This window comes from Anomalospiza imberbis, chromosome 10 (genome assembly GCF_031753505.1).
Source record: "Anomalospiza imberbis isolate Cuckoo-Finch-1a 21T00152 chromosome 10, ASM3175350v1, whole genome shotgun sequence".
In the NCBI taxonomy this organism is placed as follows: Eukaryota; Metazoa; Chordata; class Aves; order Passeriformes; family Viduidae; genus Anomalospiza; species Anomalospiza imberbis.
Window position 1 is genome coordinate 2,157,020 of NC_089690.1, and position 135,575 is coordinate 2,292,594.

General features: G+C 42.0%; 2 long non-coding RNA genes across 5 annotated transcripts; both read left to right on the forward strand.

The window, feature by feature from the left end:
• The first annotated feature begins 36,529 nt into the window (after positions 1-36,529).
• LOC137479709 (uncharacterized) lies at positions 36,530-40,372 on the forward strand. The gene is made up of 3 exons (XR_011002446.1): positions 36,530-37,977; positions 38,843-38,972; positions 39,265-40,372. It is a non-coding gene; the product is annotated as an uncharacterized lncRNA (long non-coding RNA).
• A 10,048-nt stretch (positions 40,373-50,420) lies between these two features.
• Positions 50,421-75,235, forward strand: LOC137479710 (uncharacterized). Of its 4 annotated transcripts, XR_011002448.1 has the most exons (6): positions 50,445-50,512; positions 52,089-52,199; positions 66,228-67,800; positions 68,920-69,080; positions 74,576-74,623; positions 75,118-75,235. It is a non-coding gene; the product is annotated as an uncharacterized lncRNA (long non-coding RNA). The 4 variants fall into 4 exon arrangements; XR_011002447.1 differs by having other exon boundaries at positions 74,576-75,235; XR_011002449.1 differs by having other exon boundaries at positions 52,097-52,199; positions 74,576-75,235.
• The last annotated feature ends 60,340 nt before the right edge of the window (positions 75,236-135,575 follow it).

Consider the following 135,575-nt stretch of genomic DNA (forward strand, 5'->3'; position numbering starts at 1 on the left):
GAGCAACTCTAATTCTCGTGAGATTCATCCTGTTGGGAGAGGGATGAGGAGGATGACCGCACAGCCAGACCTGCATCCCACTGGAGGAACTGGAAGTGGATTTTACAGTAAACCCCCAAAATTAATTGTGTAAACAGCTCATATTTATAAATCTCCAGATTTATTTATTATGAAATGGCTTTGCTGGTGTTTCATTTTGCCAATAATTCAGTGTTGAACGATACAAACACCTCGCCAAGCATTTCCATGGTGAGCAGGAGCTGCGGTTTTGAGGAATTTGTGAGGGGGAAAAATTCCTGAAATGCTGTGTGTGAACACAAGATGGCACTTAGACCCCAAGGACTCAACAGCAGCACTTTATTTATATTTATTTTTGAAAAAGCAGGAGAAACCATCCAAAAACAAGGGCTCATCTTGTCTGAGTTGAAGGATTTAATATAAAACTACAGAATTTGTGTGAGCTGAGAACTGAAACTGCTTGGAAGGGGAAATGCAGCTCCAGAATATTTTTTAGGGTAAATTTAGAATCTCTCTACTTGAAAATAAACAAGGCAAAACTCTGGGAAGTTAACATGGGAAAACCCCCGAATTTCCTGCAAAATGTAGGACAAAAAAGGGAAATACTCACCTCTTCCCATTTAAAGTGGCAGGATTTGAATAATAAAGTAAGAATTTGAACTCAAACAAAAATTTAACTCCCAATAAAAGAGGAAAAGTGGATGATGGTGCTTTCACATCAGCATTGAGTTATGTCATGCTCACCCATTATAATAAAAAGACAGGAAACGATGGGAAATGGAAAAAAAAAAAAAAAGGAAATTCCAGTTCCAAAATTGCTGTGCAATTGTTGCTCCTCAGCAAAATTGCTGTTCTGGAAATTTGATTGGGCTGTAACTTCCCAACAATTATGAAAAGAATTCTGTAATTTTATTAGGCCTTGTCAATGATAGAAGGATTTTCTGCTGGGTTGTGAGAGAGGGGGAGACATGGTAAAGATCCTTAATGTTCTCACCATAGGGGAAAACAGTGATTGTCCTTATCCTAATTAATGTCCTGGACAAAAGCGAAAGAAAAGAGGAAAAAAATGAGGAGAAAGGGAGAAAAATGAAAAAAAAAAAGGAACAAAAGCACTTCTTGTCAGGGTAAAAATCCAATGTGAAATTATAATTATATATATTATGCAAGACAGTTTCTATATATACTTATATATATCTCATGTAATATATTATTATATTATGTAATGTATTTTATATATTTATATGTATTTATGTTATGTAATATGTTATATATATATATATATATATATATATATATATATATATTTATTCAATCATCAGCACCCCCACAAAAATTCAAATCCCAAGTCTATTAATTCATTCCTAAAATTGTTACAAATCTCAGCACCCATTTTATAATTCCAGGATGGCAAAATTAAAATGAATGAGAAGTAAAAAATAGACAAAGAATTGGGAATTTTTTTCCTGAAGGCAGAAAGTTGACCATAAATCCCATTAATTCTGCATGAAATCCTACCTTGATATTCAGTGTAAGACCTAAACATTCATTTGCAGCAATAAAATTTAGGGAATTGGGGAAAAGGGGTGGAAAACTTCCTTTTCCTTTTCTCCTTCTCTCTTTCATATTTGAAAAGGAATAAAAAGTCCAATTTTTTAAATGGGCCCTTGAATTGAAACCAGAATATTTGGCTTTAAAAGAAATGGTATTTTGAAAGAGAATGACTCAAAACAACAAGATAAAGACTCATGGAATTACCTTTTATAGAATATGGAATTTTTTAAGTCTTAGAACGACTTTAAGAAAAGAAAGACAAATCCTGAGGGAATCAGGGAGTTATTTTTTAATGGTTTTTCATGTCTCCTTCATTCCCAGAGGGTAACTGAATCCTGTTCTCATCTGCACCTTCCAAGGAAATCCCACCCCAGTTTGGGAAGCAAACACTAATTGCACCTCTGCTTGTGTGACACGTGGATAAGGATGAGATATCACCACTGGATTTTTTCTTGGGAGTACTGGAGCAGCAGGGACGACACAGCCCCCGTTTGGGGAAGATTTCCATAAAGAGAGGGAGCTCTGGCTGCTTGATTAAACCCAACATTTGTATGGATTGTTCTCAGCTCGGAGATGTTTCCAGGTTATGATCTTATTGCTAGCAATTTTCCTTTTCCTTTTTGTTTAATTCCCTTGGGATTTGTTCACACTGCAGCTGCTGACACAGGGAAAGGCAAACCCTGCCATCATTTCCCTCTCCAGCTTTTCATCCTCTTCTCCTCACCAACTTTATACTCATTGGAAAGTGTCATTGTATGGAACCATGGAATAGTTTGGGTTGGAAACTATGGGAATAAATCACATGGACTCCATTTTCTTCATGGTGGAAAAAGCCCATTCTTTATTCACATTTTTATCCAGTTTTACAGACCTCGTGGGTGACTCCAGTTGCTCAGCAGCTTTCTTGCCAATTACTTTATTAGTTATTAACAAGTTGTTATTCTGTATTCATTGGTCACTCAAACCCCGATGTGTACGAGCTGAAAAGTTGTTTGTGAGGGATAGGTTTCATTTTTCTAACGGTGTAAAAACAGTTTATACAGGAGCTGGTTGTTTTTTTTACCCAGGAATAGATCGTTATGTTAATGAACTGCTCACACCAGGATTGCTTTCACATGGGAACTTGCAGAGGGCTAGCTCAACTTAGAAGAAATGACAGGCCAGCCGGAGCAGGCCTAATTTTATAAGGCTTTTCTTTATATTTTTTCTACCTTACTGCAACAGGAAAGGACCTTAAAAAATTCCAGTTCCATGGGCAGGAACTTTTCACTATCCCAGGTTGCTCCAAGCCCTTCCAACCTGGCCTTGGACACTTCAATAATAATAATATTATATTATTATGTAACCCCAAATAACAACAATTCTGGTCCAAACTGAGGTCCCAGATTGTCCCCCTTGGTGTTCCCATGGAGATGGAGGTCATGGTGGTTGGGAAACCTGGGACACAGGTGGGATATCTGCTGGAATTCCCAGGAACAGGGCAGGCTGTGCCCCATGGCCTCAGGGAGAGGGGAATGAGGGAGAGCCTGGGATTGTGCTGGGTTATTTCTGTCCCTATTCAGGATTCCTTTTGTTTGAGGGAGGCAAAGCTCCTGCTTTGGGAATGAGACAATGGGAATTTCTGGCAGCAGGGAATGCTGAGCAGGGTTCTCCCTGGGTAAACTGCAGCTCTTTTATTCCAGCCCTGAGCTGGGTGCCACTGATATTATCAGGAATATAAAGAGCTGTTCTTTCAATTACAGCCTCGATTTAAAACCCCCCAAATTTAGCTGGAAAATCAGCACTTTTCCCTCTCTCTGGCCACAGGTCTCCCTGGCAGATTGGGAGTCCCAGGGGTGCTGGGTCCCCATCCCTGCTCCCCAGGCCTGCTGAAGTCATTCCTGGGAGCAGCCTCATGGAGATTTGCTGCCAAAACTTTCCAGTCTAATCCTCGATGATCCAAGCCTGGTCAAGAGCCCTCTTCACATGAAATATTTGCTGCTCCAGATGGCAGAGCCTGAGCCCGAGCCAACAGCAGGGTAAAAATACATTTATTTCCATGGCCAGCCCTCAGCCAGCCCAGCTCCCTGCGTTTGTCATGGACAAGAGGTTTCCTCCACAATGCTCCAAATTCATGCAGGGAGCACATGGATAAAAATGTCATGAGTTATTCCAGTGTCCCAGTCAGGCAGCACAATCCATGCTGGGGGTCAGGGAATGGGCACCAAGCTGGGGCTGGGCTCTCAGTTTAGCTATTACTCTCTATCCTCAGATGCTCTGGTAATTCAGTATCTTTTACAACTTTCCTTCCTCTCACGGAAAAAATTCCAGATTTGGACTTGTTTATCCCCCACCCCCCCGCCCTTTCAAGTCTGATTTAGAAAATGATCATTCCCTTTGTGCTCCTTCCCAGGAAAATGAAGGTGTATGAGGGTGTGGGGACCAAGGGTAGAGCTCCTTCCCACTGCCACCTTCCCTGCCTGCAGAACAACCTGGAATTTCCTCTGCAGACAGCAGGATCCGAACTGGAATGGAGGGAGCAGCATCCCAGTCTCTGGGGAGCCCAAAGGAACAATCAGAGCTGGAAACTGGCTTTTAACAGAGTGAACATACTGATGAGGAAGCATTTTTGTGTCATTAGGAGAGCACCAGCAAATTTTCTTCCTGACACCACATTTTCCGTCACTCCAGTTATTGGGATGAGCAGGAGGTTTTCCTGCTTAACAAATACCTTCAGCCTTCTGTGGAATAAACATTTTCTGTGTGAGAGGAGGGAAAACGGATTCTCCTCACAGAGAGAAACTTTGCAGGATTTTTCTTGTGCTTCCTACATTATCCCTCCTGCTGGAATTATGGATGAGGAGTAAGGAGCTCTTACTGGTAACAGGAAAATACAGCCCTGGACTCAGTCCAGGCTTCTCTTTCTAACTTTACCATTCTACCCTCAAATCCACAATGTAAATAAAAAGAATATTTAACTTCAGGTGTGTGGATTGCAGTGATGTCCCTTAAAAATACTAAATCCAGGTTGGGAGAGGGATGTTGTGCTGAGATATCTGATGTTACAATTTCAATGGGATCAGGCATGGGGGAGTACAAGGATCACGGAATCATGAAATCATGGAAGAACCATGGAATGATGGAAACCAGAAGGGTTTAGGGTGTGAGGGACCTCAAAACTCATCCAGTTCCATGGCCAGGGACACCTTCCACTATCCCAGGTTGCTCCAAACCTTCCAACCTGGCCTTGGACACTTCCAGGGGTGTTGAAATCCTTGAGTTTACCTGAAGCTGGAGGGTGGTGTGGGTGTAATTCCTCCTGCAATGGTTCCATTCAGACTCTCGTTGCAGTTTGAGCATATTTTTGCTGACTGTGGCATCTTCTTTGGCACACGATGTGCCTGGGAAACTGCAAACCTCCCAGTCCCTAATTTTAGGTCATTCTCAATACCTTGCAAAATTGGAGCCTTTGAGTTTGACATTTTTCCCAACCCTCCAGCCCCGACAAAGATTAAATTTCCCAACACGTCATCCCGTGGCGATGCCCTCACAATTCCCCTGTGCTGCTTTGTCAAAACCCCTTTCACTTCCACAGGTAAAATACCTGATAACCACAGTTATCAAAATATTCTCCAGGTTTGGGTTTTTTCTCCCTAAAAATGTTATTTCCACCGTCTGTCCCTTTTTAATGAAAAGTAGCAAGCAGCTGTTGGAATGTAATAACATCCCAAACCACTGCTTTCATGCATCAGTGTGTGCAGGCATAGGGAGAGCTTTAATGGAATAAAAAATATTCCTAGGAAATGGACTCTCAGGCTTCAGTTATGAGAAAATGTAAAATTACATCTGCATTTCAACAAGAAAAAAAAAACTTTTTCTCTTCTTATCTTTGTGATGTTTTTTCTTAATGCCATGGGAAGCTGTATTTTATTTTGTTCCAAGAAGTATTTTGGGTCAGGAGCCATCCAGGTGCTCAGATAAATCAAAATAATAATAAGATTTCTTATTATGTTGGTTTCTACAAGGGCAGGTTCATACTTCCTCTGATATTTCTACATTTTATGGAATTATTTGGGTTGGAAGGGACCTTAAAGCTCATCCAGTCCCACCTCCTGCCATGGCCGGGACAACTCCCACTGTCCCAGGCTGCTCCAAGCCCTGTCCAGCCTGGCCTTGGGCACTTCCAGGGATCCAGGGACAGCCTCAGCTGCTCTGGGAATTCCATCCCCGCCCCTCCTCAACTCCTTCCCGAGATTCAATTTAAATCTGGTTTTGAAGATCTCCCACTGGAAAGATTTCTCCCCCATGAAGCTGCAATAATTTTCTTTGAAATTGTAATGGTTGTAAAGAAGAAAACAAAAAAAAGGCAGCTTTTCAAATGATCAGGACAAATTCTCTGATTAACCTCACCATGCTTATCCCCCCTGCAAATTTAATTAATGATTTTTCTGAGACTGGTTTAAATTCATCATCAGAAATGAGAATATTTCCCTGAAACAGGAAAACAACTCAGATATCTAAGGAAGTTTGAGCCCCTTTAACTTGCTCAGCATTTCCCAGGTGCTGAGGAAGCACCTGAGTGGTGGCACTTCACATCCCAGGAACAAGAGCAGGATTCCCAGACAAATCCAGGGAAATTGTGCTGCTCTCCTGCAGTCACCACCCTGAAATGGGGAGCAGAATTAGTCCCCAAATTAGCTGAAATTAATCTGGTGCTAATGTCCCTGGGCTGATTTAGCCAATAAATGCAACTCAGTGATCACTCACCATTAATGCAACAAAACTGGGGTTTAACGCAAGGCAGGAAAGGCTCTGCATTTTCACCTGCCTGCAATTGAGGCCTAATTAAATTTCTTTAATGCAGACAGAAATTAAAGGGAAGTCTCATTAGTGGTTTTTGGGATGAGGTGGAGTTTGAGGTTAAGGCAAGGAAGGGTTTTGTGCTTGCAGCCCCAGCTCTCAGCTGGTGTTTTAGGGTTAAAAAGTGGCAGAGATGTGAAAAGTGAAAAATTTCACTGAGAGAAATGCCAGCTTTTGGCCTGGTCCAGGAGGGTAAGTTGTGATAATTTTCCAGCACTTTTGGAGTATTCCATGATAAACTTGGTTAATGTGTATATTTATTGGCATGTGTATATTTATTACTGCTCAAATATACTTATTTTTTAAAATAAATGTTTAAAATAAGATGTATATTATAAAATAGAAATAAATGATGTAAAATTTATTATATAGAATTATATTTTATACATAACAAAAGTTACAAATATAAATTATATCAATATATAAAAATAATATGAATCATATATTATTTTTGTGCTAAATTATATTATAAAATAGAAATAATTAAAAAAATAACACTTTATATTATGTTAATGAGTATAATTATTGCTTTTTAAAGTGGTGCTAATTTAAGCATCTTGTTTATATTTCACCTATTACTTAAGTGTGCCATTTTAAAATGTTGTGGTTCTACAATCCAGCCTATCCCACGGGAAACACAACATTAATCCTTCTATCCTAAATCTGGTGCCTTATTAACACAGGAATTCTGCTTTGAGGGAAAGTGACCTTAGTGGGAAGGCCACAAAGTTGGGGTTTTACTTTGGACCTCACTTAAAAAGGAATCTGGAACCTTTTATAAAACATACAAAGCTCACTGATTTTTGGTGAGTGAGGATTTCCTTGGAACTACAAATTGTGTGTAACTACATTTAATCACCTGTAAGGTGCTTTCCTTAATTAAAATACGATTGTAAACAGATTTTGAATGTTCATTTTCAGTTTGGAGCTCAGTTATTGACCTGAAACAGAGCAACCAATATGAGAAACCAAGCAGGAAATGTCCCTTTGATTTCCTGGTTTCTGGTAATACTCTGCATAATTACCATGGAAAATAGGGTGTTTCATTACTTTCATCGTAAAGAAAAATACCCCAAATTTAAATAATAATCCTGAGGCTCAATTAAGATTAAAAAATGGGGGTATTGCCATCCCAATACACAATTTAAATTCATTCAGGGTTCTGACTCATGTCCTGCATCAGCTGCTTAATATTTTGGTTTTTCAAGTGCAATCCTTCCATATTTCCTTCTTACATCTGACCTTTTGCATTTTTATTGTATTTTAATAACACCTGGAGTGTTGCAGTAGGAACTTTAATAAGGGGATGGTGGAAACGATTCTCCTCTTTCTTGTTCTGTTTAATTTCCTTAATGCTATAAGGGGAAAGTCTTAGAAAATACTGTAGTTAATTATTGAGTTAGTAATGAGCTGTTTCATTTAGGGCTTGAGGAGATGGTGTGGTTGAGGTAGACTCTGCAAGCTCTGGGGCTCCTTTTCCACAATAATTTTAAGGAGTTGTCTGTAATTTCTGGAGAGATTCATTGCAGATCCAAAATATCCTGAGCATTCAGTGACATTTTTCTTTAGGAAGCTGTGGTTCTTGAAAAGATTAATTCAAGAAAAATACAGTGGATATTTTCAGGGAAACAGAAGAGTCTCCCTGGAAGCATCTGGAAAACTTTGGGTTGTTCAGGGTGCTGATTTCCTGCTGATTTTAAGTCTCAATTCTCAAATTTTAGTAAAAAAGGATAGAAAAGGTATGGAAATATTGGATTATTTCTGGGCACAGAGAATGGAATGGGAGGAGAGCAAACAAGTCCATCCCTTGGAGAGGGTTAAAAGCTGTTGATCCTATTTTTTCACTCGTCCCAGCAAATCTCTGCTCAGGAACAAACTCAGTTACAAACAGTTAGGGCCAGTATGGAGAATTGCCTGGATAATCCCAATTAATATCTGAAATAAGCACTGTAGGATTTCACAGGCTACAAATACAAAGAAATTATTCTCCTTATCCCTAATGGAAAGCCCAGCTCTTATATTCCCTCCCCAGACACCTCGGGCCCACTAAAATGATCAGTTAATCAGCATTATTTACAATTATTTCCCTTAAATCTGTGGCTTTCTGGGGTAATTTTTGAGGGAAAAAAAAAAGACAAGTTGGAGACAATTGCAGCAAAACTTTCCCCATGTGTCCCCAGCCAGCATGAGGCTCTCCAGGTAAGGCATAATGAGCTATCTGAATCCTTTGGAATTAATAAATACTCCTGGAGCAGCCTTTCTGTAAGGCCAGAGATGGCTCTCCAGATATCCAGGAGGGAAGATTGATGGGCTATGCAGATGCTTGTGCCATTAAAAAGACCTTCAGAAAGAAACAAGCAGGATTGCTCAAAGTGTTGTTTTAAATTAATGCCTGACTTTGAAAACAAATTGATGCCCCCCTGAGATAATTGGAAGAGTTAGAAAACAATCAGGGGAGAACAAATTGAGACTTTGGGATGGACAAAAACCCCAGATAAAGGAAGTCTGTAAATTCTGCTTCCAGAGCGTGAAAGACGTTTTCCTATCTGAGGGTGTTTTTTTTTTTTTTTTCCCTCTTCAGTTTCCTTAATTTATTTTTTCTCCTTCAGAGGACAAGCCTTGCCTTTGGCATGGGTGGGACAGAAAGGAAGGTTCTGGATGAGGATTAAGGAGGGAGGTGGGGCAGGATCTTTCCCAGGTACCCACACCAGGAACTTTTTCTGTTATAAACACCTGGCACAAGAGCAGGGAAGTGTTGGCAGTCAGGGAAGTTGGGAATGTTGTGGTTTAGGACAAGTGGGAATTGCTTTAAAAGTGACCAACCACAACGTGGTTTCCATGAGAAAATGGGACTTTTTGGAGTTTTTCGTGGAAATACTTGAAGAAATCTCCAGAGGAGGTACCAGGATGATCTGAGGGGTGGAGCAGCTCTGCTGGGAGGAAAGGCTGGCAGAGCTGGGGTTGTCCAGCCTGGAGAGGAGAAGCTTTGGGGTGACCTCACTGTGGCCTGGAGGAGCTACAGGAAAGATGGAGAGAGACTTTGGAGAAGGGATGGAGGAACAGGACACAGGGAATGGCTTCAAATGGACAGAGAGCAGGGTTAGATGGGATTTGGGAAGGAATTCCTGGCTGTGAGGGTGGGAGGGGTTGCAATGGAATTCCCAGAGCAGCTGTGGCTGCCCCTGGATCCCTGGCAGTGCCCAAGACCAGGTTGGAAGGGGCTTGGAGCAGCCTGGGACAGTGGGAGGTGTCCCTGCCATGGCAGGGGTGAGATTGATGCCTTCTGGGGCTACCTAAAACCAGAGGTCAGACAGAGTGAAGGGAATGAAAAGCCGTTCTGTTTATTGAAGGGCCTTCAGGTACATTCAGGGCAGACCAAGCCCCCAGGGGCTACACCCAAAATGGACCACAGGTTTCACACTTTTATGAGTTTGGGCCATTTGCATATTGGGAGTTAATCCTCCAATTCCAGCTTCAGGTGATGAAGTCATTGACCCCCAGTTTGCTCCCCCAGCTCACTTTTGTTTCTCTCTGGTCCGAGGCAGTGAGGTGTCCCTGACTGCCAGCCCTCAAGAGGAATTGTTGTGTCTGCCCCAAATGGGGAAGCAGCAGCTGACGCTGGGTGTGGAGTTCAGAGTTACACACTGAAGAACTGCAGGGTTACAGAGAGATGGAAATAGAAAAGCTCAGATCCTGAGGCATCGGGATGGGATTTAAGGTCCTTCCAACCCAAACATTCCTGGGATTGTGGCTTTGGGGCATTGTGCCCCACATTCCAGCTGTTCCCAGCTCCTTCCTACCCTCCTGGCTGTCAGAGCCTCATTTTCCTTCAATCCAGGCCCAAATCTGATTCTTGTGGCTCTGCCTGAACAGATCAGCTACCCCATCAAGCAACTCCTTCAATAATTAGGGCCATTTCTTGTGCACACCGTGGTTTCATGGCTCTCCTCTCAGTATAAAATGTCAGCCTGATGGAGTTGTCTCTTCAGGTTTTATAATTAATGATTAATGACTGATATTCTCCTGTTCACAAAGCTGAATTTTCCCAGTTAACTGTTAAAGACTGCAAATGAGTGCACTGTTGAGATAGACTCTTGTCTAATCTAATATCAAAACGATAAAGAAAAAAAAACCCAAACCCAACCCCACTCCACGACCTTGTAATTTTGCAACATTTTGATAAACCTCTCTCTGTCACTGACAGCTAGGGTATGATTAGCTTAATCCTGATATTTTATGACAATAAAATTCCCATTCAATTTTTTCTGTGTCAATACCAGCTCTCATCGCCATCAAAATTTGCTTGTGGGCAAATCCTTTCATGCAATAAATAAACTCTCGGGGTGAACTTGTGAGCTATTTTATCATGACTGCCAATAATCATTATGGAATCAAATATTTACATGCCAGGGTGGCATTTGAATAAATGCAGCACTCCTAAAATGTCAGTTTATTTCAGCAGGAGGGGAAGGATTATAAACCTTCCACAGGAACTGGTATTTCTTTCCACTTCTCAAGTTCCCATTTTTGTCACTTTTTTGGGATGAAAAAGCTGGGGCATTCCCAGTATCCCACGGTGCAGTTGCCCCATCCTTTCCTGACTCCAAATTTAACATTTTCCAGGTTTTATTTCTTTGCAAAAGGAAATGTTTGTCTCAGATCAGGCTGAGAATTGAAAGCATCAGCACTTTTAAAAGTCTGAGGGTTACCTGAGGCAGGGCCCGATGGAAAGGGAATATCTTAATTTATACTCCACAGTAACAGCAAATTTCATTTCTGTACTAATTTAAAAGCCCCCAAAAAGGAGGGACCATGCACTTTAACCTGGCCTTCAGCCCCTGGAGAGGCCTGGTGTGGTTTTTATGGATTTACAATGGGTGAAAAACAATTTTCCAGGCTGCGAACAACCTTGGAAGGGGGAGCTGGGAGCGTCCTGGAGGCATTAAGGCAGCTTAAAATCAGGGTGCTTCAGGGAATAGCCTAAAAAACATGTCAGGGGACTGCTAAGGGGTTGTGCTGAGTAATCCCCACAAAAGCGGCATGAACTACTTGTGTGCTTATTTCTAAATGCATTTTTTTACCTCCACCCCACCACCTTGGGGGAATAGCTTAATTTCCTATTTAATTTCAGCCATTGCAAATGCCTGGAGGTTGTTCTAAATTATGGATAGGAGTAAAAGTTATGGGTTTTATTCCATGCTGGGTGTGGGTTTCACTGAGTTAAAGATGCTGGAAATTCACAGTTCAGCAGGGCAGGAGCTGGGGCTTGTCTGGCTCTGAGCGGTGGGGAGGGTTTTGTGTCTGTCTTGGTTTGAAAAGCCAGGTGTCTGCTAAGGAAAGGAGGAGCCTCTCTTGAAATGGAAAATGTAAACCCCATCCCTCTCTCTGAATTATTATAATTTTGAAATTAAGGGGCTCTCAGCCAAAGATATGGGAATAGGAATAAAAGTTCTTTACTAGGAAAAATAAAAATGCAGTAGTACAAAACAGCACTGGCAGAGTCAGAGCAGGCCCTGGCAGCCTGTGGGTCAGGGGGGTGGCAGCAGTCCCATCCCATGGTGGCTCAGCCCTCCTGCAGTGCCAGCTGTACTTCTGCTGGAGCAGGGATCCTGCACAAGGCTGGAGTTTTCCTCTGAAGCTCCAGGGCTGGTGTGGATGGGCCTGGGCTTCTTCTGGGAATGCAGTGGGGCAGAAAGCTGCTCCTCTGGGAATGCAGTGGGGAAGAAAGCTGCTCCTCTGGGAATGCAGTGGGCAAAGGCTGCTGTGGTGCTCCAGGAGTCAGATTGTATCCAGGTAGGAATGCTTGGCTCCTCCCCTGGGCGGAGCATCTCCCCATGGGATGATGGAATTTTCTCAGCCATGCAGGGACACTCACTGGCCATGAACAGAAGATAATTAATAATCAATAGCCCATTAACAGGAGATATCTCCTGGAGGGAGGATTGGCTGTGGGAGAGATAAAGAAAAGTGCCCCATGAACAGCAGAGAACTGCCCCAGCTCTGACAGATGGGGACAGAACACACACCCCCACTGACACCTTTCAACCTAAGACAGTGTCTCTTGCAGAGTTATCTCCATGTAAAACAGCTCCTGGGGAATTCCTGATTATTTGGGAGGAATTGAAACAAACCTGAGGCACAAAATTTGACCTCTGGTCTGTTACAGATGATGTTTTCAGGAGTTTGCTGCTTTCTGTAGCCAGTATTAATATTAATGCTTATATTCTAATTATAACCCCAAATTCTGAACCTCCTGGCTTCAGAAATTCAATATATTGCATTATACACAATTCCACTGCCTTTTGATGAATTTATGGTAACTGCAGTTTTTACAAGTTTGACTTTGAGTCAAGGCATTGAAACTGAAAATTTGTCTCCCTTCAAGGTTCTTTTTCCTTCTACAAACTTTTTTTTTTTTGCATATGATGAAAATGAAATCAGGGTGGGTTTCTCATGTGGGAATAAAAACGTGAACTAAAACCTGGATAATCAGAGCTTAGAAATCCCAATGAAGCTGCTATGTGAGAACACATTTCAATTGCTTAAAAAGTTCTGGCTTTCTGTTTTTCTGAAAGAAAATACAAATTTAAAATATCTGAAATGCAATATCAGGGAGTTTTCTTTACTCTTCATGAAAGGAGAAGTACAAAACTCCATTTTTTTTTTTTTACTTCCAGCATTCCTCTGTTATGAAATGTTAGGATGAGCTCAGTGACAAAATAAGAGGGAACTGCTCTTGCAGAAAAAGAGTCAGCTTGAAATATTTTCATCAGCCAGGAAGGCAAAATAAATGACAGTCTCCTGATGCCTCCATTAGGCAAAATCTGATTTTTGTTACTGCCAGCACAGGTTAAACACCTTGGTCAGTGGAGAATCTCTCTGGGGTCAAGAAAAGCTTTTTCTTCCACATTTTATTGTGTCAGCTCTGTGCTTCTGAGGGCTTCAGTGCCGCAGGAAATGAAGATGTGAGGAAATAGTGGAGCAAAAATCCTCTGGAAACAGAAGTGGCTGCTGTGACACCACTTCTGAAGGCAAAAAACAGCCACGAGTATTTTTAAAGTTGCAAAAATCCATATCTGGAAAGCTGGTAGATCCAACTTCCCTGAATAAATCCCTAACAGCACAAGAGCTGATCTTCCTTGGGCCTTGTCAAGGCTGGAAACAGCATTTCCTGACCCAAAGTGACAATTTTATTGTGTGTTCTGGATTAATGAGTCCGCTCAGATCATTTAAATAAACAGATGCTGTCTGCTAGGATAGCTGAGAGCATTTGTTAGTGGTAAATGATTTAAAAGCTATCCTTCATGGAATAGTTCCTTGGAATGTGAGCTGGAAATATTCATAGCAGGAAGGGACAGCAAGAGGAGCAGCTCGAATGGAAGGGGAAGGAAAGGAAATATAATTAGTGTTTAATGATTTATTAATGGTTTATAAATACCTAAACAAGATTGTTAGGCTTGTATCAACGGCTGGAGGCAGTTCAAGGAGCCAGGACTGTGGATTTGGATTAATGCTGGGAATTCCTGCCTTGGGAGCTGCTTCCAGTATCCCAGGGGATCACAGGGCTGGGGAGCAGAAACTCCTCCAGAAGTGGTGTGGTGTTCCTGCAGTCTCAGGAGTCACAGAACTGTGGAATTTCAGGTTGGAAAAGTCCTCTTGGACTGGGTCCAACCACTGCCCCAGCTCTGGCAGCCTCACCACTCACCAAATCCCCAGGTGCAGCATCTCTGTGGCTTTTCCATCCCTCCAGGAATGGGGACTCCACCACTTTCCAGGCAGATTTTTCCAATCGGATGCCATGAGAACACAGAAGTGCTTCACAGAAGCTCCTGCAGATGATCAATGTGTCTTCATTAAGGGGAGAACAGCTCAGGCAGTTGCCTGCGCACTGGGGACTGGCTTCCTGAAATAGAAATCCCCCTTTTCCTGTTGTGGCTCTTTTGGATAATTCCACAGCACTGGAAATTCCTCCCAGGCCAACTAAACAGTCAGAAGAGTACCCTGGAGTTAATGAAACACCTCAGTGATGTCCCACTCCCCTGGAAATGTGCAGTAAAAACAGCCCTGCAACGTTTGTTCCTGGAGGATAGAATGACTTTGATTTTTCAGATGCTTTGCAGAGCATGAGGTGACCCAGAGAGGCTGAGGCACAGAATAAAACATCACCAATTAGGGTGTGTGGGTTACTTAATGAAGTGAAATTTCCAGCTCACGTGAGGTGGTTCTTGCAGGCCCCAGCAGCAGCGTGAGGCAGGGGCTGACTCAGAGCCTGAGTCACTGCTGATGTCTGACCCATCCGACGGTGAAATATCCAGGATCCTGGCTTCCAGCACATCATCCCAACTCTCTTTGCCTCCTGCTCAAGCTGCCCTTAAGTAATTAATTTCTTCTTGGTCTCCACTGACAGAGTGGGGACCATTTCCATTAAATCCAAAAAGTTTGGATTGATAGGGACCTTTACAACTCATCAAATTCCACCCCTTCCACTACCCCAGGCTGCTCCAACCTGGCCTTGGGCACTGCCAGGGATCCAGGGGCAGCCATAGCTGCTCTGGGCACCCTGTGCCAGGGCCTCACCTCCCTCCCAGGGAGGAAGAATTCCTTCTCAATGTTTAATCTAAATCTCTCACCAAATGGATGCTATTTAATTTTAATTTACTGGCAGGGATAAGCTTGGTATGTGGTGCTTGACCTGCTGAGTGCAGGGTTATTATTTTATTTAGCATTATATTTAGCATTATATTTTTTATTATTACATTTATCATTATAATATTTTTATGAAGTCTTTATAATGATATCTTTAATTATTACTTTTATTATATTTACCACTAATTTTTATTATTATATTTATCACTATATTATTTATATTATATTCATCACTATATTTTATTATATTTATATCTATATTTTTATTATCTTTACCATTATTTTATTTATCATTATTATATTTTTAAATTATACTTACTCAGCTCACACCTTTTTGCCTAACAAGCAATGCAATCAGTGTAAATCAAATTAATCAGACATAAAGAGGCCAGAGGCAGGAAGGGCTGTGAAGAGGATGGATGTCTTGTGAGTGGCTCTGGACTCTGTCTGTTGGAGATGCTTGAACAAAACTCGGATTCCTTAGGATTTTCCAGGGAAAACATGGTTTTCCTGAGTTTGGTGACTGCAGTGAAGAGCAGCCCCACCCCAGTTTCCAACCCTCACTCCCACCTCAGTCAGCTGTGCAGGGTCAGGAGCTGGACTCGATCCATGTGGATCCCTTCAAATTCAGGATATTCTGCAATTCCCGGAGCCCTTTCTGAGCAGTTTCCTGGTTCCTGCTCACTCTGTTCTCCCCTCAGCTTGTGCCAGAGCTGTAGATGAGCCCAAATCCCTTGGGATTCAGCTCCCTAGGCCTGACACCACCTGGAGCATGCCAAGAGGAATAATGCATTCAGATTTGGTTGGGATGAATGGCTGGGACCATCCCAGGATCCCTCTCCCTGTTCCACTTCCCTGGATTTTGACTGCACGCTCTCCAGCCCAAGCTGCATCCTGCAAGGAAGGTTGACTTCAACATTTTATTGGTGTCATAAATTTTGGCAACTAATAGCTGAGTGAGTCAGCAGCTGCTGTTTGGGAGGGGAAAAAAGCCCCTCTGAGAGAATTCCCTTTGAACACTGACTTGGATCATGGTGTTTTAAAAATATATTAGAATTACTTCTGGTCATTTTTCCATATGGAGTAAACCTAAAGCCCAAAGCAGGAGACAATTTTTGGATTTTTTGGGCAAAACTCTTGGTCTGATCTGAGGAATGTGTGGGTATTGTTCTGCTGGATGCAAATCCAGCTGCTGGCACTGAGGAATTCCCCACTGATGCAAGCAGACAGTGGATTTATCCAAGGGAATAAGGTCCTACAGCAGAATTTAGGGAATGATGAGCTGTGCACACACCTTGGTGGGCGATTTAGGCAGTCCTTGGTGCCGCAGATGTTCCAGTGGGATGAATCCATGTAATTTGTCTGAAGGAATAAGCAGGAATCTGGTTCAAACCTCCCTGACAAAACGGCTGTCAAAGGTAAAATAATCCCATTGATTACCAGGGATGAGGGAAAAATTGATTTTTAAACATCTCCCCTGTGATTTGGAGAGATTGGCAGTGGGTAATTCGTATTAAACATAAAAATGGGGAGGATAAATAAGAAACCTCTTTAGACCAATTACCCAGGCTCCATTTTTGGCCTGTGATAAATTCCAGATGACTCTTCAGGAAAAATACAGTTTATGGAGCTGTAATGGATGAGTAAGGCTGGATTAAAAAAGCCTTCCCGCACCTTCTCTGACCTGGGAGGCCGAAGAAAATTCAGCTCATTCTGGGTGTATTTCCATTTAAAAAACAGATGTGCCCTAAGGAGAGGCTGCCTGGATACGTTGCTGTGGTTATCATGGAATGTGTCTGACAGAAATATTCCTGTTTTTGTGCCTAATTGCTGGAGATGACTTCTGATGGGAATCTGAGACAAAGCTGCCATGATATATCCACAGAAAATGCCTTGGAGGGTAAAAAACTTAAGCACAGCTTTTAGAAATTTGACTATTTATTTATTTTTCTGTGAGGAATCAACAATTTCTGAAGTGCTTTAATTTTTCTAATTTGGTTTTCCGAAATTGTGAAGGAATGGGGATGAAAGCCGTGCTCTATTCAGCTCTAATATAATTAAGACTGTAAAATGCAACTATTTTTGAAGCAAACTTCATTTTTTTGTACAGAGCAGGTTGGTTTTGAGCACAGCAACAACTTGATCCTATCATCAGCAAAACTGTTGTCAAAACAATCACGGCAGGCAAATCTGGTACTGCTCCATTCTAGCCAGCCCTGAAAGGTCAAGGGTTGAATCTACATCTAAAAAAGAAATAGATAAATAGCAAATATTTAGTGTGCAACTCTCACAGTGAGAGGGACATGAGCTCGTGGTTGGATAAACACAAATCTCTGGGAGTTGTGGCGTTGATGCCTTGAGAAGGCTGAGCTAGAGCAGAGGCTGGGCAGAGTTACAGAATAAAGCAGGGATTCATTAAAAGGATCTCCTCTGGATCCACCTTGGGCAGCACCAGAGCCCAGCCAGGGCTGCACCCAAGATGAACCCAAATGGTCCCAAAATGCACGAGCGCTCCCGGGGGCTCTCGCTGTGATCAGCTCTGCTCCATTGGCACACTGGAGTTCATTGTCCCATTCCAGCTTTAGCCCATGCAGTCCCATCCTGCTTGTTTTCCTCTCTCCAGCCCACGTTGTTTGTGCTCCTGGGCCTGAGATTTGGATCATTTGTCCTTGGTGCCCAGCTGGAGAAGGAATTGTTTTGTCTCCCTGCTCTGTACATAGAGCTCACCATCCCATAATATGAAGCTCAGACCCACACACTAAAGCAGCACAGAATCTGAGAAATAGAAAAGCTAAAACCTGAGATATCAGTGTCAGATCAGGCTTGCCCATCAAATTGTGTTGTGTCACATCCCATAATGTGACATGACAGCCCCACTTCATGTGTCACAGCATGGTGACACTCCTGGGGTGGCTGAAAATGTCGTGTTTAACCAAAGTTTGGAAACTCTGCTCTGAGAGGGGCAGTGTGGGATGAGGGAGAAAGGAAACCAAAGAAATGTTGGTTGGCTCAAGTTTTAACAGCAGGGTGCAGAGGTGAAGTTTTTATTTTTAAATTCGTTCTGTGGTTTAAATTGGGTTAGAACTTCCCAATTTAGACTTGAGATCTGTAAGGACAGAGACTGGGTTGAGCACTGAAGGCGGGCAGTGAAAGGAGATGAAGGTAGCAACCCTTGGCAAATGGAAGGAAAGCTTGGGAAGATTCTTTGTAAATCTGGAGAGGGTTTGTGGTGGAGTAAAGAATGGAAACTTCCAGAGCCTCAGCTTGAAGTTTTTGGGGTTTTCATTCCCTTTTATATCACTCTGAGAGCTTTCATTTCTCCTCTACTGAGCCTCCAGTGCATCACTTGGACTCTGATATTGAGGGAGATTTCCCAAACGCTCCTGATCACGTACAATTACAATAAATACATGGATGGAGCTGGAAGTTTGATTCTCTCTTTGTTTCTTTGGATTTTATAACTCATTAAACTCCAACCCGACGTCCTTCACTTACATCAATTTTACTGCAATCTTTACTGAGCTTGCCTTTACTGATTCCAGTGGAGTTCAACAGGCATAAAAAATGAAACTAAAAGGAGAATCAATTCCACATTAATTAGTCAGCATGCATGATTTTATGCTGCTTAATGACTCTTGTAATCATCTACAACTGTACCAAAGCGAGCAGCAGTCAGAGCCAGGCAGGGCTGGACAGAAGCAAAACTCTCCAGCAGTGAATTCCCACAATTTGTACCCTTTGGAGAGTGCAGTCTTTTCCATAAAATCAGATCTAGATTAGAAATGGTGGCAGGGAAGGAGAAATTAGAAACTAATGAGCTCGGACTTGGGATTTTTTCCCCAGTAAAAAATCCTATGGAATTTTTTACCCAGTCCCTTCCCCAGTTTTTCAGTTTGGGAAGGACTTGCAGGATAAAACTCTTGGGCCCTCACCTAAATACCACTGAAGAAAGGGAAAGATTACTTACAGCCCATTTTAGTGATTCCTATGCTTGCTTATTTATTTATATTTTACTTTTCAAACCAGTGCAACACTGTGGAAAGTTTTGCACTGCAGGAAGAGCCTCAGGGTTCACACCCAAGAGCACTGAGGGTTGAAACTGTGGTGTCTAAAAACCTTTAGACCTGGGTCTGTAACCAAATCAGTGCTTTTACACCAAAATCATGACAGAGGGGAGGCTTCTGCCTTTGTCTCTTGGATGGTATTTCCCCTTATTTGTGCCCCGATGATTATTTGATTTGAGGACTGGCCTTCATTATTTTCCTACTTTATAATTTTAAAATTACTCTTTATATCAGTCACTCCTTATTCCCTTAGTGCTGTAGGACTCACTTAACCCTAGGCTTGGCTTCTGGCTTAGTGAATAGACAAGGAAATGTCTTTCAAGCATTTCCCCTGTTCAGACCACACCTGGAATCCACAGCTGAGGATGCTGTTTCACTGTGTTGGTCACACTCCCATCTAAGGGTTCCTGCTCTGGGATATTTTAGTGGGAAATTATCCAGGATTATCACCTGCAGGGATGTTTAATTTGTGGCTGCAGAGTAGGTGGGATTCAGTATTAAACAGAATTTAATTCCCATGTCTATAGACTTAAATACAGTGAGTGACTGGATTTTGTTCTGAAATGGACATTCCTGAATGCCTGTAAAACAACAATCCTCTTTCTGTTTAGTATTTACCTCTCCTTTTATCCCAGGACCACAATGGAAATGATTGCTTGGATACAGATGACATTATGATCTGTCTTTGCTGTACTTTTCCCCCCCCTTTAACTGTGCATTTACACATGAATGGGCCATTGGTTCTAAATGGTAAAGAGATCACAGTGAATTATATTCACTTTAGTGATACAGTGTCAAACTCAATCTAGGCGAAAATTCCACATCCTTTCAAATGGAGGGAACCATTTTAATTTGGATTGTCAGCCACTGAACTTTCCCTTTCAGATTTCCACTGGTGGCACAAGTGGATGGGCCTGTGAGCTTCAGACACAAAAATCGGACTTCTCTGAAAGCCAAGGTTAGTCTGGAGGCTTAAATAATACAAAAGAATCTGCTTTTCAATATCAAAAATTTAAATAGAAAGGAAACAGATGTGCTTGATTGCAGGAAAAATGAGAAGGTTTCTGCCCAGAGAATTTATCAGCAGGACATATGAAGAAAATTGTTGCTGAAAGTATATTTCTAGCAGCTCTGTGCTGGTTAAAGCAGTTATCTCATCTCAACACTGCCCTAGCTCTGATTATTTCTGTGTGACTGAGCTTTTCAAGGCATCAGGTTCAGATAAATATCATGTTCATGTGGGTGCAATGTTCCCTCAGAGCTCCTGTTTATCCTGGAGGCTTTCACATCCCTTCTGCAAGGACTAAATATCTGATTATTCAACACCTGGATGACCTCATGGAAAGGAATGGGCTCCTTTGTACTTAGGGGAAATTTATTTATGGACTTTCCTGGATCAGGATTTTTAGCTGTGAGGTGGATAAGAAATAGATGTAGGTCTAGTTGAAGTTTATTTTGTCACAGCAGAAGCAGTTGGATGATGCTGTCAGGTGTGACCCTTGCTGGCTGCAGCCTGTGCCAGTCCTCATCACCCTCCCAGGCAGGAATTCCTTCCCAAAATCCCATCTAGCCCTGCCCTCTGGCAGTTTAAAGCCACTCCTCTTGTGCTGTCACTCCAGGCCCTTGTGGAGTGGAACTGTGAGGGAGAAGGGACTTATTGGGAAACTCCAGGCAGAGGAAGTAGGAAAAGACTTGGAAATGGGAGATGGGAGACAGGGAGAACCAGGAGAAGGAACCCCGTGGCAGTCGGAGCTATAAAAATGTTGCCCTGATTTTTAAAAGTGTCAAGTTTTCTTTTATAGTTCTTTTCAAAGTTTTAAAGTTCTCATGAAACTTCTTTAGCCTTCTGATAATGTTCACATATTTGAGAGTCAGAGTTTCCATATAATTTCATGTATAAATAGAATAGTTTACATATTTCTCTGTGGGTGGAGAGAAATGATTGATTGATCTTTGGACCAGTGTGGTTGGAGAGGTGGTAATTCCATCCTCCCATCCACGGTCACCTTTGGAATTCCATAAATACCAGATGTTTTATTAAAACTAAGTCTTTTTCTCTTTTGAACTTACGAAGCTTCTGTGTACTCATTTCATGTCCAATAGTGACAAAAACCAGGGAAATAAATGATTATTTTTCTGGAAGTTCTGTCAGGAAAAGGGATTTGCCCCCACTGCGCAGTCCTTTGCTGCTCTGCTGAGGTTCAGAGGTGAAGTTATAATTTCTAAATCAGTTCTAAGGTTTAAATTGGGTTAGAACTTCCCACTACAGGACTCTGGTGCAGGTAATGAGCAGGTGTTATCCATGGGGCTGGGAAGCAGGATGATAAACCAGGTTGGGATAAAGATTTGACTTCCATGTCCCCTGGAGCCACATTTAAGCACAGAGGCTCTTCCAAAGCTCTCACAGGGGGATGAACCACCTTGGGTGGAGGGCAGGAACATCCCCCACACCCTTCATCCCACGGGCCGTGGGCTGAATGTCCTTCCCTGCAATTTTGGAAGCTGAAGTGAATCCCCATGTTCGATGGGCTCATATCCAGCTCTCCTCTCTGGAGATTCCTCCTTGACTCCACAGCCCTGCCGAGAGCAAGAGGAGAAAACCCCACAAGTTTAAGTCAGTGTGGGACCAATTCTGTCACTTTAATTCCCGTTTTTCCCCAGTGGTTTTGGGGATGTGTCACTCCAGTGGCTCCTCCCAGCAGGGAACGCAAAGTTTTTCTGTGTCCATGGATTGTTTGGACGTGGTTTGTGGTGTGGGGAGCTGGGCTGTGGCACGGTTCCAAACCTTCATCCCATTGATTTTGGCTGCTCTGGCTCAAAGCAGCTCCGTGGAGGAGCTGGTTTCATTTTCATTCCTGTTTTTGGGAATTGATTTAACATCAGACAGCAAAACCCCAACTTTATTTTATCTGGATTGCTGATACTTTAGGAAGTAACTGCAGCACTCATTAAAGGTATCCTAACCCCAAATACTCCCACTTTTAGTGCCCTAATTCTGATGTTTTTTCAATTTATCCCATTTCTGTATTTTCAGAGTAACCTGCAGCCCACTGGCTGTGGGGTGAAGGAGAAAACCACTTCTCCATTTTAATAGAATTATTGATCTTTGTGCTGTTGCTATAAATCCATTTATCCGCTGCAACAACATATTCATAAAGACTTCTTAATTTTAAGCCTCTTCCTTTTGCCTTCATTTAAATGTCACGACCGAGTGATTTATCAGGGAGGAATTTTAGCAGCAAAATTAGACTCTGGTACCACCTCAAGAAACAATACATCAAAGACAACCAGAACACTTTTTTTTTTTTTTTTATCTCTGCAACTTCATTATCTGTCAAAATCCATTAGGAGTTTGTTTTCTCCTTATAGTTAAGGACTAAACAATAAGGACTAAGAGATTTTTATCTTTTCCACACTTGAGAATGTCTATTTATCATTATCTTCACAACATTCTGGACAAGACATCTAAAAATGTCTCTTATTATTTGTCTGAGCTCATTGTTGGGAGGCATTAATGACATTTTGCTAATAGGAAAAAATTTCAGTAATTAACTGTGCTATTAGAAGATCATTACATTTCCTATGCATTAATATTTTTTTAATATGAAAAAAAGGTATTTTTGTGCTCAAAACTTCAGCAAAATATACATCAGGTGAACTAAATACACCAGGAATGTTGGCATTGCCTGACCCAATGAATGGGATGTGATGACCCTCATGGATAACAGGAAAATAGAGAGGAAATTGGGCAAATAAGAACATTTTGGGAAGCTCTGAATAGGTTGTTGACAAATACACACATTTCTGTGAGTCACCCAGGTGATTTCTCCCCAGATTTGCCATTTTTCTATGGTCTTTTAAACTTTCAATAGCCTCAGTGTTCTTTATAGCCATAATTACCTGAATTTGTGCCTGAAATTATAAATCCTCTGTGTGAGGGGATAATTCTACAGCCCAGCATTGAATGGTCTTGAAAAATTCTGCTTTAGCCACTGGCTGCTGTTTATTTTGTCCCTTTTTTTTCCTTCACTGTGGGATCATCACTGTGGTGGCATCACTGCAATTTTAGGAAAGGCTTCTAATTCTGAACTTAGGGGAAAAAAAAGAAAAAAAAAAAGGAAAATAGGTTTTTAAAATTGATTTTGAGAACCTGGAAGGCTCTAGTAGCAAATTGTGAATTTAGAAGAAATATTGTGTTGGGTATAGTTTAGCACTGTTAGGGGAGTCCTAATTTATCATAATATGTGTTTAGGATGATTTAAGACTGCAGGAACTCTAAATAAGGATGGATTTGCGTGTCATGGAATTTTCTGCCAGGATTGGTCTCTACTTCTGAAGGCATCGCAGGAAAAGGGATGGTTTAAGGACAGAGCTGTTGGATTGGGCCTTTCTCAGCCCAACAGACTCCTTTCCATGCTTTCTTCCAGAAAACGAAGCAAACATTTCTGCTTCTCATTTATTCACTACAGGAGATTTGATCAGCTTTGTATTATTCAGTGAATCTTGATTTAGGCTTCTTTGTAAGCCTAGACAGAAGTTTTTGTGTACTTTAAGACAGCACAGGCAGAGATTGAAATACCCTGTGACGGAAAATTCAGCTTAAGAGTCGTTTGATCACGGATAAGGGGAATGGTCCCTAAGGAGAACACTTTGGTATTGTTGATTATTTGTGCTCCTGAAAGGCGACAGGAAGGGAGAAGGTCAATAGAAATATTTTATTTTTAAAATTCTGATCCATGTTCTGGTTGTGACCTTTCTCAGCAGATTGGTTAAGAGTGAACATAATTCATGGAAAGCGAATCTCTTCTGCTGAACACGGATTTTTTTGGCAGTCTATTCAGTGTCTGTGTGGTCATGACTTTTCCTGCCTAAATTCCCACACCATTCCCCACTGATGAACTAAAACCATTCAACTCATTAAAAAAAGGCACAATTATGCAAGAAATCTCAATCAATTATGCATGAGGATAAATATATTAAATGGAAGCACTTTGGATGAGCTGTGAGCCAGTTAGGGACGTGTTTGGTGCCAGTGTTGGAGATCCACATCCATGACAAACAGTGCAATCTGCTACATTGGGAATGGATGGATTTGCATCCCATTATCACTTTCTGTTGAAGAGTCAATCTCATTTTCTGCTGTTTGAGGAACTCCAGAGTGTGATGTATAAACATGGTGATATTTAATCAGATGGCATTAGGTTTGTAGAAGTAAACAAAGCTCGGCAATAATCACGGGATATTATGGATTTCTGATTATTGCCATCATTTAAATTTAGTCTGATGCTGTGGAGCTTATTGCTGAAGAGAAATTGGGGATTTATTCCGTGAGAGGTTATCCAAGCTCGGGATAAACCCTATGTCCATTCTGGAGAGGATCTGGTGAGGAAATCAGGACCAACTGAATGTGTTCCTGGTAGGCACAAAGTGAGGGACCTGGAATTCATGCCAACTTCCAAAGGACATTGTGGATTGATTAGATCTGACACTCACACACCTTGCACTCCTCCTCTCCAAAGACTGGGAGGAAATGGGGCTGGGAGAGAGCTTTTCTCCTGCCCAAATTTATAATTAAGGTGTAATAACTCTCTTCCACAATTAGAGAATTTTTCCCAGCGCTGTCCAGTGTTTGCTCCTGGGGTAAATGTAGGTGGCCACTAGTGAAGTGAAGAAAAAAAAATAATACAAGCAGATGATTTTTTAATTTTAATGTTTAATAACATATTTAGGCACAATATTAAGATTTTTGGAGTACCTACAAGGGAATTTAAAGGTTATCCCACATGCAGTAAAGTGCAAGAAGGGGAGAGAGCTGGAGAGGCACTGGGGACAAGGGATGGAGGGACAGGACACAGGGAATGGCTTCCACTGCCAGAGGGCAGGGCTGGATGGGATACTGGGGAGGAATTCTTCCTTGTGAGGGTGGGGAGGGGCTGGGATGGAATTCCCAGAGCAGCTGTGGCTGCCCCTGGATCCCTGGCAGCGCCCAAGGCCAGGCTGGACAGGGCTTGGAGCAGCCTGGGAGGTGTCCCTGCCATGGCAGAGGTGGCACTTGATGGGCTTTGAGGTCCTTCCAACCCAAACCATTCTGTGATTCCAAGGAGGGAGAAAAGCCCCTCAGTGGCTCAATTCCATATATTGAAGTGTTTTTATTTTCACTGAGCAGAAGAGAGCTGCTTTCAAAGGAGTGTTTCAGTTCATTTGCAATGAGGATAAAATAAACAGCACTAGAACAGAAATGCATGGATTGATTTTCATTGTGGCAGAGAAAAACCCAAATTCTGAGTTACTGCAAAAACTTTGCAGCTTAAGGCACTGCAAGGGAGCTGTTCTTGCTCTAGTTTCACTGGTTTGTGTGTTTTAGCTGAAGTTGTGTGTGGTATTTTTGAGAAAGGAGCAGGGCTTGTGCCTCTGTAATGCAAAAGAGAAGTAGGCTGTTCATCATTATCCTCAGAAGAAGTTTATTTTAATGCTAGGTTGATTTTTCTGCATGTTATATAAAGTTCCTTTTTTTTTATTTTCAAGAACTACCAATGTGAAAATATTCCATGAATTGAGAGACTGAAATATTTAACCCATTTTTAGAGAACAAAGTAAAATTTGAAGAATATCCATTACCTGTTGGAAGTAAATTCATTCATGCCTCTGATTTAAAGCTGTAATTTTAATGTAACCTTGGATTTTTGGAAATTGAAGCATGGAGGGGTTTTGGATGATAAAATATTTGCTATTAAACTCAATGTGATGGTGTTTAACTGCTGAGCACTGATGGAGGTACCACAGTACACACAGGGTTGTTTTCTGAAGTTTGGAGCAGGAATTTAAATAATTTATCTCAATGATCCCAGGAGGCTGCTGGGAGCCAAAGGCGCCAGGTTTCCCATGGGGTCATCCCAGGGCACAGGGGATGTGGTGCTGCCCAGTAGCTGCATTTCTCCCCATGTGTTGTCTTTTTATCAGAAGATGGCAGCAAAATCTTGTTAACTGCAACTCTGGCTCTCCTCACACATTTCCATCGTCAGGGACGGTGGGATGCTGGGCAGGGTCTGCTGGAGCCAGCTCTGACCCCATTTCCTTCTCCGGCCACCCCAGACAGAGCCTGGTGAGGTAGATCACATGGGCTGGATCCTCTCCCTCCCTTCATTTCACAGGGCAGCTGCTGGAAGGGTGCTTCTACAGCCACTCTCCTCGTGCTGGATGGGAAAAACAGAGCCCAAAAATGTCCTTAGCCCCTAGCCAGGCTCTGCTCCGTGGGGCCCAGCAGTAGGAGGACAGTCAGTGGGCAGAAATGGATGCACAGGGAGTTCCAGCAGAAAATGAGGAAAAACATTTTTACTGTGGGCACAGAGGGGATGTGGAGTGTCCCTCACTGGGATATTCCAGATTCCTCTTGAGAGGCTGGGCAGAGTTCCAGACTAAAGCAGGGATTCATTAAAAGGATCTCCTCCATGGATCCACCTTGGGCAGCACCAGAGCCCAGCCAGGGCTGCACCCAAGATGAACCCAAATGGTCCCAAAATGCACGAGCGCTCCCGGGGGCTCTCGCTGTGATCAGCTCTGCTCCATTGGCACACTGGAGTTCATTGTCCCATTCCAGCTTTAGCCCATGCAGTCCCATCCTGCTTGTTTTTCTCTCTCCAGCCCACGTTGTTTGTGCTCCTGGGCCTGAGGTTTGGATCATTTGTCCTTGGTGCCCAGCTGGAGAAGGAATTGTTTTGTCTCCCTGCTCTGTGCGGAGAGTTCACCATCCCATAATATGAAGCCCAGACCCACACACTAAAGCAGCACAGAATCTGAGAAATAGAAAAGCTGAAACCTGAGGCATCAGCTCTGGACACAAACCTGTGCCACGTGCTCTGGGATGGCTCTGCTGGAGTGGGGAGGCGGCACCTGTGACAACCTGTGGGCTCTCCCAGCCTGACCCATCCTGGGATTCCAGGACCATGTGGGAGCTTCTCTCACCCAGCTGGGGGGACTGGTGTAGCTGGGAATGCTCCACTCTGGGGACCCCAGCCATGGCCAAGGCCCTCTGTGACATCCTGAGGGTGACATCCTTGGCCATGGGAGGAAGACCCAGCTCCGGTTTGTGTCACTTGGCTGCACCAGCCGTGTTTTGGGCGGTCTCTCTTTGCTGGGATCACTTGGGATGGACTTTTCCTGTGGGAATGGCTGTGGGGTGACCACCTGTGGGGTGTGGGTGCCTGTCTCTGCCCTTGGCACAATGAGCCCAGCTGACCGCTGGGCTTCCTCCCAGCCAAACCTCAGATTTTTACCTCCACATTGCCTCTGCTTTCCAGCCACCAACATTTTCTTTGCTCAAACAGTGCTGAATTTTGCATTTTGGTGTCTGTCTCCTCAGTTTCTGGGCGCTGCAAAGGCCCTGCTGAGGAGCTGAGGTTCAGCTGGAGCTGGCACCAAGTGTTTGCTGGTTGCTTTAACCTCTTTAATCTTCCCTTGGTTCCCAGTTGCTTTCTGGGAGCTGAGTGCTCCTCTTGGAGCTCAAGCTTTCCTGGAGGGCTTTGGCTGCACGCTGATGTCTGTCTTTCTATAGAAAGAACATATCCAGGGGCACCTTTCTTTTCTCTTCCCAAAGAAAATGCCGTCTGCACGGCTCTTCTGCTGCTGCTGCCACACAGAAGTGACATATGTTTTTAGATATTTTAATAGGAAGTAATATTTGTGTACAATAATGCCTAGCAGCATCTGGAATATCATCATATGTAATTCATACAGGAGGCATGAGTTGGGCCCAAAATATCTTCTTTTTTATTTTTTTTTCTTTTTTTTTTTAAACCAAAATGGTCTTAGTTTAACTTCAAAATAGGCATTGAATTTCTCTATGGCATTCTGGGTATTTTCTTGCTAAAGAAGTGTCTGTAATTTCTGATCTGTAATTAGAACCCAATTTAATAATTACATGTCCTGCAAGGAAATGTTTCTTGAGCGGGGCTTTGTTCTTATGCAGCTGCTGGAAGCACAAAGATGGGGATTATAAGAAATAGTTCAGATGAAAACGAACTGGTGAGGGCAAAGTACCTTCAGAAGTGATCAGAGCTGCTGAAGGATGAGTGGAGTTGATCAAATTCACTTTTTATCATATATAGTGTGGAGATGTACATCTCATAAGCATGCATGGCTTAAACCACTCTGGATGCAGAAAGATTAATTTTTGTGAGTGCTAATGACAAATTTTTATATGAAATTTAGCAGATCAAAGGCACTGTTTGAATGGCTTGTCTTTCCTCTGGGAAATTCCATCATAAAAAAAGCTAAACTAAAAATTCCGCAAGAGTTTTCCTAGGGTTTCTTTCCACGAAAACCTTTATCAAGCATATTATTAACTTAAGGCTAATTCAGAATCATTTTAGCCTTAAACATGAATAATTTCAGACTGACCTGATGACAGGTTCAAATTCTTTCCTAAACTATGAAGCTTAGCTAAAGGATCATATACTCATTTCATTAACTTCTTCTTCCAGGCAATATTGTACCTTGGAAATGACTTAATTAGTTGAAATTCATGGCAAAGGTATTTTGGAAAGCTGCCTGGACCAGGAGATGTGTGTAATACAGATTTGTATTTCTAGTTTGTGCTGGATGAATTGATCATATAAAAGGGTTTATTTCTTGGGAAGACCTTCAGGGAATGCTGAGAAGTTTAAAATCAATGGAAATGGCCAATTTCCATAATTGTTGGAGAAAATTTCAGAGCTGATTCCAGATCTTCCTACGAGCTGTGCTCCCCTGCTGTGCTGTAGTGTTGATAAAAGGGGACAGCTTTGGGCTCAGGTGATTGTGAAAAGGCAAATAATTTCCATTAAGAAATTCAGCTGGTTTAATTTTTTAGCTTAATTGTAGAGTCATTAAGGTTGGAAAAGCTTTCCAAGACCATTGAGGTCAAGCTGTGCCAGATTCCCACCTTGTCCCCATTCCAGAGCTCTCAGTGCCACGTCCAGGAATTCCTTGGGCATCTCCAGGGATGGGCACTCCAAACCTTCCTTGGCAGCTCCTTCTGAAGCCTGACCACCCTTTCCATGGGGAAATCCCTCCTGATCTCCATCCTGAACCACCCCTGGCACAGCTGGAGGCTCTGTCCCTGTGTGCTGCCAGATGGTCACTGATTTCCTCCACAAAACATTCCTCAGTGTCATTCATCATCTGACTGGTGACAGAATGTGTGGTCACCAGGCAGGTGGCACAGCTCCAGGCAGATGTTTGCAACTGCAGAGCACAGCTGGAGACAGCCCCACGTGTGCCTGGGCAAGAAAGCAGTTTAATAGAGGATTTCCAGGTACGCAGAGAAGTGTGCTGGAAACTCTCTTGAAGGACTTGTGCTTAAATGTGGTCTGAAATATTAATGTGACCTCCTTTTCAGGCCAGGGGACCTTCTCTAGCACTTCCATATGTTGGAGTCCCTGGGGAGGCTCAGGCTGGGTCTGGATAAACATGACAGTGTTGAGATGTTTGACCTCCAGCGCTGAGAAGAGTCCAGGCTCTGGCACTTTCCTCCTTTGTCATTTCTTCCTCAGCTTTTCCAGAAGGAGATGTGAACAAGGACAATCAGGTTTGGTTTTTACCTCCTATCATGGGCTGAGGAGTCAAACCCCACTGATTTTTTTTTTTTCTTTTAGGCTAATGCTGTACCTGTTCCTACTCTTCAAAAGATTAAATGGAACTTGCCTGAAATAAAAAGCAGCAGCCCAAGCTGATAAATCCAAGAGGATGTTCCTGTGTCCTCCATCATTAAAGATGGATGTGCTCAGTCAGAATCTCCCTGGAATGGGAATTTGTTATTTGGCTTCTGCTTGGACTTCCAGGGGTTGTGGGCTCATGGCATGTTGCCAATCCAGGTTTTCCTGCAGAGATTCCCTCAATTTCAGAGGCAGACCCACCACCTCCAGCACTTTTTGGGCTTTTCCTGGTGTTTTCCATGGCAAAGTGCTGAGTGAGCCTGGTGTTCTGTCCAGCTGTGTAGGGGATCACCTGCTGAACTTGGGATCTTGGCAAAAAGGGGTGGCTGGTGTGACTTTATGGGGGTGTCCGTGGTGTCTTCTGCAGGTCTGGCCCTGGAAAACTGACTGTGACACTTGGGGTTGCTCTTGGTATGGATTAAACCCCACCCAGCCCTTCCTTGTCCAAATAAACTGAGTCTGAAGTGCTTTAGGTGTAGTTGGTCACCTCCAGTGTGGTTTTTGAAGCAGATTTGGTTCAGTTGGAGCCACCTTAGGAAAATGCCAGCCTTTTCCAAGCCCCAAAACAGAGCTGCAGGTGGGTTGTGAGGACAGGAATTTGTCACATCAGGCACCTGCAACACCAGCACGCGGCAACATTTTCATGGCACTGCAGGAAAATCCTGAGGGATTTGGAGGAAGAATCTCCTCCTCCCTGCTGACAGCCAAATTGCAGAGTGTCGTGGTTAATTGCACGCTCCAAGTATCTCCAACATTGCAGTTCCATGTAAAAAATTGCCATCCTTGCCCTGGGAACATCACAAAGCCGTGCTCAGCAGTCGAGGCATTTTATACCTCTCAATGAACAAAAAGAGTTGCTTGTCCCCAAAAAGATGATGAATATTGAGTGCTACAACAGAGTGTTTTGGTCCTGTGAGAAGATTGATTTGGGCAATGCTGTTTATTTTTTTTTTTCTCTCCCTACAACCAAATTCTATTCAAAATCCCCCCATTCAGCACCTCCTGAGAATTAATTGAGCTGCTTTCTGTGCCTTGGACTTATTTGCATATTTCAGCCTCCCCTTTCTAAAACCATTTAAAAACCCAGTCACTCTGGGAATCACAGCATCCAAAGGCTGGGAAACCACCAGGTAGACACTCCGGTGTTATTTCCATGGAAATATTCAATTTTATTGTAATTGAGCAAGAATTAGGATAATTTTTAATAGTGACATATGGCAATTACCACTCAAAACATTTCTGAGAGACTTCTGAGTTGTTTATACGTTTGCTGGAAGTGTTGTAAAAACAATGAGAAACTCCTCAGGAACTGGATTATTTGTTTCTATCCAGGGGATAATTTCCTGCAGCAGAAGTAAACTATTAAATTAATCACGCCATATTTAAAGGGCAGCATTTGCATTGGTCTGACCAATGAATCATAACCAACAATTTCCTTTTTATAGATGAAAGGAGAGGGGAACACACAAAATATTAGGAAATGATCCATAAACAGCTCTCTCCTACAAATGACAGCTGTACATTGGAAATTTTCATTTAGGAGAACCAAAAAACAAATCCCAGCTTGGTGAAGGCACCTGGAAAAGTCCTGGCCCTTTTCCCTTTTGTGAGTAAATTTCCTTTCCTGTTTGCAATTTCCTTTTTAGGGATGGAAAGTGGCTGGTGAGGTGTCCCAGACTGTGGCTTGGGTCTTAGTGGGTTTTTTCTGGCATTTGGGTTGTTTTTAATGAATTCAGCACTTGTGTCTCTTGGGGAAATCTGGTTATTTCAGCATTAAAAAGAATTAATTTGTGGAATTCTTTCCCAAGTAGTCACGTCAGAATGGCTATGAACATTAAACACATCAATTATAGCTGAAGGATTCTTAATCCAATGGGCTCAGACCATGAACTCCTTAAATTCTGCCATAAATTCTGAGGTTGCCATGAATTATTGCCGTTATTTTCATGAGCTGGTGTTGGCAGCAGCGTGAGAGATGTTCTGCTTCTCCCAGTGACTCACTCCTGGCCTCAAGCAAAGCATTTAAAGTGTCCATGGCTCACCTGAGAAAGGAACAGCAACGCTTTTCTCCGAGGTGGAACTGGTGCCAGCCCTCCTGAATCAGTGTCTGAGAAGTGCCTGAGGTTCCCAAAATAAAAGATACCTTCAAACAATTCAGCATTGCCAGGGAAAATCATAATTCCTTGCAGTTGATGCAAAAAGAGTTTGAGGTACTGCAGTCGCCTTCTGTCACATGCAGAGAATTCCCAGGTTTCCTAAAAATATTGAAGGAGTGATGGATTATAATTTTTTTTTTTTTTTTTTTTTTTTTAGTTAATGCTGGAATCAAAGGAAGCTGACAGCCTGAATTTGTTATATCAGAGACAGATTCCAGCTCTGAAGTCTCTCAGTGTCACCTTTGGGAGAAATGATGGCTTTTAGTGACAAATCTTTGCATGCTCCTGGTCACAGAAAAGCTGCTTTTGGTGAGCACAGCTGCCCAAACTTCCTCTCCAAAGCCCCTGAGACTTGCTTGTCCCCTCTGAAGGTGGCAGTGGCTCTGGTGAACATCTCCAGGTGTTTCAAGGGATGCAGCAGGAGGCAGGGAATTCCCACTGGGATGGAAGGAATGGCAGAGGGGTCGTGCCAAGGGTGCCAAGGAGGAGTTTTCTGAGCAGATCCATCAATCCTCCTGCTCCTCCTTGATTCCTTTGGCAGAAAATAGGATTGTTTGGGGTTCAGATAAATCAGGAGTCCAGGTATTCTGCTTTTTGATTGTTTCTGTTTTTTTTTTTTTTTTTTTTTTTTTTTTTTTTTTTGTTTTGTTTTGTTTTGTTCCATGCACCTCCTGGGGAAGGTGAAGAGCGATTATGGCACAATCAGATTGGCGCTGATGGCACCAAAAAACAGCTCAACTCTCAATTTTCCTGCTACAAAAAATGATCTAAAAAGTCAGGCTAAGATTTTCCCTGGATAATCTCTAGCATCAGTTAAAGAACTGAATTCTTAAAAGCAGAATACAGGGAGAATAAAAAAAAAAATCCTCTTTTTTGCTAAGTGAATGAGATAAATAGAATTTTAGAGTGGTTTGGGTTGGAAGAAACCTTCAGGACCATCTCACTCCAAACCCCTGGACACCTTCCACTATCCCAGATTGCTCCAAGCCACATCCAGCCAGACCTTGGACACTTCCAGGGATCCAGGGGCAGCCACAGCTTCTCTGGGCACCTGTGCCAGGGCCTGCCACCCTCCCAGGGAACAATTCCTTCCCAATATCCCACCCATCCCTGCCCTCTGGCAGTGCGAGTCATTCCCTGTGTGCTGTCCCTCCATCCCTTGTCCCCAGTCCCTCTCCTGGAGCTCTTTCAGGCCCTGCAAAGGGTTCTGAGCTCTCCCTGGAGCCTTTTTTTTCTCCAGGCTGATCAATCCTCTCGAGGTCTGTGGATCGAGGTGACCCGAGAGTGTAAAAGTCCTTTTTTTCCAGCCCGAGCAGCCAAAGGAGGAGTCTGGATGTGTAGGATCAGCTTCTCAAGGTTGTTTATTTTCCCTTATCTAGAACATTCTCTCTCTGCCCTGCTGAGCTCTGTCCAGCAGGTCGGCCATGGCATTCTGTCTGCCCTCAGGGCGGTGTTCACATTTTATACCAAAACCTACGTGTGCCACGTTTACAATAACGTGCCAATGTCTGTCATTTCTGTTGGACAGTGTGTCTGTACCTTAAACCAACAGAAAAGTGTCACCATCACAGCAAGACATGGAGGACAAGACGAAGGAGAAGGTCAGGACACGCCCAAATCCCTCCACATGGTACCCCTTGAACCCCATTCTAAAAACCCCAAAATTCTACTTTTTCACCCTGTGTTATTCCAACTACCACACTACTCAAACCCCTGTGGCTTGCAATTCCTCATACAGAGTTGGCAGCTGTTTCCACGGGCTAAAATGGAAGCCACAGGTGTTTTTGACTTCGTGCCAAGGTCCCTGAGCCCCCTGCCAGGGTCTGGAGCCAGCCAGGGCAGCCAGAGGGGTGTCCTGGGTTCCCACACAATCCCAGCTCTCCATAGGTGAGGTGCTGTCAGTCATTGCTCATTCCCAAAACGACACCAAGGACTGTTCCCACCACAGGCACTATCAGATGTTTTTCCCAATATTCTTATCCACCTGTAGGATTTTTTAATAATCCTTTGAAAAGGAATATTGCACCTCTCCACAGAAGACCAGGAAAGACCAAGAGATAAGGCCTGAAATGCACTGAGCAGCATTTCCAGAAGCGCTGCTTTCCATCCCAGGTTGGCTGAGAAAGCTTTCCCAGATCCAGAGCAGACCAGAGATGCTCTGCCAGGCAGGAGAGCTGAGACTCCTCACTGAAAATTCCTGTGCAGTGTTAACCCAGCACATAAACTCTCCTTGTCTCTTCCAATAAAACATCAGAACCATCCCAGATGGTGTTAAATCACTGGGATGTTAAATCACTGGGATGAGAGCAGCCACCTGATTCCGATAACCCTTGTTCAGGATCATCCATGCCCAGTGAGTGTCTGAGGAGAAAAACTGCATTATTGGTAAAACTAGAATTTTAAAAAATTAGAATATGGAGCACTGCATTCCCCCCCCCCCCCACCCCCAGATTAATATTTTTTAATTGCTTTTACCCTCCTTACCTTTCCTTCCAACTTTCTGAAATCCTTTTGGCTTTTTAATTATGCTCCAAATCCTTCCAACTGCATCAGCAAAAAGTGGCCTTTGGTGTTTGCCTCTTGTGGAGCTGGGGAGAAGCCAGATTCTGTCACTTGTGGAAGTAACACTTCTGGCAGAGCTTAAGACAGAATCCTGAAATATTGAATAATTGACATTCTTAGTTGCAAGTGGAGATTTTTTGTCGATAGGAGGTGGCTGCTCTGTTTGATGATTGTGGAATGTCTGACCAGGGAACAAATCCATCTCTGGGGCTCTGCTGGAGAAGCTGGTGCAGATGGAAGGTGGGATGCACACCTGGAAGGCAGGGATTTTATTCAGCAAAGGGGACAGGGACAGCAAAATTTGGCTGAAATTGAAAATTAGCGTGTTATTTATATGTTTTCATATGTATAAAATTGGTTTAGTGGATAAAAACATTATGGGAAGCAATGCAAGGGGACAGTGAGAGCTGGAAGATGAACACAGGGAGGGATTGAAATTAATAAAACAGAACTGGTGGTGGGTGAGTATTTGTAACAGAAATTACTTAGTTTTGGATTAATTACATTCATTTTGGATAAAATATATCTCAGCCTGCTAAGCAAACATTGTTCATATGAAAATCTGAATGACATTTGACTGGAAATGCTGATAAATTTGTTTGGTCCAACCCCATTTCTCTACAAAGAACTAATTTGGATTCTCAATCCATATTTCTTGCCATTTAATTTCATGTATCATAGGAAAAGCCATTTTTATTGCAGATGACTTCCTGGTTTTTGGATTCTTTTAGTTCAAAAATATATTTTAATATTTCAGGTGTTGATCAAGCACACCCCAGTCCTGAGCAGAAAAGCAGAATTTAAAAGGAATTTTCAGGTGATTTTTGCCTGCTTAGAGAATGCATGGAGCTATTTAACTGGGAATCAAATAGATGAGCTGAATAATTAATAAAGTCAGTTTTTCTTGGCCAACTTTCTTAAGGCACTGCCTGCAAAACTTTGCCTTTGAGGGCTGACTTTGTCTTTCAGAGGAGTTGTTTACTGAGCCCTTTTCAAGCTGCTGTCAGCGCCTTTGACACAAACAGGGCTGGATTGATCCAGCCTGGCCTGGGTGCCCAGGGCTGATCTAAATTCACCTGAAGCCCCACTGAATGAACAAAATATCCATGTTGTGACAACAAATTCCCATCAAAAAGCTGGAACTGTGTTGGGGTCTCAATGCTGGGCTGACCCCAAGATCGTTCAAGTCCTCGTCTCCCAACCCGTGCAGCCGAAGAAGTCTGGAATGTGTGAGGTCAAGTTTTCAAGGTTGTTTGTTTTTCCTTATCTATAGCATTCTTTCTCTGACCTGCTGAGGTCTGTCTAGTAAAGAAACCATGGCAGTCTGCCTCGAGCCTCGGGCGGCTCCCACATTATATACTCAAAATTACGTGTTGTATGTTTACAGATTTGTGCCAATGTCCACCACCTATGTTAGACAGTGAATCTCTACCTTAAACCAACAGAAAAGTGTCACCATCACAGCAGGACATGGAGGACAAGACAAAGGAGAAGAAGGTCAGGACACGCCCAGATCCCTCCATCTTGTCCCCCTGAATCACATTCTAAAAATCCCAAAATTCTACTTTTTCACCCTGTGTCAATTCCCCTATTACACTACTCGAGCCTTTGTGGCTTGTAATTCCTCATACAGAGTTGGCAACCTCTCTCACGGGCTAAAATGGAAGCCACAGGTGTTTTTGACTTCATGCCAAGGTCTCTGAGCCCCCTGCCAGGGTCTGGAGACAGCCAGGGCAGCCAGAGGGATGTCCTGGACTCCAACAGAATTATCTCTGGATTTTGTCAGCCCATAAAAAGGCACCACAAGCAGAAAGTGGCTGGCTGTGAGTTTGGACTCAATTGCTGCTGCTTGAAATTATTGGGACAGGTTTTGTGCAAAGCCTGTCCCTCCCAAACACTTCAAATGACTCTTTAAAAAAAAATATTCTTATTTTGTGTTTTTTAACATGACCTTGATGTATGCCAAAGGGATGGAGGTGTAAAACTATTGGAGTTCATTCCTCCCCTTGCAGAGCAGATTCTCCCTCTGAGCATCCCTCCAATCCTCCCTCCCAGCATCCTGAAAATCCCACAGATTGAGGATGATAGGACACCGAGCATCCTGGAGTGGTTTGATGGGATTGAAAAGCAAACATCAGCTTAAATAGCAGCTCTGAGCAATAGATTGATTTCCAAAGGCACAAAATAGATATTTTTATACAATCTCAGGCTCCTTGTTTGGTATTTAAACCCATTTTCCAATACTTGAAAAATCAACTTGAGGGGATTCACTCTCGTGTGCACAGGAGGTTTCACACAGCTCAGCTGGCTTGGGCTCATTCCTGGGCTCCAGATCTTGTCCCATCTGGGGAGGAAATCCTTTACAATCCTTTCTGATTGCCAAAAATGATGAGTCAAAATCCTGACAGAGTAGCTCAGGGAAGATAACATCAGTGCAGCTCAAACTGGGAGACAAGGCTGGAAAAGAAACATAGGGACAGCATGGAGTCTCTTACAAGAGCATAAACCAAAAATATTTAGTGCCCCCCACACTCCTGGAGGCTTAAAATGCTTTGGCATGGAAATAGGAGCAGATTTGGTCAAAAGTCTGAAAGGTGAAAAGTGGCAAAAGACAAACTAGGAAATTACAGGGTGATTTTGGTTGGAAAAGCCCTCCAGGATCATCGAGTCCAAGCTGTGCCCAATCCCAATCCTGTCATCCTGCCCAGTCCAGTCACTCCTTGGACACCTCCAGGGATGGGAACTCCAAACCTATCTAGGCAGTCCTTGAAGGGAAAAAAAAACCCAATTAAAACAGTTTAGAAAACCACAAAAACCCCTTGAATTGTGAAAGTGAGCAGATGGCATGAAGTTCTTGTGTCCTGTCTTTTCTGCAGGGGACCTTTCTCACCCGAGACCTCTTCATGATGTCCTCACTTTTCTGTCACCTGTCCCCTCCAAATCTGCTGTAGATGAGCAGTGGCCCTTAATTTCAGCTTTTTTTTATGATGTAGCAAAGGGGAAAGGCAGAGAAAAAGCTGGGGAAGATTCAAATTGATCTGGAAATACATACAGAAACATTTCCAGAGGAGAACTCACCTCCTAAATTCCGTGTGTTAATTCCCCACTCCCGCGTTTCCTCTTTAACTCGCAAACTGCATTTCCCGTCAGTCGTGATTCTCTTTGGGAAAGCTTTGAAACAGGCAGAGAAAAGCCTCTTTTCCCTATTTGCTCCCAAATCAAGGCAGTTTGGAGGAGACAGAAGGGGATTCAATTTAGCCAACTCAGCTCGTGCAGCAGATGTCAAAACACGGAGTTCGTTTGCCATCAGCCTTTGTGGGGGAAAGTTTGCTCTCAAAATCCACTGAAGAAAACAACCTTGCTTGTGTAACAAGCCTCGTTGGCTGCTGGATTTTCAAGCAGATGCCTCCTTTCCTCAGATCAAATAGTTGAAATATCATCCCTCACCAGGTAAAGGGAAAAAAAAATCTTCATTGTCTGCATCTTTTTCAAATACAGCTGAAAAGCGCTTCGGGTTCTGCGTGGGCTTTTTTTTTTCCCCTGCATTTTCAGATCACTGCCTGTGCTGTTCTGGCTCTCCCAGGATCAATGATAACAAGCAGGTCTAGATAAGACATCCAAATTTCTTTTTGCTGGGAGTTATGACTTGGTAGAGCTGCAGTGCTCCCAGGATGTTCACTGGTACATATTAATTTGTGGAGCATTTTTATTTATTTATTTGTCTTTATGGAAAAACAGAGTGTATTTATTTAAGAAAAAAACCCCAAAACTTTCAGGGAGGATTTCTGAAAAATAACCCAGTTTTGTTCCTTTTGCAGTGATTTGACAGTTTTGGACTGCTGTATTTACACAGTTGATTAATGACCTTTCATGAAATTGGACTTGATGATTTCCGAGGTCTTTTCCAGCCTAAATAATTCCGTGATTTTGTGATCTGTGGGGCTCTTTGCCGAGTAAAGGAACTCCAGCTCTTAAATCCCATCCTTCATTTCCTGTGCTTTAATCACCTGTGACCTGGAGTGATGCAATGTCACTTAAGAGAGAAAAGGTGCTTTATAAATAAATAATTTTCTTCCCTAGAGTCCCAAAACATTGGTTTCACATCCCATTATCAACACAGGATCGTGCTGTCCAAAAGACTTTTAAGGCACCTTGAATTCTGTGTGTTTTTATTAGATAATGAGGTGCAGTTCTTTCAGCTAATATTGTTTGCAGAGAGTCACTTCAGTAAATTATTGGGGAATAATTTCCTTTTGAACTGAGGTAAAACACAAGCCAAAGAAATTTCATTTGTCTCATTGATGCCCGTTTGAAGGTGTTATCTCCACAGGTTTTATTGGAAAAGGAGGAGTTGCTGTTGCACTGGAGGATGATGGTTGTGCTCTCCAAGACCTGACTCAGGAATTGGGCTGAACTCTGGATTTGGGAAGAGTCAGACAGGTAAGGTAAGTGAAACTGAAGCTAAAGGAATGTGGACATGAAGGTCCAAAGAAAATCCACCCCTCAAGGAATGAGTTATTAGCATGGAGGTTGTTTTTGCTGAAAGCCAAACCAGTGCTCTACGTTTTCATCCTCAAATAATAAATTTTTTCTAATATAAAAATTCAACAAGCCAAATTTTCTGGTGTGACCCATAAAATTTAAGGTAATGGAGAGCCTGGAGACAGATGAAGATTTATTGAGCTGCTGGTTTCGCTGGGAGCTCCACATCCCACCTGAGCTCCAACACCTCTGCAGGAACCCATCTGACTCTGGCTCGTGGGAGAAGCATCCCAAGTGTGAAGAAATTTGCATGCAAGAAAATTAATTGCTGGCTGTGGCCTTCCTGAGCTTCCCCTGAGAGGTTCAACGAGCTCTGGGCTGTGGGACTTGAGTGAAAATCACTGGGAGAATTTTCTCTGCTGGGGAAACATCCACACGAACCCAACAAACACCAGGAGCTCTTGGAAATCTGCCTCCCTGGGCCTGTCTCACCTGAATGCAGTTGGAAGGCAAAAACAACTTCAAAATGTCCAAATAATCCTAAAAGCTTCTCACTGCAGAGCCCCCAGATTCTTGATATAACAAAATTCTCACTGGATGTCAAAGCCCAGGAACTGATTTATAGTTGCATTAAATCCAGGGCAGTCCTGGAACAGAAATCCAAGGAACAGACACTTTCTGCAGGCTGTAATTGCAAGGATTTTCTCCTTCTGTCCTTTTGGATGTAAAATGGACAGAAGATATTTTGGAGACAATTTTCTAAATATTTAAATTAATTTTTCCCTTGTGCAAGTTGATTTTAAACTTACCCAAGTTAATTATTACACATGTAAAGGTATGACACATTTCACTACACCAGGCTGATCAGATAAGTTGGATAATCATATTTTTGAAATGTTTTTAGCATGTCACATTGTAGTCAACAATTACTGAGTGGCTTTGTCGTGGTCAAGCACCACAAACCGGTAGCACAAAAAAAAATTTCCTAAATTCATCTACAAATACATTGTCCTAAAAATGTAGGCTAAAACCCAAGGCCATTTGTACATGAGAAGGTTCCCTATCAGAGCTGCTAGATCACTATTAATTTATTTGACAGCTTTTAGGCTGAGTTCAGATATTAGAGCTGTCATTGTAAAATACTTCCATTTTTCCTTCAACGCTGCTTTGAGATGCTGCTGCTTTGAAGCTGTGTCAAAGTAGCTCTGAATCAGGAGAAACTTTCCATTTTATTTTTTTTTTTTTGGTAAGTTGAAAGTCTGAAGAGCCTCAATATGCTGTATAAAATTGTTCTGAGGATCGAACCTCCTCCTATGGTACCCTGGAGCATTCAGTCACTTTCAATAAATCTCTTTTAATAATTTCTCACTTGTCCTTATTATTACTAACAGCCAGAGCATCTCAAGGCAATGTCAGAGTAAAGGCTTTGGCTGCATGCAGGAGGAAGGCTTATTTGAAAGTTAAAATGAAGGAAAAGTAATCCAAATGTGAACTTTTTGGTGGAATGTGGCTGTTTTTTTTTTTTTTTTTTTTGCATGAATTTACAGATGGTGTCGATTCTGTCAAAAAAGTCTCAGTTCCTTTGATTTAAGAAGTTGTGTTACAGGGTAAGGATGTTGAGAATGGTGTTTGGGAGGTCTGTTTTTCTCGTTTTTAAAGCTTTACTTTGATTCGTTTTCTTTCATTATCTCTGGAAAAGCTGCATTCAGCATCTGCTGGGAATATCTGCCATTAAATAATTCCTGAGATATGGATTTGGACTATTTGACTGTCTCCCCATCCTTTAACAAAAATAATCAACCACAAAAATAATCAACCACAGTTTTCCATTAAAAGCATCCTGTGAGTTTGGGGAAGGCTTTTCATCCACTTTATCTTGAGTAAATTGTAACCCCCTTTATTGATCCCCATGATGTGGACGAAGAATTCCAACTGGACAATGCTCCCTTGTCTTCAGCTGGATGTCAGACTGATTTCTGATGGATTTATCCAGGGAGTGATAAAAACCAAATTCCAAGTGATTATCTGAATTAATAAATGTAATTCCCCATGTGGAGTGAGCTGGATCAAAGCAAAACCTTGACCAACAAATCTTTCAGCACCTCTTGTGCTACTCCCAAGCTTGCTCCTTCCAGCGACCTCCTTCCTGTGGTTCTGTGATCCAAACTGCATTCTCTGCCCTAAAATTGATTTCCTCATGAGCTTTTTGTTTGAAAATGTGGCAGCTGAAGGGAACCCCCCACCCCAAGGCACTGCCTCACCTTTGAGCCAACATGAAAAGATTTAATCTCAGGACTACCCTGCTACTGAACGTGCACTTCTTTCCCTGAAAATGTTCTCAATTCCCACTGAAGGCATATATTCCTGCAGGAGGTGATGCTCCCTGTATCACCTTCCTTGTTTGATAAGGAAGAAGAAACCATTCATTTCTTTGTGGTTTTGTGTCTTTTCTTTTTTTTTTTTTTTTTTTTTTTTTGTGTTGTTGTTGTAGGACTGCCAGGAAGAGTTTTCAAACAAGGTTTGGGGAGGGCGAGCGAGGCCAATTCTCTCTTTATGGTTGCTTTTTTCCCCTCATAAAACAACCCTCAGCTTTGCTACCAGTCTATCATGGAGGAGATTTAATCTCTATAAAGCTCTTGACAACTGCAGTGATAATTTCAGCCTCCCAGTTTATGAGATTATAAAAGGCACTTTTCCCTCACCAGTGTGAAGAGCTGGGTTTAGCCAAGCTGCAGTCAATGATTCAGACCATTCATTTTGTGCCTGAGAGAGATCCTGAAGCCTGGCAGTGCCTTGTGACCAAGTTCTGTGATGTGGTTTGCAAAAAAGAACCAATTTTATAGGAATCATTGGTCCTGTAACACGATGAAAAGGATCTTTTCAAAGTGTAGCTTTCAAAATACACCCATAAAACAGTGCTGGTGGTTACACGGTGACAGGAGCATGGGCAGAGTAATCCCTAGGTTGCATTTAATGTAAAATAATAGAGTTTTTATGATATTGGGACAGAAAACAGAAGTTTTTTGCCTACAATGAGCCTTTTAATGGAGGACAATGGAATTTGGAGGTCAGCCTCTTCTCCCAGGTGATAGCACAAGGGCAAATGGCCTCAAGTGAAGGTTCAGGATGGAGTTAAGGAAAATATTTCTTCACTGAATGGGTGATTAAGCGTTGGAAGGGGCTGTGGTGGAATCACCAGCCCTGGAACAGTTCAACAACGAGCAGATGTGGCACTTGGTGATGTGGATTGATTGACAAGGTGCTGTTTGGCCAAGTCTGGACTTGATCTTAGAGATCTTTTCCAACCTTAGTGATTCCACGAGTTCTCAGAGCCTGGGAGCTCCGTGGCTGTTCCTTGCAGCCAGAGGTGTTGGTGCAGAGCAGAGGAGCCCTCACCATGCCTGGTGAGGACACAGGGTCAGCTCTGTCACCTCGCTGTCCTCATCCTCAGCAGCTGGGCCAACATTCCCAGCAGACTTTCCTGTGAGCAGGAGGAGAACAGCAGTGACTGGGGAGCTCATGGAGCAGAACCTGTTTTTCTCTGCTCCTGTCAGTCCTTGGTGCTTCCGAGGGGAAAAGTGTCATTTTTGGACACGAAATGAGTACACAGAAGCTTGGTGAGTTTAAGTGAGAAGAAGACATAATTTTATTTCTGACTTCGTAATATATAGAATTCTAAAAGTGACTGTGGATTGGAGGATGGAATTGCCACCTCTCCAACCACACTGGTCAAACCAACAGTCCATCAATTCTTTTTTCTCACAAGGAAGAATGCAAAACAATCATTATTTACATGAACAGTGCGTGAGAACTCCAGTAGAAATATGTAAACATCAGGAGGCATATAAAACTTTTTAAATAACTTTAAAACTTTCAAAAGAACTATAAAAGAAAACTTAACACTTTTAAAAATCAGGGCAACAGAAAAGAGCTGGGAAAGAGCAGAGCCCGACTCTTGAGCCACTGGTTTTGCTTCCCCTCCTGGGGTTCTGGGTGAAGCTCTTGGATCTTCCAGGGTTTTTGATTCAGAGGTCTGAGGAGTAAGAGCAGGAATCTCATTTTGAGGCCTCAGGAGGGAGGGCATCAATGCACAGCCCTTTTCTGTGCCCACACATGAAACCAGGAGGACAGAAATTGTGTTTCCTGGTCGGTCAAACTTGGCTGAATCTGGTGGACAACTCCAAAAGGAAGAGGAGAGTGCTCTGAAGGGAAGAGGGAATATCTGTGGGACTGCCTGCTTCTCAATTTCTCAGCAACCAGGGTAAGAAGACATTGATTCTCCCCTCAGAGTATCGATTTCTTGAGGGGAAGGTGAGGTCTGAGGTTTGGGTCCTTTCCTGGGTGGTCGCACTCCAGCCCATGATGAGAACAGACAGAGGAGGCTGGGAAGGCTCCCAGAAGGTCCAGAGGTAGCACTGGAGTCCTGACAATGCTGCAGATGCTCCAGAAACATGACAATAGAAACAGATAAATCTTTTAATTGAATATTTCACATATCAGTCGTAATTACTTCCAATTAGTGCTAATGAAGTAAGGATGGTGCAAACAAGCAATATAATCTGGTGATAAGCATTTTTTAATTAATATGAATGGCATGGATGGCACTAATTGACTCAGTTTGGGTTTTTTTTTTTTTTAATAGTTTGGTGTTGAAAGAGTCTCTTTTATTTTTTTGAGCTCATTTTCTGCTCTTTCTCTTTCCTTTCCTCCACTGCAGCATTTTTTGCTACTTGGAATTAAAATATTTTGAGTATCTCAAGCCCAATTTTATCCAAGAATGTTTACTGTCTCAAATTTATATTTTATGTATTTTATATAGTGATGGAATTAAATCCTTGCCTCATCTCCATCACTGCAGTTCCCATTATTAACAATACCACTGAAAATTGGATGTTTGTGAGGCATTTTCCAAAAGCAAATGCACCATGCAGGAAGGAGATAAGTTCAAAACCCCAAACCCATCAAACCAAATTTCAAATCTTCTCATACACTCAGATATTGGCATTCTTTATCAATATTTAAGAGTCTTTTTAGGAATCCCAGGCACAGAATATTTGGTAGCTTACTCTGATGAGGAATCCAAAGGAGAGTGTGAACTGCTACATTAAAGACAAACATTGATTAAAAAGATTGTATTTCTTTTTTTGGTGCAGCTTCATTTAGTCTTTTAGAAGCCATCAGAGAGGATAATTCCATCAAGCCCAGGATCCAGGGCTGATCCAGATCCTTTGCTCTCCCTGGAACCTGTGACCATCCTAAAATCTCATATTTTTAAGACACATTAGGAGACAGTGCTTGAAGAGAGGAAAAATAAATGAAAGCATAAAAATGAGTAACAATTATTTTCTCTGCCCATTTGAGGTGAGCAGCGAGCAGTCATTATCCTCATAAATCACTAAGTGTCCAATTTTGGGAGCAACAATTCAAGGAATTTCAGCCAGCAAAATGAACTAGGAGAGAGGAGCAGTTTTATTAAACATTTCCAAGACAGATTGTGTGGTTAACTGGCAAATTGGGGAGTCTATAAATAAAATATGGAAGGAGCAGCCAACTACGAGCTCCTTGTTTTACACACAGCTTGTCCCCATCAGTAAATCTGTTTTAAAAGCTGCTGGGTGGTTGATAAGAATTGTATTTTCTCTTTGAAATGATATCGTGTCATCCCAGCACCCAATCTCCTTGTGCTGGCGGCGTTATTGGGTGATTTGTTATAATAAATGTATTTGCTGCTCACTTTATGCTTGTAAGGACAAATTTTCCTCTTGGTGGAGGTAATTAGACCTGAAATTCTCTCTCTGAGTGACAGCTTCTCCACAGCTCAGGAAGTGCTGAGGTACCACTAAGGATGAATTTCATCTTGTCATAAAAATTTGCTAAAAGTACTTTATTTTGCAGGAGGCTCACAAATCCCATCTACCTAAATGAAACTGGGCTGGAGAAGAGGTGGAAAATTACCTGGAATTTGTGATTTTTTTTTTTTTAAATACTATGAAACTTTTTGCTGGTTTTTCTTCACGTGTTTGATTAAGTTTTGCTGAAAAACTTAAGGAGGGAACTCAGCCCTTCTTTTTTTTTTTCTGTAAGGGTTCAGCAGCGTCCTTGTCTCTCTTCATTAAAGCCAAATTTTACATGCTATTAAAGCTGAGTTTGTTTTCTGCCGGTCTTTAATATAGGCAAGAAAAAAGCTGCAAAACCAGGCCAAAAAAAAAAAAAAAAAAAAAAACCAAAAAACAACTTAGCAACAAAAATCAGATTTAGGCAGAACAGGAGATCTTAGACAACCTGCCCAATTAAAATTACATTTAAAGAAGTCATTTGAAGCTGAGAGAATGGAGACTTTGAGTCACAAAACAACCCAGCTCCTTGAGAAGAACACAGAGCTGTAAAATTAAGGATCAATCCAACCTGGGACAGGGTTTTCCAAAGCCTTCCCTCTTCATTGAGCTGCTAGAGCCTCTTTCAGGAGTCCTGCAGATTTTCCTCACACAGTGGATAACCCAGGCCTGAACCTGGAAACAATGCCCAGCAGAAGAAGCATTTATTGCTGTTAATTCCACACCATTGAGGTGGTTCCATGATCCAAGTTCAGTTGATCAGGGCCAGGAACTGGATTTCCATTTGGGGTTTGTGCCATAGCTCAGCCCTATCAATGAGGGATGGAGATCAGGAACCTCCTAGAGTCATCCCAAGCTGGGAATTAACGGATCCTGAACAGCTTTAGTGTTGCTTAAAAAGTGCTGGTTAATTGGGAGTATCCTTAATAATAATAGTAGTAATTTGGGTGTCCTTATCACACCCAAATGGGAGGTTTTGGGAACATGATCCCAGGATAAAGAGTAAATTCCCCACATTTTTAGGTAGGAAAACTTAAATCTGACAGGCTCAACTGAGGTCACGTTCTAGGTGGAGAAATTAAAAGCCTCAACAAAGAGAGAAATTTGAAACCTTAAAGAAGAAAGAAATTAAAAGCGTTTAAAAAGAGAAAAATTTGAAGGATTAAAGAAGAGAGAAATTTCAAGCCTTAAAAAGAGAAAAGTTTAGGCTGTTTAATAGATGCCTCCTTTGGATATTGGAACCCTGTGCTTCCAGAGGGCCCCGTTCCCTGTCCGTGCAGTCGGTGGGATGCTCCCAAATGATCGTGGCCCAGGTGCAACCCACTCTGAGCTGGAATTTTGGAGGCTGCTCCCTGCTCCTGGCACAGCAGCTGGATCACCCAGCACAGCATTTAACTGCAGCTGGAGCTTGGATTTGCCTTTCACCCATGAGCCAGGAGCTGCAGCCCCATCCAAACCCCATGGATGAGAGCCCATGGGCAAAGCAGGAGTCTCCCTGGCCCCGCTCCACTGCAGCAGGATCAGGGCTGGAGCCAGAGCAGCTGCTGCCCTGGTTGACTTGGAGGCAGCACTGAATTTATCCCTCTCCTCACCCGTTATTCCCCAAACCTCAGCACTCTGTGTTAACAGGCAGCTCCGTGCTGGTGCTGCAAATGCTGTGTAGGAACATGAAAACAGATTTGGAAATAGAGAATCTGCTCTCAGGGCTAGAGAGGAGTTGCCAAGAGTGAACTCTCTTTTCCTGTGTGGCTTGAAATTCCATGGAGTCAGTGGTTTGAAGGGATCAGAGTCACAGAATGGAAGGGCCTTAAGATCATCAAATTCCACCCCTGCTGTGGCAGGGACACCTCCCACTGTCCCAGGCTGCTCCAAGCTGTGTTCAGCCTGGCCTTGGGCACTTCCAGGGATCCAGGGGCAGCCACAACTGCTCTGGGAATTCCATTCCAGTCCCTCCCCGCCCTCCCAGGGAACAATTTCTTCCTAATATTTAATTTAAATCTACCCTGGTTCCTCTTAAAGCCATTCCCCCTCATCCTACAACTGTGTGCCCTTGTAAAAAGTCCTTTTCCAGTGGAAAGAAACAGGAGAAAGCAGATGAAAGTGTCAAACAGGAATATATTTCAATTTGATTACATTGCCCTTACACTGGCAATGTATTTATATGTGCACTGTTAGAGGAAGGGCACTGCAACTCCAGAGTGATTTTACTTTTGTAAAAAATTTCCATTTACTCCAATAGGAGGGAAATTCTGCACTGCTGCAGCTCTATGGCGCCGTGTCAGTGTTATTTGGGAATTTCTGCAGGAGTTTATTCCTATAGAATCTGAGTGAGAGAGTTTGTATAGCTCTGCCAGCCACCCCTCAGAATTCCAAAATTTTATATTATAAAATAAAAACCTACCTTCCAGCTGCTCACCATATTTCTCCCAGAGAATACCAAAATTTCTCCCAGAAATTTCTCCCAGCTCTCCTACAACCAGACCTTTCCCAAAGTCTCTCAGCCTTGCAGAAAACAGGATGGACTTGGATCCAGAGGACCTGAGGTGTTGGTTCCAGCCTTTTCTTCTGACAGGGATTGGGATTTGCCCCATCCTGGCCTGGAGTGTCTCCCTTAAACCTTCCCTGGGGAGGCACTGTCTTGGGCTGGAAATGCAGGCGGGTCCTGGGGGTGTGTGTTCTGTCCCCATCTGTCAGAGATGGGGCAGTTCTCTGCTGTTCATGGGGCACTTTTCTTCATCTCTCCCACAGCCAATCCTCCCTCCAGGAGATATCTCCTGTTAATGGGCTATTAATTATTAATTATCTTCTGTTCATGGCCAGTGAGTGTCCCTGCATGGCTGAGAAAATTCCATCACCCATGGGGAGATGCTCCGCCCAGGGGAGGAGCCAAGCATTCCTACCTGGATACAATCTGACTCCTGGAGCACCACAGCAGCCTTTGCCCACTGCATTCCCAGAGGAGCAGCTTTCTGCCCCACTGCATTCCCAGAAGAGCAGCTTTCTTCCCCACTGCATTCCCAGAGGAAGCCCAGGCCCATCCACACCAGCCCTGGAGCTTCAGAGGAAAACTCCAGCCTTGTGCAGGATCCCTGCTCCAGCAGAAGCACAGCTGGCACTGCAGGAGGGCTGAGCCACCATGGGATGGGACTGCTGCCACCACCCTGACCCACAGGCTGCCAGGGCCTGCTCTGACTCTGCCAGTGATGTTTTGTATTGCATTTGTATTTTAATTTTATTTTTTCCTAGTAAAGAACTGTTATTCCTATTCCCATGTCTTTGCCTGAGAACCCTTTAATTTCAAAATTATAACAATTCAGAGGGAGGGGATTTACATTTTCCATTTCAAGAAAGGCTCCTGCCTTCCTTAACAGACAGCTGGCTTTTCAAATTAAGACAGGCAGCACAAGATTTTTGTGCAGACCCATCTTGGAAAATTGATCTGTGAGGTCACCCTGTGATGCTTTTTTCCACCTCCAAAATGAGAAAACAAACACCTTCATTTCCTGCCACTTCAGTCCTGAGTTTTGCCCTGAACCCCTGCGATCTCCTGGGGTCAAACCAGGTAACCAGGAACTGGGGTTATTTCAAATAACTTTTAATTAATCTAATTAAAATTAATTGCTTCTGCTTCTTTGGAGAGTCTGGATCGGGATGAGCATTTCCATCTTCCACATGCAGCCCTTCATCTCTGCTCGTGTGCTTTGAAGTAAGTTTTCCAGCTCTGCCATCAGCTGAGAGTTCTATATTAAGTAAGTGGAGAAGCTCTGCTTGTCTCTCACATCCCAGGATGTTTGGCTGAATTTCAGCATCACAGCTTCAGTAGAAAATGATTCATTAAAGGGGAGATGCAATAAAAAAGGGTTAAAATGTGTGAAAGCTCTCAGGTATTTTTACTTTCCTCTTTAATGACTGTTCTAATATGAGCATTGACTCTTTATTTTTTTCCCCTATTAACAGATTTTTTATTAATTTGTGGTCAAATGGAGAGAAAACCCAATGTGTTTATTTTTGTATCTCTATTTGTGTTTGAGTCTAAGTAAAACTCTGACTTATTTAAAAATAGGGCTGTTCCAAAGGACTGACGGCTGCTCCAGCTCCCATTAAACTCTTTGGAAAGTGGAGGACAGGATTACCTGTGCTAATGTCCATCAAAAATCAGAGTTTGCCATGAGTTCCCCTCGGAGCTGTGCAGTTCCACAAGCAGGAGCTGATTCCTGTCACACCTGGGCAGTTGTTTAAGGCACAATCCTGATCTTGAAGGGGAATTATTGTCAGCCAGCTGCCCCAGAGTGCCTCTCACACAATGGAATTATTGAAATAACAATTATCCACCATCTACATGCCTTAATTATCATTGTTTCACCTTTTAATTATTAAAAGGTTTGATGACAAGATATTCCTTAACATTTACTAAAGTTAAAATTGTTGGGTTGAGACACAATAATTGAACATATTCATGTTGCTTGCATTGCATGTATTTAATTGTTTTGTTTCTTTATTTGGGTTATTACAAAAGGGGAAAAAATATCTGTTTTTAAAGGCATCTTCTTTTGCCAGCCAAAGTTTCACCCTCAGTGGTCCCGCAGTGAATGAATTATTGGGGACTTATGAACATATTAATCATCTCCATGGAAACAGTTTGCAATTTCACAGCGCAGGAGTTTGACTTCCCTGCATGACAATGAAAAAAAGGAAGGATCTGAAAAAGAAGAAGCTGAGGAGAGATGAAAACCCCTCCAAATTTAGACCCAAATTTAGCAATAACCACTCCTGCTCTGGGAGAGGAATCAGCATTTCCAGTGCCCCCAAGACCTTTGGAATTTGCAGCCAATTCAGGTCATGGATCCTTCAAAAGGCTCAACATGCCCTCTATGCAGGGCTTTGTAAAGGGAGTTAATTATTTTTTTCCCCTGCAATGGTGTTATTTAAGGAATCAGCTCTCTTGGATGTGTTTGGCAGTGGTTTGAAAGTGGAGACCTCAGTAAACCAGAGGGATTTTGCACTGAGGAAAAGGTGTTGGGTGCAAGACTGAGCACAAGTGTGGATCAATAACACAAATATCAGGGGTTTGGGGCAAGAGAGAGAAAGGAAATAATGAAACTTTAAAGCCATTCTGCAATACAGTAAAACTCAGAGACAGAGGAAAACCAGGAGCACAAACAGACAATTTTTTAAACTGTGATCTAGTGGAATAACGGAACATTGTTGGAACACTGGTGGCTTCCTCCAACAGGTCCATGTCCCTCCTGTGGGAACCCAGAGCAGGATACAGCACCTGCTCCTGCCAAACCCCCTGAGATCCCATGGAATTCCCCGTTATTCCACTTAGATCCAAGCTTTTATCCTTAAACACACCCTGCAGAGTGTCAGGAGGGGCTCTCTGCCCTGCCAGGAGGGCTGTGGGGTGCCTGGAATTCCCAAACTCTGTAGGAATTCCCTCTGTTATCCATCCCACCTGTGGGATCTGTGCTGCAGACCAGGAGCAGCTGCTGCCCCTTGGGGAGGAGGTGCTGTGGGAAGGGAATTTAACAGAGAAGGAAGGGAGGGAGGAGGGAAAGATGGAGCAGGGTTGTTTATTGGGGTGTGGAATCCATGTAATCCATGGATACAGAAGGATTGGATGTTCCTGCTGGCCTCTTCCTGGGAACGGAACAATTGCTGCTTTCAAGGTAAGGAGTTTGGTGTGGTTTTTTTGTTCGGTTTGGGGGGGGGGGGAGGGGGGTTGTTTATTTGTAGGGTTTTTTTTTTGTTTGTTTGTTTTGTTTTGTTTTTTTTTCCTGGAAAAATGTTTCTCTGAGCAGGAGATTGAGGATGTATTTCCTCCTCCCTGGGATGTTACTGTCTGGTGGCTGCTGCAGGAGGGATGTCCTGCCTGGGGCTGCTAAATTCAGTTGTTCAAGTGCCTCTCAGCATTCCCAGGATCTGTGCCAGGAGATCCTGGAGCCTCCTGGGTCTCTGTGTGAGCTATCAGACAGGAGTTGGGTGCTGCTTTCTCCTCTGCTGTAGGAAGGAGGTTTCCCTTTTGTGGTTTCCCACCAAATTTTGCCTTTCCTGGGTTGGAGGGAGCTGTAGGAAGGGGGCTGGAGGTGGAGCAGTGGCCTGGTGATAAAAAGTGTTACCTGCACGTGCAGTGTTCTTGTCACTCAGCGTTGTGATGAGGCAGAGAAAGGAAAATGAGGGAAAAAACCCCATGATCAGGATGTAGAAAAAGTCCCATGTGGACACAGTAAGGGCAGAGCAGTCCCTTGCTGGATTCTTTTTTATGGAAAAATGCCTATAACAGCAAAACCACTGCCTTTATTTTTGTTCTGTGCTTATTCCCAGCTGGGAGCTTTCAGGCACTGCACATGCAGTGAAAATTAGAAGAACCAACTCCTTCCCAATACAATTTCCTCCCTTTAGGTCCCCAAAATTGGGAAATAAGTCTCCCCAAGTCCTGGTGGAGCAGCCTTTTAGCTTTGGAGTCTTCAAAGCACAAGTTCAGCTTGGCCATGGCTGCTGGGCCCAGGGGAGCTCTCCTGGCTCAACATCACAGATCCAACTTCTCCCTCTGATGTTTGGAGAAACATTTGCACTTCCTGGTTTAAGTGGGACTGGACCATCTGGTGGTACCACAAAAATCATCTCGGCCCTAGAAGAATTCCTAATAAATGGAGAGTTCCTCTGAAGGGGAGGACATGGGACAGATATGAAGTGCTTTGCTCAGAGGAGGACTGAATTCCCTTGGCCTGTCAGCTGCTGGAGGATCAGCCTCTTGTCCCCACGACTGAAGTATTTGCTAATTATGAACAGTGTAGGAGCAGGGGGAAAAAAAAGTAGTGTTACTCAGTACTTTGAATTTCTGAGGAATATTTGAGGACTTATTTAAGTCTCTTGGCTTAATGTTTCGAAAGTTACTGGCAATTTGTGGCATCTTGCTGCCATTGATCTTTGGGAATCTATTTTTTTGGGAGCAACTTGCTAAAATCTCCTGCCCTATGAACCTATTTCAGTAGAGTGGGTATTTCTGTACCATCTTTAATATATTTCCTCAAGCTGCCCAGTAACTGGATGTGCTGTGATGCTTTTCTCTGTGAGTGGCAATGGAGAAATATTTATCTGGAAGTCCTTCTGATTTCACCTTTTGTTTATGCAGATGTTTTACCTCAGTTTAGGCTAGGGGAAATAATCTGTAATACACTTTACTTGCCAGCTTTGTCTAGCACTTTGTAGATTTCTTTAGAGATTTCTGTGTCATGTTTTCAGTGTTTTAGCACAAGGAAATTCCACATGAAGTTAGGAGGCATTGGCCTATATCAGCCAGAGCAGCTGCTGTGATGAAGGCAGGCAAAGAGATGAGAGAAGAATTTTGCTGAGGTGAATGGTTAATATGCTTTTGTGATAATAAGGGGCTTATTTATGCTGCATTACTATTTTGTACCACTGCTGTCTGCTTTAATGTTTAATCTCTCTGCTGAAAGCACTGAGAAACCCTTTTTAGCACAGTGGTTTTTGCTGTGCTGGGAGGGACAGGGCAGCTTTTCCTGAGCCTGGAGAGCTTTGGGGCTGGGATTTAGCACCTCTGTGAAGCCCTGCTGTGGCTCCTAGGCATTGCTGGGGCCTCATCTCAGCTTGTCACCACCAGGAACAGCTCTTGGGATGATGCAGGGAGCAGGAGCAGGTCTCACACTGGATCACAAATTAACCACGACCTTGGGGATGGGTTTTGCTGCCCCTCTGGCTCACGTGCAAGGGCATCTATTGGAATGAAGCACACAGGCCTCCATTTTCTTCATGGTGGAAAAAGGCCATTCCTTCTTCACATTTTTATCCAGTTTTACAGACCTTGTGGGTGACTCCAGTTGCTCAGGAGCTTTCTTGCCAATTATTTCATTGATCAGTAACGAGTTGTTATTCTGTATTGATTGGTCACTCAAACCCTGGTGTGCACGTGCCCGATTGTGTTTCCAGGGCTGCTTTTCCTCTGTGTTTCCCTATTTTGGCAGGCCTGGGCAAAAACTCGTGTGTTGAACTGCATTTAGTAAATTTACAATCGATACAAACTTATCTTCTTTAAGAGACTTTCCTTTTCCCTTGCTTTAACTGTATTAAACTCTGCACATTTACCTGTGTTGAACATCAGTGCCTGCTTCCCTTGCCAAAGGGACTTTGCATTCCTTGACAGGGCTCAAATATTTGTTCTTTAGGAATTAGGTGGACTTCATTTGGACTTGCCATTTAGTTTGTAATACCAAGAGAACTCGATTTTACAGACTAATCGGGCAGTTGTGTATTTAGTTCTACCTTGGTGCTGCAGCTGTTGGGAGCTGATGGTGCCCTGAGGCACAGATGGGATCCTTCCTCTAAGGAAAATAGGAAAAAAACCTAAAAAACCCACCCAGTTCTTATTTCTGAGGTCTTGAATCTGTAGAAAATCCCACATTTTTGGGTCTATTAATATAGCTTTCTTTTAGGAACTGGGAATAAGGGAAAAGCTACCACAGAAAAGAGAGGAATTGGAAAAGCTTGTCAAGAGGGTTGAAGAGGGGAAGACCCAAGTCTTCCAAGCAGGACTTAAGGTGGCATCTGAAAGAGTGCTACTCTCATGATGTGATTAAAAAGCAATTTGCACCTGGTATTTAAAGAAAAAAGAAGGGAGCTGGGGATTAAAAAGAAGTGAGACAAGGGAGCAAGAAACCCAGGAATAACCTTGTGTTTGGGGAGCAAGAAACCCAGGAATAACCTTGTTTTTGGGGGTGCTTTTACTGCAAATCCCAGGATGGGTCAGGTTGGAAGGGCCCACAGTGATGCCCTGGTGTCACCTCCCTGCTCAGGCAGGGTGATGGCACAGGATTGTGTCCAGAGGGCTGTGGGATATCCCCAGAGAGGGAGAGTCCATGAATTGGAGCCTTAAATGAGCTGGCAGAACCCCAAACCAGAGCAAACCCAGCTGTGCTGGAGGGATCTAAACCCCAAACCAGAGCAAACCCAGCTGTGCTGGAGGGATCTAAACCCCAAACCAGAGCAAACCCAGCTGTGCTGGAGGGATGTAAACCCCAAACCAGAGCAAACCCAGCTGTGCTGGAGGTGTGGGGTGTGTCTTTAGGGTGTCCTGCAAATCTGGGAGTTCAGACTGTCCCACTTGTCTGCTCAAGAGTCACAGACTCTAAAGTTGATTACCCCAGAAACCATGGAGTTCCTTCAGAGAAGGGTGATGAGAACCTTCAGCCTCCTCGTGATTTTAGCGGCGTGCTCAGAGCCCTTTGTCATGAGGGAGCTGCTTCTGGATGTCTGCTCAAGAGGGGTGAAGTAGTTGGGTATTTTTAGCTCTTTTCCATGCCTGTGGTTTTTATATGCTAATCTGTTTGTTTCTTTCCAGTCTTTGGAATATTCATTCCACAACATCTAAAATTTGACACCTGCTGTAGCTTGTATTGTCACTTTCACCCTCAGAAACCCAGAAATTATTAAGGTGGAGTAATTGCTATCCTATTATATAATAACTACTTTAATCCAGCAATCATAACGTGATTTGAAATGAAGCCTTTTGTGCCATTGATTTTGGAATAATTACTGTTATATTGTACTTCTGCAAGAGTTATTCTCAGTTAACCACTTGAAAATAATATGCTCTACTTATTGAAAAAAATAAATCTGATTATCCCCCAAAGCTCGATGTTCTTTCTCCATCTGTGCCTCAATTGTCTGCTGGTGACCTGAGATGCTCAAACAGGCTCCTTTCTGTAACTACTCCAGGAAATATCTGTGGGCCAAATACCTCCTTCCAAGCAGCCTTTTTTAGTGGGGGCTTTTCCCTCTGAACCAGGGATGTGGTCACTGTTCAACCCGGGTGGGCCTGACAGTTGTTTAATCAGGAAAGAGTGACAAAGACTCAAGGAAAATACAGGATTTTTTTTTCCCTCTACCTGCTTCCAAAATCTGATTTTCATTTGTCTCTCTATATACATAAAAATTTCTAATAAAACCATCAAATCTGGTCAAGAGAGGTTTTGTCCCTTTGAAGCAAGGCTGATCTGGAAGGAGGTGCTGTCCATATTTAAAGAGATGAAGAAAAATATGCTGTGGTTGTTGGTTATCCATGGAAGCATTGCCACTTTCAGGATTTGTCCTTCTGGACTTTTAAATTCTTGCTGGGAGAGGGTTTTTTCAAAAGGGAAATGGTGAAACACTGTACATTTTCAGCTTTTTCTGATTTCATGGAAGCTCTGGTGTGGCCTCTTCCCTCCTGTGTTGCAGAATGGAGAGGAGGGAAGATGTTTGACATTTATTTCCTTTGTATCTTTCCTTTCTGCGAGAGCAGGGATGAGTTTGGCTCCTTTAGTTACTCACAAACCTTTGTTGAAGAGATCAAAGGTGTGACATTCTCTGTCTGAAAGTTAATGAAAAATTGATAAATTTAAAAAATAGAGTGGAAACAATGTCAAAACTCTAATATTTTCCTGAAACATGCATTAATCTGGGGCTAATACCCAGAATGAGTGAGCAGCTTTGTGTCATGGAAGACCCAAAATGAAATCCCAGCTGTTCTTTGAGTCACCTTTGTAGTGGCTGCAGAAGAGATTTGTTAAAAAGGGATCTCAGTTTTCCAGATTTGATTCTACATGGACAAGATTGTCACATCTGTTCAAGGCTGCTCTTTTCAGTGAGCTCCAGAATATGGGTCACCAAACTTGAGAGCACATGAGCAGGCTGATAAAGCAGAAGTGAAAGACTCGCTAATGTGTCAAGTATTGATGTTGCTGCAAGCTTTCCCTTGTCTCCTGCTCTGTGAGTAAATAATTCACCAAACTCCTGTTAGTCCTCGTGGTGGTACTGAAGGGCTTTCTCATTAATTTATAAATTTCATCTGGGAGGAGTTGTTGATGATTTCAGAGCTCTGGTGGTGGGGTGTGTGTTCCTTCCTTGGGTCTGTCCAATTTTGTGTAAATGGTTTCCCTCACTTTTTCAAGGTGTGCAGATCTGCTGTTGGCTCTTTTTGAGAGGTCAGGCTGGAAATTCCAGTGATTGAGCAAAATACAGTGTATTTTAAAGTACAGCTCCAATCGTTAATGAAATGGGAGGTGAATCATGATTGAAAGTGCAAGGGAAATGCTGATGGACTCTCACGTCTACTTTTCCTTCTGTGTGCAACAAAAGAAAGGGATCTTAATCTCATCCAAACCCATAATCCTTTTATAGACCTACACATTCCCCCTTATTGCTGCAGCACTGGGGTGATGTTTTTAGGACAGTTCAATTCCCCCATGAATTTGGGATCCATGGAACATTGGCATTTCCACCCAGTCCGTGGGAAGTCCACAGTGGCTGCTCCTCCTCTGTGGGCTGGTGGCTCTGTCTCTCTGGAATGTGGTCAGTGGCACGGAAGGAGGTCCAAAAGCCTTCCCACGTTTGTCCTGTTTATCCCTGCGTGGCCCAGGTCGCTGCCAGGGGCAGGCAGGGTATTTATAGCGGGAATGTCTGATGCTCGTGTCGCCTTCCCCAGGCCATGTCTGATTCCTTCGAGTTCAGCGGGCTCCATGAGATTTCTCCTGGTTTTTGTGCTCCAGGCACAGCTCCCTGAGTCAGTGCCAGCCTTCCCTTGGTGCTTGCAGTGGATTTTCCTTTAAAATATGCATTGCCCTTTGGATTTTGTGTAGGATCAGCACCTCCTGCGTCTGGTGCCCTGAGGAAGTTCAAGGAATGTCTCTTTTTGCATCTTCATTCCCTTGTTTCTTTCCCAAAGCCCTTCCATTGAATTAACCGTGGAATTATTTATAGCAGCCCTTTCTGAGCCAGGCCAGCCTCCAGTGCTCAGGAATTATTGCAGAGCTGCTGGGAACCTGTGTGGTGGGAATTCTCTGGATCTGGGAGAGGTGGGAAGCAGGGATATCTGTCCTTCAGTGCCCCCTGGAGCCAAACCCTGGGATGGAGAGAACCCCTTTTTGGCGTGTTCTCACTGACCCTTCCCGCTGGATTTTATGCTTTTCCAAAGGAAAGAGCTGCAAATTGTCTCATGGGAATTTCTTGGGTTTCAGGTTAGTTTTTTTTTTTTTTTCCTTAAAAAAATGCATTCATTAAGTAAAAGTATTTGGGCCAAAGGAGTTCATTGGTGTTCAGAATTTAATTTAAAATAATTTTTGTTCAATATTCCCATGAAGACAATGAATTCAAGTTTCAATGCACTCTGGAAGCCAAGGATTGTATCCTGTTTTCCTTTTGTCCCTGTCATATTCCTTGTTAATTTCCTTGACTTTAATCACCATTTCAGTCCTTTCCTTGGGTTTTATTTCACTTGTTAGGAAAAGGAGAAAACCAGCTTCCCGTTATTTTGTTGATTCCTGAAAATTGTGGGAAATAGGTAATAACTAGGCTTTAGGATAAGGAATTTCTTCTTTTTCCATGGATAAATAGGAAGAGGTTGATGTGTTTGGGTTTTTATTCTTCCTTTTTTGCTTTACTTTCTTTTTACTTTATCCTGATGCTTTTTTCTCTTTACCTGCCAGAACTTTGGAATTTCTTGTGTTAGTGCCAACATATTTAGGCTCAAGTTTAACAAGAATTAAGTGTTAATTTGGTAATGGAGACAAAGACCCACTGAAGACCAAACTTGATGAAAGAAGCTGTTGGTGACCAGGGAAGATCAGGGTCCTCAGGGCAGTGGGAATTGATGATTTTTAGCCAAGATGGGTTCTACCAGGCCATCTCCACTTTTGAAATGCATTGGTTTCCTCATCACAAATCCTGGAATTGCATTCATCAGCCTCCTGTACCTTGCCCAAGTTGTTTTACTCCAGCAGTGCCCAGAAGCATCTCTGGAATAATCACGTTCAAAATTCATTGCTTTGTGTTTTCAACTTCAACCCTGAAATGCTGAGACAGCTCAATGTATCTGGAGCCACTCTCTGAATCCCAATCATTCCAACATCTGACCCTTGACTTGGTCAGCATTTATCCCTCCAATGTTTTTGCAAGGAAAAGTTGTCTCTAGCACCATTCTAGACAAGGCTTACAAGGTTTCATGATTAAAAATGCATTTTTATGCTGTTTCCAAAACACCACTTTCATTTTATTGCTAAAGTGGTATAAATTCCGCGGTGAGCACTCTATGAAATGCTATTTATAGAAGAAATAAATGTAGCTGCAGCCCTGTGCTGGGGTTTGCTGGCTCAAGATGAGCTGTATTTTATACCTGGCAATTATGCACAGAAAAGCAAGAGGAAAAAGAAATGCTGTTTGAAATGATTGTGGGGTTTGTGTGGCCCTGTGGAACATCCAACATTGGCTGGTGAGACCCGCCAGGATGATGTGAACTAAAAAATCAGGGTGGCAGTAACAAATTGTCCTTTTCTGCTGCCTCTGTAATTCAGTGAGCCACTATTGCTGGAATGGGGATTCCAGAGGAGGCAAAGCTGCAGCCTTTGCTGGGAAAGTGGGCTTGGAGATATTCCTGGAATGATTTAGGGGCTGAACTCTGAGTCAAGTAGAGGAACCACAGTTTCCACCTTGATCCTGTTTCCTGAGCACGTGGAAGCACCTGAGGAGAGGAAGAAGCCTTGGGTTGCACCAGATTAGGTTGGATAGAAGGAAAAATTCCTTTTGTCTATTGGAATAAATCACATGGACTCAAGTTTCTTCATGGTGGAAAAAGCCCATTCTTTATTCACATAACTCCTTTTTATCCAGTTTTACAGAACTTGTGGGTGACTCCACTTGGTCAGTAATTTTCTCGCCAATTACTTTATTAGTTATTAACAAGTTGTTATTCTGTATTCATTGGTCACTCAAACCCAGGGGTGTACGAACTGAAAAGTTGTTTGTGAGGGATCGTTTTCATTTTTCTAACGGTGTAAAAACAGTTTATACAGGAGCTGGTTGTTTTTCCCCAAGAATAGATTGTTATGTTAAGGAACTGCTCACACCAGGATTGCTTTCACATGGGAACGTGCAGAGGGCCACCTTGACTAGGCCAGGCACTGATTCCAGGAGAGCAGGCTTGGTTTTATGAGGCCTTTTATATAATTTTTCTACCTTACAGCAACACTTGTCCAGCCCAGCAGAGCTGCCCAGGGCAGTGGTGGAATCCCCATCCCTGGAGGGATGGAAAAGCCACCAGGATGTGGCACTTGGGGACAGGGGTGCGTGTTTGGACTCGGTGATTGTGGAGGGCTTTTCCCACCCAAATGAATCCGTGATTACCTCAGCAAACCAGAATTTTGCACCAAGGAACACTAATTCCACCTGGATTATGCTCAGGTCTGGGCTGCAGGAGATGTGCAGAGCAGGGCATACAACGCTTCTGTCACAAGGGGATATTTTATTTCCTTCCACCTTAGGTTCAGAATTTGGTGCTGTACCAAAGCATTTGGCCCTTAGTGACAATTCCCCTTTATAATTAAATGGTTTTTCTTTATATATGGAAACAAATCCATCTTTTTCATATCTTCAGTGAAACCACACAACATCCAGAGCACTGGAGAGCAATTTAAATTTAAAGTCACTTTCTTAAGTGAAATCATGAAAAATACAGAGCTTTGGAGAGCAATTTAAAGTCAGTAGGTTTGGGAGTTACTGGGCAATGACTTGTGTGGTTTGATACAGGTTAGGAAAGAAAAGAACTTAATTTTGGGTGATTTCTTCCAAATCTTGAAATGATAATTTGAATAAGCTCGGGAAAACAATGTCTGAATCTTCCTCTTCAGTATATTAATATATATGGAAGTATATCTGAACACAGTTTGTAATTTAAAAATTCTTGTCCTATTATTCTCGCTCGGTTAATATGGTTTTTATGACGAAACTGTAGGACCTCTGCTGCACTTGAGAAATCAAAGAAAACAAGGGTTTGGGAATGTGGGGAGCCAGCCTTGTCCAGGAACACCACCCTGGTGCCTGAGAAGTTTCAGTGCAGCCAGATTTTATTTTAATGTGCAAAATGTGACATTGTGTATGGAGGAAGGTTTTAAAAGCAAATTAAAGGATGGCAGCTGCTTTTACAGTCACTTAATGCACAAGGTAACTATTTTTACGTGTCTTGTTGAAGGAAAAGAATCCATTAAAATACGATTTTCTCTTTATTTCCTTAAAAGAAAAAAAATCTTTATTTCAATGGCAGATTTGTTACAAAAAACCGAAAAGTCATGCTCTAAAGAGAGCCTCTGTTACCAGGGACTGGAGGTTAGGTGTGGAAAAATCCCTCTGGAGAGGATGGGTGAGAAACTTCCATGGAAGTCAGGTGGCAGGAACTTTAGGCCAATAAATCCCCTGTTAAACTCCCCAAACTCGCCTGTCAAACCCTTGAACTTAATTTTTTGAACGCATGTTTAATGCAAAAATAAATCTCTCTTCAGAGAGTAGCAAACTTGCCAGACTGAGTTAGACACATGCAGCTGGGCCAGACTGGTTGAATATTTAATAAGCTGGCACTAGATTTTTGGTCTTGTTTGGTTTTTTTTTAATTTTATTTTTTCCTTCTATTAAAAAAAAAAAAAAAACAAACCCACATCCTGTTATCTGAGGAAGGAGGAGAATTGAGGATCGAGTACTTTGCAAATCTTTATCTTTTCCTCAGTGTCTTAAACATGTTTTTGGATTGCCCGTGCTGAAAATGAATTTGATGTCAGAAATTACTTGTTAAAACTTCTCTCAGCTGCTCAAAACAGGAGTAATCTTTGATAAAATTTTGAAGAACATCTGTTATCTGCACTTTGGTCAGTGGCAAAACTGATTTTATTTATTTTTTAATTTAAATTGATGGTCTTTGGGATCCTGATGAAGCACAAATTATCCTGCCTTTGAATCAAGCCAATTTAGTGCAAAAATATATCCCATTAGGAGGGAGTGCAGCCACTGGGACTGATGAGTGGAAAGTGGAGATATTGGACAGGCAGCCTGGGACTTTTGGGAGTGGGATAAATGCAGTTGTAGCATCTGAGAGGAGAAGCCAATGGTTATTTACTGCTGGCTGGATTTATCTGGGGTGTTTCCCTGTGAATTGGGCTCGATAAATGTGTTATTTTTAAAGAGCCCCCAGGGCCTTTGGGATGTGGAGAAAAGTGGGAAGATGATCAAATTAAAAGTGAAGCTGTGACATAAAGTGGATAAATGTTAGGATTGGGTGACATAGCCATAAATAAGAGCTGGTAATTCCTCCTGACGTGCTCCGTACAGATATTTTACTCAGCTCTCCTGAGAAGCAGTTACAAGTTCCCTGGGGTGTGGTTCAGTGCAGGCTGTGAATAGGTTTCCTTTTTTTATTTGGCCATTTATATTTCCTGCATTTCCGGGGTTTTCTGCTTTAACACAGAAAAGGAAAACATACAAAACGCTTGGTTTGGGAAGGCTGCTGAGGTGCAAACCGTGGCCTCAATGTGTGGCTGAGGGATAAACTTTTATAAGAATTTTCCTCACCAAAAGTGGTGTCAAACATTGGCCCAGCTGCCCAGGGCAGTGTTCTGTTGGAAGCCTGGATGCTGAGAATTCCAGACTTTCTGTGCTGACAGGCACCGACCCCCAGGAGAACTCTGCATTGACCTGAGGCCATGGAGAAGCTTCCAAAATGGAATGATGGAACTGGGATTGTGGGGGTGGAGTTTGAACAGAAGTGTGTGATATCACAGGGTGAAAACTTAGAGTTTAAGGGTTTAGAATACAGGAGTAGATATAAAGCAAGATGGAGGTTTTAGGGTGGTGGCTGGTTCTTCACCTTCTTCTTCCCCTGTTTGGGTGGTTTTGTGTGATTGGATGAAAAGTCCACATTGCAGGCACAGCTGGTTGGTTATTGGGTTAAAAGTAAAAGTAATTGAGGTGTCATTTGTTAATTGGACAGTTTATCCTTAAAAGGCCTTGTAGAGAGGGAGAGAGACACGGCTCTATTTTTGGTTTTTTGGAGTGAAGTGCTGTAGAACTCAGGGTTTGTGAGACTGTGACATGGATAAGAACTAAAAAAACACCTGAGTCTGAACGAGAAATACAGTCTCGAACACTTTCCATCCTGACCCAGGCTGAAAAAGAAGATAAAGAACTGACAGTGTTCCCATTCCTGGAGGGATCTAAAAGCCACCAGGATGTGGCATATGGGACATGGGGCAGGGGTGGCCTTGGCAGTGCTGGTTGGATATGATGGTCTTGGAGATTTTTTCCAAGTTTTCTAAATGATGCTGTGGTTTTGCTCTTTGTCCCTTCCTCAGGGACAGCTGGCTGCACCTCAGGGGAAAAAGAAATTTTTTTTTTTTTTTTTTTTGCAGTTATGGTGGTGATGAACATTCAATTTATAAATTTCAGCCTGTGGCCAAGCTCCATGAGCTCCATGCAAGGAACACAATTAAAAAAAAGGAGTAATTATGTTCTCTAATGGCTGAAATTCTTCTCTGGAGCTTTCTCTAGGATAACTTTTGAAACTGGGATTTTCTTCCTAAATTCTTGGAGTAAAAATTGGAATTGGTCAGGAATCCTGATTGGGAGTCAAGCCAATTGGAAATGCATTAGGTCAAGTCTGAAGTATTCAGGAAGAGAAGGAAACACCAGAACCTCCTGAATATTTCTGGAGTTTCTGTGGCATGATCATCACATAAAATTTTTTTTTTTTTTTTTTTTTTTTTTTTTTTTTTTTTTTTTTTGTGGAGTGAAACTTGGATGTGCATTTTGTGTATTTTTGTGGGTGAAAGATGTTGGAATAAATTTTTGAAGAGGTGAAAATACAAAATATCTTGGCTTAATTTCCAAAATTGGTCAGCTTGTTGTGAATTTTTCTGTTTTTTTTGGCCCTCTGTGGTAAATGCCTACTTTTGGGCTCCAATGTATTGTGGCAAGAAGGGAAGAATGCACTGAGAAATTCAAACTATATTGCAAATCTTATCTGGATGGAACTAAATTATTCACCCTGACACAGCAGAAAATGCAGGGATATCACCTCAGGATGTGTGATTAAGCAGAGGTATTTTTCATCACAATATCTTGTTTTTTGATGGAGTACAAGCAATCAGAACTTGCTCTGTATTTTGTAAACGGCTGCATTTCCTATTCCATGCTTTTGGTCTGCAATATTTTTAACATCAGAGACTTTTTACAACATAGAAAACTGAGAATATTTTTTTTTTGCTGTGTTTGTGAGATTTTTTTCCCTCTCAAAATCACAAAACTCAATTTTCTATCAGAACCGCTGAAGTCACAAATGAAGACTGATCCTCTCTCTGAACTCTCCTTCTGGTGAGCCACAACGTGGGGTTGGCACAATCTGTTCCTCAAACAGGGAAAAGCTGGAGAACAAAGCTTGATTTGATGGAGAATCCAGCAGGATGCGACTGTGGATTGTTGGAATAATTTTAATTTAGTAATGCTAATGAATCTTCTCCCTCGTCCTGGGCTTTTTTTGGTGGTAGAGTTGGAAATTAAGGGAAGCAGATATTGGAATTACCCAGCAATCAGGCTTCATAATCACCACCCAGCAGAGGATTTTATTTCAGCAGTGAACAGGAAATATTCAGGACAGTGGCATTAATATTTTTGCTTTGAGACAGGCTCAAATTAACCAATTCTAGGCATATGAGAAACTAAAAATCATAGATACCCACAGCATTTGCTGCACCCCAGATGATGAATTCTAAGCTCAAGGTAGGATTCTTGCAGATACTTCACAGAATTCACAGAATCTCTGGGTTGGAAGAGACCTTCAAGATCATCGAGTCCAGCCCAGCCCCAAAACCTCAACACAACCAAGTGCCACATCCAGTCTTTCTTTTTTACTACTTTTATTTATTTTTTTTTTTAGGCTCCTTGCATCTGAAAACTTTTGGAATTGGGAACTTAATATGGATTTTTGTTGTTGCTGTGTTTGGCTTGCAAGAAATTTTTTTATGAGCTTGAGTGAAAGAAAACTTTGTGAGTCCACATGCTCCGAGTTAAACAAAGACTTTTAGGGACAGAAAAATGGCAGTTTGAATCAGAACTCACATCTGTTGATGGAACTATTTTGTCACTTGTGTGGGGTTTTGTAGGGTTTTTTTCTGTTTTATTTCCCCGCTCAGCTTGGAGCGGGTGCAGATGGGGAGAAGTGTGGTTATTTCTGATAATGTGTGGATCCTTCCCACAAGAGCAGCGAGGACTGGTTGAGAGATGAGACAGAAAGGGTTGAGGGGCAGCCTCGTGGCAGGGTTTGTTCTCCCTGGCTTTTAGAGTCAGTTGCAATGTGTGATTATATTTTCTCTTGTAGAACTTTGAAACTACTCTGGTCGCTGCATTTTCATTTTAATTTCTCGTTTTACTCCAGTCGTGTTCTTGGAGTGCTTGACTACTTTTTTTTTTCCCTTCATTTATTTTTCTGGAAATGGTTCAAAAGACATTTGGAGGAATTAATGAGACAATTTGCAATTTATCTTGGTGGGTTTTTTTTTTTTTCCTTTTGGGGGCGATCCAAAGCCATTTGGAGGCAATAGAATGGTCTCACTGACTCTGAGGAGCTGTGGGTGAGGCCCTTGATGAGAATTGTTGTGAGTCTATTGACAATTAGGTGATGTCTCCATATGTGAAATGATAAAATACAAGTGTAAATGTTATAGCTCAGAATGTTTTAGTGCTGCTTTGCAGCTCTGTTTTTGCAGCACGCTGCAGTAACTCTGGTGGGGCCCAAACAGTGTTTGGGTGCAGGAACCACCTTAAAACAACCAGAGGCTGCTGGAATGATAAAAACTGGTCCCAAAAAAGAAAAATAAGAAAGGAAGATCAAACCCAGCTTTATTACTCCAATGGGGGTGTTGGAAATAGGGGGAGCAAGGCTCCTTTTGGGTCAGTTTGGGTTGTAAGGCCCCTTCAGAACGGTGCTTAATGCACATTAATTATACGTTAACACATTCCTGTGATGCCAGAGCAGAGGGTAAATATGGATACGAGGGAAGAAACTGAGATACAAGACGAGTGGAGAGGTGAATTGAAATTGGTCTCCCTGGTAAACAAGGCTCAAAGTCACCCCCTGTATTTGCTGCCTGCTGAAGGTGGGGAGGGAGGTGTGTGTTTGTAGCTGTGTCAATATTGGCACTTTAAAAGTGGAAGATAAACCAGAACTGAGCTGGAGGTTTTTCCCTCTGGGTCTCCAGCAGTGCTGCTGAGGAGTTTTGGGAAGGACTCACCTGTGGGTGTTTCCCTGGGATGCAGCAGTGATCCCAGTGCAGATCCATGAGTGTGTTCCCAACACCTCCTGGAGCAGCATCATCACAGGAGAGGTGGGCACAGGGGCAGATGTACAACCTGGGTGCTGAGAATTTTAGACTTTCTGTGCTGACGGACTCTGATCTCAAAAATTGGAGATCTTTGGCTCAGTGATAATGGATTTTTGCATAATATTTGATTTTCCTGGGTCAAATATTTCTAATTCTTGAGGTTCATAGGGTGCTTCAGGGAGAAATTTGGCCCAGACACCCCATCCCTCACCTGGGAACTGTTCCAGATCCAGGTGTGAATCAGTCCATCCCTCTTTTCCCAGGCAGCAGCCCCACGGAAACTCTGCTTGGAGCTGTGCTGCTGCTTGGACAAAGCAGGTCAGGAAGGTGCTACAGCACCTGGTCATTGGCAGCATCCTCGATGAGCAGTGCCTGGATGGTGCCTGGAAACTCCCTCAGACAGGAATTTTCTCAAAGAGCAGCTGGTTTATTTACTAGGGTGGCTTTGCTCCAATCTGAAGTGGCTGTAAATGCAATTTTTCTTTTGTCTTTGCAATTTTCCATTTTATCTTTAACTGACAAAGCAATCGAGGCTGTGGATCTTATGTCTACACTTGGGCTTCTTTAATCATAGAATCATGGAATGATTGGGGTTGGAAGGGACCTTAAAGCCCATCCGGTGCCACCCCTGCCAGGGGCAGGGACACCTTCCACCATCCCAGGTTGCTCCAAGCCCTGTCCAGCCTGGCCTTGAACTCTAAATTTACTTTTGGAGTCAATCCATAGAAGTTTGGTTATCTTTCCCTTAACAAGGTTCCAATGTAGGGTGGAGGCAAATGTGAGACCCTCCCCACCCCTGTGCACATATTAAATGTTTGGTCCTCTCTCTTGATGCTAAGAAAAGCTGTGTATTTCTTAAGCAGATCTGAGAGCAGCCAGCTCATCCTCCCATCACAAACTTCAAGTTTCTCAGAAATAAAAGGAAATTACTCTCCTGATATAATTTCCCCCCCCCCCCCCCCCACCCCAAAGTAGCATCCAGTTGCTGACTAATATCTGGCCGTGGCTGCGATGGCTTTGGTGGGAAGTATGAATTCTTTATGGCACCTCAGGGGGCTGCTTAACAGCTTTATCAGATAATTACAGTGCTGGAAACAATGTGTGATGTGTGCTGTGGTGTGGGGATTTGGAATGCACCCCATCTCCCAAGGCTCTTGGCATTAATATCTTCTCTCCCCTCATCCATTTCAAACAGCACAGCACGAGCAGGAGCAGATGGAGGTGCCTTGTCCCCTTTGTCCCAGCCCGAATCCCAGCCCTGCTGCTTGTCCCCTGGCACTCTGAGCAGAGCTCTGTGCTGCAAGCTCGGCTTGGCTCTGATCCAGCACTTGGGAAAGGTCGTCCCTGCCTCTTCCAAGGACATCTGACAGGATCAGGGACTCTCTGCTCCTCTGAGGGAGGAACCGAGTGGTGGATGGCACATCCAGACTCAGGGGAGGCTTTGGTGGAGTTCTGCACCCTCAGTGCTGGAATAAAACTCAAGGTCCTTTTTGAATAGAATCCACTTATTTTCTGTGGAGATTTTTGGGTTTAGGATGCAAACCACGAGGCTCCTGAGCAGCCTCAGGGACGCTGCTTCATTCTGGGAAGGCTGAGTCACAGTTCCTAAATATGACAAGTTAATATTAACAATAAGGGGGATCAGAAGCAGGAGGGAAGAAGCTGAGCATCTGAGAAGTTCTCTCTTAACCTTTTCAGGCTGGTAACACAACTCCTTGTACGATGAGAACCAGTCTTTATTAGAGGGCCTGAAATCCAACCTTGAATTCAATGCTTGGCTGAAGCGAAACCTTCTGCTGTAGAACTCCCCAAGGGCTGGAAAACTTCTTTTCCAAGAAGGTGGAAAAAGTGGACAGGGACCTTTGACCACCCTCTCCAGCCACTCCTTGCTCCTGTGTGCCCTCCATGTGACTGAGCCAGGTGCGAAGGTTTTGTCAGGTGGGATCCTGGGTGCTGAACTTTGTACAGAATTCCTTAATTTTGGCGCATCAAAGGCCTCTGAGAGCAGAAGACGATGCTAATCATGTGTTTGTGCACTTAGAAATATCAACTCATCAACTTGCAGAGCCAGAAGATGGAGGAAAACCTGGAGGAGCGAAATATAAAATTCTCTTCCATCATCAAAGTAGCAGCATCAAGCCATGACCTCTCTGTGTTCAGACACGCTGCAAGCCAGAAGCAGAATTTAAATGGGCCTGGCCTCCTTGCTGCTTAAAAAGGGAGAGAAAAACAAGTAAAAAATTACTTTTACCAACTTTCCAAACCCAGCTCAAAGCTGCTCTGTGGAAAAATGTAGGCAGGGGTTGCTTTTCACTGATTTTGGCCTTTCACCTCCATGTACCTGTACCAGTGTCCAGGTGTCCAACACCTGACAAACACCTTTGAACCCTCCTCAGTGCCACCCTCAGCCTCTTGAAATTACCCAAATGCACCTTCTGCAAAGGAATTTTTTTTTTTTCTGGAGATAACCATAGCTTCTGCAGGAATTTTGTAGGAGCCATGGGGATATTTGATGTTTAAACTAGAAACTCCTTCTAGAATCAGCAAACTGGTGACATCTTGAATTTCTTGGCTGACTCTTCAAGGACATGGTGTGGCCTCTCTGCTGGGAGTTCCAAGTGTCACTTGTCTCCATACCTGCACTTGAACACGTCCCCTGACAGGGAAATGATGAGCCACAAACTGTCCCATCAGTCTGTCTGAACATTTAATATCACAGGCTGCTCAGCCCAGGGTCTTCACGGAGAGCAAAATCCAAGGGCTTCATGGTATGGACAGTCATTTCCTGCTAGATGTATAATTTATTTTAGTCAGGTCAAGGCTGTATTCCTTATATAACAGCTCAGCCTAGAAAAAGGAAATGTATTTAATATTTTTGCACCTTCTATAAAGTTAATGAATGAATTACAGGAGGTGTTTTACTGCAGCACAAGATATTCAGCTGTGATTATGCATCGTGGCTATGATGTTAAATAAAAATACTTAAGCTGTTTGGACATCAGGAAATTTGGAAATTGGGTGTTCCTATATATCATTCCCATAGGCCTGGATTATTCCTGTTAGTCGCATTCATATGCATGCATCTATATCTATCTATATCTGTCTATATATATATAATATATATAATAATGGGACTCTTTGTTCTTTTAGTCAATCCATGCAGCTGTATAAAGATTTAATTTTTTTTTATATATATATCCATCTAATTCTAGGAGTTAACTTCTACTCTGGAAGTGTCCTGAAGCACTGACTGCACAATTTACAAAGCTCATCAGGAAAGAACATGGCACAGACCATCCTTCCTGTGGGAGACATCCAAAAGTGAGGGATTTTCTGAGGAATCTCTCTGTTCAAATCTCTGTGTCCTACTCCAAAATGTTTTGTGAAGTTAAGGGTTTTTATAAAATCAAGGAGATAAATCAAATTTAGGATAGCAGTGGCTGGTATGACCTTTCATTTGGGGAAAATGGTTGAGCTTCCAGTCCTCATTTTTTTAAAAAGCCTGGAGTTATTTTCCTTGGGGAAGGACAAATTTTCACTCACACATCTTCAAATATTGAATATATTTGCTGCTTATGTAAAAAAGCATTTTAGCCTGGTGAGAGAGAGGAGATTAAAACAAGCAGGCTGCAGCCCTAAATTCAATTGTTTTCCTGGGAGATGCCACTCAGCCTGGCAAGAGATTGACACTGTGTCAACTCTGCTTCTCTCAAATTGCCCTCAAACGAGGTGCCCTCTAAATCCGTCCCCGAAAACCACGGCGGCCGAGACGCCACCTGATGAAATTAGGGAATTAAATTTCTGGGAAAGTCTTATCTGAGTGCAGGGAGTCCTTTCCAATGGGATCATTTTTTTGAGCATTAAATTAAGCAATCTCCCCTCCCCAGAGTTCCGAGAAGCGTTGGAAGGGGCCGGCAACGAATCTTCTGCTCCCTCCGGAGGGAAACATCTTTGCTTTTCCTGTTGCCTCCCCACTCCATCATTGACCACTTGACCACGGATGTATCCACAGTAAAGTGACAAGTTTAGGAGGATGTTGTTCCTGCAGGTAAAGTTAGCTCCGTGTCACAGGTCTTGGGATAAATGGTAGCACTCGGTGAGGAGGTGGCAGCTCCCACCTCGGGCAGTCGCAGTTTGACGGCGCTAACGGGGAATTTGATGGTGGCTGGGAGCAAATGCAGTCAACAGCCAGGACACCCTGCTGAAACCTCGTTTTCCTCTCAGTCCTTATCAGCCTGGACACTGCCAGGAGAGGGTTGGGGATCAGCTCCAGATTAAACCCCAGGATTCTCTTATCGCCTCCAACGCTGCCACAGCAAAACGCTCCAGCCCACCTGGCAGGGCAAGCCCAGCATTAGAATTTAATATAAAAAGTGGGATCAGAAAAATGATAAAATGCTTGTGCTCCTTGGAAATACCCTTTTCTTTCCTGGCCTGTCTCCCTGCATGCAGGTCATATGAGAATTTTGGGTTTAGCAAAAAAACCCACGTGTGAACAGCAGCCGGGTGGCACAGCCTGGAAGTTGGGGATCCTTAAGGCTTTAGGAGTAGAAGGGAATTATTTGCCTTAATTATTAAAACACGAGCATCACTGTTTGCTGGTTGGTTGATTAAACTTTCCAAACGTTAGTAAGTAACAGCAATGTATGTTTTAATAACAGGCTTTTGCACATGGGGATGTGCAGGACCCAAAATACAGATTATTTTAATAATAAATTTTACATTAAAAATTTTACATAATAATGCAATGGGGCTGAGGGGATCCTGATTTTGGGCATTGGTGTCCATGTGTGGATGAATTTTAAGAGAAATAATAAGAAAGTCAAATATCTTGGGGGAGGAATTTGGCCATGTTTCCTCAGCTTGAGGAGTATTTTTATCCTTTTCCCCTCTGCCTTAAAAATTTTAACTAGATTTTGTGTTTTCAAGGCTGGAAAACACAGGAAGAGCATGATATTATTTGATTTTTGTGTGTGAGCTCTATGTGGTCTAAGCAGCCTTTTAGGGCTGCAATTTCGTTTAATTTATACCCAAATTTCTGGTACTTGATGAGTATAAAGCTAGTGATGAGCTCTGAAGAACAAATATCTGAAGGGTGTTTCTGAGGAGCATTCCTCTTCCAAAAAGTGCTGCCAATTAGCTTTAGGAGCAGGGAAAGAATGGCAGCCTGGAGAATGCCGTGTCTGAGGCAGATCTGGCAAGGCTTTAAAGAAATGCAAACAAGCAGGAATTAAAATTAGCAGCCAAAAGTCAAACTCCCCTGGTGTGGTGCTGTGGGTGAAATCAAAACCTTGGGAGTTAACAATGGCTTTTGGTGGCGTTTTCATCAAGAGTAACATTTGTGGAGGATAGACTTTGTTTTTTAGTCATTAACCATCAACAATTCATGGAAATGAGACCTTGAGGTGTAAAATACACAGATAATTTCAGGTATTTTTGTTGTTGAAACCCACATTTTTCTATTCTTGCACTCGGAGAGGAGCTGTTATTTTTGCCAGTGTACATTCCCGAAGTCGATGACCCCGTGCTGGAGAGATGCATTTCCCTTTTAGGGCACACATGGGTCTTTTGACCAAGAATGCTAAAAATCAAATCAAGTTTTCAGCCCCTTGGGGTGTTACAGGGATACTTTAGGCTCAGCTCAAAGCCTGTGTTGGTGGTGGTCTTGGTGCCAAAAGTCCCCTACAGGTGGCAAAGGTCCCAGGAGGCTCCTGACCTGGTGGGATGCTTCTTCCTGAATTATCCCTTTGCTCTGGTCTTTGCAAAAGACCTCAAAAATCATGGAAAAAGTGGATTTCAGGCAGCAGCAATCAGAAGTTTGAGTGTCCTTCCCAAAAGCAGGATTCTTGAGCACTGTGAAAATCTGGTGTTCCCTCTTGGACATGATGACTTGTGCAGATATGTTGTGAAAATTCTGCTATTTTTAATTGATTTTAAAGGGATTTTTGTTCATCCATTAAAATGAAAAATCTCCTGTAGCAGCAGCATCTACAAATTTGTTTTCATGTTTGTTTTGAACTTTGCTTTATATCAGCAAACCCCCAACTTCTGAAAGAAAATATTTGCAACAGGGCAAGAACTGAAAAATCCATTTGGTTTAAAATAGGTGATAATAATTATTAATTTTATTATTATTATTTAGACTTGACAACTTCTGTTACACAAACCTGCCTCTGCTTGGATTTTAACCACTTAAATAATTGGGAAAAATTGTGGTCCAAGTGGCTAAAAAAATACCCTGAAGACCCAGTGGTGCTTCATTCCAAACACTGATGTTTCTTACTGTGAAAAGTGAGTTCTCTCTTAGCAAAATGTCTTTTCTGTTCTGCCAGGCAATTGAAAATTAAAGCTTGACAGGCCAGGCTAATGAAATAAAGCAATAAACATTTTCTGACAGGTGCAAAATACAGCCCTTGTTCGATAAGATGATATTTGGGGGAAAAATTTGCTTGGTAAATCTAATTTGTGTCAGCTCAATATTGGCTTGAGCATCAAATTCTAATTTATTGAAAGCACCAACAAATACTAGAACCATTTGTTTAGCACAAAGCATTCAATCTATAAGGACCAACTCCATGAAATTTAATTTTCTGAGCGAAAAAAGACAATCAAACTAGGAAAAGCAGGAAGAACCCCCCTCATGTTGGAATAAAGGGAGCTGCAACTTTAGAGGGTGAAAATATTTAACTTATGATGAAAAAAAGGGAAAAAACCTCTATGAAATGAAATAATCTGACAGATCTTTAAAGCTGTGGCTGATTTTTAATTCTGCTTTTCTTCTTTTCAGTGGAAACACTGATATTCCAACCTTTTCCTGGCCACTCTCGCAGATATTTTTATGGATTGACAAGGAAATGTTGAGCAGTTGGGATAAAATGATCTTTAAGGTCCCTTCCAACCCAATCCATTCTGTAATTCCATGATCCTCCAGTGTTTAAATCTCCACCAGTTTCCCCAGTTTGCCAGTCTCAAAGCTGACTGGGATGGGGATAAATCTGGGAGGGAATTTCCCTCCTATTTGTTTAATATTGGAGTGTAATACTAGAGCTGCTGAAGTGGTAACTGCTGCATTCCAATAATGGAATTCCAAATATCCCAGCTTTATTATTATAATCATTTTTATTATATCCCCATTTTGGTTTATTTTTGAGGGGAATATTTAATGAACCTCAGTGAAAACCAGGAGCAAATCATCTCTCCCAAGGTCTCAGGTCTTGAATTGGATTCCTGTAAAATTGTTAATTGAAAATCAGATACTTTTAGCATCTTTTTAGGGGGCTGGAAATCATGCAAGTATTTTTGCCTTCACCCTTTGACTTGCAGAAATGTAACATTTTTTTCCTAATAATTGCAGGAATTTAACCTTTTTTTTTCCTATTTACAGTGATCTAATTGGATGAAACAATTGTAAATTAATCTGGCTGCTAATTAAGCATGATTCTGGGTTTATGATGAGTTTCCTTATTGGAGATTGCACAAGGCTGGAAGATTTTGGGAATTTCTTTATGCTGCCATTCCCAAACTCATCAGCACCTGGCATCTCCTGCTCTGGTGCTGACAGAGGATTTGGGACAGATCCTGTGTGGAAATTCTTCACCTTCCCAGAGAGAGGAGCGACGAGGATTTCCTAGGTTTAAACACCCAGATCACTCAAATCAGCACGGTTAAATCAAATTAAAAATGAGATTTCCTTAGAATTAGGATTTTAGCTGTTTCAATTCCCTTTGGAATGCAGCAGGTGAGGAGCGCAGGGCGATGCTGGATTGTGAGGAGCAGGGATTCCTCCAGCTGTGCCTCCCCTGCACAGGAAAACTGGACATCCAAACCTCTCCTTCCCCCAAAATTTCCTGTAAACCACTGTCTCCACTGAGGAGGTGCATCCTGAAATATCAGCAAGGCTGGGAATTGTGCTGCCTGGCAAAGTGATGTGGAAAGATCTAAAATCCATGGAGGTTATTAAGCAATCCTTCTGTTATGGCTTTTGGGGATTGCTTCTATTTACTCATTGAACAATTTTTTGGGTTCATTTTTTTTTTCCCCCTCAAGTAAGTGCGAGGGGAATATTTCTCAATTTTATCTGTCGAGAGCTCATCCAAGCCCATAAAAATCCTCCAGAAAAGAGGAAAAAATCCATATGGCATATTTATAGCCAATTATTTTCCTGATTCTTCCTTTCTTCAACTCACAAGTTTTATGGGAGCTTCATCTTTATCCATTTTACACTCCAGCAAGCTTTGCAAATAAATACTGAAGGTTAAGAAGAGTTGCTGATTTATCCTTAAACCCAGCTTGAGAGGAGCTGTGGCTCTAGGGCTGTCTGGATCCCATGGACTCATAATAAACTAGCAGCTCATTCCTCGTGGGCTGCTCATTTGTACCTTTTAACCACGGAGTTCTGAGGTGGCCGAAACCTGCACAGGTAAAAAAATAAAAATTGCCTGTATTATTCAAGTATTTTGTTATTTTTCACATCAAAATTGAACCTCACGGCACTGCAGATGCACTGAGAAATCCAGACCAGGCACAACTCACAAGAGGCTATTTTTGGGAATGTTTTGCTTATTAAATTTTTCTGCAGGATGGGGGAAGAGGCTTCTCATCCTCTGCCAAAAACCTCTCGTTATTATGTGGCTTTTGCACTGCAGAGTTTTTCCAGCCACGTGCTCCGTTCTTACCAGCAATTGCAAACTGCCACCTCTTGATTTTTTGGGAACCTCATTTCCAGTTGGATCTTTGGGACAATTGCTGTCTTCATTCTCAGTTTTTTTTGACCTGAAGCTGTTTGACTCTGAATTCCACATGGAAATGTTTTTGATGGGTATTGTTCTTACCAGCAGCACCTGAATATCTGCATTAAAACCTGGCTTAGTCCAGGGATTAAGGAAAATTATTGTGGATGAGTGGGATAAAGAAAGGATTAATGTTTTTCCGTCTGTAGCCTGGTTAATTATATCATGTTTGGTACTTAAATGTACTTTTTGGATTACAAGATGCCTTTGTTGAATTAAAACAATATATTTTCCATCCTTGGAAGTGTCCAAGCCCAGGCTGGATGGTGCTTGGAGCACCCTGGTCTAGTGGAATGGGTTGGATTTGGGTAGTCTTTAAGATTTCTTCCAATTCCAAGTCATTCTATGTTTTTATTGTTTTCAAATATCAAAGTATATCTTTATTATTGCCCTGAATCCCTGAACAAAAATGTCCACATATTCTATTCCAAAATATCCACTTGTCCATTCCTGAGTTGGAAATTTTCTGTGCAATGGATTTTAAAAATATTTTCCTAAAAGTAGCTTAAACTGTTGGCATCATTTAGAGAGTGGTGCTGATAATGGAGCCCAGATTTATATATTTATAAGTTTAATTAAAATTTATTAAAACTATTTTAAAACTATATATATTAATATATATATTAAAATTTATTTTAAATATTCTATATTTATAAATATAGAACTGATTTTGCAGCTCAAATAGCATCTCCTTGGCCACAGAAGGCTGTGTGATTGTTTTCAATACATTTCTACTGATATTTTCTCTCTACAGTGCCCAAAAGGAGGTTGTACCCAGGTGGGGGCTGACCCCTTCTCCCAGGTAAAAGTGACTGGATGAGAGGAGATTGTGCCAGGGGAGATTTAGATTGGATGTCAGGGAAAATTCCTTCACTTTTGATGTAGATTTGGCCATGTTATTCCTGCTTCTTCTGTGTAAAAGCCCTCAAAACCAAGTAGAATTCCTTTGAGGTTTGTTAATTTTGGGTTTTTTAATCCTTTCAAAACGAACGTGCCAATGAGACCTACACAGCCACATGTGAAATTTCATAAATATTTCCAGGGAGTACTTTTGAGAAAGTCAAGTGCAGAAGTTTCTCTCCGATGCACATCTGAGGTGAAGGTGTCTATTTAAGAAAGGATAAATCTGGATGCCATGGTGATGGGAGGCTTTATATAGTCTAAAAGGATAATTGCATTACTTTGAATTTTCCTGGGCTGGGACAGGTCTGTAATTTGGATTCCACAGAGCTGATGGATCAAATTAGCAATGACATTATTTGATAGAGATAGCCTTCAATATTTTCCTTTTTAAAGCATCCATGTGATTTGCCACCAACTTTGCGCCGCTGAGGTCGTGGTGCTCCTCGTTCCTTGGTTCTTCCTTTGGGACAAGTTGACTTTGGATCCACTTCTGAGTCTCTTTAGATCTTTTTTCCCCAGCAACAAGGGACAGGATGAGAGGAAATAGCCTCAAGTTGCACCAGGGGAGGTTTGGGTTGGATATTAGGGAAATTTTCTTCATTGAAAGGTCGGTCAAGGTTTCATGAGCTTAAATTAAGGCTTTTCACCAAAAAAATCTTTTTTTACTGAGCTAAATCAAACAAAATCCTGTATTCATCAATCAGGACGTCCAGGTTGGTTGAATGAGCAAATTTATTAAAATAATTTAACTTTTAGTAAATTACCTTGTATTTTTAATCCATTTTTTTACTTCTCCTTTGTTGTATGGTGACCTCTTGATACATTTATTATTTCATACTAAGTGTTCTTTTATCACCCTAAATTTACTCTTCTATAATCTTATTATAAAAATCTTAACAGGTGAATATTTCTTGGATGTGTAAGAAAAATTGCATTAAAAATAGGAACATAATTTTCAATAATTTTTCTTTCATCACTTTTTTTTTTACTATTTATCTTAATCCCCTTCTCTTGCCATATTGTGATTATTTTTGTATAGATTGATCACATCCAGAGTGAGATATTTGAATATATTTGAAATATATTTGATATTGGGCAACAGGAATGGTTGACTTGATGTGTCTACAAAAAAATGGGAAATCCAGATGTGCTGAGCGTATTCTCATGTAAATATTTAGTAAAAAATTGTTTTTATGAGAAATTCTTCACGATCTCACTCACAATAATTTAATGCATGTTACAGATTTCATGACCTACATGTGAAAAATAAATTTCTAATACAGAGAGAGAACTTTCCTAAACTTTTGGTAAAATCTCATAATCTGTGCAAGGAATATAATCTTTAATTTTATATTTGTCCCCATCAACATCCTCTTAATGCTCTCATTTGGAAGTGGAATATTCCTTCCCATGTGATATTTGTGGATAATCACAGATATTGTTTAAGGAAAGTAATTTTCTTGTAGATGTAAATTTTTTATATCAGATAATTAACAGCTTTTTGAATGATAGAGCAGTGAAGTAGGAAATTTAATTCTCATTTAGAAGTTGGATTAAACACAGGAATCCTGAGGGCCAGAAACATTTATGGGTTTTTTTTAGTTTGATTTGTGAGCTTGTGCCACCCACTCGTTAAAATCCGTGGATTTTCAACTGATTTCCTTCAAACATTTTTTTCCAGAGGTTGAAGATGTTTTGGGAGGGAGGGATAATTCAGATATTGTGTCCCCAGCCCCCTCCTGGACTGCAGTGTTCAATCACAAGGTGGCACTTCTGCCTCACGGATGAGTTTTTTCCTCACTCGCTTTCGGTCCAGCTCCCAAAATTCCCAGTCGGTGCCTCCTGCCTCAATCCTCCTTTCCTTTCCCTAGGAATAAACATTCCTTACATCCCTGGAAAAGGGCTTCTAAATATGACCACAGGTTTTAACTCCAATCCAACCCTGGAAGGACAACAGAGTAAAATTGGAAATAGGAATGAGATTTTGTAAATCTTCGTTTTCCCTTCCTGCCCTGAACTTTCTCTAAAATTATTTAGGTCAGTGAGGTGCTAAAATTGCTCTTATTGCTATTTTAAAATGTTGGTCGTGAACAAATTATCTCTTATTTGATCTGAATTTTATTGTTTCTTACATAATTTTGATTTAAAGCTCACAAGCTGTTCCCATCTCCCAGTAAGGTGCTGGGAGCTGCTGGGATCAAGTTGGGATATTCCAATAATTGTGTTCTTTTATTTGTGAGTCCAGGTATGAAATAACTTCTGGAATGAGCTTTCACACTTGCCTCGATTATTGAAGACCCAGGTTTTGTTCCTCTCCTTGCCTTGGGAATATTTTATAGCTTGAACAGGGTTTGTCCCAGGAAACACCTGAGGGAGAAGGAAAACTCTTGCTTTTCCCTCCTGTTGACAATGCTGGATATTCTGAGTCCTTTAGAGGATTTATTCCTGCAAATCCCTGGGTTTGCTCAGGTGTTTGCTCTGAGTGGAGTCAGGTGGGGCTGAGCAGGGGCCTCAGGCTCTTTATGGGATTGGGAATTCCTTGGGCAGGAGCAAGTTGAGCTGCAGGTGCTGGAAAAGCCTTAATAAATCCCAATTTCTTGATTGAAATTAAAAATTTCAATTGCCTTATTAATATTTCTATTTTCCTTTACTATGTATTGCTCCACCAGGCTGTTCCTGTTGGCTGCCCAGCCCGCCAGGATTAATATTTCTGTAAACCTGAGCCCTTCATTCTACCTTTTATTTTTTCCCCATTATCACTTACCATTTTCCTCATTGGTAGGCAAAGAGAGAAGTCATTCAGATCTTCCTGAAGACTTTTTAAAAACTCCTTAAATAATGATAATAATGCTTAGCCTAAAAAGGATAAATTTTAAAGGGGATGGGCTTGGATCTTTCTTTTCTTTTTGGGAAGTTTAAGGCCAGGTTGGCTGGAGCTTTGGATGATCTGGGATAGTGGAAAATGTCTCTGCCCTTACTTAATATTTATATTATTTCCCTTACTTTATATTTCTATTGCTCCCTTTCATGTCCCTCCTCTCCCTGGTCCTCACCTAAATTCCAGTCCCTCCTGATGGAACCTGTGGATAAATCTGCCCTGGATCACTGGGAGCCCAGGGATAATTCAGAGATAATCCAGAGACAATCCAGACCCCAGATAATTAATAATGAAAATAATTAACAATGCTCAACTGCACCATTTATATTTCTTGGAGACATCCAACTCCATGAAGAGTTGGATGGGAAAACAGGGATCTTGTAGCTCAAAAACTTTGATTTGTGTTTTTTTTATGTTTTTCAGGCACTTTTCCTTCATTTTCAGAATAAATCGGGTGATTTTAAGGCAGTGTTAATGTAAACAGAGATTTATTATTATTTATATTTATACACAAAATATAATTCAACCTCACCACAACACTGGATGCCGATTAACATTTTTCCCTTACTCATTTCCTGACCTATATTTTAGGTTTTTCCTTATTTTACCTGTGAGCTCCTTTTTATTTTATTGTATTTGAATGCTTTTTGCTGAGTCCTGGCAACCAGAAATCCCTTTGCTACAGAGCTGATGCTTCAGGTAGGTCAGCAAATAATCCAAATATCCAGATGGGATCCCCAGGAAGGGTTGAACCTCCTTTGGATGGCAAGAAAGACCTGAGCTTTGTCTCAGCTCTTAACAAAAGATTAGGAGCTTAATTTTCTTTTTTTCTTTTTAATTTTTTAAATTTCTTTCTTTTTTTTTTCTAAATTTTTCTTTTTTTTTCCTCGTCTCTTAACATAAAAATAAAATTGTATTTTTAGCTTTTAACGTGGTTCTGAGGTGGAGGGGCTGTGGTAATTCTGCTTTCTCATGCATCTGCTCCCTCTGCTAAATCAAAGGAATTGACATTTAAATGGGTTTAAGCCTTGCTTAAGTTTAATTTTACCAGGTGATGTCAGGATAAACATTTGATTAGATCATGTAGAATGAAGGATCCAGACAGCAAGAGGAGCAGTCATGGAATTGTATGTTTTTCTGGAGAATTTCTAGGGATTATTTTCCTTCTCAGGCTAAAATCCTGGCTGAGTGTGGATCTGGGCCTAAAAGGCTCTTAACTGCTTCAGCAGATTGAGAAATTTGATCCCAAATTAAAGGAGATTTAATTGAAGAATTTTTTAATCTGCTTTTTAATCTTGGATAATGACTCAGAGAATTTCAATGCTGTGATAAGTTGGGTTGTTGTTTTTTTGGGGGGGGGGTTTAAACCTGTAGTTTTGGGCCTTTTTAATCCCTAGCCCAGGGTCTGAGTAACTGCTGTGTGTGTTTGGTTATCCCTGTCCCGGGATTTAAATAATTACTGGGTGTGCATCTTTCAGTTCTGAAAAGGATGCCACAGAGAGGAGCAGATTGTGAAAATCAAAGCAGAATTCTTGGTATTTTTCTCAGGTGCCCCTGAAAACATCCCCAAATCTGGAATGTGATTCCCCTTTCTCTGTTTTCAGCCCTTCACATGTTTGTGAAATGCTGGGAAATATTTACTGACCTTTTTTATATATGAAAAAAAGCAGATTTTTCAACCAGGCACTGGATTTCCATTGATTATTTGGCTCTATTGGGTTTTACTGTTTGTTTGTCCTCAGCGTAGCATTGGATAAAGATTTATTTCCTCAAAATCTTATTTTTGCTATGGAAAGGTTGCATGCAAACCTTTATTTTTAAGTTATTTTTTTTTTTTTTAAGTCCTGAATCTCCACCAATCAGAACAAATAAACAGAATAACCAAGAACATTTTGCTGGCATCCCATGGAGTTACGGATGGGACTTGATTTTCCTGATTTGTGTTGTGTGGCAAAATTCTTGGTCTGTTTTCCTCATGGTTTTCTTGAAATGTGGATCACGTGGGACTATTATTATTATTATTATTATTATTATTATTATTCCATATTTCTTGGTCTAACATATGCTCTGCTCCATGTTTTCCAGGGATAATTGTCAGCCTGGAGACACGTGGAGCAAGGAGCTGATAAGAAATCCGGTTGTGCCATATGATTCCAAAAGTTGTGGTGGGGACGTTTGGGATTTTGGGAATCCTTGATGATCCTTGTTTGGCTCCCAGCAAATGGTGGTGGGGAGCACCAGAGAGAACTTCTGCCGTCCAGCAAATGCAGCTTAGTGCCAAATTTATTTTCCAAATGTGAATTCCTGTTGCCATCGCATGAGGATGAGTTGGGAGGGTCATAGACATGGACAGAAATAGCAACAACTGAATTTTTCCCATGTTAAAAATGCTCATTAAAACCTTCAGGAGGATTAATTACTTGCACTGAATGGTTTGGGTTGGAAGGGATATTAAAACCTTAAAATTAAGGTGTCCTGTCAATGGGCAGGGACACCTCCCACTGTCCCAGGGTGCTCCAAGCCTGGAAAAGAGAAATTTCTGTCCTTGCAGTGCCTGAGGGAGCCGAGGAGATGGAGAGAGGACACAGGGAATGGCTTCAAATGAACAGAAGTTAGGGCTGGATGGGATTTTGGGAAGGAATTCCTGGCTGGGAGGGTGGGGAGGGGCTGGGATGGGATTCCCAGAGCAGCTGTGGCTGCCCCTGGATCCCTGGCAGTGCCCAAGGCCAGGTTGGACAGGGCTTGGAGCAGCCTGGAATGGTGGAAGTGTCCCTGCCATGGCAGGGGTGGCACTGGGTGATTTTTAATGTCCCTTCCCATTCTGGGATCAGAGACACCTCTAGATGTTGTAATCACTCAGCTTCAATTGCTTTGACAAAATTTCCTGGGATTTCTGCCCCACAGTCAGGAGTAAAATAACGTTTTGGAGCTCATCAGGAGGGCCTGGTCTGCTGGAGCAGAGCTGGGCCCTCCTGAGGGCTGCTTTGGGAGCTTTCCCCCGTTCCAAAGCGGGTTTTGCAACATTAATCCCTGCAGCCCTGCTCTCCCTTGCTTGTGTGATGAGGAAATCATGTCTCTGGCATGTGGAATTTCATAATGTGTTTTCTATTTGTGACCAGATAAGCCTTGGATGGGGCTGAGATTCTGCTTCTCCTTCACTTTACCGAGCAAATCAGGGCGGCAGAGCCACAACTGGCTTTTGTTTTCCAGTCCCTTTGAACAAGTGATTTTATTGCTACTTGAACAGGAATTTTGGAGGATGAGGGGGTTGCTTGGCAACTAAACTGCAGTGTTTGCACTGGTAGCTGCTGGGAGAGCAGAGTTTTCTCTGGTTTTTCATTTGTTGCTCGCACAGGATGTGGTGCTGCTCCTCCAGCCTGTTCTGTCGTGCCCTGGAGCCTGGAAATTCCTGCCCCTTCTCAGGGCTTTGCAAACTGGTTTTGGTGAAATTCTCAACCTGTGAAGGTGCTAAAGCAAACTGTGTCTGTGGTTCATGGAATCACAGGTTTGGGTTGGGAGGGATCTTAAATTCACCTCGTTCCCCTCTCTGCCATGGGCAGAGACATTTTCCACTAACTCAGATCATCCAAAGCTCCAGCCAACCTGGCCTTAAACTTCCCAGTCAGAAAAGAAAGATGCAAGCCCCTACCCTTTAAAAGTGATCCTTTTTAAGCTAAGCATTATCACAATTTAAGGAGTTTTTGAAAAGTCTTCAGGAAGGTCTGAATGACTTTTCTCTTTGCCTACCAACAAGGATAATAATAAATGATGGGGGAAAAAAAAAAAAGAAAAAAAGTCAGGTAGAATGAAGGCCTCAGGTATACAGAAATATTAATCCTGATGGGCTGGGCAGCCAACAGGAACAGCCTTCAGCAGCCCCTGTGTTTTATTTCATTTTTAACTAAGTCTTAAGGTGACAATCTAGCTTTTATTAATGGCAACTCCAGCTAATCTGCTGATTTTTTTTTTTTTTGGTTTTTTTTTTTTTTTTTGGAATTGAGAGAAGGCAGAATGTATCCCCAGATTAGTCATGCTCCATGATATAATGTGCACACAAAGGGCTATGTTTTATTCATTGCTGATATGCAAAGTGTATTTCCAAATAGAAACTTTCTTCCAGGCCTCCTACGGCACCGTGTCTAACACCAGTTTGTACAAATGCTCTCTTGAGAACACCTGGTTTAAAAAAGAGGAGAAAAGACCCCCCAAAAATCCTTTCCTTTTGCTATATGGACATGCTTGGGATACTTAGAAATTATTTATCCTGTCCAGATGCTAAAAATGAATGAAAATTGAAAGGAAAAAAAAAAAAAAGAAAGATATACTGGAAAGGACAAAAATTTTTCTAACTTCTGTTTGCCCCTGAAATATTTTGTGCAATGAACTTGGCAAAAACTTTATTATCAACAATATTAAGAAGTTTTAAGGGACACAAAATGCAGGAGGCCTGGAAATGTGGCATGAAGGGATGGGTTTTTAGGATTCCCCCAGAGTTGCCCAAGCTAAATAGCTGAATCCTTTTCCCTTAAGTCATGTTTTAAGAGGAAAAGGAACCATTTCTGTTCATTTTCAGATAATGGTGTGTGAGCTCTACTTGGAGAACTTTTATCTCAGGGGCCATGGGCAGCACAACCTGGGAATGATCTCCAGGAGGAGAGAGCTTGGAACGTCTGGAAACCCTTCTGGATCCAGGCAGAAATTGAAGGAAAATCTTCATGAATGGAAGCGTGATGCAGGCAAGGAGAGCTCAGAGCCCTTCCAGGGCCTGGAGGGGCTCCAGGAGAGGGGCTGGAGGGACAGGACACAGGGAATGGCTTTAAACTGGGAAAGGGGAGATTGGGGTGGGATCTTGGGAAGGAATTCCTGGCTGGGATGGAATTCCCAGATTTGCTTGTGGCTGCCCCTGGATCCCTGACAGTGTCCAAGGGGTTCCTTCCCCTCTATTTTCCACATGAACCTTTGTGTCCACAGGCTGCAAACTGAAAGCAGCACTTGGAGTGAAGTTTTGGAATCTTCAGTGCTTTGATCCTTCACCTCGCCAGCTTTCTCAGCTGTGAGTGAGAACATAAGCAGGGAGGAAATTTTTCCCTATGAAAAAATCGGCAAGCTCTTTAATATTGAATTTACAACCCAAATACTGCCATGGGTGGGGGGAAAAAAGCAAATTTTGTGGGGGAAAAAGCAATCAAATCAAGGCAAGATGAGGAGTTTTATTACACACAGAGCCAGGTTGCAATTTATGGGGAAGGTCTCATCATATGGGACCTCAGCTTTGCCCCTGAGCCTGGAAAAATCCCGTTTTCCTTTTCCAAGCCAGGCATTCCAGCATGGAAGGAATTAGGGAGGGGAGCTGATTCCCACCTCCCACTTGATCCTCCTGAGGGAAATTGGGCTCACCCCATCCCAACGCCGGGGTGGTGGAAGGAATATTGGGTTTGCTTTGACCTTCACCAGTGAGATCAGAAAAAAGACACAAGGATCGGCTGGAACTGAGCTCCAAGGATGTAAAAACCAGCAGGAACCACAGCTCCTATAAATGAAACATGAGGAGCCTTGTATGAAAATGTGACAATCTCGTGTCACCAGGCTCCTGCCGTGAGCTGGGGGTGTAGGTGTTGTCTTAGGTGAGTAGGAACAGAGATTTTCAAAATAACATCTCCAAAGAATTGTCCTGGAGGGAAGAGAGCAGCTTTTTTTTTCCCACCAGCCAGGTCCCTAAACTGCATAAAATATTTGCCAGAGCATGTAGTTGATGTGAGTACAAGATTTCAGGAAGCTGGAGTGGTTTTCCGCTTGTTTTTTTTAGTTGTTTTTTACATTTTGCAACAGCAAATGTAGAGAATTCTGAATTTAAGGGAGGAAAAGCTCAGTGCTCTCCACTTGACACATTCCCTGTGTCCTGTCCCTCCATCCCTTTGTCCCAAATCCCTCTCCAGCTCTCCTGGAGTCCATTTAGGCACTGGAGAGGGCTCTGAGGTCTCCTTGCCTCAATTAATGAAGATTTCCCTGCAATTTCTGCCTGGATCCAGAAGGGTTTCCAGGGGTTCCAAATGTTCTCTCATCCTGGGGGATTAATGGGGGGGAAAAATAGGATTTTAAGTGTCTGCACCAACTTGGAAAATATCTTAACCATAATAATTTTTATCTCTGTGCTTTTAATTGCCCACACCTGGAGAAGCCACACCTGTCAAGTAAAAATTGTGCCAAAATGTAGAAAACACATTGAAATTCTCTTAAAATGAAAATATTAGTTATTTTGGTATTTTAATTTAATTATTTTTAATTATTTTTAATTATTTTTAATTATTTTTAATTATTTTTAATTATTTAAATTTTTAAAAAATTATTTTAATATTAACAGCTCTGGGTTTTTCAAGAAAATTCTGATTTTTTTTTTTGGCCCTCCAGCTGAAAGTGATGCTTTGTTACCCTCACCTGGGGTTCCTTGCAGTACTCCTGGGGAGCGAGGTAATAATTTCAGGAATTAACTTCAATTATTAATTTCTTAAATTAATAATTTCACTAATTAACCATAACCATTTTTATCTCCGTGATTTTAATTGCCCACAGCCAGAAAAGCCACGCCCATCATGTAAAAATTGTGCCAAAATGTAGAAAACACACTGAAATGCTCTTAAAATTAAAACATTAGTGATTTTATTTTTAATTATTTTTATATATTTTTAATTATTTAAAATTATTTTAAAAAATTATTTTAATAGTTACAGCTCTGGGTTTTTCAAGAAAATTCTGATTTTTTTTTTTGGCCCTCCAGCTGAAAGTGATGCTTTGTTACCCTCACCTGGGGCTCCTTGCAGCACTCCTGGGGAGCGAGGTAATAATTTAATAATTTCAGGAATTAACTTGATGGGTGCTTCCCATCAAACCCTTGCAGTCCTGGGAGCTGCTGCTGGGATAGCCCAAGTGAGAACTGGGAAAAATTCCATTCAGTATTAACCAAATCCTGCTTTTCTCCAGGTTTGCTCTGCAGAGATGCAGGTTTTGGAATGAGTTTTTTTTTTTTGAATTTATTTTAAAATTTATTTTATTTAAAAATTTGTTTTTATTTTATCTTAAAATTCATTAACTTTGTTCTATTTGATTTTATTTTGTAATTTATTTTATTTTGTAATCTTTTTTATATTTAATTTGTTTAAATTTAAAAAATTATTTTAATTTTAATTTTTAGTTTTTCTTTATTTTTTAATATTTTATTTTATTCCCCAGGACCCACATGGTTGGTACTTTGGCAACCTACAACACTTTTGCTGTCACTGCTGGAATTTTCACCCTGGCAGCAAAAAACTGGGCAGATCTTCCTAATCTTGAGCTCCCTGATTTGATTTGCTCTCAGTTCTGACACAGAGGTGCTGACTGGCCCTGTAGAATATTCCCAGTGATCCAATCAGGGCAGGGAAAACTCTGATTATCCTGGAAAAACAGAAATTCCCCCAGGATGGACCCGAGATGCTGAGATCACCTGTTTCCCTCATGCTCCATAAGAACAAAGCCTTGAAAATAAAATTATTCTGTAAAAATAAGGACCAAAAAAATCCTTTTTTTTTTTTCTGGAAAAAGCTGGACCTGGCTGGTGTTTTAATTTTAAGGGAATTTCAGTGTGTTTTGTCCATTTTGCCATAATTTTTACTGGTGTGCTGGGAGTGACTTGTCGGGGTGTGGTTAAAATCACAGAGATAAAAATAATTTTGGTTAAATATTTTCTAAGTCAGTACAGACACCTAAAATCCTGGGTTTTTTTTCCCCTTTAAACCCAGCCTGGACTCTACTGTTGCTCTGTGCTGCAAGAAAAATCCCTGAAAATTCACATTAAATTTAACCGTGGCGTTTCCATAGCGATGATGTTTAGCATAAAAATAGCTGAAACATTTTGACACTGATTCCAAGCCTGTGGTTCATAACATCTCTCTTTTAAGCTGAAGTATGGAAATAAATCCCTCATTCCAACCACAAAAACCACGGGATGAAATATGGGAAGGTAAAAGAATTTGTCTCTAATTTAAGATAATTAAAGGCAACTTCTCCACAAATTGGAAACGGAACTTATCTTGTTAAATCAGAGTTGAGTTGAAAGGAACATTGTAATATAATTTATCTCTAATTTAAAATAATTAACCCTAAATTCTCTGCAAATTGGAAGGTGAAACTTTGCTTGTTACATCAAGAGTGAGCTAAAATGAAATTCCTAATTTAAATTTCCACAAATGGGTTGGGTGTTTATAGGTCTGGAGGGCAGGACAAGGGAAGAGAGAATTACAGTCAATAGAGATGTTTGAATTTTGTGTTAGAAGCCAAAAACGTTGATTTTGGATCATTTCCTTCATTGGCAAGGACTGCAGGAGGAGTTTCAGATTAGTTTCAAGTGTTTCTGGAGGTGAAGCAAAATGATCTCCCTGTTCAGGCTCCTGAGCTGAGATTTTTTGGGTTTCATCCTGGAAGAGGAGCCAGATCTGATAAACGTGGTGGAGCCGAAGGTTCAGAGATCCTAACGTCATTCCACAGGAAATTTAGTTTGGGTTGTTGGCTCTGCCTGGTGGATTTTAGCAAAGTGGAGTTGGAATAAAGAGGTGAAGGAAATCCAGAGGTTGAAAATTACGTGATAATGGAATTTTTTGTTTGTTTTAGTGGGGGAAGAAGTGAAGCTGTAGGATGGGGATGTTGTTGGAAGCAAAGAGCTGGGCTGTGCTCAGGGCAAAGCATCCCGTGCTTGGAATTTGGGAGGTGTCCAGGGCATGGAAAATCCTTCCAGCTGTGGAGCAGAGCCTGTAGTGCTTGGACACCCAGGAAATTCCAACAGGACTGACTGGGAACTCAGGGGAAAACCTTGACTTTGATGGGATCCAAGCCATGACTGGGGAGGATCTTTGAATCCTGGAATGGTTTAGGTTGGAAGGGCCCTTAAGGTCCCAACTCTTTCCTAAACTTCTCTTGGTTTGGGATTGCAAATTCTGCTCTGTAGGTACTTCCTGGTACATTTGAAGGAGAATAATTCAAATTAGTAATAATTAATATGATTAATTATTATTATTTATTTGTTATTTATTTGTGAACCCTATTTGGAGAACTTTTCTATCAGAAGGTATGAGCAGCAGAACCTGGGAATGATCTCCAGGATGACAGAGCTTAGGAACATCTGGAAACCCTTCTGGATCCAGGCAGAAATTGCCTGAATATTTATATATAAATATTTAATATTTCTTAAGTAATAAATAACATTATAATTAATAATTCAAACCTGTGGAACTGAGATTAAAAAAAAATAATAATAGAAACCCCAGTGATGATGGGAAAGGGGACAGGTGACCACATGTGGAAGATGGAAACACTGAGATTCCGGAGGTTGGGAGCAGAAACTCTGAATTAGTGAAATATTCCATGCAAATTTTACCTGGAATCCATCATTCCTGTGCCCCTGGCTGAAATTTAACATGTAAATATTCAAGCCATTTCCTCCAGGTGCAAATCCAGAGGGAATTCTTGGGATGGCTGCAGTAGGGTGTCTCCAAGAAGAGCTGTTTAATTTGCTTGCATTAAATGCCATATGCTCTTTGTGCCAAGCACTATTCCAGACCTTGACACGCTGCTTCCAGGGATATTCCCTTCAGGAATAATGCCAAGTCCCTCAAAACCACACTGTTGCTGAAAAAATTAGGGATTATAGGCAATTTTGGCCTAGGAGCAACAGGAATGTTCTTTCTTCTGGGTGCAAGAGCACTTCCATAATTCAGGATACGGGGTTTTTACATCGTTGTATTCCAAACAAAAAGTTTTTGCAGGAAAATCTCTGTTCTTCCTTTGGAGCTCTATGCTCTAATTCAAGCTCATGTCCTGCTGGGCATAAATTCCCCCAAAACTTGAAATTAAATGATTTTGGCTTCAGAAAATGCAGAAAATCAAGTGATTAGTGGGTTGTGGGACTTATTAAAATGTTTGATTTTCATTCCCAGTGAATCTCAGCACCTCTGCATCCATGAAATGGATGGAGAGATATCCAAGGAAAGATAAAAATGGGATCTTTATAAAGGATCTTCGGGATATCTCCTTGAAAACTCTTCAAATGAGAAAAGCAATGGCATTTTGGGCTGGAAATCTGTTTTTTGAGGAACAGCTGCTGGGAATGGTTGTGCCTCTTGGCTGGAGACTTGAGGCACCCACAGGAGGTAGGAAAAGAATTTCCAGGAGTATTTCCTGAATTTTTAGAGTGATCTCCAGAAATCTGGCTATGCTGGTGTTTCCTTGGAGCCACTCATCATCCTAGACTCCACTTTTTGGGGAGTTTCCAGCTCTGCCTCAGTGAGGAACCTCGCTGTGCTTTTGACCCCCACGGCTGATATGCAAAAAAATAGTAAAAAGGTCTAAAAAAGAAGGCATTGAACAGGTAAATCCTTGGAATAACTGCTGGGAGACGAAAATCAAACCTTAACCAGTGCCCTTAAATGGATATTTATCAAGAGAACTGAAATATTTGTTTGTATTTTGTCATCCTGTAAAATGCTGGTTTTTGCCACCAAAAAAGATAAAATAGATTTAAAACAGCTGTTTTAGACTGCGGTGAATTCTAGTTTTGGGTTTTTTTTTTTTTTTTTTTTTTTTTTTTTTTTGCTGCCTGTCCTGATTTCCTTCATTTCAGGGACTCAGAAATGAGTTCTTTACTCTTTTTGTAAAGAACTCACCAGAGATGACACCGATGCCTCGTTCTTGCTGCTTTGGAAGCTCCAGATAATCACAGGGAACTTATTTGGGGACTGATGGGGAAGTTGTTAGGCGGCTGTGCTTGACTTCCACCGAAAATCAGCCTTAATTAAAAGATAATTATTTGAAATTGTCCCGATCCTTCGGCAACAATATTAGAAACACGGAAGGGGGAAGCGAAGGGATTGATTTCAAATGAGATCCAAGCAATTAAAAGGAGGGCTTGAAACAGAATTCTCCTGGAACAGGGGGTGGAAAGGCAGAGTCAGGTAAATTTCCTGAGAAAATGTCTGGGATCCAGACTAATTCCTGTGATTTGGAATGACTGGAGCAGGGATATTGGTTCAGTGCCTGCTTCTCACCAAGCTCTGCCAAAAGGAATCAATCAATCAATTAATAATCAATTAATGCAGTCAATAATTCTTGCAAACCATCTTTGCAGCCACTGAAAAATTGGGAATTTGTCCCTGTCCTTCCTGTGCTGAAGTCACAATAAAGTGATTTCTGGAACCTTGTTAAAACTTTGAAAGGTAATTTAGTATTGTTAACGCTGTCACTAATAAATGTAAATATATTTAATTATATATTTAAATATACATATATTTAATTATGCACACATTTAGTTGTATATTTAAATATACATATATTTAATTGTATATTTAAACATAAAAACATATTTATTTAATGCTTAAATAAAAGTTATGAAACTTGTGCTGATATCAATGGCAGCTAAAAATAAAATGTAAATTAAATTATTGGCCTGCGTGCCTGTCCTCTGCCTTGTGCCATTAAAAACTGATGTAAAAGCATCCAATATTCTTCTGCCTTTCTGTTAAAATCACTGTAAAAGCAAAAATAACAAAACTTGAGGGGAATTTTAAGATGTTTTCAGACACTTTTCCTTGCTGTAAGATTTTTGGAATGCATTTCTTTTTTTCACAATGCTTTGGTGATATTATTTCAGGTCCATGTCAGAAAAAAATGTGAATATTCACATATATTAAATAGATCAATTAACATATGTGAATATATGTATATTCACATATATTAGAGTATATATATATTGATGGGGGGAAAAAAAGGGAATTTTCCCTGTGATGACTGTGTGTTATTTTTGTTAATTTGCAGCTCCTGCCTCAATATTTCACCTGAATTATTGAATACTCACCTGAATTATTGAGCTGAGCCTTTAGTGTGGCAGACGAAACCCTGGCATGTTCCTGCTCCTCCCCTTCCTGGTGGATCCTGGGACTTGGAACACTTTGAAATGATGTAATTATCAGTGAATAATGAAGGAGCTTTGTTTTCTGTCCAGCTCTGAAGAACAAACAAAGGAAGGAGGGGAGAGGGCAATCCAGAACATGGATTTTTAATTATTTTTTTTCTTGCTCAGCCTGAGGGAGGTGAAGGAAAATCCCAGGAGCCCCAAACGAGGGACGATGTTTCTTGGTGTTTCTCCTGTGCTGATCAGGGCCTTTTATGGGGAAAAATTCCTCATTTTCAGGACACACGTCCCATTCCTTTCCAGAGCATGATGTAAAAGCACATTCAACTCCCCATGAGCCGCTACCACAAAAAGGGACTGAGTTAGACCCTGAAACTGAAATTATTTAGGGATTTTCGGGTGTTTTCCCTGCCCAGACATTGGCAAGTACCAAAATCCAAAGGCTCCCGTCCCTCTGGAGAGTTGTGCCTCAGCTGCTGCTTGAGGGGCACATCCATGGCAATGATTTCCTCTGGGTTTGCTCCTCCTTGGAGCACTTTGGGATCTGAAGCTGAACAAACAGTACGAAGAACAATTAAGGACGTTATCACTTATTCTTGTGTAAAATCCTAGGGAAGCCTCAGGGACAAAAAGGTGGGTTTGTTTTGTTTTGTGGGTTTTTAAATTAAGAATCTGTAACTTCAAATAATGTGTTTGGTTTGTGTTGGGGAAGTCTTCAAATGCTGGTGAAGGATGATGATGAGATACAAACCAGCAATGGTTTTCTGAGCTCCTTCTTGGAGAGAGGAGGCTGGGAATTATTTATTCTGCTAAATGACTAGACAAAAAGGACTCAACCAGAATTATTTACACAGGGTATAAAAGCTAAAATTATTATTATTGTATAAGATAGGATAGTGTACTATAGCAAATAATATAAAAGCAATGATATTGCTGTAGTTAAAAATAATAATGTTAAAGCAAAGTTAATTCTTGTTAATATTAAAGCAATGATATTACTTAGGAAAAAGAAACAATTATTAGAGATTGATGGAAGGGTATAAAAGCTAAACTTATTATAGTATAAGATAGGATAGGAGAGTGTACAATAGCAAATAATATTAAAGCAATGATATTGCTGTAGCTAAAAATAATTTTAAAGCAATGTTAATTATTGTCAATAATAATATTAAAGCAATGATATTGCTTTGGTTAAAAATAATATTTTTAAAGCAATGTTAATTAATTATTGTCAATAATAATATTAAAGCAATGATATTGCTTAGCAAAAAGAAACAATTATCAGAGGTTGATTGAAAGGTATAAAAGCTAAAATTATGATTGTAGTATAAGACAGGATAGTGTGTGATGTTAAAGCCATTATATTAAAGTTAGCAAAAAGAAACAATTATTAGGGATGGATGGAATTCACCCAGATTAAGGGCTGTGCCTCGATGAGCATCCCCAAAACCAAAGGGAGGAATCTCCACCCATTGCAAGGGGGGATATGGGAGAAGAGCCCACCCCATGGAAAGTTCTGTGGTTTTAGTTGCCAGGCGAAGGCCTGCAGATCAGTTGAGCAGCTTCTTCTCTGCTAAGTTTTGACCTCAATGTCAGGATGAGGATTTGAGGCTGGGGCTCCAGACGGGTTTTAGGATAATTGCAGCCCAAACCCCAGCCCCTCTCAATCCACCCCTATAGCCTTGCAAACAGGGCATTGTTGGAGCTGCTTCATCACATTCCAGGGGGTGAACCCAGCAGCCTGAAAAATCTGGGCTTTTATCTGTTCTCAAAGTTCTTTCAGCTCTGTCAGAACACAGGACTTCTAAACAAGACACGAACAGGGCAAATCAGTTGTGGGGACGATAATGAGTTTTGGATTCTGCTGCCATCAAAGGTGGAGAGACACTTAAAAAAAATCAAATCTCTGAACATTTCAGGTATTTCCAGACGATGCAGCTGCCGTGTGCTTCGGCCACAGCCCCGTTTGGTTGTGAGCAGAACATCAATTCCTGTGTGAAGCCCGTTGTCTGCACCAGAAATGTGTTTACCACGCAGGGAACTTGTCAGATTTGCTGGATTTTTGTGCTGCTCTGTAGTTAGAGGCTCCTGTTGCAGTTTGGGAAAGCTCCTCTCTGCATTTCCTTCTGCCCACTGCCTCCACAAATTACTTTCCCTGGAAATCAAAGGGAGACTGAAGCAATGAATTATTTTATTCTGTTTACATCCTTGAGGTTTCTGGCCCTCTCTGTGACTTTTGCACTTGCAAAGGTTTTTCGGTGAGGAATGCAGAGCTGCTGCCACATGTGCATGTATTTATGTGTGCACTAAACCACCTAAACTGAACTTGTCCTGCTGGGATGCAGTGATAGACTGGTGGGAATGGTTCAGAACTCTTCTGGGAGGTTTACAAAGGGCAGCAGGAAGCATTTCTTTACTGAGAAACCTTAAATTGAGACCTTTACTGAGAAATCTTAACCCAGCTGGGCTTCCCAGAAAGTTGATAGATGCCCTGGGCCTGCTGGTGTTTATAAAGGGTTTGGAGAATGCCCTCAACTTTTGGTCAGGCAGCTGGGTTAGACAATAAATTATTTTATATCCATAGAATCCCTTTCCCATCCCTGAGAACGAAGATGAGGTGAATTGCAATGACTGTGAGCTCTAAAACGTGCTATCCCTAATTTCTGTGGTTGCTTTATCATTATTTCTGTATACTCTGATCAGGGATTGGCAATAATCAGTTAAATCTTTATATTATTTGTGCAAGATTTGAACCTTCCAGTATCTTAAGGATGCTTGTAAAAAGGACTTTTGATACAGACAAGGATTTTAAGAGAGGCAGATTAAATGTTAGGAAGGAGTTCTTTATGGAGGGTGCTTAAACAGTGGAACAGGTTGCCCAGAGAAGCTGGGAATGTCAATTAAATGATATTTAATAAGCAGATGGAAGTGCATGGCAGAGAGAAAAACCTCATGGAATGAAAGCTTTTCCCTTGTTCTTCCCTGGAGTGGTTTCTGGGTCCCTGATTCCTTCAGTGCCTTCCCTGCAGTGCTGTGTGAGCTCTGCTTGGTGCTCCTGCGAAACAGGAGATTTCTAGTGATTAAAATGGGCCAATAAAATTTAATTTTAGCTCAGTCTACAAACCAGAGCTTCATTTTTACAGGTATTTAACCAAGGGAAAGCTCAGAGCTCTGCATTTGAGCTTCAGGGAGAGGAAAAAAAGTTCAACAAGTACCCTGATGTTGTTTGGAGAAAAGTTCTCAGTTCAACAGGTAAATTTTTTCTCCAAAAATAAAAAACACCTTTTTAATTGCACTAATCTAGCATGATTGCTTTTATTTTGGAGCATCGTGATGATGAATCACACTGAGATAATTGGCTTGAATAAATTGAATGGTCCCTACCTGTGCAAATAAAAGATGGAAAAATTGGATATATTCTGAACATGTGGTACTCAGGCAGGAGGGAAAGACTTCCAGGGAGGCTGAGGACCAAGATTAGTGCTCATCATCTGCAGTTATTAAAATTGCTTTTAAAATTAAAATTCACATGGAAAATGGATTGTTTTAAAAAGAATCCACTGAGTCGAGTCTGGAATAACTTCTGAATATTGTGCAGTTCTGTGGTCATTTTCTCCTGAAAGTTTTCATTTTGTGTGCGTTTAAGACAATTTCAGGGAATTTAGGCACAACCTTTTAATACAATTTTAAAATTCCTAATATTTCTTTTGCCTGCTTTTTTTTTGGGTTTGTTTTTTTTTTTTTTTTTTTTTTTTCAGGAGAACAAGTTGACAAGGATTTTGGAGACTTTTTTATCTTGTTGCTATGAAGATGGCTATAAAGATTTTGCAAAGAAGTCAAAGCAGCTTTTCCTGACTGAGGCAAAACTGATCATGTCCAGGTGCTTCTCTTGGTGTCCTGAACACCTTCCTCATGTGAGCAAACCGCTCCAGGATTATCTTTGCAAGGGAGGCTCCCACAATTTCAGTAAAGTAGGAAAAGATGCAGAAGTTCCTGACCAGTTTTCAGTGGAGGCAGAGGGGAGTGTCCTGGTTTCAGCTGTGTTTGAATCACACCACGAGCAGGCCTTGTTTCTTATTTTTTGTAATCAGAATGGTTTGGCTTGGAAGGGATTTTAAAGCTCATCCCATTTCACTATCCCAGGTTGCTCCAAGCTCCATCCAGCCTGGCCTTGAACACTTCCAGGGATGGGTTATAATGCAGAATTTTATAGGTATTCCCTTGTGGAGCCAAAACCTTAAAGCTGTGAAATTTCAGATTGTGGAGAAGGTTTGTGTTGTACTCAACCTCCCCAAGAAGAATAGAGCTCTCTTGGGGCTTTCCCAGCTGCACACTCCAAGGAGCTGGGAAGGGAAGGATGTCTGGAGAGGCCACCTGGATCAGAGTCTGGGCAGAGTTAAAGGAATAAAGCAGGGATTTATTAAAAGGCTCTCAAAGGACACACCTTGGGCAGCACAAGAGCCTGACCAAGGCTACACCCCAGATGGACCTCAAGTCATGAATTTTCACACTTCATAAGTTTTGGTCCATTTCCATCTTGGGGTTCATTGTACAATTCCAGCTCCAGGCTGTGCAGTCCCACCCTCCCAGGTTGCTCCCCTCCATTCCCTGCTGTTTGCAGTTTTTGGGCTGAAGCTGCAGCGGTGTCCTTGGTTCTGGGGCTGGAGAAGGATTGTTGTGTGTGCCTGAGCTGTGAGGAGAGCTGCTGGCACTGTGTGTGGAGTTCAGAGTCACACACTAAGGCAGTGCAGAGTCTGGAAAACACAAAAGCTGAACTTAAGGCATCAGAGGCAGAGCTCAGACAAGGCCAGGTTGCCCTTGCAGGAGGCCAAGAGGCTTCTGGCAGAGGAAGGAAGGGGCTCCCAGGTGGGCAGAGCACCAGGGACATGAGCAGGGTGGGGATGGAGCAAAGGGCAATTCCCAGCCTGGAGCTGCTGCATCCCCTCAGCCCTTCCTGGCAACAAGAATCCCTTCCCCATGTGCAGCTGGCTCCTTGTTTCCCTCTGTGCTAGCAGCAGTTTGTGTTGTACAAACACAAGGATATTTTTTCTCCTGGCACCCCCTGTGGAGGCAGAGACTCGTCACCTATTCCCACATCACATCCCTGCTGCTCCGGCCTCCTGCTCCTCAGGATCTGAGCTTTTCTATTTCCATCTCTCTGTAACCCTGCAGTTCTTCAGTGTGTAACTCTGAACTCCACACCCAGTGTCAGCTGCTGCTTCCCCATTTGGGGCAGACACAACAATTCCTCTCCAGGCCTGGCAATCAGGGACACCTCACTGCCTCAGGCCAGAGAGACGGAAACAAAAGTGAGCTGGGGGAGCAAACTGGGGGTCAATGACTTCATCACCTGAAGCTGGAATTGGAGGATTAACCCCCAATATGCAAATGGACCAAACTCATAAAAGTGTGAAACCTGTGGTCCCTTTTGGGTGTAGCCCCTGGGGGCTTGGTCTGCCCTGAATGTACCTGAAGGCCCTTCTATAAACAGAACTGCTTTTTATTCCCTTCACTCTGTCTGGCCTCTGGTTTTAGGTAGCCCCAAAAGGCATCACAGGCACACGACTCCTTCCTCGTCCCTCCCAGTCAGTTGTGGTTTAATGTCAAACTGGATTATGGAATTGAAGAAGAACACTTGCAGGGTGATCATCAGAACTATGAAAGCATAATTGGAAGTGAAAGATTGGAGTTCAATCTTGGAGGTAATTAATTATCGTTGCATAAGCACACTGTATGTACAACTACTTAAATCACTTTATCTAAGCTGTATCATTAATATTAGAAATATTTGGGTAGGAGACAGCAAAATTGCTGTTCTTAGCATAAAGTTAATGAGTTAAACTACTATTATATCCAGAAAAAATTCTCAGTAGATGACAAATTATTGGTATTAAAGAGAGTGGGTATTTTTATAATTATTTTTCTTTGCACAGTGCAGTGGAGTCGAGAGGTTCATAATAGATTTTTAAAATAATAAAGAGAAAATTTAAATACTTCCCAGAAATCAGGTAAAGCTGCCATGTGGTTATGTGATAAATGAGGGTTGAAAGCGGAGCCATCCTGAGCCAGCAGGAAAGATTAGATTGAAACAGCTGAGATAGAAAACACTGGAAAAGGCATGGATGGATGAAAAGGGATGAGTGAGAGTTCTGTGGGAAATGAAAGGGCAGGAGCAGGATTCAGGATGAATGGCAAAGATCCTCCTGGACTGGGCGTGAGGCTCACCCAGCAGCAGTGTCACCTGCCCAGGAGGAAGGGAGGATGAAGAGCTTCAGCCTGGGACAGCTGAAAAAGTTGTTCCAGCTCTCTGGAGAAATATGGATGTGCTTGGGGTGTTTGGGTCTGTGAAGAGATGAGTTTGTGTACCAGAGCAGCTGTGCTCCCTTTCCCAGAGAAGGCGGATGTGGTTGAGCGTTTTGGAGATGTTGGAATACCTTGACTCCAGAGTCATGGACTTGTGGGAACAAGTCCAGAGGAGGCACCAGGATGATCAGAGGGATGGAACAGCTCTGCTGTGGGGAAAGGCTGGAGAACTGGGATTGTCCAGCCTGCAGGGGAGACGCTTTCAGGGTGAACTAATTGTGGCCTGCAGGGAGCTACAAGAAAGATGGAGAGAGACTTTGGACAAGGGCAGGCGATGACAGGGAAAGGGGGAATGGCTTCAAATTGGCAGAGGGTAGGTTTGGATAAAATATGAGCAAGAAATTGTTCCCTGGGAGGGTGGGCAGGCCCTGGCACAGGGTGCCCAGAGCAGCTGTGGCTGCCCCTGGATCCCTGGAAGTGTCCAAGACCAGGCTGGACAGCGCTTGGAGCAACCTGGGACAGTGGGAGGTGTCCCTGCCATGGCAGGGTGCTGGAAAAAAAGGACCTTTAAGGATCCTTCCACCCCAAACCATTTATGATTTTAGGAAGAAAAACATGAACTTTTCAGTTTCGGTCCCACTCCAGAGTTTGAGGATCCCTCTGGGCTCTGCCAGAGTCGCTCACTTCCAGTTTTTCCCTCAAAGCCATGGAATATCCGTGTGCCAGCTGAAGGCTCCACAACCGTGTGCCATTGCGACAGAGGAGGAGGAGAGGCATTGAAATAAACGATTTTTTAATTTGATGTGCTCATTGTTTGAAAGCTGAGAATCGTTTTCCTCTTTATTCAGCAGTGAGCTTTTTTTTTCCTGGCTTTTCAGACCAAATGAATAAAGAGCTGTAACAAATATTGAAGGCTTAGAATTCATAAAGCAGTGCATAAAAGTATCTCTCCCACTTTATAAATCATATTGTCTATTTGAAAGATTTTGCTTTAATGACTGGAAATAAATTGGAGGCTGAGGTGTTTTTCAAGGAGCTGTGAAGAACAAAATAGCTGTGGAAAACTCTGCAGCAGTTAAACGTACCGAGAGGAGAAGAATTGATTGAGAACCCCAAATGCATGATAACCTCCTTCAAATCAATTAAGAAATTGCTGGAAATGTCATAATTAATGACAAGTGGGAATAGTGCAGTTGCAGGAAAGGTGTTTTATGCAGATTGAATTATTCCAGAGGTGCTCTTTCCTTCCAATTCCCTTCTCCAGGTGTTGTGTGCATGGACATCAGTCACAGTGGGATTGATGGCAGTGCCTAGCAGCTCCAACTGGGGATGGCTGTGGATGCAGAGATCAAGCCCATCAAAGCTCTGAATAACACCATGGTGGGATGGACCGTGAGCATCTGAAGGTTTGTTGAACACACCTATCATCTCAGGGATGGTTTTTCTGCCTGTTAAAAGGGTTAAAAACTTGTTGGGATCAGGCTGTTCATAGCTCCATTCCTCACCACACGGTTTTGTTTTAGTAAATGACCTCACACTTTGATTTCTGCAAACAATGGTGTGGCCTGAGCATCTGTGGGTGCTTCAGACAAGAGCTACTCAGGGGGGTGGCATCTTCTGCTTGCTGCATGGGACTAATTCAAAACATGCCACTTTTCTCACCTTCAGTTTCCCAACCAGGCTGCTGCTCTTGAACCTCTCCACTGAAATAATTCCTTCTGTAATGTGTCCCCTCACCGGTTTCCATGGCAAGGGGTGAGCACCTGCTCTTGCACTGATTCACTGATGTGTAATTTCCCCTGAGAGTGTTGTCCCTGGAATGTGGCAGCCTCCTCTTTGTCCTGAAGGATTGAGTTTGGATAGAGCATCCTCAGGGTTTAATTGCAGCTTGTTCTTAGACCTGGCTCAACAGCTCTTCAGCTTTGGATTGAAGGAAAGGGGCACCAGGCAAAGGAGACAAATCAAGGCTGTGCCTGCAGAGAGAAGAGTACCCAAAAACACTCTGAAAGTAAAATCTGTGTTTAAGGAGCTGGTTTTTGGTTGGGTGTTTTTTTTTTTCAAGGTTGTCTCAGTGCTGTCAATAACAGCTAAATTAAGGTAGGCCTCAACTTCGTCGTCATGGTCATCAAAATGAAGGCACGTCAAAGTAAATCTTCAATATAGTTTGCTTAACATCTTTTAGGATTTATTTTGCTGTTTGTATTTCCAGTTTCTGGCTGGCTGTTTCCTTGCTTCGTTAATTTAATGAGGAATTGGTGCTGTGGGAAGTAAGAAATGTGTTGACCAAGCAGTTCTGCGCTCATTTTTTGTGGAAGGAAATCCCAAGGTAAGAAGCAGATCCCCATAAACAAGAAGACATTACAGAGGAAGTTAAACTGATGATCATGGTTTCACCAAGTCTGTTTGGGGCTGTCTATGGGTTTTGCTTGGTTGTAACACAGTTAATGGAGGCCCAGCTCAAAAGACTCTAATTGAGCCTATTAATTAACAGGAAATTATGCCCTGTAGCTTAATGGGTCATGGGAGGTGGAGCAGAGACACAACCTGGCAGTACCCAATTAGGTCAAGCAGCAGGTTTTTAATTTCCTTGTTTTGGGCAACCTTTAAAAGAGGTTGGGAATGAAGACACTTGGAATTGCTGTCGCTGGGAGCTGCAATTTGGGGCAATGCAAGGAACTGGGTGCCATCAACAAAATTGTTACTGGTAAAGAGGGGTTAGTCTCTTAGGATGGATTCTGGGGAACTGCGAAATAGGTGAGAATTGAGGTTATGGCAGTGATAACCATTAAACCAGGGCTGTCTGCCAAGACCTCACCCTGTAAGAGAGCAGGGAGAGAATTGTCTGTACTGGGAGATGTTCCATGGGTCTGCTGGAGGCTTAAACCCTGAAACACCCAGTCATTGCAAACCTGTCCTCACCACACCTGAGAAAGATCCTGAACAACTAAACTGCAAAAAAAAAAAAAAAAAAAAAATTTAAAAAGCAAGAAAAAGCTAATTTTAGCTCAGCCTCTGAGACTAACATGGGACAGAATAAACCCAGCATATTCAGAAGTGCCTGAGGCTTTTCCAGTGCATGGAAAATGCCTGATGCAGTTTGGAAATTCAGCAGATACTGCTTTCCCATTGCTGTTACCACTCCAAAGATAACCCAGCTCCTCCCTATCTCTTTCCTGATGTTAGTTCTGATAAGTGTACGTTTCTTTTTATGGCTTAAACCACTTTCAAAAGCATTGGCCTTTGAAAAATTGATATATTTTTAACCATGTAACAGAAGAGAGACAATCCCAGTGGACTGCACACGTGGGATCTGCATCTACTCCACGCAGAACCCACTCAATCAATAACCAGAAAGAATGGGGAGTTTTCTGTATGTTTTTTATGTCTTTTGCAAAGGGGGAAGAGAGAACTGTGAGTGAGGAGTAAAGAACTCCTGAATTTTAAAGAGATGGACTTGTTGGATGTCAGCAAAACCTTTGCCCTATGAGTTTCTTTAAATAATACCCACTTTGGAGAAAAAAAAACCAAAACCAACTTATCAAAACACGCCAAACACACCAAAAAACTGGCCTAGTAGCTGTGATTTTGTACTGTAAACAAGGATTAACAGTTAAAACAAAGCATGAGGCAGTTGGGCTGTCCCTCAGAGCCCCATTCCTGGGAGGACTTTTCCACCATCTCCTTCCCCATCCAAAGGTCAGTAAGGGGATATAGAATTCACCATCTCTCTTCCCTAACCTATGTCCTTTTTCTCTCCCAAATAACAGTCAAAATTCAAAATTACCTAGAGAGTCAAGAGAGGTTTTCACCTGCTCTCAGAATTCTTTTTTTTGGGTTCGGTATTTCTATTGATTAATGTATTAAACCTCAATTCAGCTCCTGCAAATGCTTTAAGTTTTGGATACTTCCACTTTTTGCTTTTGTAGCCAGAAGCAGGAATATCCAGAAAACCCCAGTATTTGCACAAAGAGTGGAAGGAGCAGAAGCAGCTGCAGAGAGGAACAAAGGGCTCATCCTCTGCCAGGCTTTGTTGCAGCCACTTCCATGGATGGCTCCACGTGGGCAAAGTCGTGGAAATGTAGGAAAAATTTCTTTGTGGAAAGGACTGTAAAACATTGGATCAGGCTGTCCAGGGAATGGTGGAGTCACCGTCCCTGGATATATTCCAAAAACATGGGGATGTGGCACTTGAGGGCGCGGTTTAGTGGTGACCACTGTGGTGGTGGGCTGGTGGTTGGACTTAAAGATCTTATCCAAAATTACCAATTCTCTGATTTTACAATCATCTGAAAATATTTCAGATCTAGCATTGAAAAAAATCTGGTTTTGCTCAAGAAATAAGGATCGGCACAAAGTATTATTTGGTTTTGGTCACCTCCGCTAATTCATGAGCCATATTTTTGGTTAAGGCAAGGGAGAAACTTTATTTTTAAGTTTATGATGAAACTCAGCTTCTAGTTTGGCTCTTTACAACAATTAATACCACAAAGAAACTTCGTTTCTATTGGGCTTTCTGTGTTGGAAAGGGATTCACAGGTCTGAAATCAACACAAAAAATGCTACTTGTTGTTTTTTTTCCCTGTTGATTTCAATAGGTAGTGGATTTAACTCAGCCTTTCCCATCAGAAACCAGCTCTCTCAGTTGTTTCAGACAAAAAGCAATGACCTGTTCTTAAATCCAAAGTCAGTCTTGTTCTGATGTCATTTCAGGGGGTAGAACAGAACGCCTGCACTCATCTCCCCGCTCTGCTTTGGGTCTGGAATGTTCCTTCTGAGTGACTCCTGTCAATTATCCCTGGCCTGTCTTGGCTGACTCACAAAATGCTGGGAATAACACAAAAGCCTTGTGAGTAATGGTATTGATGGGAACCCAGAGCAAGTGACGATGTCTGGGAAATAAAGCTGTGCATTCAAATCTCCTTAGAAAGTTTGGGAAAGGACACAGGAACAGGATAACTTTTATATTGTTAGAGAGAGACATGCTCTGTTCTTTTATTTATTCCTGCAAAATCACATCTTCTCTTGGAAATATATTGACTGGGTGGTTATTTAAATCTGTAGTATATCAACATTTTGTGTCCTTTTTTGTAATTATATTTTTCTTCCATCCATTGTCATTTGTTTGCACTTGGTCAGGCTCTTCCCTTTGTTTGGATTTTATATTATTTTATATTCTTTTCCCCAAGAGAGTTGTTATATCTGGCTTTATTTTCCTGCCTATTGTTTTCCTGAGCTAATCTCCTTGTTTTCCTTCATTTTGTTGTTCTCTTTGCCATTTAGACTCACTGTGTGCGTCTTTACTTCCAAGCCTGCATTGATCTCATTTTGCTGGGGAAGAATTGCTCCTTTTGGCTGCAGTTTGAAGCTATATCTATTTTTGCTGATACTTTTTATTACCATGACAAATCCTTTTATTTAAGAGCATCTTGTTAAGACAGCATCTTGTTGTTTTTGTTGCTTCTTGTCTTCAGTGGGTTTAAGATCTCTCTGCCAAATTTACTCATGAATTTTGTATTGTCCACTTCCAGCATTAGAGAGTGTGCAGGACCTTTCCCACAGCATTTCTCCCTAATTTTTCTTCAGATGCATCTTTTTTTTGGCCCTGAATTCCCTGCTGCTGGAATTTTGGCCCTGCAGGGATTGAAGGTGTGTTAATTCAGCTGTTCCATGCACAGGATGTGGAGTCAGTTTTCCTCTTTATATTTAATACCAATGGTTAAAGCAGCCCTTTCGCATTTGTGGGGGGCTGTTACTTGTTAAGAGGTTCCTCTACAGGTTCCCTGCTCCTGCAGTTCAGCTGGACTTTGGAATCAGTTGGACAGTTGGGATCAGACCCTTTTAGGAGGAATTAGCACATCTTTGTAATTGCAATGTCCTTAATCTTTGGAACTCTTACACACCCCATTGGACTGGTCATGGGAATTTGGTTTTCCTGTCAATATCTCTCACAGAGAGATGTTGAATTCCTTTAAAAAAAAAATCATATATAATTTCTCTTTGAAGAGTGGGACTCCAGGAGCCCAAGAAGGAGCTGAAGTCTGTGAGTGCTCTGTCAGGAGTGAAAAGGGTTTTCTCTCACAGCTGACAGGAGAAGGGTCCATTCATGGCAGTTCCTTCAGAAAAAAAAACATTAATTAACACTTGTCATGTGAGCCACTCACAGGGAATTCCCACAGTGACAGGTCTTTGCACTGATTCCCATTTTGTCCTTTGACAACTGGACCGTGAATTCTAATTTTACCAGGGCAGAAAATGGTATCACTGTCTATGCCAGGTTTTGAAAGGCATCAAAATGAGCAGGGAAGTGTCTGCAGAGCACCGGGAGAACTCAGGTGCTCCTCTCAGGACAAGGGCCACTGCTCTGACAAGCAGCAACAAGCCATTAATTGCAAACAGCTAATTGGCCTCTTAGGGCAAGCTTGAGGATCATAATCCAAACAAGAAAAAGAAAGCCCAAACAATTTGGTGGTGGTTGGCTGCAGTGAGGGAATTAATAACTGAATGCCTCAAAGACAATAGAAAACAATAGCTGGCTTTCATTCTGTAAAATATTTCTGATTAATGAGTTGATAGTGGCTATGAGTATCCACTGAGTAATCCTGCACGTATGAGTAGCTACTCCCTCAGTAAGAATCACAGAACCACAGAATATTCTGAGTGGGAAGGGCCCCACAAGGATCATCCAGTCCAAGTTCTGGCCCTGCACAGGACACCCTAAAAATCCCACTCCGTGCCTGAGAGTTATGAAATAGAAATAGTCTGCAAGTTTTACACAGGTCTGGCATTAGCAGTGGCATAATTAGGAATCCAAGAAAAACACTTCCTGTTTCCGAGTAGATCAGAATGATTTAACCCCACATCTATGGGATGTGCTTTCCTTTGACGCCACCAATGCAAGTCCCAGCAATTCCTGAGACAATTTTCCCCCGTTGGAGTTGATCCCGTTTCTCTCCTTGGTTTCGGGGAGGTGCCAGTGTCCTCACAGCAGATCCTGGCTGAGCTTCAGCTCTGGGGGAAAGAGCTACTCCAGCTGACACTCGACTTAATTATCCTTGTAGTTTCACATGCAGTGCCTTTTTCCCCCAGACAGCTTGGTCAGGCCTGGATTTTGGAATGCCTCCAGCTCTCGTTTCAATCCATAATGTGCAGCTGAGCATATGCTTTAGGATCTCTTAAAGAATGAGTGTAGCATGAAGGCTGAAATGAAGCGTGGACATGTCTGCTAATTAGAGCAGCAGAGCAGGGAGCTGGAAATGAGCTGGGAATCAGCTCCTCTGCACCAGTGATCTCCCTCACCTGCAGAATGTTGGGAATTGCACTAAAAAACAGTGGGGATTACATTAAAAAACGTTGTGATTTATGTGATCTTCAGGCAGGGATCATGACTGGGACGGAAGAGACATTCAACAGAGCAACAGAGCTCTCCTGAGGGATTTTCCTGAGTGCAGGGAGGATCCTGTCCAGAGGGCAATGAAGATGGTGTAGCAGGATGAGAAAGTTTTCTTCAAGTATAATTGTCACACGAATTTCTGCTGCATGACTTCCCAGTATTTTCCAGTATCCTCCTGGTTGCTCAGGGCCTGTATCCATGCTATTTCCCACTGGTGCTCTGATTCCACATGGTGCCTTCCACACTCCTGATAAAACACTGAGTTGCTCTACGAGGCCTCTGGTGCTGAATTTGATATCCAGATATTTCCTACTTTATCAGCAAACCCACCCCCAGCTCAAATACCAGCACTTCCTCCAGCTTGTGGCTTTGCTGTTCCTTTCTGATTATCCCCCAATTTCCAGATTTCACCAACTTTGTCATATTCCAGCAGATAGGAACTTCCTGCTCGATATTTTAGTGTGCTCTGGTGCTGAGATTGTGGTAACCTGCACACCTTGTGTTTGTCAGTCACCAGCTCAGTGCTGCCTGCCTCAATTGATGGACTTTTATCTCATGGAATTTGCTTTATCTCAACAGCTCTTCCTCTCCTCCTTTTCCAAGAGCAGGAAAGCCTGGCTGCTGCTCTCCAATAAAAAGTGTTTATACATCAATCCAGGTGAGATGGGAATTTAGCCTTAACATCTGTGCAAGTGCTGCGTGTGCTGATGTTCAGGGGATGGATAAAAGTTTGGGCCTGTGGAGTCTTTGCTCCTTTATTGCCAGGGTCAGGATTAAATACACGATTAAATGTTCGGACTCAGATGTTTATTAGTTCTTATCCATGTTACAGTCTCATAAGTTGTTAGTTCTGCAGTACTTGACTTCAACAGGCTAAAAATGGAGCCCTGTCTCTCTCTCTCCAGGGCCTTTTAAGGATAAACTGTCCAATTAAGAAATGACACCTCAATTACTTTCCCTTTTAACCCAATAACCAACCACCCATGCCTGCAATGGGGACTTTTTATCCAATTACACAAAACCACCCAAACCCATGGAGAAGGAGTAGAAGGAGCAGCCACCACCCTAAAACCTCCATCTTGCTTTATATCTATTCCTGTATTCTAAACCCTTACACTCTGAGTTTTCCACCCTGTGATATCACACACTTCTGTTCAAACTCCACCCCCACAATCCCAGTTCCATCATTCCATTTTGGAAGCCTTCTCCACGGCCTCAGGTCAATGCAGTGTTCTCCTGGGGGTCGGTGCCTGTCAGCACAGAAAGCCTGGAATTCTCAGCATCCAGGGCTCCAACATGAGCCTACTCAAATAAATACTCATTCTATTAAAGTAAGATTTACAGGGCTGGATATGTGGCATGAAAGTGCTGAACTTACCCCATAATATTCTGTGCTGAATTTACCCCATAAAATTCCTGGAAGGCTTTGCCTTGTCTGTCCTGCTTGGATTTGTGAGCTTGTGTGCCTGTGTTAAACTTCTTTTTGCAGCTGCTATTGCTAGTTTAGCTTTTTTAATCTGATTTTATTGTGCTGTAAACTCCTTTCTCTCTTCTGGAAAGTAATTTCACTTCCCTCTATGTGAGGAATGTGGTAAAAAACTTATAACTATTAAATAAAAAAATATAGAGAGTTTTGTTTGCCTCCAGCCTGGCTTTTTATTTTACCTCTGGAAGCTTTTGGCAATATCCGTGGCCTGGGAAGTGATGCTTGTTTTGCAAGCTTTCCAATTAAGCAGCTTTTCTTCATCAAATTCTGCTCTCGAGGACTTTCAGCATCTGCTGGCTGAGAGGAAAAGGTTCTCAGTGAAAATCCTAATTTCAGAAGTACTTTCTAATCACAGCATGTAAGTTTTTATAGGATATTTCAGATTTTCACCCCAAACTCTGACCTGTATTTCAAGAGATAATTAAGCTCAGTCTCAGCCTTAAAGCAGCTGGGGGATAAAGGGATTTGTCCAGACTTCTGGCTACTCTGAGATGGAAAAATACCTCTTTTAAAACACTGGAAGTTGAAAAAGCCACAGGAATCCATGGAGGAATAGCAAGAAAATTGTCTTCTCCTCCATTTCATGTTTATTTTATGGGTACTTTCCATGGCTGAATAAATTATAGGGACTCTTACATCCTAAATGATAGTTTTTGGCTGGTTTTAAAGTTTTTCAGTTTTTCCTACAGGTTTTGAGGCTCCAACCTTGGGAAGTACCACAAGAGAGCAGGGAAAATGGGATTAATTTGGTGAGTGGCACAAATCAAGCTCTGTAAAAAAAATGCTGGTGGATTTTATTTGAACCCAATGCTGTTGTCTTTAAAATTATTATTTTTATTATTATCATTACTCTATTCAATTTTATTAATAATTTTCATATTTTTCATTTTTATTTTATTATTCTTCTACTATCATGATTCTAATTATTCTCATTATTATTAATTCTGAGCAGAGAATCTGCTCCATTCACCAGATCAGGATTGCATTCTTTGTACAATATTTTCCCTGCATTTTTTCATTTTTAGCTCCAAGTTTTCAAGCCAGCTCTAGGTAAAACATGGAATATTCATGAGGAATGTGGTGTCAGCCACAGAGAACTGAGGTAGAACCAAATTTAAATCAATTAAACCTTGACCTGGACAGGTAATTAATGTCTTTTTTTATTGATTATACTGAAGGAAAGGTTAAAAAGTATAAATGTTGAAACACCTAAAAAAAACCCCAGAGCCAAAAACAAAAAAAAAAAAAGGAATTAAAGATGAAAATCACCACCACAACCAAGTAAATGCAAGCAATATTTTGTATTTTTTCATATTAAAAGCCATTTATTTCAAATTATTCACAGAAAATATTAATATGTGATTCAACTCTCCTTAAATATCCATTTGGGTTGATTATAAAAAACAAAATTCACTTTTTTTTTCAGTGGTTTTTCTGCATCAAAAGCGTGCTTGGAACACTTGAAAATCTGTTTTTCTTTTTGTTCTGCCTCATTTATTTGTTGTTTTCAGCCAAGGTTTCAGTTGAGCACTGCAAAGTGTCAGAGGTGGTTAAAGAACATTATTGATTCCAAAACTGCTGAAAGACAGAACAAGTTTGGGATGAAGGGATCATTTTTCTGCACGGTGAAGGTTTCTCAGCCTCCAGTTTTGTTCCAGGGTGACTGGGTTGAAATGGGTCTTTAATGAGTTGAGGGAAGTGCTAAACAATAGCAGTAAAAAAGAGCAGATTTTATACAATTTAAGAGCAAAAAGAGGGAGATTTTGTAAAATTTTGGTGTAAAAAGAGGCAGATTTTATAAAATTATTCAGGGGCAAAAATTTATAAATTAATTCAAGTTTTTTGGCTGAACAGGAAACGTTGTTGGCTTGATCTACAGGAATTACATGAAATGGTAGGAAAATCCAAGTTAAAACAGGCAGAATTATTGAGGTTAGCAAAGAGTTAATGGATTTGGAAAGGAAAAAAATTATTTGACAGTGCTGGGTACAAAATCAAACAAGGATTTTTGCCTATTTTAGTGCTGCTTGGAAAAAACAAACAAAGGATTAAGTGGCTTTAAATTAGAGGATGGAAATAATACCCCAATTATTATTTGGGAATTTGGGACTCCATGAGAGGAGCTGTTTAAATCTGAAATAAGTAAAAAATTGATTTTAGTGGTGTCTGTGGTACAAAGGGGAGTTTCTCGTATTTGTTGTGTTTCATATTTTAGGAATCAGCAAAAGTATAATCGATACAAGGATATGCTTGTGGGAGATTTCCCAGATTTAGGTGGGAAACAGATTTGGAATTCCAGTGTCTAAAACCCACCCTTGAATCTTGAAGCAGCAAATATTCATGGGATCACAGAGAGGCAGGAAAGGGCTCCTTTCTCCTCATTTTCTGGTCTCATCCATCTCTTCCAGCAGCTGCCTCAACATCCTGACCCGTGATTTCCACCTGCACCAGTATTTTTTTGGAGTGCAGTTCATGAAGGATTGGAGAAGGGCTCTAAAACCAAGCCCAGCCACTAGCTCAGTTCACCACCAAGCCCTGTCCCCAAGAGCCGCATCCTGAACAGTTCCAGGGATGGGCATTCCACCTGCTCCAACACCTGAGCAACCTTCTAGTGGAGAAATTTGTCCTAATATTTCATCTAAACTCTCCAGCTCAGTCTTGTGGAGCATTTGGGAGAGATCCCCATTGGATCAAGCTTCTTCATGAAGTCACATGGTTATATCTGATGCAGGTATGGGTAATTTTTACCCAATTTATCATATTTCTTTTTTAAAAAAAGATGTTTATTTTGATGAGAAAGCAAAGAGATCACATTTCTTGAGCTGTTACATCTATTCCTTCTCTTTAAACCAGGGATGGGAATTGATCCTGTGGGGAGATTGCTCCTCAGGTGAGCTGGCAACAATAGAAAAGGAGATTCCATGATTTCTGAAGGCCCCCCAACAGCTCCTGTGGACAATGCTGTGTGGTTTTGCTTACCTGGCTTCCAGACTTACCAATCAATAAGTCCTGGCTCATGTCTGGGTATTTTCTGCTCCTTCAGAGCTGTCATTTCTCACGTTGCATTTAAAAATTGGCTTTTTCCAAAGCCATTTCTTGGAGAGGTTGGGGTTGAACGTTGCTATTTAAGATCAACCCTTGAAAGAAATCAGGTTTAAACTCGAAGTGAAAAATGCTTTTTCTGAAACATAGCAGGCTGAGATCTGACAGTGCCTTCAGCTGCGATTTTCAGTCTCTTCTCAAAGTTTTTATGCTTCATCCTGAACCCTCCCTAGAGACTTGGTAAAGCAAATGTGGAAAATGCCACTGTGCTCTTTATAAATGTAGACTAGAAGTGTTTCAAACCCCAAAGTTTATCTGTCAGCATCAGGAAAAGCTACATTTCATATACTGGGTATGATTTGTTTCTCAGTGACAGCTCTTGTTCAGATCATTATGTTGTAATTTTGACTGGGTTGAGTGAATATTCTTTACTTTTTGTGAAATTTTGGGTCGTTTTTCACATCCCTGGTATTTTTCCCAAGGGAGCAGCTGTTATAAAAAACTTTATTGTTATGTGGGGTTTTCTCTTGGTGGCTTTGTTTCTTTTTGCAGAATCACCTGATTTTAGAATAAGGGAAAGGAAATGGATATACACTAAAACTTCTGCCACTGATTATGTTCTCCTTGGCCTCTTGTCTCCTATTTTTTGCCAACCAAATTCCAAGGACTTTCCATCAGTGCATTAAAAATTTGGGTGGTATTGTCCTGTATCCCAGGAGATCCCTTGGGAATGTGACTCCACCTGGAGGGCTCTGGGTGTGGGGATGGATTCAGAGGGTTTATATTGTGTAATGGAGAAAATCTAAGTCTTTTATTCCCTTGGAGGATTTGAAAACTTAATATAAACAATGAACTAACAAAAAGTCGAGTTTCACCTGCCCCTTGTCCATCCAGTCTCTGAGATATCCACGACATAAAAAACTGAGAGTCTTTGCTCTTGAGCTGCCTTTCCAAAGGGATTAATCTGATTTATTCCACTGAATCTCTGAGTTTCCATTCAAAGACATCCTGTGTTTTGGGCGGGATGTAAAAGTGTGGAAGAAATTTCATTGTGGTGTCTCCTCCCAGCTAAAGCAACTCACTGAGTTATATTTAGCAGAGTGTGATGCTCCTGAACTTGGGAACAAATCTATCTGTCTCGGCTTTCAGGGGGGCTTGGGAATGATGAAAACTGATGCCCTGAATGCATTTTGTTTGGTTTTGTGCTCTCTGGCTTCATAAACTCTTGAAAATTGCTATAAATACAGTCAGGCACAACACATCAAGAAGCAGAGGAAATCATAAACCTCTCCTCTGGATTTTCCAGTTCCGTGCACATTGTCTTTGAAATGCTCCTTTAAAATGTGGATTACTCATTGTATTCCTGTAACCCTCCAAACATGACAGGAAACCAGGGACTCCGTGGGCTTGTCACCCGCATTTGGGACATCAGCAGGCTGAGGGAGAGGAGCCTAAAGGGTGAAGGCAAATATTTAGCTGTGTAAAAAGAAGCATTTTGACCCTTTCATGTGTCAGTAATTCATCCTGTCCATGGCGAAGGAACACACCTGACAAAAAGCTGAATTTAATTGTCCCATTTTGTTACTGTCAGATGCTCCTAAATAACCTTTGTTGTTGCAGCTGCCAGGACTCAGCAGATAAAAGATGTTTGGATTCACTTCATCATCTCTTTTCTGGAGCCACAGAACTGAGGCAACACTTCATCTTCTCTGAAGGGTGGAAACCAGAGCTTAAAGCCTCCAAGTTTGGTGTGGTTTAATTATTGGGAAGCTGCTCCCTGCCCCATTTGGATACAATCAGAAATCAGAGATTAGGGGACAGAATTTTTGGAATATTTGCTAAACTCTGTGGGGCTGAATCTCTTCTGGAATTGAGACATCATTCTAAAAAATGAAGGATATAATCTTCTCTGTAGGCTTGTGTTTCTTGAAAATTAAGGTGCATTTCTTATCTTCTGTGGGCAGAACTGTCCTGAAGCCCTAAAATAATAGAAGTGCTTTGAATACAGTTAGGTTTCAGGCAAAAAAAAGAATAAGAAATGTACTAAAATGATCGGTAAAAATTATTCTTCCCCTCATTTCCATCAAGGCTTCCTTTTGACATTTGGCTTTCTGATTATTTTCTGAAATTAAAAAAATTATCCACATCCTGGTCTGCACAACTTTGAGGTCACATTTTCTTGGTGGGTTTGACGTTCCAGGCAAGAATTGGACTTTTGTGAGTATTAGAGCACATCATGAGAATTAGATCAAGGCTTATTGAGCCTTTCAGAGTGCCCTTCCACTGCCGGTGGAGATCAGCATAGACAAGCTCTACCAAGGGCTGCAATTTCTGTAATGGGTGTGGAGGAGGAAATCAATGACAACCTCTGGTTGTCCTCTGGCACCACCAACAAAGTCTTTGCCTTCCCTCCACCATGCAAGACTCAGATATTTATTAAGTAAAAGCTACTTATCACTTGGAACATTTTATTTTTCTTTAGAAACTTCTTGAAATTCAGTTTTTCTGTTAATTGGGTTCTATCTGCTGCTGGGGTGGAGTTGTTTTTCCTAGGAAATACAAATAATATTTATTAGTGATTTAAAATTGCATCTATTGTTATTTCCACGGATTTCCTTTGTGGCCACCTCCCTTTTTGATTGCATGTATTTGTGTAATCTTCAAAAAACAATTCTGTAGGTAAATGATGACAGCCATAAAAAATTATTCTTCAGGACCAACTTCTGCTTTAGCTCCTGTAAATCCATGAACTCTCCTGGACACATTGGATAGTGGCCACCACAATTCCTTAAAACTTTTAACCTCCAAACTGATTTCTCACCTGGTGATCTCCAGTGGTTTAAAATGCAAGTTATTTACGTGTGTTTAGTCTCACATGATTTAAGACCTGAAATAATAAATCCCAAATTCCAAATGCAATTTAATAGTATTGCAGAAAAATTGCTTCCATTCTTTAAAATGTCCTGAAAAAGTAGAACCAAATTCTCCAAGTGGCCTAAACAAGAGACAGAACTGTGCTGAAATAAAAATGAATGGAAAATAAAAAAATCATTTTGGCCAAGCACAAATCAGAGCCTCCAGGGCTCGTGTTGGACTCACTGTCCCTGACAGTGATGCTTCCCTACTTTCCTCTGTTGGAAAGGGAGGACTGAGAGGATTTTAATCCTCTCCCTTCTGATCCCAGGGCATGCTGGAAGAGATTACCCCAATCCCTTAACAGACATGAAATTTTACTTTTTTATTTTTGCACTGAAATATTACTTCCATGTAAAAATCCCATATATTTTAGCAGGCCTTGGGACCACCAGAGCTCATTCCTTTAGTGGAGTGAAGTCAACTTCTTTAAACAGCTGATGCTTTGATCTGACTTGCAGGTAAGAGAGGGATAAACAAGCATTTCCCAGCATTTTCCCTCCATTCTTGCAGCAAGAATCAGGCATTGTCTCAAACAGCAGATCTATTGCTCAGCCTGATGTATTTGAATAAATAACACATTAAAAAAATCTGTTTATCTGTTTGCCTTCTCCACTCCTCAAAACCAAACTGAATTTTAATGCATGCCTGAATTAAAAAAAAAAAAAAATATATATATATATATACACATATGGAGCAGTTAGTTATTATTTTAAAAAGATGGAGAAATGCTTGTGAATCTTGCATAGCTATTAATAAATAATAATATTAAATGAGTAGTACTCTCTTTTCTTGGCTAATGTTCTGTTTTTTGTTCTGTGCCTGCTGCTATAAATCATGCAGGATGTTCCTCCAGCTCCTGAGACAACCAGAAGAGGCTTTTGCTGGGTCATGAGTTTAGGAATTTGCTTTTTTTGCCCAAAACATCTAGTTTACATGCTCGCCTTCATCCCAGGTGAGAAATGACAGGAGGAAAACATCATTATCTTTGAAGCTGTGCTTGCTTATTTGTACAGGAGCCACGCCCTGTATGAATTATTGTATGCCCTGATTGGAAAAGGTGGGTATTGCCAACTGCAGGGAGCTGGGAGTGCTGGAGTGACGCACGCTCAGCAAAGCAAAAAGTGTTTGCAGCAATAAAAATGTAAAGGTTGGGCTCTAGCTGCTTCCCTGTGTGCAGAAGGGAGGCGAGGGATAGGGTGGAAAGGGCGAGGCTGTTGCAGTGGAATAATCCGTGGGTTTAATTTGCACAGAGGCCATGAAAGCGAAATTTTGACGCGCTCACAGAAATAAATCGGGATTTCTGCTGCAGAAACTTGTGGGAAATGTGGGGGTTCAGCCCAGGTGCTTGCAGAAATATCAAATGCAGCACTTTGTTGGTAAAGGAGAGGGTGGCCGTGGCCCTCCTGGGGGTGGCACTGGCAGGGAGGTGAAGCTGCTGCACCCGCAGGGTGAGCTCAAGGTTATGGGAATAAATCACACGGGACTCCATTTTTTCATGGTGGAAAATGCCCATTCTTTAGTCACATAACTCCTTTTTATCCAGTTTTATCTAATGGTGTAAAACCAGTTTATACAAGTGCAAGTTGTTTTTTTTTTACCCAGGAATAGATCGTTATGTTAATGAACTGCTCACACCAGGATTGCTTTCACATGGGAACTTGCAGAGGGCTAGCTTGACTTAGAAGAAATAACAGGCCAGCCAGAGCAGGCCTGATTTTATAAGGCTTTTCTTTATAATTTTTCTACCTTACTGCAACACAAGGTGCCATGGCCAAGGCAAGGGAGTCACTTGTAGGTCAGTGATTGTGTCCGACTGAGGCCAATGGTTCAGAACTCTGAGAAACTTGTGTTAAAACAAATAAATTTCTCTTTTCAGTACAGTTATTGCATGTATTTTTTCTCTCTTTGGAGCCATTTTTCAGAAAGAGGCAAGAAATTGTTGTGCTGTGACAAAACAAGAGCTGCCATATATCAAACAAGGTCCTTTGGTTTCCTTTTCTGTTGGTTGGTTTATGTTTTGAGGTTGCTGTGACCTCCACATACACCTAAAAAAATTCTTTGGCAGCTTTCTCTTCCCTGCGTGTGTTGTCCCAGCCACGATCCCAAACTTCCCCAAATTTTTGTTCCTTGTTCTGCTCAGTCCTGGCACCACGAGGCCTCTGTCCCACAGGACCTGGCTCTGGGAATAACTGGATATCCATGAAAACCTCTTTCATCTTGACTTGGGAAAGAAAAGAGTGGAGGGGAGAGGATTGGTGCAGGAAGAATCTTGGACTGAAAGCAAATTAAGGGTTTCATTCCTAGTGGCTGCAATAATTAGTTGTGTTTATCTTTACAATCAGCTCTTCAAGTTTCACCTTGGATCAAGCAAAATAAGCCAGGCTTTCATTTGATATTGTCTTTTCAATTGTAGTTCTTGATAGCCTTGTGTTTATTCATTTAATGTAATTTCAGCACACAACATAACGGAAAAAATGCTCTTGTTGGCAGCTTCTGTTAAACTTAATGTCTCTTTACCAAATTCAATTTAGGATTTACTCCATGTCGAGTATTTTGCACCCAGAATCTCATATTGTGGCAAACTTCTCATTTTGGTGATACAGATATTTCCCCTGTTAGCTGCAGCCTGTGGTTTTTATGTTTTGATGGAATGAATCAGTCTAGAGGCCAAAAATTCTGCTTTCAGGTTCCATTCCAGTTCCTGCCTAAGGAATAAATTTACAGCTGCACAAAATGTAAACCAGCAACACCAAAGGAAAGGTTTTAACTCCTGGGAGCTGGAGGAAATGTGGCAGGGCAGACTCGTGCCTGATTTTCACATCTCAGCTGAAGGGCACATGGGGATCTGTGGCAAACTCAAAGCAGGGATAACTCAGGGAATGAGCACTTGGATGCTTTCTATTCCAAAATGCCCAGGGTGTAAAATTCAAACAATTTTTAATACAAAATTTAATATTATTGCTGAAAAATAATATTAAATTATTTAAATATTATTATTTAAAAGCCCCTGATTGGATACAGACAAGGAATGGGAAGAGACGTGATCACTCTGCTTGGTTCCAAGAGGTTGTTTTCCTCATATTCCCATTTATTAAATGGACACAAAGGATATCTTGAAATATGCAGTGGATCCCTTGCTGGTGCCATAGAATATTTCCTTCAGTTCTGCACCTGTGCTTTTAATTCCCACTGCGCCCTTCAGGAGTTTAAGACAACAATTCACCTCCAAAATTTAGGGAAAAATTAGAATAAAAATTAGAATAGCAAGGATGAAAACATCAGGTGTAGAAAAAGTAAATCCACACTATCCCTCCCTGCCCCCTCAAAATATCCCTTACTCTCCAACAGACAAAAATGAGACTAGAAAAACTCTGTTTGCCTCAGGAATAATTTCAGTATTAATGAGAGTGCAACTGTACCTTTCAAATAATTTTTATTCCATGGCTGGAAAAGTCTTTTGGGTGTGAATTTTCTTCCAGTTGCAGCCTTTCCATCAGTGGGATTTTTTGTAGGATTTCTCTCAGCCCTGAGCTGGGATGGATGAGTCAATGTGTTTGCAGTTGGATGGGAGTGGGCCGGGAGAGCTGCAGGAAATGGGATGTGAAACATCCACACAGGGAAACAGGGCTGGGAAACGACTGCAAAACCCAACAGTTGCTCCTCTCAGACCAAAACAGAGATTCCACACCAAACTCCACAAATATCACAGCTGCCACAAGCTATGGAAGCAAAGATTCCCACGTGGAGAGATTTGGATTGAAATTTCAGGGAAAATTCCTGCTGGAATTTGTTCAGGAAAAATTCTCAAGCCCTGGCACAGCTCTCCAGGGCAGGGATGGAGTCCCCATCCCTGGAGGGATTAAAAGTTGTGGAAATGTGGGTTAGGGGTAGCCTTGGCAGTTCTGGTTCACTTGATGATCTTAGAGAGCTTTTCCGACCTTAATCATTCCCATTCTGTGAGGTGAAACAGCCCTGGACAGATTCCAGCCATGAGGAAAATGCCTTTTTGGTAGTTGTGAAGATATAAAACAGCAACAGAAATTTAAACCCTTTAATAAAATGCTTTCCAAATAACTTTTTGGGAATTTCATCCCCAGTTTGGGCCCAGTGAGGCTTTGGGAGGTGGGAGCAGAAAAAGAATCACTTTGAATAATTGACGCACATGGAAATGATGCACAAGTCTGGAAATAATTTCTTCCTAAAACAAATCATTGGAGAGTGTGAATTCAGAACACAGCAAAGATTGGTGGCTTTCCTTGGTAATTTGTTTTGTTTGGTTTATTTTGCCAGAAATTTCTACCCATACATTTGAGGACAAAACTGTACCTCTGGGAACTTCAGGTACAATGCACAGAAAAATGAATTTTTAAATGGGAAATAATAACAGTAATGCATCACTACTGACTACCCCGGTGCAAATTTATAGCAGCTTCATTTTTAGCCATTAATAAACAGGCTAAATATTAACATTAATTTCCCTGGGATATTGGTTATTGTATTATTGAGTTATTAATGAATTATATTATTGAATTGTATCCTGAACACCCGGCATGCTAAATGTGGTATTTAATTGCAAATTACTGCCTCATTGCTCCATAGTTTTAAAACACAATCAATATTTCACAGTTTTTGTGGTTTATATCTCATACTTTGGGTTTTTTACCACCTATTTTTAAAAACTTTCTTCTGTTAGAACCCTGTTGTTCACTGATTCACTCGAAATCAGGATTTTGATGAAACATGTAAGAACTAAAAATGGGAGGGTAAGAGTTTAATGCTTCTTGAAATGCTGTGTAATGCTTGGAAGAATCCCATCACTTATACCAGGAGCCCTCATGCATGATCCCAGAATGGGTTTTTTATATGGGAAAAGTAAGAATGGGTTTTTTATATGGGAAAAGTAAGGAATGGAATAGCTGTTTCATTCCAGGCACATTGGCTTTTTGTGGAATGACAAACTGATTACCTCTGACTGCTAAAAGCATGATTTAAACGTGCTGAACAAATTGGCTTTTAATATTTCCCTATTTATATAAATGTATATCTCCTTAAAGTATGGGATTTCCATTTGGGATTATGTTAATGGAAAAGTTCAGCTTCACAGGCAACAGGATGGAAAAAGCTGTCGGATTTCAGCCTTTGGTTCAATTTGGGGATGTGTAAAACTCATCAAACTGGGTCACAGAATGAGCACCTGGAATATGAGCTGCAGATCTGATCCTTGTGGGCCTGGAAAACAGGAAATTGGAGTGTTGAGAGGTGTGGCAGCACAGGGAGGTACTGAATTCTGAGCTTAAAAATCAATTCTGGGTCTGCATAAGGGGGTCTAAAACTGAATAAATCACCTGAAGGCTGCAGCTCTCTGCAGCTCTGCTGTTGCTGTGAGGTGACCCTGCTCAGGTGGGGGTGTGGGATGGGTTCGTGGTCCTGGAGCAGTTCCCAGCTCTTGGCAGGAGTCCCCTGACCACGCACCAGCTCCGTGCCTTTTATCCTCTCCCCCATTCCAGCTGGGAGCAGCGTGTGTGGAAAGGGAATTGAGGGACTTCAGTGGGAAGGGGTGAGATGGGATCTGGTGAGGGATTGATCCCAGCACACAGGGTCTCAGCAAGGTCATGGAATGGTTTGGGTTGGAGGGATACTAAAACCAGCCAGTGCCACCCCTGCCGTGGACAGGGACACCTCCCACTTTCCCAGGCTGCTCCAAGCCCCAGTGTCCAGCCTGGCCTTGGGCACTGCCAGGGATCCAGGGGCAGCCCCAGCTGCTCTGGGAATTCCATCCCAGCCCCTCCCCACCCTCCCAGCCAGAAATTCCTTCCCAATATCCCATCCATCCCTGCCCTCTTTTGGTTAGAAGTCTGGAAATTTGGCACAATTGACCCTTAGATTTCATCTAAAGAATATTCTGAGTAGTGGAGATCCCAGTAGCAGGAATACTGGGGGAGTGGGAGAAGGAAGAGCAGTTTGTGCAGCTCAGCCCTCAATAATCTTCATTTTTTTCTTTCTTCCTTAAGCAATTACAGAGCTGAGGTCGCTGGAGGAGCAGAAAGGAATAAAGAAGAAGGGGAAAGGAGATGGTTGTAGTCATAAAAGTTGCAGGAGAGGCATGACTTGTTTTATTGATGTGAAATTCCCTGGATGCCCAAGTGGCTTCACTTCTTAGAAGAAATCTTGGTGATGTTTCAGAAGGGGATATTCTAAATGAAATGATCCATCTGTAAAGTGCTAAAAATACATTTCCTCTCTGGTGAGTTCTTTAACTTTGAGGTTTCTGGCTTTGGGAAATTACGTTTGAAGCTCCTGTTGTCTGCATCGCTTCTGTGGGAGCTCTGTTCCTTAAAATTGGGGGATTATGAGGGAAAGCAATATTTTTCTTGGTTTTCCATTTTACAGGAAAGGTTGTTCCTGCTGTTCTGCCACTTCAGGATCTGTTTCCCCAGGAACACAGACATGGAAAATTGTGCTGACACAGCGAGGAGACCTGGCTGTTGTTGCAAAGGTGTCGATGTTGTGAGAGTTTATTTGAAATCTGGGAAAATTCATGTCGTCCCTGCCTAAGATCTGTCCCCAGGGAGTACAAACTAATTCCGAGAAAGACAGGGAAAACAGAATCCCCCAAAGATGTTCAGAACATTTCAGCAATTTCCTGCATTTCCCCAAACACCAGCATATTTTAGGATGCACTTTAACACTGCTTTTCCCCTCCAGAAAAACTGAGCTTCCTTTTTTTTTTTTTTTTTTTTTTTTTCCAGGTAAGCTCTTAGAAGTCTCCTTGTTTTGATTTTCTGCATAAAATAAATATCCCTATATTCTAACACAACCTTTCAACAGAAATGGAGAAATGGATACAGTGGCACTTAGGGAGGAGCCTTCTCTTTTAAGAAGCCTCAATTCCCTTTCTGAAGCCACTGGGCCTTCAATAATCTTCATGGGGACACTCATGGTCTAATCTTCACTGGGACATCACAAGGGTTAAGCTACCTTTCAAAAAATCTCTCTTCCCACTGATGGGAGCCCTGTGCTGCTGGAAGGTGGCAATTAATCCTTAAATAAAGATTTCTTGCTTGTCCCAGGTTCCTGCTGGCTCAGTCACAGCAGAGCCATTTCTAGCTGGGAAAATTTGACTTTCCTCTGTTGTCTCCCCTTCTCTTACAAACATTATCTCCCAAACAGGAATTTCGCTTTCATTTTGCCATTATGGCAGCTCAAGGAGATGTTTTTCATTTCATAACCACATCCCTGAGGACAGAGAACCAATAGTGAGCCTGAATTCCCTGAAGCAATTTCCTTTGATACCCTCTTCTCCTTCTACTGGTGCAATCTAAAGTTGGAGATGGATAAAAGCTGCTCTGCTACAAGTTCATCTCCTGCCAGGGCAGGAGCTATTCTCTGTAGTTTATTTCTGATGTTTTGACCAATTTGGTATTTCAAAGTTCATTGTATCTGTCTGTTAGGAAATAGAAGTTTCTCCTGTTATCCATCCTAAATTTTATTCTCCTTATTTCATTTTTTCCTCCCTCCTCCTATTTCTATTTTCTTGCAGCTCAGAAGTAGAGAATGACACACCTTTAACACTCACAGGGAAGAATCTTTCTGCAAAAATAACAAATTGAGAAGCTTCATGTAAATTTTTACTTCTAAATCTTTAGACAAGATAAATTTGGGTGTGAAACATGAGACTGCTGGAAAAAAGAGCAAGCTGATGCTCCTGGTGGATCTTTAATTGCTCTAAGATGTCTCTGCCTGAGGAATGGGAGAGAAATTCATCTGACAACTGTTGGCTTCTCTGTGGGTTTTGTAGGATTCTTTTTTTTTTTTTTTTTGGTTGTGTGTAACAAACATTTGCTGTCATTTCAGCAAGTTCCATGATACAATGCAGAAGCCAGAAGTGCAGAAGTGTTTTGCTCCTTTCAATGTCACTCACGGGGTTGGCAGCTGTCAAACCCACGGAGACAGGCCCTGACCATGCTGGGAGGGATCAGCAATGATTCTCCTGGAAAAGGGAGTTGTAGGAAAGGCCCCCAGCCTCGAGCTTTCACCTGAGTCCCTTTGGGAAGGAGCAGAGCTGCCTCAGGCAGATGATGGGTATGGGAAGCCACCAGAACTGTGAAGATGTGGCTGCTCTGAGGCAGAAACAAGTTAATAAGCGCTGAGAGAGGGAGGGGGAATGAAATCAAAACACAAAAGAAATTTCTCAGTCTCTCCTGCAGTCCTTTAGCTCCAGCCTCATCTCTGCTTGGCCTCCCCTTTCCCCAGTCTATTCATAGCTCTGTATTTAACACTTGTGTTTGCTTTAAAAACCCAAAGTACATCAAGGCTAAACAGAAGCATCTCTGCTTTGTTGTCTCTTACAAAGGCTGCAGCTGAGAGTCCTCACTCCCTGGCACCTCCAGACACTAATTACAGATGTCAAACGAAGTGTGGGCTGCCACCACCACCATCAGAGGAGAGTTTGCTTTGATGTCTCACACCTTCCCTGCGCTGACTGAAGTCGCTGCCAGAGGTGCAAGACATTCTAATCCCTCCCTCTCTTCCTGCCTGTTTATCTCTGGGAAGCTTTGCAGGTAAAATATGGGAGTGAAACAGTGCACTGGTGGTGCTGATGCCTCAGGTTTTAGCTTTCATATTTTTCAGATTCTGTGCTGCTTTAGTGTGTGGGTCTGAGCTTCATATTATGGGATGGTGAGCTCTCTGTACAGAGCAGGGAGACAAAACAATTCCTTCTCCAGCTGGGCACCAAAGACAAATGATCCAAACCTCAGGCCCAGGAGCACAAACAACGTGGGCTGGAGAGAGAAAAACAAGCAGGATGGGACTGCATGGGCTAAAGCTGGAATGGGACAATGAACTCCAGTGTGCCAATGGAGCAGAGCTGATCCCAGTGAGAGCCCCCGGGAGCGCTCGTGCATTTTGGGACCATTTGGGTTCATCTTGGGTGCAGCCCTGGCTGGGCTCTGGTGCTGCTCAAGGTGGATCCATGGAGGAGATCCTTTTAATGAAGCCCTGCTTTATTCTGGAACTCTGCCCAGCCTCTGCTCTAGGGCAGCCTGCACAAGGCATCAATACCCTCCTTGCTTTGAGGTTCTGCTTTTATAAAGTTTATACAGTTGCTCAACCATTCCTGTTCCAAGCCATCTCTGACGCTTTTACTTAAAGGCATTTTGCTATTTTAGTTCAATAACAACTCTGATAAATCTTTTTATTCTTGTGGAAGAGAAAACCTTGATGCTTAAGGTAAATTTCATAATTTTCTTACCTAATTAAAAAAAAAAAATCTATAAAACTTCTTAAATTATCTCCTTAAAAGGAGATCATGGTGAGGAGGGGCTCAGCCTCTTCTCCCAGCAAACCAGTGACTGGATAATGGGAAATGGCCTCGCGTTGTGTCAGGGGAAGTTCAGACTGGATATTAGGAAGATTTTTTTTTTTGCACTGGAAGAGTGGTTAAGATTTGGAAGTCCCCAGTCCTGGAAAAGTTCAGAGGTTGCAACTTTTCAGTCTGGTTTAGGGCAAGGTGGTGATCAGTCAAAGATTGGACTTGATCTTCAAGGTCTTTTACAACATTAATTTCATTTAATGTTATGATTCTATGATCTGTTTCTTTTGAGAACTCACAGTCCTGATGTTGCTGACACAGCATTCACTGAAATTACCTCTGCCTGTGCTTTGTCCTTCCCTGCATTCCTTACCTCTTCTCTCTCTCTTATGTGTGACCAACACCCCAGTTCCATGGGCAGATTTCCCCTGTTTGTGGGGATTAAAGGTCCAGGAACCTTGAGATTCCAGCTCGTACATTCCTCCAGGAGGGGCCTTTCATTGAACCACTCCACACCCCTCTGCTCTCCTGTGAAATCACAAATAATAACTCGTCCACAAAATATTCCTGCTTGGAATTGAACCAGAAGCAGGGATGTAAAATATCCCCCTGTATCTAGGGAAAACTTTGTGTCCTGAGGAAGCCTTTGGGCCATCCATGTGGGATATGTTTATGGGAGACTGAGTTTTCCTGAAACCTTCAGGAAATGTGTCTTGTAGTAAACAGGTTTCAAAGTGACAGAGCTGCCACAATTTCAGCTTTGAGCAGTGAACACTGTAAATATAAATTGCCGTTATAAAATGCAGTAATTGTGATTTCCAGGAGTTTAACTTTCCTATTTTATCCTGCTGTTTATACCCAACCAAGAGCTGGGGCGATATAAAAATACATAGATTCACTCAAACGCTCACTAATACACTGTTTAATTCAAATTGTCCTTAAATAGCTTCCTAAATTCTATTTCATTTTGTTATTTTTCGATTTATTGCTGCTTTAGTTCATAAAGCTGCTGGATTCCAAAATCTGAATTACAGCCCCTCTCTTTTTTTTTTTTACTACAATAAGTTGTATACAAGTATTCTTGATTACTTTCCTTTAGTTCCTCGTGAAATAATAAAGTAACAGCTTTTTATGCTCTATTTAAATTTTGAGTGCCAGCCAAGCTCTGTCTCTCCCTGTTTTATCATCCGTTTAAAGTGAGTTTTGCAATCAGCTCTGCCCTGCACATCATAAAGCCTCCCCTCACTATCTGTGCTGATAACTCCAGAGATTTCCAGTCTGGGAAATTGTTGGACATGCTTCCCTGGCTCTGCTTCCCCCAGAAATCCAGCCCTTTGGAAATCCATATTCCTCAATCCCGAGAATATACAGATTCCAGGAGCAGATGGTTCTGTGGAATTTCCAAGGTCAATGTTCAAGGAGGTTGGAAAACTTCCACTGAACATCTACATGCTCCACAACCTCAATAACTTCTCTCTCTGATAAATTTATTTGGTTGATCTTGGGCTCTTTTTCTCCCTGAATGGTCTCTTACTTTTCAATAAAAGCCCTAAAAGGAGAAGATTTAGTTTTAAGTCCTGATATTAACTCAAAGCAAGACTCCTGTTGGTTTAAAAAGACCTTTCACCCTTCTCAGGGCTTCGCATGATGCCAATCTTTGTTCTTCTGGCACCATCCAACCCAAACTTGATAGTACCTGCAATTCAAGTCATACGAGGTAAAAAATAAAGCAGAGTGCCTCTGGACATCAAATTATGGCTGTGATGATTCAAAGGCTGGGGTGAAAATTGCAGAACTCAAAGTAACCCTGTTCAAAACCCCTGCATGACAGGAAAAACCTGTTCCCCCTCAGCAATCTTATCTCCTGACAAATGTCTGAGAAATTAAAAGCAAACAAATAGATGGAAAACTAAAATGCCCCTTCACAAATGCTATTTTTTGGTTATATTCCCTCATCAGCAACAGGCTGATATTGCAAATGAAAAAAGTGGATTATTGCTATGAAAATAATCTCTGCAGAGGAGGCATCGAGCTCCATTCAGCTCCAAGAAATGGTGCTTGACTGGAGCTGTAAAATGAAAAGGCAGCAGGGAGAACAGCACTGGGAGCTGGGTTATTACGCTCAGATTTGAGCATTATCAAGGAGTAAAATGCAAAATGTGATTCCTAAACATCTCCAGAAGCCTGTGCTCTTAAAATGGATTTATTTTAGGAGACACTGCAATGTCTGTATCCCCACAACGACTCACTAACCCTCTTATTATGCTTAAATATTATTACTAGGAGTTTTATTCATAACACTTTTATTTTTCCTGTATTTTCTGAGATGCTTCCATGTCAAAAATTACCTCATTTTCAACATTGTAGTTGATACTTAAATTCTGCCTTTTTCTCCAAGCTTTGTCTTTTAAAGAGCAGCTCAAAAATTTGTCATCAGGCTGCTGCAATAACGCTGGACAGGTATGAAAATGCTCCTCCTGATCTTTTCTTCCAGCAACACTTGTAGCAAATCTGCCTTTTGAAGGTCATTTCCCTCCTTATTTAGACACCCAAACCTTGTTAACAGACCCTGATTTCCAGGAGTTTAACTTTCCTATTTTATCCTGCTGTTTATGCCCAACAAAGAGCTGGGGCGATATAAAAATACATAGATTCACTCAAACGCTCACTAATACACTGTTTAATTCAAATTGTCCTTAAATAGCTTCTTAAATTCTATTTCATGGGGGATCTTGGTTGCTTTTCTCTCTGTCCCAGCATGGTTTTGCCTGGGTTTACCCACTTGAGGACACAAAATCCATTCTAAGGCACAGCGAGGACTGAACCTCCTCTGCGGGGCCAGCCTTAAAATGCTTCGAGCGAGGGAGTTTTGCTGGAACTCCAAAACATTCACTGCCTGCTCTGAGTGTTCCTCTTGCTCGGGTTGGTTTCATCCTTCCCCCTTTGTGTGTCTTTGTTTGAAGGGAAGGTCAGGGAGCCGCTGGTGTCCCGGCAGAGCAGAGGGAGCTGCCGCGAGAGTGCGGCTGGAGCACTGGAGGCCGCCTGAAAGGGAACTTCTGACGGGAACCAAGGCAGCTGGAAGGACCCAGAGGTTCAAGCCACAACCCTTTGGAAACAAGAGGTCAGATGAATGTTTCGAATTGTGTGTGGTTTTCTCCTGGCTTTGATGGAAAGTTCTTTTCCAGCCCAGCTGGAAGAAAGGGCTTGGACTGAGGGGAGGGTTTGCAGCAGCGCGGATTTTTCTGCTTTCTCATCAGAGGATTGCACACTCTACAATAACCCCAGCCTTTTATTTGGCTGCTCAGAAATCTGTGGAGAGGAGAGTAAATTACCTCCTTCAATGACAGATCGACTGTGTGGGCAATTGCATACACAGAAAATTAATTATAAAAAAATAAAAATTAAAACTTCACCTCTGAAGATTTCCTCCTTCCTTCTTCCTCCAGCTCGGGGAAGGCTGAGGTGGAGCTGCCTGGGACACGTCAGAGACCTCACTTTGGTTGGTTCTCACTTTGTGAAGCTCCACACGGTGCCCTGAGCACAGAAAATGTGGAGAGGTGAGGTTTTCTTTGAGCTGGGCAGCTGAGGGGACTCCACGACACACAGGGAAGCAGCAGCACTTGGAATCTTTATAAGTAACACAATGGATCTGGAGAAACACGCCAAATAGTCCCTCTTTTGATTTAAAAATTCAGATATTGGAATGGTTTGGATTGGAAGGGATATTAAAGGTCTCATTCCAACCCCCTGTCAGGATTTGTTTCACCTGGTTTCATGTTTCTGATGAACTCCTTCCTATTCTGGTGAACAGAGGTTGTGAAATGCATTCAGGTTTTCAGCCCTCACTTAGATTTACTCAAATTTTAAGTAATTTCCTAGAGTTTTTTTTTTCCCTTTTTCCTGCCCTGTTTCCCTCCTACACTTGTGTACTCAGTTGAAGTTCATGAGGCTGTTGTGAGACTGCAAATGTAGAAGCTGTAGAAATTAAAAAAATCTGTTTTAAACAGAAAAACACCCCATAATCTGAATAAATAACCACCCCCTGCCATGGGCAGGAGCACTTCCCACCCTCCAGGCTGCTCCAAGCCCTGTCCAGCCTGGCCTTGGACACTTCCAGGGATGGGCAACTTGTGCCAGTCCCTCCCCACCCTCACAGGGAACAGTTTCTTCCTAATATCCCATCTAACCCTGCTCTCTTTTGGTTTGAAGCCATTCTCACTTATCCTGTCCTGTAAAAAAAAAAAATCTATGGACCATTTGAAATTCCCATTTCTTTACCTTTTCTCCCTTATTTTTTCTGGCAGCATGGTTGCAGAAGGGTGATACTCTGACATTCTGCAAAGGACAGCAATTGGATTTTTTGCTGCTTCTAAATTGATTTGGGTTTCAAACATGACTCAACAGACATACAAATCTTACTTAAACTTGTCAGATCCAGAATAAAATGTATCAGTTGATACAGAGTGGCATTTTTAACTGAGATGTTTGATTTGCAGAAATATTCTCACTTCCAGCTTTTTTTCCCTCATGAACTGTGAAAGGAGTAGTTTTGGACATGTCCTTACCTATCCGAGTGGCCAATGATTGCCTTGATTGCTTTACCAGAGCAATAGATGACATAATTAAATAATGAGGCTTTAAAAAATTATATTTTGTAAATGCAAGGATGAGGCTTTAATTATTAAATTCAAATCAATAAAGCAGTGTATCTGCATGACAAAATTCTGAAGGCTGACAGTGTTCCTGGGATGAGGCTGTACTTGATCAAAACACACAAACTGAGAGAAACTGTAAAAAATTTTATAAAAAACATGTGGACCAAGAGCTGATTGCTTTTGAACCAGTGCAAGGTAAGCAGGGTTATCCCAAAATCCATACAGACTTCCAAATCCATTCTGTTCACTGCCTCAGGCTCCTGGAATGGTTTGGGTAGGAAGGGAATATTAAAGCCCATCCCATTCCACTCCCTCCATGGGCAGGGACACCTTCCACTAGCCCAGGTTGCTCCAAGCCCCATCCAACCTGGCCTTGAGTATTTCCAGGACTGGGCCATCCCTGCCCTTCCTGAGCAAACCAGAAAGGTTTTCCCCCACTTTTTTCCCCACTCTCAAAGACTTGTTTTTTATTTTATCCAAAGTAAAAGGCTACGGAGTCACCACTGGTGCTTTTTGTGATGGCTTTCTGGTCTGCACTGAAATTATAAATTTTAATTAGTGAAGAACAGTTGCAGCAGCACAGATCCATAACCCTGCTGAGGCTGATCAATGTCTGGGGGTGGTGGAAGGGGTGGGTTCAGTTCTCCACCAGCTTGGGGAAAATAAAATGTAAATCCATACGTCAGCACAAGAAATCTTGAGGAGAACTTGGTGTTATTAATGTCTGAAATGCCCCAAACCATGTGAATGAGCAGCAATGACCTGGTTCTGTGGGAAAAAAAAACAAAAAAAACAAAAAAACCAAAACTGTACAGAAAAACCTACTCAAGCTGTTTTAATTGATTGTTCAGTCACCTGCAAATGATGCCCCTGGCTATGAAATGCAAATTGGCCTCAAAATATTTTTGTTCCTGTGAAGAGAATGAAGTCTGGTGTACTTGGAATCTCAATAAGCTGGGCTTGAGGAGCCTTTCCTCTGCACAGAGTTATTTATACAATGTGAATATTTAGATTATTGTATAAATGATATATTTTGAATTGAGTTGTATCATCTATTTGTATCATCCCTTTGGTGTCCATGGCAGGGAAACTAGAGACATGACTCTGCCACCATTTCCAGATTGTCCCCTCAGATCCTGGGATAAAATATCCCATAAATACCCAATAAAGCTGCATGCTTGAGCTTTTGGGGTATTTTCTCCAACCATACCTTAAGTAATCTAAATGATAATGTTTTTCCTTCTTCCTTTGAGAGACAATCCAATATCATAATCTAATTTCACAATCTAATATGTCACTGTCAAGGAGCTATTTCCCTTTTAGCTGTGCTTCCTTATGTTACTCTACATCATTTTCCCCCACTTCAGCTCATTCATCATTTATAGGCAGTTTATGCACCTATTTACTCATTACTTAGCCAAATTTTACACTCTTAACTCATCCTTCAGTCTTTAAGTATTTACCCTAAAGGTTTATTGCAGCTCAGAATGTGATTTGATTGCTAGTGAAGAAGAAAGATTAATTTTTTCTGATTTATGTCACCGTAATTATATTAGAACATTACCTGTCTTATTTACCCAGTGTCAGTACATGCAGAATTATGAAAAAAGCACAGAAATGGGTCTGTTGGGCTTGTGTTGCACGTTGGGCAGCAGTTGGTAATCTGAAGTGACATCCAGCTGAAAAGCAGCAAAGAGCAGTGGGCTGGAATTGCTGTGCCTTGGCAAAATCCTGTTTCCTTCTTTGTACTCTGGTTATTGGAGAGGCAGAGGAATAATTTTGGTCTGTGGGTCAGAACCCAAAAAGTTAGTAAATATGGATTTCTGAGTACAGGTGTGTGTAGACATGTGGATGGGAAAGAGAGCTGGTGCTGCTTTGAGAGAATGAGTCAAGCCCAACCAGCAAATAACAATAATCAACGTTTTTCACATCTTTGGCTTAATATTTCTGCATTCCTTTTGCTTCATGTGGGAAAACAGACCCGTTCTGCATTTTGTTACTTCAGAGCTGCTCAAAGGGCTCTGTTGGTGTGAATGCTTTGCTCTGGCTCTGTGCTCCTGCCCTATCCCAGCCCTATTAGAGGAAATCTTTGTTATTGACCCTAGCAGCGTGTGAGCTGCCACAGGGCTGTGCCGAGCAGCCCAATTTATTGATATTATTCATGCTGAGCAGCCAAAATTATTGATATTATTCATGCTCTTGGAGCAGAGGGACTCCTGTGCAGCTGGCTGCTGAAGGGGGCGCGTCCAACCCTCAGATCTGGTGGTCTGGATTGTGCTCGGGAAAGGGAAAATGTGATTTCTTTGGAAATCTGCAAATCTTTATTCCTGGCTGGGAACAAGTGTCTGGGGGGAGTGGTGTGTGGGCCAGTGTTGGATGTGTTGCTGAAACCCCAGCCTGAGTCTCTGGGGATGAAGGGAGGGAGCTTCTGTCAGTTCTTTCTGATTTTAAATCATATTTTTTCGGGTATGAGGCAGTTTTAATAATTCCCCAAGAATATCTGGTAGAAAGAGCTGGAACGTGCATGATGGGGCCATATAATATCTTAATTTTTCATGCAAAGGGAGACACTTTCTCCCACAGGTGTTGTCTCTTTGCTGGGTTTCCCTTTCCACGAGTGTTATTCCACATTTTTTACCTCTGCCAAAATCCAGCAGCTCCTGGAGCCTTTTCCAGCCTCCAGCTCCTCTTGGCACCTTTCAAACTCTGCAGCAGTCCGAGACTTTTGGGTTTGCCACCATCCCCAAGGTGCCAAAGCCATCCCACTGCAGAGCCCACCCCTCCAAGCAAAGGCCCTGGCCTTCTCCTCAAATATAATGATTTCCTTCCATAAACCACCGAGGGAACAAATGGCTGGAATTCACATCAAAAAAAAGCACAGAGGGGAAAATCAATTTTCAATGACTGCCCTCATTAGAACTTTAAAACTCTGGCATTGTGCTGCCTATATTTATTTATCCCTCTTTATTTCTCCTTGTAGTTGTTGCATGTTCTCGTTGTTTCAGTAATTTTCCTGGCTGGCTGAGTTCAGTTTTGTGTTGCAGTTGTTCCCTGTGGTTTTAGGGTTTTTTCTTCTCTTTTCTGTGCAGCTCCTCGTGCTGAGAAAAGCATCACCTGCTGCTCTGTGCTCACTCACCTGGGCTGAACGGGGAGAAATAAGGTTAAAAAAAGGGAAAGGTTGTAAAACTTCACAGGTGTGGTACTAAAACATCACCCCTGACAGCTGGATTTCAAATCTGGACAGTGCTTTGATTTATTTACTTATTTATGTGTTGATTTTCAAACCAGAAACTGCTCTGCCAAGCTCCCAGCTGACTAGAACTGTGACTTTCCCTTCCCAAAACCAGTAAATAAAAAGGAGAACGTGGTGTTAGCACTGTCAGTCTTGTCCCTTATAAATTCTAACACCATATTTAAAGGAGAAACCAAGAGAGATGCAGGCCTTTATGTTAGAAATGGTGAGTTTAATTTCATATTTTTGTTTTCCCCCACAGAAGAAGTTGTTGAGGAGAATGAATGTTGTGGGGTTGAACAGAGAAACATTCTTCAGGGATGGACACGTAGATTTCAGATGAATGTATTCCCTTATTTTATTTATTTAGAAGAGGATGAGTTAAACCTACCACAGAATGTTGGCCACAAACATTTTTCTGGGATATCTTCAGGAAGAAAGAATTTAAAAGGTGAGAACAAATTATAGCTATAGTTTAGTTTTTCTATCTTTTAGAGGAGACTGCACCAGAAATAAATGTTTAAACAATTTCTAAGGCAGTGACAGTAAAAGTTCAAAGATTCAAAAATAACTGAGCTACATTTACATATTTGCACTTTTAGTCCAGATTTTTCATTTGTTTGAGTTAAAATAGCCTTAAAGTTGTTCCTTTAGTACAAAGCTTTTTATACATCTTTAGGTAAGATCTTTATATTCTCAATTTGGAGGTTTTGATCCCTTGTAAAACACTGGCTATAAATGAGAAAACAAGGTCCTTTCAATGATGACCTGGGAAGGGAACTTTATAATGCTCTGTTAAACTCCTGAGCCTGGAATTTCTAAAAAGAAAGATAAATAAGAGAGCTGGGGAGTGCAAATAAAAGAGTGAGAGGTTTATGCTGCTGGCTGCCAGGAATGCTGAAAGCATTCAGGTTGGAGGGAAGAAATGGCAATAAAACACCAGGCTGCAAATCCATGCAGGGATTTCATGGGAAGGACAAGCACTAATTGCTCTAGTCAGGCTTCAAATGCAAATGAAGATGTTGTGAGGATGAATCCCAGAAGCCCAGACTGGTTTGGGTTGGGAGGGAACTTAAAGCTCATCAAATTCCACCCCTGCCATGGCAGGGACACCTTCCACCATCCCAGGCTGCTCCAAGCCCTGTCCAACCTGGCCTTGGGCACTGCCAGGGATCCAGGGGCAGCCCCAGCTGCTCTGGGCACCTCCCCACCCTCCCAGCCAGGAATTCTTTCCCAATATCCCAGGGAATTCCACTAGACCATGAGGCAACAGAAAATGAGAGACCTTGATACTTCCTGTTCCAGAACTGTCTTCACTTATCCGAAGTTTGGTGTGTGGGGATGCCGTTGGTTAATTGATTTTTTTTGATGGAGTTTTATTGTTCGTGGGTAAGTGGGAATGGATTCCCACTGCCAGAGGGCAGGGATGGATGGGATATTGGGAAGGAATTCCTCCTTGTGAGGGTGGGCAGGCCCTGGCACAGGGTGCCCAGAGCAGCTGTGGCTGCCCCTGGATCTCTGGCAGCGGCCAAGGCCAGGTTGGACACTGGGGCTTGGAGACATCTGGGATGGTGGAAGGTTTCCCTGCCCATGGCAAGGGTGGCACTGGATGATCCTTAATGTCCCTTCTAGCCCAAGCCATTCCATGATTTTAAGCTGCCCACTTTCAGTAATAAGATTAGGTCAAGTTTCAAGGTAGAGAAATTATTTTTTTAGAAGCAATGGCTGCAGAAATTAAAACATTCTGGTTTTGTGCCTTTAAATGAATTTTTAATATTCCATCTCTTAATTAAGAAGGGCAGAAAAAAAAGGAATTCTTCAGGGGAAAGCCTGAAGATATGGTTTGATATTTTAAAAGTACTCAAAAATTTAGAAAGCTTAATAAAGTAATAAAGCAGAAAATATATTCCCTCTGTTCCCATTTATTTTCTTTATCTTCCACAGTCTTGGGGCCCTCCAAAGTTTCCAGGGAAGGTGTCGGAGCAGTGACCAAACTTTTCCTGGTTACCTTCAGTGCCCCAGCAGTGATCCATGGCCCTGGGCATCTCTAAATCATGGACTGGGAGCAATAAAAGCTGCAGGATAACTCATTTAAAAGTTACTTTGTGGAAATGATGATTGCTGAGTCTTGCAGCAAAATTCACATGAATTGTCTCTTGACTTGGATTGAGTCAATTAAAGCGACTTAATTAGTGCAGTTGATAATTATCTGCTAAAATTACAGACATTCTTTTGTGCCTGGGTTTGTCTGTTTTAGTAACATTTTAAACCATTTAAAAATGACCCTGTGCAGATGAATTTGGTTAAGCATTTTCTTTAAGTTGCTTTTGCACTGAAGGACAATTTAAAAATATTTTAATATCTGAGACTTCTTGCAGCAGTATTATCCTATTTTTCTACATTTTTATGGTTCCTGCTTTGATTCCTTGTTACCCTCATGGTTAAATCTTCTCAACTCTGAGACTTGCATCCATTTCCCTTGTCTTTTTTTGTTTATTTCCCAATTAATTTATTAATCATGAAAGGCCATCAACTTTCCCTGTGGGAAATGTCATTTAGTGCACCAGACTGAACTCTTAGATTGCACTTTGATTTTGAAGTAATCTGTTCCGTTTTGGAAGGAGTTACGGGACAAGGAAAAAACTGATAGACCAAAATTAAACATAAATCTTGGGGGGGAAAAAAGGCAGTGGAAGAAGCAGAGCCTGTAAATTCCCTCTGGAAGAGCCACGCCAAAGGGACAACAGGCTCCAGACCTGTTGTCCATAAGTAATAAGTTGTCCATAACTCCATAAGTTACTTTTTTGGGCTGTAACTTATGGTATTGTTTCTTCCTGGGAAATTGGTGGGAGGGACTTTGAATCATTACAGGAAATGCAGTCCTTTAACAAAGCTTTGGGATATTGATCCCTCTTAAGTTCCATAAACATCACAAGATGTTTTCACAGAATCACGGAATCCTTGGGTTGGAAGGGACCTTCAAGATCATCGAGTCCAACCCAGCCCCATCTCCTCAACTGAACCCTGGCACCCAGTGCCACACCCAGGCTTTGTTAAACACCTCCAGGGATGGTGACTCCACCACCTCCTGGGGGCAGCCATTCCAGAACTTTTTCACTCTATTCCAGAACTTTATCACTGTTTCTGTGAAAACTTTTTCCTAATATCCAACCTGTATTTCCCTTGGTGCAGCTCCAGGCTGTGTCCTCTGGTTCTGTCAGTTCCTGGAGAAAGAGCCCAACCCCACCTGGCCACAGCCACCTTTCAGGAGCTGCAGAGAGTGATGAGGTCACCCCTGAGTCTCCTTTTCTCCAGGTTGAGAACCCCCAGCTCCCAGGGTTTGTGTTCCCAGCCCCTCTCCAGCCTCGTTGCCCCCTCTGGATACACTCGAGCATCTCAAGGTCCTTCCCTAACTGAGGGGTTTTCTCACTTAGCAGGGATTCTCATTGTCTCCAACCTGGATGTTTATATCCAGTGTGGCACCTGGAACATCCCCAGGACAATTTTCCCCTGCTTAGGAGCTGATTGCCCAGCACCCAAAGCACTGGGAAGGACATGGCTCGTGTTTAGTTCTGGAGCTGTTCTGCCATGGCAAATCCCTCTTGTTTTGACTTGCTCGTATTTGTCAAGCAAGTGGCAATCCAAAATATTGTAAGAATTATTTTCAAGCTGAGTGTTTGTTTTGCCAGTATTGAAAAAAAGCCAGGGAAAAGCAGAGATATTATCCTGTGACAATGCCTCCTTTTATACCTGAGAGTATTGATTCACAGCAGAGCCATTTGCAGCTCTTCACACGCCTCAAAAATTGTTTACAAGAACAAGGAAACACTGCCAGGCTGCTCTGTGAAATCCTGAGGAGTTTTTTCCTATGAAAATCATTCCATATTCAGGATGAGGTGGGTGGAAGGTGGCTTTGAACAATCTCTGTGTTCCAGCTTTGCAGATCCTGTCAATAAAACCAGACCAGATTTATAGACTGAGTGCGCAGCCCAGGAAAGGACTGGAATGCTCAGCAGGGAATGAGATCCAGAAATGAGAACAGGAACATCCAGAGCTCCCAGGAGAGGACATAGAAGGTGCTCCAAAGGGTGATAGGACAAGGGGAAATGGCCTTAAGATAAAGGAGGGGAGGTTTTGATTGGATACTGGGAAGAAATTCCACCCTTTGAGGGTAGGGAGGTGCCCAGAGCAGCTGTGGCTGCCCTGGATCCCTGGAAGTGCCCAAGGCCAGGCAGCACAGGACTTGGAGTGCCCTGGGACAGTGGAAATTGTCCCTGCCCATGGCAGGAGGTGGAATTGGATGATTTTAAGGTCCTTTCCCGCCCAACCCTCCTGTGATTTTGTGATTCTCTGTCCTTCAGGGAGGAGTTTTGCTTCCCAGATCTCCCATCATATTTAGTGCTGATTTGTTCAAAACTGAGACCCTTAAATCTTTCACTGGGCGTGGAGTTGTCTTCACCTGGGGAGATTCTCCTCTCAGCAGCATGGGTGGATCCAGAGTAGCCAGGCTGAAGCCAATCAGATATTTCAGTTTTATTTGGTCTTCAAATTTTGCATCTGAATTTAAGTCCAGATTCATTGCATGAACCCAAACGAAATGTGGTTTAAATGCATCCGTTTGCTCTCTACATCTGTATTTCTGTGATTCAAGTATTTCTCAGTTTTAAATAATATAGAAGCATACAGAACATGCCCCTTATGTTTTATTGGCTTTATCCAGGCACATGCATGGCCTTGACCTTGGAGAAAATGCCAGTAAATGTTTAATAAATGCACAGGCCAGCCTGAACTGTAAGAATTGTTCCAATACATGGATCAATAGCACGTGTTGGAACGCTGTTATTAAATAGAGAGCTGCCTCAGTAATGAAAAAAACACATCAACTTTCTATGAAAAGCTGTTTTTTAGAGGCAGAGTGAGCCATAGATCAAGCTTTGACAAATTCTGCTGCTGTTGAATAGATTAATTTTTTGCTATCAGCCCCTGTTCCACCTGTAAGAGAGAAAAGAAAGGAATTTGTGCTACAAAAGAGATTTAAAAGGAGGTGAAGGAAGGCACAGCTCCAAACAGCAATGTTTTGATTCGGAAGCCTGAACACTGGTGCATCATAAATTGTAAAATGTGTTTATTTCTACTCAGTGGTAATTCCTGTTTTAGGAGAAAAAGGCTTTCTTTTCTGTTTCTGACAATCTGGAAAAAAAATTCAAATCCTGCTGTCTTTGTGCAGACAAAATTCCATTAATTTGCAATTCCGTGAAATTTCATTTCTTCACAGAAAGGAAATAAATGGTAAAATATTAAAATTTGAAATTTCAGTGCCTCTCCTGCTGCTTTGTCCCAACAGCAGATGGTTGTGGAGCCTTCAGCTGGCACTTGGAAATTCCAGGTCTTTGAGGGAAAAGCTGGAAGTGAGCAACTCTGGCGGAGCCCAGAGGGATCCACAAACTCTGGAGTGGGACTGAAACTGAAAAGTTTGTGTTTTTCTTCCTAGAATCATAAATGGTTTGGGGTGGAAGGATCCTTAAATGTCATCTTCTTTCACCCCCTGCCATGGGCAGGGACACCTTCCACCATCCCAGGGTGATCCAAGCCCCAGTGTCCACCCTGGCCTTGGGCTCTGCCAGTGATCCAGGAGCAGCCACAGCTTCTCTGGGAATCCCAACCCAGCCCCTCCCCACCCCGCCAGGGAACAATTCCTATTTCCCAAAATCCCATCCAGCCTTGCCCTCTGGCAGTGGGAGCCATTCCCTGGGTCCTGTCCCTCCAGCCCTTGTCAGTTGTCTCTCTCCATCTCTCCTGCAGCTCCTTCAGGCACTGCAAGGCCACCCTGAGCTCAGCCCAAAGCTTCTCCTGCCCAGATGAGCAATTCCAGTTCTCCAGCCTTTCCTCCCAGCAGAGCTGTTCCATGCCTCTGCTCATCCTGGTGCCTCCTCTGGGCTCTCTGCAGCAGCTCCTGTGCTGGGGATCCCAGCTCTGCAGGTGAGGGTCCCAAAAATCAATGATCACATTTTATCAATTACCAAAAGCATTTTGAAGTTTGATTGTCCTGGGTGGGGCCTTCCTGCCCACGTGGCAAAAGAAAAAGAAGTGTGTTTGAGATGTAAATCTGTAAAACGCTGTGTGCTCCCAATCCTGCGGAGAATGATGTCACACCACAGGACAATACATTCCAAACAATACCTGATATTAAATTATTCATCCACTCCTGCATGATCCCGTTGGCAGTGACCTCAGTGGGGCTTTGCCTGCTCTTTTGTGCTGCCTCCCTGCTGTCACCCTGACACTTCCCAGGTGTCCCTGGCAAGTGGGGCAGCACCAAATGTTCTCTGTGAGGCAATTCCACTCCACAGGTGAAATAATCAGCATTTTTCCAGTGGTTTTCTGATGTGTCCACCTCCACAGGGAGATTGGTTAAAATTCCTCCTGTCCCGCTGTCCATCAGCTGTGGAAAATGGAACTATTTTTGTGCCTCTCTTTGGAAAATTTGGCCATCAGTCAATGATGTTTCCATGGCAAATCCAACCTCAGAAATCCCCAAAGTGCACCAGCTAAGCACATGCAGTCAAAATATCTCCCAAAATGTGAAATATGATGCTAAGATTATGTCAACAAATCCAGGACAGGGGATAACTCTTCCTATAGAGTAACTGTATTATATAAGCTGCCACGAAAACCTTGGAAACACAAGATATCTGAAATCTCATTTGATAGAGATGATTTGTGCTGAAGCAATTTCTCCCAAAGAAATGTGGATCTAATTTGCCAACTGTGATTTGAAAGAAGAAATATATGTATTGATTTTTTTCGGTTTTTTTTTTTTTTTTTTTTTTATTTTTGGCCCTCGCAGGATGGATTTTACACCAGAGCAGGGAAGGGGACTGTGAGTTTGCAGGCCTCAAGTTGAGCAACTTTTTGGGGGCTCCCCTGGTAGGGGAGACTCTCTTGAAACAGTTCTCTATCAGGAACCAGAGACGCATTGGACTTTTTTGGTTTTCAGCTTCTGTTTATTGTTATCATATCAAAACTTCAACATGCTGTCTGCACCAGACTCTGCATGCAGGAAAAGCAGCACAAAAATGGCCAACAATCTCTTGTTACAAGGCTTTTAAAGTCTAATCAAAAACTAAGCTACTGAATTAAGAAGTGACACCTAAATTATTTCCCTTTCTAACCCAATAACTGACCCCTAAAGACCCGCAATGCGGATTTTTCTACCCAATTACAAGGTACCACCTAAACCTGAGAAAAAAGAGGAAGAAGAAGAAAGAAGAAGGGAATTCGAGACAACACCCTATATCCTCCATCTTGAACCCATCTATAACATACTAAAAATCCTAAAACCTAAATTTCTCACCCATGTGACACACTAAACTACTCTCTACAATCTCACACTTGTGTGGTTTCTGGTTTCCCTTGCGGCTTTGGAAGTTTTCTCCATGAATGAGGGTCAAAGTCAGTGCTCCCCTGGGGGTCAGGACACCCCAGAGCAGACAGAGAAATATTCCCAGTGCCCTGGGTTTCCACATGGACAAAGAATAAAATACTGAAATCTTCTCCCATAGTTCATTGAAATACAGTGTAGGAAGAGATGTTCCATTCCCTAGATGTGACATCCCCATGCAGGCTTTTTATTTTTAAGCCCTGTATTTATTGTAGGTTATGAACTATCTTTTAATAAACACTAAATTTATGAGGAATTTA